The following is a 144179-nucleotide window of genomic DNA, read 5'->3' on the forward strand; positions in this document are numbered from 1 at the left end:
AGTAAATTGAAAAACCTTTTTCAAGAACTCCTTCATGTATCAGTACAAACTTGGACTTTGGCCTGAATGCTTAGACACTGCTTGAAAATGCTTATGCTTTGCTGAGTTTAATGAATACTTAAAAGCATGTAGCTCAGGCCCATTCATCACCTGAATTCTACTATAAAATGTATTTGACAATTGAGAAGCTTGACAGCAGGGAATAGGGACGGGGTGGGAGCGGAGGTGACGGAATATGACGCAGCACATCTTAAGGAATTGTAGTCAGATGTGGTGTTGCTATTGTGTGTAAGAGTTATCTATTACAGCAAACATTTACACTTAAATTTTTAAAACAAGACCAATTTTGAATTATTTGTGAGATGGATATAATCTGTTTGTGGGACAGGTGGAACAGAGAGATCACATGATGCATTTCCTTGGGAGGGACGATGTAGACAAAGTTTGGGAACCACTGCTTTAGGTTATCGTGTAGTGTTCAAGTAGTGACTGAGAATTCATGTCTTAGTTACCAGTAGGTCTCCTCAAAACATTACCAATGCATATAGCTTTAAACTTGCCACATTCCTTGCAAGACACCCAGCATCAGTCGTTATTTTCTCTACATAGCAGCTTAAGTGACCATAGCCCGTTATTTGTTATCAGCCGGAGAGAGTCGGTTTAGCACTTGAAATAATGAAAGGGATTGTAACAGAGCTCTTCAGTGGCTAACCAGATGTAAGGGACTTTCCCCTGATTGGAGAACAAATTGTGGAATTGTAGTGGATCATTTGGAGGTCGTGTTAGGAATATCACTGAGCTAGAACAGATATACATTATGTAGAGTTGGCATAGGAAAGACTTGCGAATAGTTCTTAGTCTCCCAAAATATGTGTTTGTGCAACAATATATGAAGTACAAGTTGCATTAAAAGCCTTCTGTTCTGAAATGCACTCTGTAATGGAGCAATATACAGTTTAATTCCCTTTTAACTTAAGTTGACCATTACTTAATGATATAGCATATATCATTTTCAATAGTGCAACATTTGATGATAAGTCTCCCTTGTTCCTTGTGTATAGCAAACGTCCTGTGTTTGTGTCTTGACAGTCCATAAAAAGAGCAATAGGTTTCTTACTTGTAACCCAACTAGCTAACTGTAAACCAAAGAAGTAATGTAGGGACTGGGAATATATGGGTAACTAATCCACTTCACATTTTAATATCAGTGTGTAACAAGCTACTGAAGCTCTATTTTTCAACAAATATTTTTGCTACATGAAATGACTGTGTCATTAATGACAAACTTGCCTTGTAGTTTTTAGAAATGACATGTCCTCATTTAGTTCTGTGTATTATATGTTGTAATATACTGTAATTCAGTCAATATTAAGATTACATTTAATTGTACATACGATCATGGTATTTTAATGTTGTGTGTGCCAAAATATGACTCATTAGTTATTTTACCTATTGGCTGTTGATAATCAAAATGGTTCTTTATATTAGTTACTTGTGACTTGGCTGACTTTGAAAATAATATATAAATTGAGACACGTGTGAATGAATATAAATCACTGTAACTTTGTATTAATAACTGAATAAAATATCACATATTGAATTTGTTTTAGTTAGAGTTTTCCTGTGAAGTATTACAGAAATTTCCTCACTACATTGTCAAGGTGTTTGCTCAGTGAGACTGTCAGTGCACAGGTGTGTTCCACTGTATAATATTAAATTGTTCCCTATGAGTGATGATGTTATGGGAAGACAGATACAGTAAACCCCCAATAACTCAGCACACATGGGGCTCATCTGGCCTTGCTGAGTTATCCCAAATTCAGACTTATCGAGGCACTTCCCCCCCCCTCACCCCCTACTACAAAAATACAACAATAAAAATTTGTCGACCCATATATGTGTACCTGTACATGTAATTACTAAATATAAAAAAGTAATACTTACCAGCACTGCAGGTGAAGAATGAAGCATCATAGTAGGTGACACAGAGGCTTGGTAGGTGACACAGAGGTATGGTAGGTGACACAGGCATGGTAGGTGACACAGGCACGGTAGGTGACAGAGGTATGGTAGGTGAAAGAGGCATGGTAGGTGACACAGGTATGGTAGGTGATGCAGGTGGCCAGATATGCTGAGATTTTCCCAGATTATTTTATATATCTCGGCATTTCCTGAGTTATACTATAATGCATTCATAGACCATATCCACGCTGAGTTATATGAAATTCCGAGCTATCGAGGGTTGACTGTAATATCATTCACACAAGAAGATACTGAATTTTGATTCCAGATGAATTAAGACGAGTTAACTTAATAAAGGTCAAACTGAAACATTATTACAAGACAAATGAAAACAAAGTGATATTTCTTAACTTTCTAAATCACTAAATTAGGAGACATGAGTGTGCATGTACAGTATAGTATGGTACAGTACAGTATGGTACAGTACAGTACAGCACAGTACAGTATGGTATGGTACAGTACAGTATGGTACAGTACAGTATGGTACAGTACAGTACAGCACAGTACAGTATGGTATGGTACAGTACAGTATGGTACAGTACAGTATGGTACAGTACAGTACAGTACAGTATGGTATGGTACAGTACAGTATGGTACAGTACAGTACAGTACAGCACAGTACAGTATGGTATGGTATGGTACAGTACAGAATGGTACAGTACAGCACAGTACAGTATGGTACGGTACAGTACAGTACAGTATGGTACAGTACAGCACAGTACAGTACGGTACAGCACAGTACAGTATGGTACAGTACAGCTCAGTACAGTATGGTACAGTACAGCACAGCACAGTACAGTATGGTATGGTACAGTACAGTATGGTACAGTACAGCACAGTACAGTACGGTACAGTACAGCACAGTACAGTACGGTACAGCACAGTACAGTATGGTACACTACAGCTCAGTACAGTATGGTATAGTACAGTACAGTAATGCACAAATTCACACATACATTAAGCCTCAGACCTAACCACTGTTTGTATTATATAAACAGTGTACAGTACAAGAGCGGTGTGAGGGAGTTAATAATCTCAACTTGCAGTAAATTTTATGATCATTGATAGATAGTACTTGAAAACCTAGATTTAGAAATAACAAAAATAATTAGACACTGCAACTACCATACAGTAGCAACAGGCACTCAAACAATAATAATTAATTGTCTTTAATCTTTGCTTACTACATAATAAACAAATTCATATTGTTTCTCAAAAAGGGCAAACCATTACAGTAATTTGGATCTCCTGTATGGAGTTGACAGGGGGTTAAATTAACAGGGGTTTGGTTGACGGGGTTGAGTTGACAGGGGGTTAAGTTGACAGGGGGTTGGTTGACAGGGGGTTAAGTTGACAGGGGGTTGGTTGACAGGGGGTTAAGTTGACAGGGGGTTGGTTGACAGGGGGTTGAGCTGACAGGGTTGAAATGACCGACCACTGTGTCAAGCTATGGAGGGTTACAATACAAGTAGTCAACTCTGGATAAAACCAATTTATGTTAAAACTGTAAATATTCACCACAAACTTTGGCGAAAATGAACCAACACATAGTTTCTGATAGACTCTGTAAGCCTCGAAAATGTAGTAGGCCTACAGTATATCAAAAGCATCAGTCATAATGCTCTACAAATTGCTAGTGACGGTTTCAAGTTTACTGTCATCCATCTCTCTCTCTGTGGCAGACAAAAGAAACGCCATTTTTTTCACTGGTTCACTAACTTCATTGTTGTAAAAAGAAACACAATTAAAACATCTAATTGGAAACTACCTGCAGGTGTTTGGCCTGAGACAATGGAGCATTTACACGACGCAATAATGAACTTTCAAGCCGTTCCTACTCCCTACGAACCACTGAAACAAATAATTGGATGACTCATATAGGTATTTATCACTGTTAAACTTTTACTAATAATAGTTATACCAAACCAAAGATAATGTTTGCACTAAAGCGTCTGAGGAGAGTTGGCCGCTGAGGTTCGGACAGACAGGCCTACTGCTTCATAACATCTACAGTACAATAAAAAAATGAGTATTTACATATTGTTTACGCCCTTTCTAATCATGCTATTAAAGTAATATGGTAAAATGTCGAAACAGCAAATCACAAAAATTATTTTAATGTTACAAATATGTTTGCATAAAATATTTAATCACTACATGAGTGTTTCGAAATTTGCTTCACGAGAGAGAGAGAGGTTTCATGTTTCACTTTCTTTATGAACAGTTCAGTCGCAGCTGGGCGTCTGAGGTGAGTGGGTTGGTCACTTTAGTTTACATTAATGTGCTTTATAAACGATGATCTCTTGGTTTGTTCTTATTTATTAGTTTGTTGAAATTGATTAATATGATGTGGATAATTTATATGAGCTATTCGCTAAAACACACCAAAAATATGGCAAACTACCACTTGGATAGTTTGATAATTTACGGACAAGTCGGCAAAGGCGTTCACTGGTAAATGTCTTCATTAATGGCAGATATACCGTGAACACACTACGTATACCTAATTGAAGTAATTTAGTGGAGTTAAACTTATTGTGTAGGGATATGTAACTAATGGATTGGGTTTGTGAATCGCGAACTACAGTATTTAAATACTTTGTTATAGTAATTATACCCCGACACCGCGGTATTTCTACTAAACATTTCAATGTTAAGAATGAAAGGTTGGTAGAGATGAGGCAAAATATTAAACGACTGACTATACATAGGTAAAGCAAATTGACCGACCTTCCCAAAACCCGCCGTTTGATGGTGGAACCTCTGGTGTACGCTGTTGAGTGGTTGTATTCAGAATTAAGCTGCACTCGTGGTACTTAAGGGACCAAGGCTGCACTCGTGGTACTTAAGGGATCAAGGCTGCACTCGTGGTACTTAAGGAACCAAGGCTGCACTCGTAAGAATGGAGGAAACTGCAGCGGGTCTATTGGTCCATACTAGGCAGTCCCGTTTACACTCGACCTCCATCGCTTAATATCCTATATTTGAAGCTATCCAGGGTATTAGTTAATGAAGATGTTTGGTAACTTGTTCCACTCATCCACTACTCTATTTCCAAATCAGTGTTTACCTATCTCACGCCTAAATCTAAATTTGTCTTATTTAAAACCATTGTTACGAGTTCGCTCCTGGTTGGATAGTTTGAGTACTTTTGTTATATCACTTTTGTTTAGCCCTGACTTCCATTTATACGCCTATCATATCGCCCCTCACTCTGTCTCCCGTGGTACTCAAGATTTTTATTACTTATCCAAAGAATGTCTGGGATAAAACAAACTAAATCGATCAACACCTGAGTTAACCATCTGCTTACATGTATGACAATATAATAATGGATGTATAGTTATATATTGCCTGTCCAAATTAAAGACACTCATTTCTACCATGGTGTGTGGGGGGTTCCCTTCACACTGCTGGGTCCTCGCCATGGTCTACATCAGTTTCTGTCCAACTACTATCCATCCATCAATCCATCCAGCCAACCCTATATACTATAACTCGCACTAAAATACACAGGTTGAACTAATTTATAAACTACAATGGCATATTGGCCGAAACTGCAATTTTAACGAAACTTCTGGGGCTTGTTTTTCTTAACTAAGGTTAGGTTAGGTATAATTTAGAAATAACCTTTTTTAACACATTTTCCAAGCCTATGACAGTGTCCATTCTAAAAGTGAAATTGAAGGATTTTTTTAATTTTCTATGAAAAATCGGCGGTGGGTCAGTCATCGATAATTAAATATTTACCGGAATGTTTTTTGTGTGTTGAAAGCTTTTGGTGTGAAATAGTCCGAGGGAAACAGCCCAACAGGACCGTGCCACCAGTGCTGTCTTAAGACTGTTGGAATGGCTCTGTTTGCAGAAATTATTTGTATTTTATTTTTGAAGAATAAAGTTTAAAGGGTCACCCTGGTTATCCTGTTAGGAAACATAATTTTGTTCAAGACTAATCCCAGTTGGGTGGAGGAATAGCTCTTTTCATATGCTGGATCATTAAGTACAGTATTTGGATGGACACTGTTAATCCAGACATAGTTTGGATTAAACAAAAATAATTTGAAAGAAAATTGGATAGATAAAATATTGTATGTACTGTATACTAAAGCATTTTAATAACCATCAGTAGTACAGCCTGCCAGGCACACATTCATTCAGATTCAGAACATTAACATATCAGACACAGGTGACAAGAAGCCACCAGGGTCTTTTGAGGTGTAATTTCTTGTCGAGACGTAATACATACCCAGAAATTTCTACAGTACTAAGTTAGTCTAAACTTGCTGTCTTCACCCAAGGGATTATGAAGATTTAGCAGGTTTGTTCCTCTGATTCAGAAATTTAAGTACATCATGCTACACTATACAGTACTCCTGCACATTCTGTTAAATCTCCATTATATTGTAAACTATAATAATGTCCAGCAATACTCATAATATAGAGAGTTCAGTTCAGATCGACATGAATGCTTGCTTGTCATGTTCATCCAGATTTAGTCCTGATTGACACCTGGGTTCCAAATTAAGCCATACCCAAGTACTGTAATTAGGGTTCTGGAGCAGTGAGGTTTGTCTCGCAAACGATTAGTTAGTTTTATATGCTTAGTAAATAACTCTTGTTCACAGGGAGGAGTATGGTGGCTACGACAATGTTAGTGTGGCCACTGGCTGTTCTGGTGGTGGCAGTGGGTACTTGGGCCATGCCAGTGCAAGATGCAGACTTCAGACCACCCCCAATGCCTTTGTTAGCTGACCTGGTACAGTAGACTCTGTTCTTGTATGTAGTCATCAATAAACAGTTCAGTACAGTATACAAATCATTTTGGACAGGATGATCAATAGTATCCTTACACCTTCAGTCAAGTGTAATAGTTTGTGTTTGTGAGCAAGAGGCAAGTTACGATGCTTCAAATGTATCTTAACAATTTTGAGGATTTAGCTCTTGAACATTGCACCATGATCATAGCTTGAAGCATTGAGAGGGTTAAAGTAGGTTGTATTATCAAGTGCTGTAGCCAAAGAGTGCAAGGTTTACTCCATCTGCCTTAAACCGGTTATTTCCACAAAATGCATTGTGTAAATTATTCAATGGTACTGTAATGCATATTGTTACGGAACTCCAACTTATCTGTCTGAGAATTAGGCCGGTTGTTGTTGGACTGGGGAATGCCTGGTTGACAAAGTGATACTTGAGAGACAGACAGGGAACAGGTTAATGCAGAGAGAAGTAGCCTCAGCCTCCCCCCTCCTCCCCCCCAGACATTGAAGAGTAAATGTCTAGATAAGCATTTCAGTTAAGCCCTTGTTAAAGCTCTTTCACTATTTCTGGGCATAATCGCCTCTCCACGTGGGGTAAGAAATAGTTTGTCAAGTTGAGTTAATTTATTTTACAACTAATGTTATTCTTAAATACCTAAACAAACTTCTATATAAAAAAAAATCAAGAGTTGATACTTTTCTGAATCCTCCTCTCCCACTTAGTTAAAATGGTTCAAACATAAGGGCTATAGGGTTAAGACACTGCACGTAATTAAGTTAAATTAAATGTGAGTCGCTGTGCATATCCCTCGCAAGGTTAGCTGGGAGGTAAATACACTCAGATACAAGTCGATCAATAATACGTACATGAAAAAGAACAAGTCCCTAAATACACAAATAATAGCCAAAGTTATACCAAGTAAAAATAATCATGTACAGCACTTAACCTAACCATGTAGGAGTGATACCCAGGTGAATTAGTGGAAGCAGTTGAAGAGAGTAGAGATGTGTATCCTTGGGTCAGGTTGCACTACCCTGGCTTGGGTTTTGATCACAACTCGCTTCCTTCCACTGTCCTCCCAGGTATTTAAGGACCATTGGAGTGGGAGGAGCTTAGGTCTTCTGGGAACACCTTAACTGTGTTGATCACCGTTCAAGTGTTTAAGCCTTTCCTACTTTATCTAATGTTTTTATAGCAATCCACTGGGTCTTGAATGTCGACTTTCTATGGCCAATTTTTATTATTTATCACTGCTTAACTTTTCACTATAGACAATGAACGTGGACCAACCATTTGCTGCTTTGGAGGAAGTGGCCTGTTGTTAGGGAGGAGGGGGGGGGGGCAGTCATGAAAAAGCCGACAGGTTTTGTAATGTACAGATTTACACGAGAAATGAGAATTTGTCATATGTATACTGTATAAACACTTGCTAAGGAAATACTGTACTGTACATGGTATGCTGGGAAACCCACTGTCGGTAGTTTCAAGAATTAACGCAGTCATTTAATGAATATTCTTTGTAAAAAAAATAAAATTTAAATTAATTATTTATAGTAGATAAGTATTATGATCAGTAAATATACAGATGTGCATTACTGACCACCTCCGAACACAAGGACGGCTAAAAATAGCCACAGGCGGTCAGTCAAGGTCACTTTCCCTTTCTTGTCACTGGCAAATGGGGGTTGGGGGGGGGGATGATGATGATAGCAGCTGTGTTTATTACCCGGGTATATTGTTCTTTTACGTTATGTTAGACTGGTTTATAATACATTTTTATTATTTTAATATACCGGTAATCTTCATTTTAATCCAGCTTCCCAAACGTAAGTTTCAGTATAAAATAATTAGTGGTAGGACCTTGTGAGTGGCTTACGATGTTTCCATCACCACTCTTGACACGCTAAACCTCATTATTTAAGAGGTAAGAATTTTATCTCTGGTGCTAAAGACGACCCCCTAACTTTGGGCTGTTTTTTTTTTGGTTCAAATTCCGTCTTGTAGGCCGAGATATACGGTAGCTTTGGCGGGCGAGTCAAGTGGCTGATGGGCGCACAAAAACTAGTTCCCTGTACTGCATATATTATCAATATGTTAACAATTTTAGGATGACTAATAATTTTAATATAAAAAATGCAAAAAATATTAGAGCACAACCTTCTTGATATTTATTCCACTGGAAACGAATGTAAACATAGAACCGATTACTGTACAGTATTGGCGGACTAGCCGATCAGCTGATGTGCACAATAAAACGTGTTTCTCGTAAGGCTTTCGTTAATCGAAGTTTTGTTTGTTAATCGAACTGAAAATCCTTATGGGAGTTAATTCGTCGACCGAAATTTCGTTAATTGAACCGTTCGTTAACCTAGGGACAACAGTATATATTATTTATCTGATCTATTTTTTACTTTCATTTATACTGTCTTGTCATTCTATTTCTTCTTTTGTCTTAAATTAATTGATATATGTACTCTATGTAAAGACTTGGGCTATGATAGTGGGATTTTAGAAATTGTCCTGTAAGTAAGGTATGCACATAGCATGTGTTCTGACTTGGGTATAAATCCTACTTCAGAACGTCCTCGGGAATGGAACCCGTTCATAACCCGGGGACCTGTTACACATGAACCATGTGGCGGTTGACAAAAGTTGAGAAAGTCAGAAATTTATGAGTTGGGAAATGTCTTAGCATGGATAGAAGACTTTCTACATGACCACAAGCAGTGTGTGGTGATTAATGGCACGAAATCATCATCCGTACCTGTCGCAAGCGGGGTACCACAGTGTAGTGTATTGGGCCCGCTGTTTGTTTGTTTCATAAATGACATGCCTGACGTTGTACACTCCTCCCTACAAATGTTTGCCGATGACGCCAAGTTATTTTGAGAAATTAAGAACCAAGCGGACTGTGAAGAGCTGCAGAAGGATCTTTGTGGGCTCCAAGAATGGTTGAAGAAATGGCTGCTGAAATTCAGTGTCGTGAAGTATAAGAGGATGCACCTGGGGCGTACCAACGGTAAGGAGGCATATCATATGTCCCAACGGGATGAAGAAACTGCACTAGTTGAGACTGTGTGTGAGAAGGACCTAGGTGTGTATGTTGACAATGAGCTGAAGTTCTCGGGCCATTGCGAGAAGGTAAATCAGGCAAATCAATTATTGGGTCTTGTAAGAAGGTCATTTAGATACCTAGACGGTCCGTCCCTCGTAACGATCTTCAAGAGTGGAGTGCTTCCCCATCTGGAGTACTGTCGCCCCGTTTGGTCCCCGAGATATGCTAGGGACTGTCAGTTGGTTGAAAATGTTCAAAGGAGGGCCACCAGACTGGTGCCTGCACTTCGGCACCTCAGCTACCCTGAGAGATTGGAGCACCTGAACTTGCCAAGCTTATACTACAGATGGGCATGGGGTGACCTAATAGAGGTGTATAAGCATCTCAGAGGGCACTACTCAGTTGAGTGTCCTTACTTGGAGCTGGCGGACGCTCGCCCCACAAGGGGTCACAGCTCAAGATTGAAGAAGCTGCAACTCCAGAAAACTGTGAGGGCAAACTTTTTCGGGGTGGGAGTTGTGAACTCTTAGAACAATCTACCAGCAAGTGTTGTGACGGCACCGAGTACTTGCCAAGTGCGTGACAGAGACGTGACCGATCGCCTAAGCGGCTAACGCGCCTATCAGTGGTGAAGAGGATAAAAGAAAAGTAAAGTTATGACAAATGAGCAGGACCGGAGGATGTATGCCAGGTACAGGAACCAAGTCAAGAGTGCAGAAGGGCTGAAAAAGAGTTGCTGGTGGATTGCAAGGGAGGTAAAGTCAAACCCAAAGGCTTTTTACCGTTACACAAAGTAAAATTAAAAACGCATGGGCACATTTAATCCGAGGCTTAAATATGGTGGTTAACGAGACTTTAATGGTGGAAGCATTAAACAAATTCTGTTCCTCGGTGTTTACAAGACAATCTTCCTGTATTTGAGGAATGACGTTTTGACACACCACTATGTACATTGTGCTTTCAGAAGAGGTTATAAGAAACAAATTCATCGCTAAATGTTCATAAGAGTCCTGTCCCAGTCATGGTGCATCCCAGTGCTAAGAGAGTTGTGCAACGAGCTAGCTGAGCCTCTTAGACCCTGCTCCTTTGATGCCTGAGTGATTAAAAGGTTAGTCCTATATACAAGGGTGAGCGCCACTCCACAAATAATTGTAGGCCAGTGAGCCTGAGCAGCAGTGTAAAGTACAAGGAGAGCATTATAAGAGGAGATACCATGATGGAACATATATGAAACAACCTTGTAAAAGACTGCCAACACAGTTTTATGCCTGGACACTACTGCTTGACACAATTACTCCGGGTGCTGGATGTTTGGACTCAAATTATGGATCATTGTGGCATTATCTAACATAATATGGATTTTTCCAAGGCATTTGATGGCATACTCCATGAAAGGCCAAGATTTAAACTGGAAGGGTATGAGTTTCAGGGAAGTGTCCTAGTGTGGATCATACTATCATAACCTCAAGTGGTGACTAATGGCATGAAATACTCGTGTACCCGTGACAATCGGGGCACCACAGAGGAGTATACTGGGCCCGTTGTTCATTTGTTTCATAAATCACTTGCTGGAAGCTATATACCTCCATACAAATGTTTGTGGATGATGCCAAGTTATTTAGGGAAATTATGAACCAAACACTGAAGAGCTACAGCAAGATCTGTCCCTTTCAAGAGTGGTCGAAGAAATGGCTGAAGTTTCAATGTCACGAAAAGGAAGAGGTTGCACCTCGGCCACACCAACAGTATGGAGGCATATCACATGTCCCAACGGGACAAAGAAATTGCAGTAGCAGACCATGTGAAATAGACCTGGACGTGTATGGTGACATTGGAACTAAACTAGTTGGTCTTGGAAGTTCGTTCAGATACCTAGACGGTCCATCCCTCATAACGCTCTTCAAGAGTGAGTTGCTCCCCTTTCTGGAGCAGCCACCCTGTCTAGTCTGGGATGTGCATTTTGGTGATCAGCTGATTGAAAATGTCCAAATGAGGGCCACCTGACTGATGCCTGCACTACAGCACCTCAGTTACCCAGAGATTGGAACACGTGCAACTGTCAAGCTCATATTGTAGACAGGCAAGGGGGCGACTTAATTGAAGATTATGAAAGGACATTACTCGGTCGGGTGTCCATACCTGGAGCTGGCGGAAGTCAACCCCACTAGGGGTCACAGCTCAAGGTTGAAGATGCCAGAAAAGTTTGGAAAATTATCAGGGAAAACTTTGAGTGATAATTGCAAACTCTTGGAACAATTTATCAGTGTTGTGATAGCACAGTGTGAGCTCATTAAAGGCCAGACTTGACCAACACTGATGTAGATAGATACATTCAGGAACCAGTACTTGCCAACAGTGTATAACGTGTGACCAAGTGGCTAACGAGCCAATCGTTGGCAAAGAGGATAAAAATAAAAGGCTGACTCCCATTAAAGTCAAATAACCTAAAATTTTGCTCATGCCTAAAGATTTTAATTTTATTTGGGGCCTCGGGGAGGGTTGCTACTAGGCATTCTTATTATTATTACACTACCTTCATAAAGTACTGCAATTATTATTGTATTATATAACAAAATAAAATTTGTGCTTTATATCCAGGGTAACTGCTGGGGTCACATGGCAACATCCAACAAGGTTCCCATCTGTCAGGATTTTGAATGTCTTGAGATCTGCCTTATTGTGCCTTGCCTGAAGGGATTTAGTCCTGAGGCCTTCCGTCTTAGGTAATCAAGATAACTATAGGTCCAGAATCATCATGGTTGTTTTGTTGCATTTTCCAGGCTGCTATCCACCCTAATAGGGCTTAGCCCTAAAAGTAGTGACTTGTGTTACAGCCATGATTGAAGTTATGGGGAGGGGGGTAAACTTCTATTTAGTGACTTGGCCTTGGGATGTGATATCTTTTCCTATACAAGAGATGTCCATTAACTACTTGTGACTTCTCTTCCTGGGGCAGCTACTGACAGGTTTGTTACTGAGGTAAACACTCGTGGTTTGATTCTTTCCTCGTGAGTATATTTTGAAACCTACCATGTGAACGTCTTACGACTTAAATAAGTTTTTGTTTAAAAAAGTTGTATAAAAATATCACCCACAGATGGAGTCTGCTGGGGATCAACCCTTGGAATCTTTAGCCGACTTGGACACCTTTGTGGACACAGTGCGGAAGCTCGCACATCTACAGATCTCAAAGGCCTTTTCGGTGGAGACCCGAAGAGTCAAAAGAGGTATATTATAGTATAGTACTGACTGTGAGGACTTAGTAATTACATTTATACATGTCTATGAAAATAATGTACTAATTACTGAATATATTTACTGTACTGTACAATACTTTAACTATTTGCCACTGTATATGGCGTGAATCGACTGTTAATGTATATTTCTCGCAGCTCTGGATATAGAGTCCGTCAATGTGACTGGTACACATCCATATGACTTGGGGTTGATGACGTACCTCAAGAGGGTGACAAGTTTTAAAGTGTTGAGAAGCAAGGGCAAGACCTACTGTATTGTAGGTGGCTACAGGTAAGAAAAATAATGGTTTTAGAAATGTCTTCTACCTTAGCTGTTAAGTTTTTGTAGATGCAAATTTTCTGAAATACTTGTACTGTACCTTTCACTTTCTTATGGATTTGTAAGATTTTACCTTATCCATCTACTGTACTGTACTTGGTTTCTCTTGCTTTCAAATAGTAGAGATTTTGCCTACACTACTGTAATTGTAAACTGAAATTCATTCATGGATTTCAAGTGAATCATTACTGTATAGTTTTGGTGTACTGTATGTGGCAGCTGGGCTGGTGAGTTGTCCACAGTTATAGCACACCGCCTCCACACACGTTCACGTCCCACACACATGCTCTTGTGCTCTTCAATTTTCTTATTTTATAGTTTTATATCGTACTTTATTTCATTGTCACATTGTTTATATCGAGTGCAATAAGTGTTAAAGAAGTTTGTTTTTCAGAGAACGAATTTGTGAGGTCGGCCTGTAGATACTGTGCACTGTAGGATTTATTGGGATGCTATGAGAGTTTCAGCTAACAAGAAAAGCTCGATGATGCTCTCGATCCCCTTAGGTGCCGGATAACCGGGATTCTCCTGTAATGCAGGAGGGGGATAGGTTTAACTATTACTGTATGTTAAAATTTCAATCCTGACTTGGAAATTGTCTGTGGACTGTAGTACAAGCTGCTACCTTGCTGTCGGCTCTGCCAGAGAACTTTGTCACTCTTGCATTCTCATGACACTGATCTTTCAATGACGTTCCAGGACACGCTGTACACTCGCTCCAAGAAGTATCTACAATTTTGTATTGGACAATGACACAACTGAAGGATTAATGACAATCCTACCGAGACAATGGCAGTCCGTGTTCATTTTGAAGTTCATCGGACCCCTCTGTAAAGATACTTTTTGGAGCAAGTGTACAAGTCTTGATTGAAATGGACCAAAATGCAGAAGTTGTAGAAATTTTATATTTCAGAAATGAGACGCAGGTAATCGTGGAAATGTCCTGGCCTGAGCACAAAATACTACAAGTTGTAGAGTTTGAGCTTTCTTCTACAAGTTTTGATAAAGTTGACAAGATAACGGTAAGTTATTGATTTGTGGGTGTAGTGGACGGACCTATTTTGATTACATAGTTTTGTTAACTTCTTTGGGTTAAATTTGGACTTGTATTGGAGATTGACTTATAAATTGTTTAGGTTAATCCTAAGAAAAAATTTGGCTTTTAATGAGTTTAAGGTAACTGCACACTTGGAGTACTGCTCTCATATCTGGGGTGGCTCTTCTTCTGTCCATTTGTTAGATAGGGTGGAATCAAAGGCATTTCATCTTAACTCCTCCTTTAGTTGATAATCTTTCTTCCCTTTCTCTTTGCTGCAATGTTGCTTCACTCTCTTTTACAGGTACTTTAGTGGACACTGTTCGGTGGATTTGACATCCTGTGTACCGCCGGCAAGGCCGTGGGTTCGTAACACACGTCTTGCCTGCGGTGCCCACCGTTTCTCTGTGGATGTCGGTCACACGAGAATAACCCGTTATAGTACCTCCTTCTTTCCTCACACAGCCAAACTGTGGAATGCTCTGCCTCCTGTGTTTCTATACTCATACAATCTGTCACTTGAACACATGAGAAAGTTGTCTTCCAGTATCTTCGTGGTGTAGATATTAATATAATCGTTTTCTTTTCTATATTTAATTTCTTTTTACTCTTATCCCCCCCTGCACCCCGTTGTGGGTCGATGACCTGTGCCCGGGTGGGCTATTCCCCGTAAAAAAAGTAGCATGACCGTAATTAGTAGCATGTCTAGAACTCTGGAGTCTGACTGTGAGGGTTTCAGTATAATAACTCCAACAATGTATTAATGTTTGCCACAATATTTTAAGTCCAAACAGTTTTTGCTAGAAATTTGATCATGAGGTGGTAGAGGGCCTGGCTGCTGTCTTGTTGGGCTGAGAGAGAAAGGAATCCTCATGGTGGTAGGAGCTCTGCTTATGTTCTTATCTTACAACTCAAAATATAGATCCACCAAATATTCACTACGTTATAAAGTTTAATTTATATTGTCACTACCATTTTCATGAAAGTGCATTTTCAATTTCTTTAAAGTATTGTAGTAATTTTCTGTTATCAATGTACAATTGGAACCTTGCCTCATCTTTCTCACTGATGACTGTATACAAGTGTTAGTTTACATCCATCCTATGGTTAGCATTAAGAATGTTACTTGGGTACGGTATTATTATTAGTCATTGTTGTTACGCACTTCATTTTCCAAGCTTTATATTGATATATTTTCCATATACTGTATTTACCATTTACCTTTATGGAATGACAAGACTCGGCACCATTGTGAATATTGAATTTAGGTTTTAAGATCAGAAAGACAGTAGCTATGAGGTTGTAATAAGAAGGTAGAATGTGTGAGAGAATATAGACTTGATATATAAATGAAGGAGTAAAGTTTAAAATGTCTTGGGAGTGAGTTAATGGGTGATGACTTTGAATGGCTGGTGTAGTTGTAAATTGAGGTCCACAATCTTATCTGACTGTTGAGTCGAGTTAGTCTGAATAGGTTGACTAATTATATATTGGAATTTCCTACATAACTAAGTAATGGATATTTCCTGTTTACAGTAGTATAAAAGAATATTTTCAGCGCCAGTTAAATGTTTTTATATGAACCATGGCCAGAAGCACTCCTTATTGAGTTATGGTTCCTCACATGATGTAACCAACATTTATTTTGAACAAACTTGTGTCTTATGAGTCGGATAAAAGCTGAATACTGTACCTGGATGACTGAACTAGTGTGTACTGTACTGTAGGTCTGTGGGGAACTAATGAATGTTATTGTTGGTTCTTCAGCATTTGAAAGTAATGTCTATTAGCCAGAATCCCTCAAACCTAGAACTCGCCGATAGCCGAAATTTATATTTTCTCGGGAAAAAATTTCTAAAAGCCGTAATTTTTGTAAATTTCTGGCTTTTTGAACGATTTTCCTAGGGGCACATTTTCTGAGAGTGAGAATTTTCCCAGTACCCTGAAAGTTTTGGAGATGGATATATTTCCAGGTTCGAGAGATGAAATAATGCATCATTTTTGAACATCCAAGAAAATTATTCCCTTCCCTGGAAAATTCCGGGAAGAGTGATTTATATTTTTTTCCTGCCGAGAGAGTCGTCTCGTTCCCCGACTTGCTCTGCACCAATTGTTCTGAGTAATGGAGATATCAGTGTTGAGGTTCTGTATATGGTACTTGTATATGCTTTGCCATATACTGTATTAAGTGCAAGAAGTGGTATGTGAGCTAATTAATGCAGAGCTTTCTACACCTGTCTTTCCAGGTTTATATGCATATGAGTTTTGTGTGGGTGGCCATGGGTTCATCATCTGCACATTTAGTGACAATAGTGTGCATGAACCCAGCGAATGGTCAAGTGGCAGTTCCACAAAACATCCCTGTCCAATTGCTAGGTGGCCTCCACATGTTCCAAGCTAGTGGAGAGTTATTCCTCGTGGTCGGTGAAAACGACCGGGGAGCCTTGAGTGAAGTGGGGGTGGACTCTGCGTAAGTATTATTCTTCTATTCGTGAAGTACAGCACCTCTCTCGCATTATGAAACCTTAGTCGGCCAATGGGTGGAGTCGAATTAAACGGTAGTGAAGGAAACACTAGTCACTTTTGTTGTTCCTTTGCTTGCAGGCTCTACATGTTGATGGGTAAATACTTTGACCGTGTGGATGGTTTACGGCTGAGGACTAAAGGTGTGCAGGCCGTCACGGGATTTGCCGATGGTGGCAACCACTATTTAGTCTTTGGTATGAAAAGTGATGTAAGTCTCAAAATTTAACAATGACAAAAATGTATTTGGTGTATATTAATGGGAAAGATGAATCACAGTACAGCAAATGTCAAATCCTTATTTCACATTCAGTCCTAAGGTACTAGTCTTCACCTACACCAATTTGATGGATACACGTGAGTTTTCTTAAAGTACAGTAGGTGAGTTTTATATTGTGAGTATTATCTCCAAGAATAAAGAGATATTATGTTTCTTCTCAGGAAGGGTCACAAGTGTACAAGTTTGACTCACTGATGTATTCCATGGAGCTGATCCAGCAGCTGCCAGACACTGATGTCCTGCAGGTCCTTCACTATGTGGACAGACACGACCGTAAACATTACTTGATTACTGTCAACAATGGTGCAACACCCAAGATCTATTGGTGGACCAGTAAGTACCACTTGTTTTAATACTGTGATTTATGACTGTTGTATCATATAATTATCTTTATAATGTTTTTAAAATGTTGGGTTATTTTGCATAAGGAAAAATTGTTTTCTTGGCCATGTTTAATTTCCATTTATGGAAATTTTGTGAAGCAAGATACACTAACCCTCACTAGAATGAAATGGGAGGGTTATTAAAATAGGTTCAATAAATTTCAATCATTGAAGGACATGTTAGATTTCTTCATGCTCGGGAAGATGTACTGTACTTGGCTAAATATTTTCAAAATGCTGAAATTTTATTAGTTCAGTAGGGGAGGGGGTGCCTTGAAGTCAGAATTTGTTTTAACTCGGCAAGGCCAGAGCCCCATGTGTGTGTAGTTATCGAGGGTTTACTGTATGTCGTACTGGTATAGTATAGTACACCCCTCGTGTCATGAACTGGGTTCTTAATTTTCTTTTTAATTTTATCTATACAGGAGAACAGCTGCAGGAGTGGCAGATATTGGAATCCAGTCCCATAGATTATGGCAGTTCAATTGCTATTCATTTCCTGGACAACTTGGAAAACATAATCTTCTTGTCTCATGGGGTTTGTACTTCTTTGGGGGGTCATACAGCACCCCCCAAAATAACCCTAGCTGGGTGGGCTCACTGTGCCAATGTTCCACCACCCACAGCTTCTTGTATTTTCCCCCCACTTTTTTTTTTATTCCTGGATCTGCCCCTGGCTTTACAAGTGGTGTTTCTAGTTTGTTTCAGTATATTATTTTGCATCTTCATGAGTTATAGATTTGATTACATATAAGATATTAACAATATTGAAAGCAAGTGTCAGAAGTTTGTGATGCTGTATAGCTTAGTTTGTGGCCACACAGTTGATGATGGATGGTGAGCATAAAGCTGCTCCTCTTGTCACATTCTCTCCCCAGTAAGCTAACCCTTCCTGTCTGGGATTGTTAGCATGGAACATGTTACATAACATACATCTGAAATAAGAGGCATGACAAATGAATAATTCTTAAACTGACCTTGTATTACTGATGACAAGGATGTGCTTTTTCATATAAAAAAAAGGTATACATATTCAAATCACTTTATTTTGAGAACATCAGGTGTTGATATTAAGAATTTTTTGGGGGTCCACTGTAAAAAGAATGATGTAGAGGACATGTAATACTGTGTAAATTGTATAAATTTCAAAACCTTAATACAGTACTCACAAGGGTAGATGTGATGGATAAGCTATCCAGTAGCCAGATTTGTTCAGTGTATTTGTGCAGAAATTACTTGAATGACTTGTCTATTTTTACCACGGCAACAAATGAACAAAAGTTCCTCCTTTTTCACCAGTCGGAGATCACATTCTACACGGACAACATGTCGGCTCATTATTTTCCGTCGTACACCTTAAAGACCTCCTGCATCTCTATTGGTAATCTGTATGGTTTGAGGATGTTAAAGGACTACATCATTACTTACACATGCCAGCAACCCTACACTGGTGAGGTTACTATTGAAGGGAAGATGTTGCTGTTCCATGAAGTGAAATTAGGTAAGTAATTGCTCAAACTATTTTCTTAGTGAAAGCAGGACCAGATAAACTGATGAAAGGGCACAGTATTCTAACTGGTTGTACTATTTATTTACTAGCTGAATCTGAGGAGAGGGCAGACTCCCTTCTGAAGTGTCTTGATGAATTAGGAACTGCTCTGAACAACAGTAAGGGTGATATAGACTACATATCTGGCGTCCTTTCATCTAGTGCCTTAATGACGGTCGACGATGAACAAGCAAGTCTCGTCTATTCTTGATGATTACTGTCTGTTCATACTTTTATATTGTTGTTTGGTAGTTATTAAAACGACCTAATACTGTACACTTGTTGACAGGTATGGAAAGGGCCGGTGATCTTCTCAAAGGGGTTGACGGTGACTGGTACCACAATATTTGAAGATTCGCTGAGGATCGACGCTTCAGCAAATACTACAAACATGGAGTCTTTTACAGAATTTATTTCACTCTTCACAAGTTTACAGGTATGAAATTCTATGAAAGTTTCTTATTGGAAATTATAATTAAAAATTAATTGCACATTTTACCCAAGCCTTTAGTTGCTACAGATGGCAGCATTGTAACAGCACCCGGGGAAGTCCAGATGTGAGAAATAGTCTGGAAATATATTATGGTCCTTGCCTACAGTATATTTGATTTAGATTAAAATTAAAATTTTCACCACTTGTCACTTTAATAACCAGTTGGGTGGTCAGTCTGTTCTGTTAGGGAAGATCTTGACTGTTATAACTTCCATTGTGCAGTGTTAGTATTTGGAGGAAACTTGTGATATCTGGTCAGGTCACTGGGAAAATGCCCTTCTCATACAATCCAGGGATTGAACCTGGGATACTGGTGAGAGGCAATTGTGCTACTTGTGTACCACATCGCACAGTACAGTATAAAGAAAAAATAACCGTGAAAATTTATATTACTTTCACAGGCAATTTCCATGCATTTTTGAGTTACCTAAAGTTTCCTGATGATGGTTCTCAAAGTTTTGCAATCTCATGCAGTTTATATCATGAGGTTCTTCAAGAGGTTTATTCTCACAACCTCTTTCCACATCATTCTTGGTCTAACCCTGACTCCTCTTTCTCTACATTCAAAATGGTGCAGATCTTGTCCTAATTGGTTTCATCATTTCTCTCCAGTTACCTGAACTATCTTGGACTACCTTTTCACAGAACCTGACCAGTATCCCAGAACTTACGTAATTTGTATCTCCACAATTTATTATGATGGGACAATTTTCAGAAATTCTTGACATGCAAGATTACACGAGATGAAATCCAATTAAACGAACTACTATTTAAATGTAAGAAATGACGATACAGTCCACATATTATACCATACCACCCCAAATTCATTCTACCTTTATTTCAGTATTGAAGTAATAGTCCCCTAATATTACAAATAATAGTAATGGAATAAAAACCCTAAAGAGAAACGACTGATAGTTCTATGGCAGCTTGACTATTTGGGTGGAGGTACAGCCATTGACACTATTTTGTTAAATGTGCAATATTCTGATCCTGTAGGTGAAAAAGTTGTACCAGAGTGGTGGTATTAAAGAATGTAACCACCAATTGATGTATGCATGTTTGCGTGATGTATTAGATCTGTACAGTATTACAGCGTGACTTTAGCAAGGCTGCAGGAACTCAATATTGGGCATATACAGTATCCCTGAATTGTTTAATTCTGTTGCCTGGGTGACATGATCATTGTTGAAAGTGCTGAAACTAGCTCTGTTGCAAGATTTACAAGTGGCTGGTGGAAGTGCATGGAGTTGTTGCCTTTGTCAAGATGACCTTCCCTTTCATGAAGAAAAAATATGTATGCAACTTGAATGAGAAAAGTAGTGTATGGTAGTGAAATACAGCTAGTTGGAGGATGACATAGTTTACACAAGTTTGAGTGGGCTTTAATGAGAATGGTGAGGTGGATGTGTAATGTGATAGACAGGAAATCGTGTTCAGAGCAGAGGTACAGGTTGACAATCCCTTATCCGAAATCCTTGGGACCAGATGTATTTCGGTTTTTGGAATTTTTCGGTTTTCAGAATGGTTAGGGTTTTTTTTGTATTTTTATATATATATTATTATACAGGGATCAGCCCACCCGGGCACAGGTCACTGACCCACATTGGGGCCTGGGGGCTAAAATTATAATAATAATAATACTGTAATAATAATTCATAGGTGTAGGTCGTGTTTCTCACTTTTGATCTTTTATCATTCTTGTATTTCTTTATTATTATTATTTTATTATTACAGTATTATTATTATTTTCATTATCCTTAATTTATTTTGGTGTATTTTTTATTAAAATTTTTATTTACTATGAATAGTTATTATTATTACTGTTATCATTATTATTATAATTATTATTACTATTACATTTTCACCCCCCAGGCCCAGATGTGGGTCAGTGACCTGTGCTCGGGTGGGATGTTACCAAAAAAAAAAAAAAAAAATTGCTCCACAAAAAAAACTTTCAGTTTTCAGAGCTTTTCGGTTTTTGGAATTTTGGATAAAGGGTTGTCAACCTGTATTGGGAATAGATGAATAGTTGTGTAGAGGTAAACCGAGATAGTTAGGGCATGTGAAGAGAGAGTAGACCAAGTGGGTCAAGAGTATAATTATGTACAGGGGAGGGGAGTCATGGACAGGCCAAGAATGACAAGGTGTGAGGTTGTAAGAAATGATGCTGCAAGAGACCATGCAGTACAGAGAGGTGTTAAGTAATCACATCTAACCCTAACAAGTGTGGAAAATGACAATAAATTGATGACAAACTGTGTATGTAGTACATGACTCGTGTGTCAACAGCTTTCTGTGAACTCGTTGGTAAAACAGTCGGAGGGAGTTGTGTACTTCACGGGTAACCAGGCACTGAGGGGGCCCATCACTGTGTCAACCTTAAGAGTTAACAGGACAAACTTTGATGTTCTTAAGATCAGAAATGTAAGTATGGTTAATAGTTTTTAAAGATCAAATTATTATGTAATAGTTGGGCAGGTATTGTACAGTATAATAGTCGAGTACAGTAGTTCAGTGATTACAGGGTCAGAATATATTTGTCACCGGATGTAAGAATTTGTGATGTCTGAAAGTTGTGTATAATATAGACATTTTTGTGAAGTGTCCGGTTTAGTCTCAAACAATAGTGAAAGTTTACCTTTGTTTGTACAGTTCAGTATACTAATGTACCTCTGTTCTAATGTAAGATACACCATCTCACAGCCACTAAATACTGCAAAAATCCTGCTAGTTTACTGTACACATTAAAGATTGTGTACACTTATCCCCCCCTGTATTCACAAACTCATATTTCAAATGTACAATTCTTTTGTGAAAAAATTTGTAGAGTAGATTTTCAATTGACGCACAGTATTTCACTGGGTTACCTGTCTTTAATTTATTTGATATGTAAAAAGTCCATTTCATTCATTAGGTGAATGGTGTTGCCATGTTGGATTTGAAAAAAGAGTTCCTCATCACTGGGATTGATCAGGTCATCAACACCAACGTGACAGCCAGTTCTATAACAACAGATGTATTCACCACACGCAGTGTATCTCCTTCATCAACTATTAATGGTATCTTAACGACAGGTGAGTCACCAGCAATAATTAATGAGCATTTCTTTCCTCCTAAAATGTTCAGGAAAATTTTCATCTTTCATGATACACACACACACTGTACCCTGATTTATGAAGGGTTCCTCAAAACCTTCATAAGTCAATACTTCATAAATGGGATCACATTCTCCTATACTCCCATTGTGAAAAACGAGATGTTTCTTTAAAAAGTCTCAAACATCGTAAAATACAGAACATATTTATAATAAACAAAAATGGGGGACCATAATGGTAAGCCAATTAAAGACATATAAAGTGATAGCCCCATAGTGTGTAGTAAATGTACCACTGGTTGTGAGAGTGAGAGGCCCAGCCAAGACACATGGTTTTATTTTTGTAGTGATGCACCACCACCAAGTCTTCTGCATTTACTCATGAAATATTTTTTTCACTGGATTTGATTTTTTGAGATTATCTGAAGAAATGCTATATTCATCCACTTAACATTTATTCTTTCCATTGACTTCACATTAAACACTGGGATACTAAACAGCCTCTTACCACCGCTTCATGTAGTGGTGATCCTCTGAGCCATGGGAACTAAAACTTACAGAATATTTTACTCTTGGCTTAGTTAACCAATCTTAACACAGAACATTAGTTTCTACAGTAGTATATATAAAGTGATCTAGTCCACTACATGAAGCCCCAAGATGTATCATTTTGCCTTCTATTAACAGCAAGATTAAGTGTGGATTATAATCATTTTGACTTGAGAAATTTTAAGGCATCTCTGTATTGTTGGTCTACACAGATAGTGATATTTTCTACCCAGTTATTGGATAATCTTATTTTCCAGAGTTTATGCGTAAAAGTGTTAGTGAACAAGTGGTAACTGGTGACCACACGTACAGTACCGTGACGTGTGATGGCATTACTAATACAATAGGTGGCACCAAATCGCTCCTCATCAATGGAATTAATTCATCAACCATCGTCACCAAGGGTTCCAGTGTAACATTCTTAGATGTGAAAAATTTCAAAAAGTTAACCATACAAGGACCAGTTAACACAGGACTAGTTAATGGGGTAAGTAACTGGCTTTGGCACCATATTCATTGTATGAGTTCTGGTATATTTAGATCGACATTTTAGTGGTATGCAGTACAAACATTTAGGTTTATAATAATTTTGTTGATATTGATTTTGTCAGGTGGATGTTAGAGACCTGAACAGTAGGGTGATTTACACAGACACAACAAAGCAACAGTTACTAGCAGACTCCTACACAATGGCTCGTGTTAAAGTGATTGGCAATGTTGATGTCCCCTCTATTAATGGTATCAACTTGCGTGACTTGGACGCATCTGTTGTCAAAAGAACGGGAGATTTCACCCTGAAAGGTCGGTAGCGCTTGTTTACCACAGCATTTAATGCAACCTGGAACATGTCTCTTCTTATGTACTGTATATCAAGGCATTAAGAAGTTGCTCGTCTGCAGGTGCCGTAACATACGAGAAAAGCCTTACTATAACTGGAAATCTTTGGACTACCTCTATAAATGGTGTGGAGTGGGACGACCTTGTGGATTTCAACTCGAAGGACACTATCAGTGGCAACTACTTCATCGATAATGTGTATGTGTCCGATGCCATCGAGTGTAACAACATCAATGGACTAGATCTGAGTCAAGATGTGGTGCTTGTGGATACCACACAGACGATTCATGGTGAGCATTTGGTAAATGAGTTTACATAATAAGGATCTGTTCCAGGAAGAAATATTAGTTTGTGCAAAACATTTTAACATACCGTCTTGGTTGCACCAGTACTGTATTGACTTGTACAGGTGTTGACAGTTACATGATGGATCTACTGTACTGTATATACAGTACAATTCATCAATTTTACTATGAAGAAAATTGACTCATTTACACGTTTTGATGGCAAAGATCGGTTTCACAAAGTAAATAAAATATGGGAATTCTAAACTGGGCTTGTGAAAATGTATTGCAACAGTTGTGGGATATGACCGGAACCTGCAACCTTCCATCTGTTGCGAGATCTGCCCACAAAGGGTTAAATATGTCAAAAGAAGGTTTCAATAAAAGTAAGATTGGTTAAGAGCGTATAATTCAGAGGTGGATGGTAGGTAGACGAGAAGACCAGGAAAGAGATGGAGGTACTGGTAGTAGTTTTAGAAATGAGGAGGATGAACATTGAGGCAGCAACAGTCTCAGGTTGAAGAAGCCATAAGTTGTCAAGACAAACTGATGTTGGAGTGATAGTTGTAAACTCTCAGAATAATCTGCCAGTGTGTTGTGATGACACTGAGTGGGAGTTCATTCAAGACCAGACTTGACTATGTACAGATACACTCTAAAACCAATACATGCCCAGTACTGTACTTGCCAACAGTGTGTAACAAACATGTTACCAACTGCCCAGATGGCTAACAGGCCAATCGGTGGTAATGAGAATAGTCCTGTGAATTATTGGAGAGCTTTGTATTAAGTGATTATAAGGATATCTCGGTGATTGGATGAAAGCATAAGACTGTATTTCTTTATTTGGGACACCCTGTAGAATGTCTTCTACAAGAATTTAATTTAGATGTTGAAAAATAAAAGTCATCGTTTTGCAGGACCTATCACCTTCACTAAAGACGTGTTAGTGACTGGTGCAGGTGGTGTACTAATGGGTGATGGGGCCACTATCAACAACATTGACCCATCAGAACTACAGACGAGTACAGTGAGCCAAGGTGTCTTGGTTGTGAAGGATGCAGCAACATTCAGTGTCCCTCTTAAGGTAAGTTTATGTTGTGTGTTGGAGACTAGAGTTGTTCACTGATAACCTGTGATATATTATTGGAGTCAGTTGCAATGGCAAGGCAAGGCAAGGCGAGGCAAGGAAGGAGACACTTGAAAAAATAAAAATGCAAAAAACTGTTGGTGACCAAATTGTAGCAGAATGGGACTAGTTGACAGGGTTGATACAGTTGAGGAAATGTGTTCCTACGCTCCATGTGGTAACCCTGTGTCTTCAAATGGCACGTTGCAGTAGTAGTATCGCTGAATGAATTGGTATTGGTCATGTGACGATGGATGTGATTGGTGGATAGGTTTGTTATAGGTCATAGGTTGGCTGTTTAGAGATACAGGTTACCACGGTGTATAGAAACACATTAACACAAATGTACTACTACTTCGTTCAGTCTCACTACTGTACTACTACTCTTTGTTCAGCCTCACTACTGTATACCAAGTTGTATGGTAGCATGGATGAACTCTTCTCTGACTGATGGTCTCAGAATCTTTTCTAAATCCCGGTTGTTGTATTTATCATTATTCATTAAGTGAGCCGATTTGCATTGTTTGATATTTTTGTATATGATCGTTGTAGGGTTCTGGTGATGTCGTGGCCAGCACTATTAATGGCTTGGTGCTGGATGGTATAACAGACCGCTACTGGAGACGTTCTGTGGACCAAGATATTAATGTCCAGGTCCACATCAACAATGCAGTTTTCCTGTAAGTGATAATTCATTTGTAATCATTGTAGCAACACTGTAGATACATTGTGCAGTATTAATTTTTAATACTTAACTACGTAATTTTTTTTCTTCAGTAATACTGTGAAAGGATCAAGTATTAATGGTAACCAGATGACTGACTATCTCAACTTGGGTGGTTCACAACAAATATCTGGGTCATATAATTTCCAGGTTTGTGATGGGGAAGGTTAATGCTCTTCAAATTTTGTGTTAAAGATGTAAGATTCTGAAAATTGTCTATAACCATTTTTTTTAAAGTGATACCATATGTAATTTTATTGAAATTTAAATGTCATAATGTTTGACATGAAAAGTGATAATTAAATTGGTTACTCTCCCCATGAAACAGAACATGGTAACAGTGCTGGGGAACCTGGTGTTGGGTCCTGGCAGCACTGTGAATGGCATTGATGTGGTGGCACTGAATAACACAGTAATGACCTTACTTGGTGACCAAACCATTGAAGGACCCATGGTGAGTGGTGTGGTTGGGGCTTCAGAAAGAATATAATTAACACTACTCGTGACTTCCTATAATAATATATTTGTTCATCATAGATATAGAGGACATCTTGTGTGTGTCTCTGATAGTGAGCATAGTTTGATTTTTTGTTTTACTATACATCATATAACAAGCTGATATCATTGCCTCAGACAAGTTGGGTTTTCAGTATTTAATTTTTAATGTTCATTCAGAGCCCCGTAATTTTTTTCTTTAGTTTAATTGGCCGCCTTATTTGGCGAGCACGGTTTTAAATGACAGTAAGTTGACACTAAATATTCAGGAGAAAAATACCCCAAAAAACCTATTGTATTGTATATGATTATTAGAAAGTGTGATATATAAAAGTGGCTTTTGGGGCATTATATCAGGTTGAGGAAATGAATGATTGCAGCTCCTCATGGTTGTGTTCTTAAAGATGCTCTGGGGGTTTCCTGCATGTGAAATGTAAAGGTTACACTGGTCAGTTTCTAGGTGAGGTAAAGGTTCACCATTTTATTGTAGAAGCAAGATAAAGAAATTACCTGGAGTCTTGTCTTGGTGAATAACCGTGACACCACCTAGACTGTGATGATAATGTGAACAAAAATACAATGCACAGTATTTTGTTTATGCAGTTTTAATTGCTCGTAGGTAGTACTGGAGTAATTTTGGTATTTGTTGTAATGTTTCTTGATGCTGTAGCTTCTGATGGTTCAATAGTGTAGCAAGACGAGCTTTTCATTTTATAATTTCCCTTTAGGACTGTGCGAGCCAAATGACCATCGCTGAGCTCAACCTTTATGGCAGATTGAATGGCATAGATATGATGAGAGATCTAATGAGGCTTGACCAAAGCTTGGTGCATACAGGTGAACACCATGTACTGTATATGTGGTATTGGTATTATTGTGGACATGTTATGGTACATTAAGTCTTCCTGGAGTATGTCTTCTTCTTGAAGTATTTATGATGTTAAAATTGTTTCTCTTTACAGGACACTTGACATTTACATCTAAAACTACAGCAACAAATGTGATTATAAATGGTGACTTGACTGTGGATTCTCTTAATGGGTTTGATGTGGGACTAGCGGCAGCAGATATGGTAATGGTCGATGAAGATGCCACCATCAGAGGACCATTTGGCCTTCGGTTCATCGGTGATCTCAGCGGTACTGTACCAATCATATTTTTGGTTTGGACTCAAAATGGCAAACATATTTCTTGTATTGAATTGCTATACAGTACAGTAAACCCTTAAACTATGAGGGTTTACGCCCGGGCTAGGTTGGTGATGGCTGTACCCCACACGAGGAGGTAAAAAAAAAAAAATGCACTTTTCTAAAAGTAATTTTTTAACTTTATAAATGATAAAGCAATAAAAAAAGACTTGATAAAAACTATACATTGTCCCTCTATATTCTTGTGGCACCTCGGTGATGAGGCAAATATGGGGAAAGTTGTTTTTTTACATAGAGCGCTCGCTGTCACTACTCACTTAGGGGTCATTTTCCCGCTTGTCTTTGTGTCGATGAGTTGGCCAATAATGCATTCATTTACTGATCATAATATATATTTCCTATAAATAATTCATTTCGACTTTATTTTATTTGCATTACTCTTCATAAGAAGTTCTCGGCGACACACACACACACACACACACACACACACACACACACACACACACACACACACACACACGTGGTCTGGATGGGAGGTGGCACACTCCCTCTTGCATCATTGTAGGCTTATGAAAAATTTCAATGACAAACCATTTATTATGATGATAAATAAGACAACGTATCAATAAAAATAATTAATTACCTTTTTATTACAGTATTTTCATTTTACAATAGATGAAGACTTGATAGGGCTGGAGTACGAATGTGGATTTGTCTTGACACGCTGTTGGTACCTGTCCATCCATATACTGTACTTCCCAAACACGTCTTCAGTTGGTTCTATTTCTTCATCATAAAGAACAGGTTTATGGATGTTGGGCATCAACATGGTAGAGACAATCAAAGTTCATTCACATTTGTTGTACTGTACCATCACTTTTACATCATGATTTTGCAGTCCAAATTATATCACCACTACTCTAGTCTCTCGCCACAAACACCTCATTCACGTGATGGTGATACAGTACTCATGCACCCGGTACACGTGCAACATGTTGAGAAGTAATCCTGCCTTTTTTTCCCTCCTGCTCTCGGCACTTCTAAGCTGATGACTCGTTCTTCAGTGTCCTTATTGCTGAAGCGCTTTCACACCTGTCATTCACAATTTACTTGGCAATTTTACTAATGCTGTACTTCAGCCTCTCCCTCACTCTTCCATAATTTACTTATTTTTCTGGGTGTCCAAGCAAGACTGCTGCAGCCAGGGGTATTTCTGCTCAAAGCTTCACTGGAATTGCCAGATACTTGGTACCTCCTCCATGACAACTGAAGAAGTTCCTAGTGGAGGGAAGAACCACTGTGGGGAAGGAAAAGTTGACAGAAGTCAACAATTTACTTTAGCAGTAATGAGGTGCCATACTAAAAGTTATGGTGCTGAAAGATCCTCATTATATCGCGGATCGTCATTGTGGGACAAAATGCGCTAGTCCTATACTTGTGATGCCGTCGTTTACGGGTCGAGTCATGAATGAAATGTTTAACTCGAATTGAATTTGTGATCTCTAGTAAATTTCTGTAATACCTTGTCATAATTTCTTTTCAGTAACCACTCTTGAAGTGAGAGGCACTGTGGATGGAGTAGACTTTGAAGACTTGATGCAGCGAGCCCTCCTGAAGTCTTCACCAAGGAACCAACTCGTCAGAGGCCACATCACAGTAATGGGTGCTGTACACTTCAGACAGGCGCCTTCCCTAGTTGACGTTAACTCCAAGAAGTGGGAGATCCACCTGGATGATGTAATGTCTCATGCCTTTAAGTTTTGTCTACCAAGAAATGTCTTAAAATATTTTGCTTGAGATTCTCTTGATATTAGCTTGTATAGGTTTTAAGGCCTTTGTAGACAGTGTAGATATCGGCGTAGACCGTAACATAAGTAAATTTGCTGATAACACTAAAATATGGCGATAATTAAATATGACGAGGACTCTGCGAAACTACAGGAATATCTAAAAAAAAAATTTGAATGGTCTGAAAAATGGCAGATGAAATTTAATGTGGACAAATGTAAAGTACTTAGTCTAGGAGATGTAAACAGTGAAACCAGATCCCAGTTGAACGACGATGTTACAGAGAAATCCGACTGTCGGAAAGATTTAGGAGTGGTGATAAGTAGGAATCTTAAACCAAGACAACAATGTGTATTTGCTCAAAACAAGGCTAACAAAGTAATTGGGTTCATACAAAGAAGTGTTCGTTACAAGACCAGCGAGGTCATCCTAAAACAATATCTTGCGCTTGTGAGACCTCACTTGGAATACGCAGTTTAATTCTGGTCACTGTACAAGAATGGATATAGAATCCCTAGAAAGAATTCGGAGGAGACAGACAAGACTAATCCCGGGCATTAGGAACCTTGAGTACAGAGACAGGTTAAAGCATCTTAATTTGCACTCCCTCGAGAGACATAGTGAGGGCGATATGATAGAGGTGTATAAATGGAAGACAGGGCTAAACAAAGGTACTCAAACTATCCAACCAGGAGTGAACTCGTAACAATGGTTTTAAATTGGACAAATTTAGATTTAGGCGCGAGATAGGTAAACATTGATTTGGAAATAGAGTAGTGGAACAAGTTACCAAATACAGTATCATTATTAACTTGAATATGCTGGATAGCTTCAAACTTAGGTTGGATGGATATATGAGCAATAGGGGTTGGGTGTAAATGGGACTGCCTAGCATGGGCCAATAGGCCCACTGCAGTTTCTTGTTTAAGGAAGGGTGCAAGCAAAATTTATTAATATTTTTAAAATGTTTGATTCTTCCAAATTACCATAAAAACTTAAGAGATTATCATAAATTTGCATGCACTTTTTCACAGGTAATTCAATTCTTTGTTGAACCTTTCATTGGTTTATTTTTTTAAAGGTAGTTGACAGGAAGCAGAGTAATTATCACGGGTTGACTTAAGGGAGCAATTTTCCAGGAGTGCGTGCATACACCTGGTATATAAGGCTGGTATATAAGGCTGAAAGAGTACTTCAGCACTGTAAGTGTATTCTGTGACACTACATGTACATAAAGTTTGTACTGTCCAGATACTTGACACTTTGGCAGGCTAGGTGGTTGGTACCGGAGGCATACGTTAATTGGGTCGGGCATTTGTTGTTGATTACCACCATTCAAATTTTTATTTACATATTTATGAATTTGAATGATTGTTCTAGGATTTTATATAGATAGTAAACACCGCATCTAACACCTTTTCCCCCCATTTGTGTGCAGATTTTACTTTTACCTTTGTCCTCTTCGCCACTAATCGGCTCATTAGCTGCTTAGATGGGCGGTCACGTCTGTTATGCACTGTCGACATATACTGGGCATGCACTGGCTCCTGAATATATCTGAACCTGCTCCAGTGTTGGGCAAGTCTGGTCTTGAAAGCGCTCACACTCGGTGCCATCATAACACACACTGGCAGATTGTTCCAAGAGTTCACAACTCTCACTCCAAAAAAAGTTTGTCCTCAGTTTTCTGGACCTGTGGCTTCTTCAACCTTGAGCTGTGACCCCTTGTGGGGCGGACATCCACCAGCTCCTGGTATGTATATTTGACTGAGCAGTGCACCCTGAGATGTTTATACACTTCGATTAGGTCGCCCCTTGCCTGTCTGTGGTATAAGCTTGGTAGTTGCAGGCACTTCAATCTCTCTGGGGAACTGAGGTTCTGTAGAGCTGGCACCAGTCTGGTGGCCCTCCTTTGGACATTTTCAATTATTTGACAATCTCTAGTATACCTGTGGGACCAGGCGGGGAAGCACCTTGCTCTTGAAGATCGTGACAAGGGGTGGACCATATAGAATTTAGATATCTAAATGATCTTATAAGACCTACTAGTTTCGTTGCTCGATTCACCTTCTCACGATGGCCTGAGAACTAAAATTCCTTGGAGACCTACACACCCAGGTCCTTTTCACATTTGGTCTCGATTAAAGCCGTTTTTTTGTCCTGTTGGGACATGATACTCCTTACTATTGGTGCGACCCAGGTGCATCCTCTTACACCTCGCGTCATTGAATTTTCACAGCCATTTCTTCAACCATTTTTGAAGCTCTTAAGAGATCTTTCTGCAGCTCTTCAGTCTCTTTGGTTCTTAATTTCCCCAAACAACTTGGCATTGTCTGCAAACATTTGTATGGAGGAGTGTTTCCCTTCTAGCATGTCATTAATGAAACTGACAAACGACAACGGGCCCATTACACTGCCCTGTGGTACTTTGCTAGTCACAGGTGCACATGACAATTTCATACCATTTATCACCACGCACTGTTTGCAGTCATGTACCAAGTCTCTTGATCCACACTGACATTCCCCAAATCCCGTACCCTTCCAGTTTAATTCTCGGCCTTTCGTAAGGTATGCCATTGAACGCCTTGGCTTAATCTAGGTATACACTGTCGATATTTCTGCCTTGTTACAGAATTAGACTCCAAACCTCTAGTACTTGTACAGTACCATAATTGTGTTAAGCAGGGTCTTCCTGGCATAAAACTGTGTTGGCATTCTTTTACAAGGTTGTTTCGTAGCAGATGTTCCATCATGGCATCTCTTGCGATGTTCTATAGTAATTTGCACACTTATGCTAGTCAGGCTCACTGGTCTATAATTATTCTTGGAGTGACTTTTGTCCTTCTTGAATATACGACTGGTAATCCATCTTCCAGTTGTCGTGGACCTTTTGCTCCTACGGTCAAGCTCATTACACAGTTTCTTAACACTAGGGTGTACCATATCTGGACCACGACTCTTGTGAATCTTTAGCTCCGACAGTTTATTTCTTATAGCTTCGTCCGAGAACACAATGTGGGTCTGCCGTGTCGGTCTTTCCTCGCACGCAGGAAAATTGTTCGCATCCTCTCATGAACAATGAAAAAAAAAATTCAAGGCCGTCTTATCATGGTCAGAATCTGCTTGACTACCATCCTCAAGCCTCGAGTCCGATATGCCTACTCGTGTTTTTAATTTCGATTCTGTGTAGTGGTAAAAAAAAGCCTGGGTTTGACCTGACTTCACTAGCAATCTGCCTCGAATGCTTTTTCAGCCCTTCTACACTCTGACTTAGCCTGGATCTGACTTACTTCCTTCTCTCCTGTTCATCATTTGTCCTCGCCCACGTCTCGAAATCCTGCGTTTTCTTAACTTTGCCGACCGCCACATGGTTCATGTGTATCGGTCTCCTTATATTAATGGAGGCACTGGGTTTGGTCTTGGGTTTATATTTATTGAACGAATGGTTTAATTTACTGGCCATGATTGCGTAGCATCTGTGTTCTCATTCCATAGTAAGTCAGGCCAGTGTACTTTCCTCATCTCTTCCCTCATCTTGTCGTAATTGCCTTTGTAATATTTGAACCTGGACCTGGTTTTGTCATGAACCAAGTAGCAGTTAAATTTGAAGGACAACATTACGTGGTGACTGCTGCCAGGTATTCCAGCTTGGCCACCATATCCTCCTCGTTAGTTATGAAGTCTAGCGGTTTGGGTGTTTGCTCCCCTCTGTAGTGAGTCGGATCTTTAATATGTGAGAATAGAAAATTGTCTTGGAGTTTCTACAAAAAGAGTGGCGGGGTCATTTGGCGTGGGTTCATTTTTCCAGTCGATTTTGTCATAATTAAAGTCCCCCATGACAAGGTGGCTAGGCTTCTGCACCATTACTTTGTCAATTAAGGTAAAGTTCCTGGTTTAATACACTACAGCTTGAGGATCTGTAGATACATCCAACAATGAGCAAGTCTCTCCTCCCTCAGTTTAATCTTATACCACTTTGGTCCTCTAACTCAATTTGAGGTTACCTGTACATACTGAGAATAATCTTGTAGACAGTCGGAACAAAGAATGATTAGCAATGACATAGCACTCCAGTGATTCAAACTGGCTGCCTGTAGTGCTTAGCATATACTTCTGGCCCCTAGTCCCCCTTAGAGGAAATGCAAGGATGTGGGCTTCAATTTGAGACTTTCCCACCATTTTAGTGAATTTCTAGTGTGTTTTTTTGGGCGGATGACTCGTCGTACAGACATCCGTGTTGGTTAACGTCGTACAGACATCCGTGTTGGTTAACGTCGTACAGACATCCGTGTTGGTTAACATCGTACAGACATGTGTTAATTCTAATACGATTAATGTTGAAGGTTAACCATTGATAGTATTCTTTTGTTCATTCTGCACTGAAAATGTCATGTTGTCACTATTCTAGCCAGCCCTCTAAAAAATAATTGGCACTGACGTTAAAAAAAATGCATTCCAAGCCTGAGCCAAGGTGCTGTACAGTGTTGTTCTTCATCTTAATCACTTTATAACTATCACCATGAGCCCAACTCTCTCATGCCGTTTTTTTTTTTAAGATAAACTTTAAGATGCAAATGTCCATTTTCAATTACTAATTGGTAAATGTATTTAATGGAAGCCCCTCCCCCCTCTTCTTCCTCCAAGATTAATTTTACCTTATTTACCTAATGACCAATCACTAGGTGGCCATGCCGATGGAAGGAGGCCAGTGGCCTGTGTAGGATCCCACATTGTTCTTGATAATTTTGTTAAGGGCTATTTTTGAAGCCCTGCACTGATCATGATTCTACAGCTTGGATTACTAGACTGTTCCACAGGTCTACCAGCCTCTGTGTGAAGAAACATTTCCTGATGTTCATTCTGTCACCTCGTGTTGGTGATGCAGCGTGTATCTCTCCCCAATATATCAAAGGTTCGAATCCTGCTTAGCCAGACACACATGGAAAGTGTGTTGTCCAGTGTGACTCGCTACCAAACATCAAGGGTTTCCCAGAGTGTAGTTTCCACCTGTACTATCAGTGGATAGACCAACAGCCTGAATGGTTAGGAAGCTGTTTAGTGGTGATAATAATAATAAAAAGATTTCCACAGCTAATATTTCCATTAAAGCAGAAAGGGAGAGAGCAGTTTAGGGAAGGAATTTTATGGGATTTATGAAAAATTATCACCTGTATATTATTGTGTAATCTTATTTATTGGCTTCCTCAGGTTGTTTTAAAGGACTTTTCTGGGAAAATATCTGGAACAAAAACATTCCTTAAACCATTGAATATCCTTGGAAATTTTGACCCTGCTACTATCAATGGTATAAAAGTGGCAGACCTGACTACCAGATACCTCACCAAATCAAGTGAACAGATCATCCACAGTCACTATACCTTCACCTCCAGTATAACATTCAGTAAGTTTTTTTTATTATTGTAAAATTAGGATGTCCAGACTATCGTTTTTTCGATCTATAAATAGGATGATGTTGGTGAGCCGTGTGAGACAAATTTCCACGGTAATGTGGTGGTTAAGAAGACACTAAAGTAGGTTTGGAGAAAATACCACCATGGCCTAATGAATGAGAAGTATGAATGGGACAGTGGCAGTCTAGGAGTAGCAGAACCAGTACAGGAACCAGGCCCAAGAATTGAGAGAGAATTGGTGAAAAAAACCAATTAACAAGGTGAAGAATGGAAAGGCAACTGAAAGCTCTGGAATAGTTGCAGAAATACTGTAAGCATCAGACAGTGTACGTGTTGATCAAATTGATGGATGCAGTTATGGTGAATAATTGGAACATATATCTGGTGGAATAGTGTAACTAAAAATTCTTGAAAGGGTAAACTGCTGGACTGAGGGGGGGGGGGGTGATCAAACATTTTCTTTTAAGACTTGATTGGTGTCACCGACTAAGTCACGTCTATTAAAGTGTCAACTCGTGCCATGACCAACTTGTCCTCTACCAACTCCTACATATTTCTGGCTGGTACTATAACACATAAACGGACTTCCAAATTGTGGATAACAACAACCAGTAACATGACAGTTTTGTTCCTTAATGATCCCACAACAGCGAGTTACTGACCTGAAGTTGACTGAGCGTCACTCTGTGATCTAATGAAAATAACCGTGTCATTGGCTGACAGATGCGGGTCAAGCCACCTTGATGTCGATATCATAGAGGAACTGTGTACAATACTGTACAAGTAGTTAGGTCATGTAGCTTATAAATGTAAACATTATTTACACCTACTGCCTTGGAAATTGATAGTAATAAGTGTGGTTGCTGCAGTGGTTCATGTATACCAGTCTTGCCACTCAAACAAGTTGTAGTGTAAAGACCCAGTTGTTGCTGTCGGGGCAGTATGACCAACTGTTGCATTACTTTGTTGATGAAGGTATTTTATAAGATGAGATTTTTATACTCTCCTATAATGCCATGATGTATTGTTTATCTGTGTTAAGAACTGCCATAAAATGGTTTTACTGTACTGCATTACTTGATGGGTGTGAGAAGAGGAGGGCATATGAAGCACAAGTGAAAGAAATGGACACTTGATGTTAGAGAGCATGGCACTGGTTTATAGGGACTGTCATAACTGTTAGGAGTGAAACTATTGAAAGTGGTGCTACTTTTGGTTATGCCCATCTTGTATCATAACTGGAGAAAGCTGTGAACAACAAAAAATATTATCTTATTCAAAGGCACATTGTGATTTCTTCAGTGAATACCTCATATTTTGGTTATTTGGGATAAACTATGACAATCCTTTTAAAGATACATAAATACCAGGAAATCTTAGAAGCAAAAGTTTTTTAAATTTGTCAATGTGTATGGTCTCCATGATGAAACAGTTGAGAATATAACTGGCATCATGTGGGTATCAAGGTGTCTATACAATAATGTTATGTGCTCACAGTATTTAATATCTTGATAAAGGGTGTATATATATATACTGTATGTAGACATGGTTGATCACATGCTCAAAATTATTGGCCAGTTTGAGATGTGATAAATCATTTTTTAGAAATTACAAAAAAATAGTGTATCATGTGTATTGTACTAGTAGTATCTTATGTTACAGTATAGCTATAAAAAAGGGTGTCCATTTAGTTTGTGATGAACTACTTGAAAAAAAAATTGCCTTTCCAGCCCACTTGTCGTCGCCAGTCATTGATGGTGTCAATATGAGTCAAGTACTGATGACTGACCAGACAGGTTATCTGGGTGGTACAGCCATCTTCCTTCAAAACTTGACCTTCTTGGGAGATGTTATGTCTAAAGAGGACACTCTAGGTGAATGTGATCTGAAGAAGGTGGGTATAGTGCTGAGCATTACAGTGAGGTCCAATGAACTCTCCTTTTTCTTTGTTTCTCTGTCAAGTGTCGAGTTCTGGAAGTCCAGGTATACAGGTGTTAAATTTTTGTGGTCTTTTAGTACAACTGCTCTTATGGAAAATGACAAAATATATTGCAGTTAGACAGTATCCTTATAATGCCTCTCATGACCAAGTCACATAGATTAAATGTATTACTCTGGTATTTATTCCCCATTACAGGGAGTCCCCAGCTAATGAACGAGGTTAAGCATGAAATTTACAGTATTTTATTTACCCAATTGGTTTGTTACTTTCACTATTTTGTCATTCTAGTTCTTCTTTTGTCTTAAATTTAGTAATTTTAGATGTATATAAGGACTTGGGCTATGATCTACTGTAATGGATTTTAAACATTGTTCCGCACGTACAGTATGCACATAGCATGTGTTCCGACTTGCATACAAATCAGACTTACTAACGTCCTCGGGAACTGAACGCTTCATAACCTGGGGACCCCTTGTATACTGTATTAACATTACTATGCTATTTAGTTAAATTTGATCTATCCAACAGCTTGATAAACTGGCAATTCAGAAGGACAAATATGGGAATATTGAAATTTATTCACCAGTGCAGATGAAATACTTGACCATAATAGGCACTGTGAACTCAGCAGCTGCTGTACTGGCAGGAACAGCACAGAAGGTGGATTTGGAGTACTTTCTCAACACACTCGTTCTCAAGTCACAGACGCAAGATATTAATGGTTCGTAGCTGTTATTTAATTTTACGCTTGTGAGAAGTTTTTGAATTTTACTGTACGTCCAAGAGCACTTTTGGTTTGTGTATAGCAAGACAAATGATTCATTGTATGTTAAGACCTTCCTGGGGGTTGTTAGTATATTTGTATCATTACTTAAGGTGATTTATTAAACTTGGTCTGAGTAACCTTATTTATGGTGTGTGGTCTGAGTAACCTTATTTATGGTGTGTATGTGGTCTGAGTAACCTTATTTATGGTGTGTATGTGGTCTGAGTAACCTTATTTATGGTGTGTATGGTCTGAGTAACCTTATTTATCATGTGTGTGGTCTGAGTAATGTTATTTATGAGTATGGTCTGAGTAACCTTATTTATGGTGTGTATGGTCTGAGTAACCTTATTTATGATGTGTATGTAATGGTATGTATTGCTATCTGCTGAACTGGTACTACAGTTATCTTTTTTCCGGCAGAGTTTGAAGAAAGGTAAGGTGGTATGGAAGGTTGAAAGGTTGGGATATTAAAGCTTGGTTCTAAGGCGTATGATTGAGGTATATAGTAGCAGCGAGATGTGTTGAAGAGGATAAACATCTAGGAAGCAACAGTGTATGTGAATGATAGAGGCCCATGATGTTAGTGGATGACACTAGCTATTATTGAATGGATGACACTGTAGCCACTTGAATGGATGAGACTGTAGCCACTATTGAATGGATGACTCTGTAGCCACTTACCCCTGTCTATCCAGCAGTAATTGGGAACCTGGAGGTTAATCGCTTTGCTGATCGTGTTCCGGGGTAATGGTTAGCCAGTGCAGTTGGCGAGTTGTCCGGTCTTCTCGGCCTATCCCTCGACACTGGGTCATGCAGGCCATTAACTTGGGGGTGTGGTTGTTGTGTTGATGACAGCTTCTACACGTTAAACAAATTCAAGCCTAGGTAGACATTGGGCCGGGCCGGCTTCCATTATTATTAGGTATAAGAATGTGTAATATGACAAGTGTACTGACAATGAGTTCATATCTTTAGGAGCTGTTGAATTCCTTGGGGATGTCAACATAACTTCTCTATATGTGAACACAATCAATGGTGTAAACATGGTGGACCTCTACAAATATGGTGTTATGGACAATGAAGACACTGTGAGTAACCCATTGTGTGCCATTGGACTAAATCCTTTTTGCAAATTTGAACAATTTGAGAATGAAATTCCTTTTACAACCTTCAGTACTTAAAAGATCCTTATGAATTTGGCAGGTTATTACATGCAACTTGGAATTCAGCAAACCACTAACTGTAAACAACATGGTGGTAACCTCCTCTGTGTCAGGCCGATCTGATGGTGGGGTCTTGGTGAATGATGTAAATATCACACATCTCGAGACACAGGCAGTTCGTACTGGTGGCCAAACGTACGTCATTACAGGGAAAAAAACTTTCTCCAAAGGATTTTCCACGTACAACCTCATTGTCAACAGTAAGTATAGTACCATCCTGTATTGAATACAGTGTTGCCTTGTAGCTATTAGTGCTTAATGACTTTCTTGTTGGTCTTCTCAGTACTGTTGTTGTGCTAGGGAATATTTACCCATTAAAATGAGGAAGTGCTTTTGAGAAATGAATCTAACTATAATTATCACACAGTAATTGCTCGATATGCATTGGAGTATTCAAACCGACTTTAGATACATTAGAATCAATACATCACTTGTAATTTTATTTGTCGTGTTGAGACTCGAGAAATATTTGTTGCAGAAACCCTGGGTGGTGTGGCAGTACAAGACCTGGTGACATTCTCAGGTGTTGGATCTTTAGCGCAGGATGTCATCTTTCATGCTCCCATCATTGTTCGTGGAAACCTGCAGGTGAGACAACACCTTGTGGATGTTTCTAACTATATCTAGTCCAATTATTGGGTAAATGTATTTATAATGTTTATGGATAAAACAAATTATTTTGAAGTTCATTCTCAGTACATTGATCATTCACCGTAATTTTTAAGTTTTCATAGATTCCTGCAAGAATTAAAAATTTATTAGGGACACAAAGAATAAAGAGTAATATTTTTTCTTCAGGTATTGGGTTTGGTGGATGGTGTGAATCTCTCCCAGGTGTTCGCCTCGAGGGTGACGCTCCATGGGATGCAGACTGTGTACGGTAACTGTGAATTTGACTCCATCGTTGTGGAAGGTAAGTTAGGCTTTGCTTCATGTTAGTCAATAATTAGGATAATTTAAGAATTTAAAATTACTGTGTGTCTGCACTTCAATGCTGAAGAACAACTATCAAATAGATGCTATATTTGGTTTTTATATTACTGCAGTGCATCCTTTGCAATTTACATATTAGTTATTTTTTATGATAATAGTGTAAGTGTTTGTCTTTGCTACATGCCGAGCTGCACCGTCTGCTAATTCGGTGAATTTTTTCTAATAGTATTGAAAAAAAAAATAACTATAAAAATTTACCCAATTTCCATAAGGGCGAATGTTTTGTCTATCCCGAATTTATTGGTCATAATTTACAAAATCCATAAGAGTGAATTTCCGTAACCAGAGTTTCCGTAACCCAGGGGATGCCCGTATTCTATTATGACGGCATGTTATTGAAATTATTGTAGCTTTGATAATCCTATTATGTTTTGAACAAAAATAAGTTAGCTGGACAAAATAAGTTAGCAGGATGTATTTTTTCCAACATAAATACAGTATAAGTCACTGATTAATTGCAAAGAGTTTAATATATTTCTAAAAAGAATTAAAGCTCATAAGCTATCTATTGGCTGTTACTGTGAACTTCATCTATACTATTTCCTTCATGCTTTTAAAATTGTATGAAGTATACAGCAGCCTACTTAATTTTTTAAAAGGTTTTGATAATGCGAGACTGTACTAATCAAGATATACATAAAAATGTAGGTCAATGATGCACACAAGATGCAAAACAAGCAAATTATGGCACAAACCAGCAAGATACAAAAAAGTAATTAGTTTACTTGGTTCTGAAGAGTAATCAATAACGAAATACAGTACTGTACTCTGTTCTTTCAGAGTACTTGGTTTGCCAAACCCTAGAGTAGAGATGTGTATCCTTGGGACAGGTTGCACTACCCTGGCTTGGGTTTTGATCACAACTCACTTCCTTCCACTGTCCTCCCAGGTATTTAAGGACCACGGGAGCTTAGGTCTTGTGGGAACACCTTAACTGTGTTGATCACCGTTCAAGTGTTTAAGCCTTACCTATTTTATCTAATGTTTTTATAACAATCCACTGGGTCTTGAATGTCGACTTTCTATGGCCAATTTTACTATTTTTCACTGCTTAACTTTCACTATAGACAATGAATGTGGCCTTTCTGGTAGACAAACAGGTGGACTGACCATTTGCTGCTTTGGAGGAAGTGGCCTGCTGTTGGGGGCAGTCATGAAAAGCTGACAGGTTTTGTAATGTACAGATTTACACGAGAAACGTGTGAATTTGTCATAGTAAAGTTGAGACTGTTGGCAGCATCACCTCTTCCTGATAGTGCTCTGTGGTGAATCTGCCATTTATCTCCAACTCACCCACACAGTTGAGGTTGATCCAGCCCCACTGTTGATGGTCACGTGGCTGCTCCTGGCTTTTTGATTAACGTGCTTCTGGTTGTAACGGGTGTTATTGGGTCTCCAGTAGTGAAGATGGATGTGGTTGGTGGAGTTGATAGTTTTTTCATCTTGGAAAATAACTCCTGTTCCCAACTTGGTGGTGGTGTTCTAACTTCTCCTTGACAGCCTGTGGTGGATCCCAGTTCCATGGAGTCGTCGCCTAACTGTCCTTGCCAAGGCCTCCAAGTGCAGCTGTTCCGTCATGGCCACCTCTTTGGTGAAAGGATAGTCGTGAATGTCTACCACAATCCTCTCATTGTCGTCTGTGCCGATCAGTGTAGGCTGTCTTCATCTGGGAAGACCTGTTAAATTACCAGACTTCATACCAGTGTAACCGATATCAAACTGTCAATCTCAAGACTCCCATATGCCTGCCTTGCCATCTTGCTGCTACGTGCTGACAAATTACTCTCCCTGGGAAATATCGTGGTGTTGGTCTCCCATGGTTGTAGTTGGTGGAACGACAATGGTTGCTGTATGACCTCATAACCTTGACGTTGTTGAGCTTTGCCTTGTCTGCCAGCATAAGAGACATTAGTGCCTTGAGGCCGTTCATCTTGTCGTCGTTGAGGCAAGGACGCGGTGTACTTGGGCTGGAGGGGGACGAGCTAACACTAAAGTTCTAGATGATGTAGGCCCCTTTCCCAGGCATCAAGCAACCTTGATGATGACCCAGTTGTTGTCCTCATAGTCCCCCCATTACTTGGCCATTCTATGACTTCAAATTCCTGATGTTCTTGGAACCATTCCCTTACCAAGCAGCTCGTATGAATTGGGGAACAATCGTAAACAAACCTAATAGGGACAATGGTCATCTCGCAAATGGAAGCTACAATTTTATTCAGTACGTATATCTAAATATTTTTGAGGGCAGGTTACCGTCTCACTTTGTCAGGTCCCCCAAGTCCCAGACCACATCCATCCGTGAAATGAAACTAAACAAAACACTGCAGCACCAACTCCTGTACAGCTCCTGAATGTTTTGTCCATCATACCAGCCATTTAGAGGCTTACATGACCCTTAGCAGCTGTTGTTGAGAACGATTTATTATCCGTCCACATAAGTGTTCCAAAACTGTTGATCATAAACATCCTGGCTGTGGTGATTGTCAAATTCAAGTCTTGCATCACTATTTGTCTGACTCTCTTGGCCAGAATTGGACCTCTTATAACTGCCTTATTCAGGTGATGCCTCGTTGTTTTGGGAAGACATCATAATTGTATTCCCAAGTGAGATCAACAGCTGATGTGTATGGCCTCCAACACAGCTTCCATGATTTATTGTTTGTCCTTTGGAGTTACAATTCGTGAAAGACCACTTCTCGGATCCAGTTCTTGGGTTTGGAAGAATTGGCAGAGACGTGACCGATCGCCCAAGTGGCTAACGAGCCGATCGGTGGTGACGAGGAAAAAAGTAAGTGATATTTATGGGTGAATGAAATGGAACATGTTTGTAAATTGATGAGTAAAGACATCGGTGTAATGGGAAGTTGAAAGCGCTCTGAAAACTATGCAGATAAGTTGTACTGTATGTGAATTGTCCAAAATTTCAACGCAAAACTTTCCCAGTTTTCAGTGGACTGAAGACCGTACACCACCCAAGGGCTGATCACTGCTGAGGGATAGATCTGAAAAGGGTTTATGAACTGACCAGACGGATGAGCCAAGGCCAACTGTCTGCCGATCAGTCCACGCCCCATATACTGTATACCTGTAGCTGCTCCCTCTCCAGGGTGGGTTTCCCTCCAATTACCCCCATACAGTGTAGGGTAGCAGTGTTGTTCGTGGAGTGTCGAGTAAAGCGTTGAATCACTGACGAGTGTATTATCTGGAGCTTTGGACTGAATGGATCCACCACCTGGCTGAGGAGGCAAGCAGTATGCCACAAGTAGTTTGGGGCAACACTACTCATTATAGTACATATTGCCTAAACATTTAGATCCTTAACACATGCTGCCAGTCTTGGTATTTGGATGCCTAGTGTGTGAATTGATAAGGGGGGTGCTGCTTAGATCGGCATCCAGTTGAAATCTGTCAAGTCCCGAGGTCTCCTGGAAACGGTTCTACATTACTGTCATTCACCTGCCCCTTGAAGTGGTTAGATACTAAAGCACCAATATTATTATACTCAAGTTAATGTACCGTTGCTGTTCTTTACAGGAGACTTGGAAGTTGAGAAGATCAATGATGTCTTGATATCGGACCTTGTTATGAGGAATGGCAATTCACAGATTATCAATGGACAGAAGACTATTGATGGAGGTCTTATTATCATAGGAAACATAAATACTACTCTACTGAATGGTATAAATATTCCACATCTGGACAGTATTATTGTGAGAAAAGACAGAAATACTACAATAACTCACCCAGTGGTAAGTATTTGGGATAATAGTTAAGTTTAATATTTTGGCATTGTGGGAATAGATTAATATACTGTACAGTCCTGTATATATCTTCCATCTCTATCCCCCGTTCCTCCTCCTCATACCCAAAAGGATTAGTGGCTGATTGGAAGCCATCACCACACTCCAATATGTCAGGTTTTTGCTCTGTATAATATAATGTTTTCTAGCCTTTGCACGAGTAATTTCCAGTGAACTCTTTTGAGAGAATTGTAAACTCTTGGAACAATCTGCCAGAGTTCTGACAGCAGTGTGAACTTTCAAAATCAGATCTACATCCTGGAGCCAGTACTGTACTTGCCAACAGTGTGTAACGGATGTAACCCACCTCCCAAGTGGCTAACGAGCCAATTGGTGGCGAAGATGATGATAGTAATATTTCTGGTACTTTCATTCAAATTTCCAAAAAGGATTAATGGGGTTGACTCGTGAACTACTGGCGTGAGCAGTGTTGGCATCGTTAAACTTAAATCATTGACTTGAGGTTAATAATACTATCTGTGCACACATGACCGTATTAAGTGATCCTCTGCTCATATCCGTTCATCTTAAAAGCAAAGTTTTCCCCAGATATAATACCATTTATTAAGCCATTAACTTGTTTACCTCGCATGGTAAATTTCCTAACTATAAATCCTATTCCACTTGCAAAGTTAAAGTTCACCTGTTTGGTTTTGATCCCTGTATATTTTATCAATAACTGCATCCATATTTCTGGGTTGGTTGAAAGACTTGAGGCCATTAGTCTAATTATTTCACCAATTAACAGGTTACTTATTAGTGGCTTGGTCAGTTAGTCCATTCTTTGTTACTTTAAGAACTGCAGTTGTCCACTGTTAGTACAGGAGGAAACCACAGTACCTGAAGGAAGCGTGTGATGTTTGGTAGGATCACACTGGATAACCCCCTTCTCACTCGTGTATGGGCCAAGCAGGACTCGGACTCTTGGCATAGTGGTGGAAGATGCGCACGTTACTGCTGTATCGCCAACCCTTGTTTGGTTAATTTTGCATTACCACTTACAACTGATGTAAGGTTATAAATGACACTACAGGTATTTATAAAATGCAGAATGAGTGCAGTACAATACAGTATAGTATAAATTTTGTTTAAACCAGTTAAATAAGAGACGTTTAACTGAAGTCCTCATCATCAGAGCTTAGATGTCTCTTCATAATGACTACCGGGTAGATTTTAATTGTATTTACTGCGCTACAGTACAGTATTAGGAATGAATAACAATGTGCAGGGAAGAAGAGAACCATGTCACCAACACTTGGACACCTGTACAGGTGTTCATGTCAGCCACTGGCAGACAAGCATGGCATGCAACATGACTGGAGTGGGGAGGGCAGTGCTCAGTATGATCCACGGGCCTCTTGTGTCATGTCCACGTTCTTTGAATCTTGTATTTGAGAAATGGTCTGAGGTTTAATACATTTGTGTTTCTGTAAATATTACCTGCCTATGGTTAGAAACTTATTGTAAGAAAAGTTTATTATTTCAATCGAATTTTCTTTGATCATGTATTAAATAGAAGAAATTAAAATTTTTCTTCAAAACATTTGCAAAGTGTAGATTAAACATTTATCTGTAAAGGGCAGGAGTGTGTGGAGAGATTGATGCTTCAAAATATTTATTAAAATTTTTCAGGTATTCAAAAATTCAGTGAGAACATTATCAGGGGTGGAGGTTGATGGCACCGTGGGCAGCATCGACGTACTAAACCTCCGGCAGAATGTGATGATGCTCGGCAAGGACACGGAGAGCCGCTACAGAGAGATAATGATACTAAAGCAACAACTTATTAATATAACTAGTGCAAATTATGCTGGAATGAAGGGTAATCTTATGGCTATTAGTTTCTGTTGTTGTTACATAATGAATTTTTGTAGATTGTAAAGTTATAACCTTTTTCATTGTTTTTTTTAGGTATGTTTTCAGTACTGGCTTATTTGGAGAAGAAAAGCTTCCGTAATCTTGACTACTATGGTGGTGTGACCTTCATTAGGAACTATAACCTTGAACCTGACAACAATTTCCTGAGCGTGAAAAACTGTGACAGAGATTGTTTATGTGGTGCCAAAACCAGATTGTATAGGGTAAGTCCATGAGAATATTTATAGATGAATATTATTGTTCATTGAGGTTAATTTAGAAATGTCCTTTATTCAGGTTTCCAGGGTTAGTGAACTTAATAAATCTTCCAGTTGTCTTTCAGGCTAGTATTAAATGAAGTGTAATTGGCCGAAGCATTTTTCACTTGCCCGTAGATTGTCATTTTAATTATAAATTTTATAATGAGTCGACCAGTTGATGGATATATACTGTATATAATATAAATACATCTGTTTTTCTCCTTGTATCTTCTAAATATACAGTACATTACTAAGTATAACTGCTGTAGACATATTCCAGCCACAGTTTAGCATGGTGCACTTTTCTTATGGTATGGCCTAAAATCATTGGCTGATGGCTATCCATCCCATTCCTAAATGTGTGTAACTACATCAAAGCACATTCTACTGAAATTCCCATAAAGAAAATCTTAAATAAGCTTGGGACTCTAAAATTAACTACTGTACAATAGTACCATACTTTTAATATACAAATAGACAAACCCACAGTAATTAGTTAATACTGTAATACAAGTGATTATCTCGGTGTAAGGGCGCGACTTTCCTTACTTCATACTATTCTTCAGATTTAATCATATTCTTATTTCAAATATTTATTCTCTTCAAAAAGTATCCTGTTTTATATAGTTATTATTCTTCAATACTTATATACTCGATGTTATTCTTTCTTGTATTCTTATTTATTTATTTTCTTGCTCATGTCTATCTTTATATTAATCTTTTCTGGTGTGCATAGTTTAATAATTTCATTGTCTTTCTCTCTAGAAGTATATACAATATCTTGTTCTGGTTATATTCTAAACCATGGATTAGTCTGGGAAACTGTTATTCTTATTACAACACTTATTATACTTACCACGGTAGCCTGCCACCACCCAGACTTTTATTAGAATATAACCTATCTCTTGGAACTGTTGGGTAGCGAGTTTCTAGGCACGTGAGTTACAGGTATTATTTTCTGAGAACCAATGTGTAGAAAGGATAGTGGTGATACTTGTAGTTTACTAACATAAGGAGTGAATAAGATGTTAATTATGTTCACTCGTACCAGACTGAACCACTTACAGTAGGTCTTACTTAACCATTCATAAAATAGATCTTCAATTACAGAACTTATTACATCATTAAACAACTTCAATTACGTATTACATCATTAAACAGTCATTATATTACTTCATTTTCACTACAGATGGCTATATGACACTCTTGACAATATCCCAAATTAAAATATTATAACATGTTATTTCGGTATGAATAACATGGCACTTTTCCTTTAGTTGATGTACTCAACTCGCTTACATATTTACTGATACCTGTACTATCAATTGTTATGGGATCACTACTAAATGTGGGATAACTAAATATCTGCTAGTTATCTCCAATCATATACAACAATAATAATTTGGCCCTTATAACTGTAAGGAGTGCCCCAGGGTATAACACTGGTTCTCCACAACAAATGAAGATCGATGTTAGGGTTGGTTGTAGTCTGACACGTGCCGAGGGAGTTTGGGGCCTAGTTCCCAGGGTGAGGATTTCACAGTTTAATCCTGCCGAATTAACGACATCGTCCAATACAGCCAGCTGTTCGGCAGTTACCAATCCCCGGTAGCTGCTGGGTATTCAGCTAACACACACACACTGGGCCTGAGATAATGATGGAGAAGCGTCAAAGAAATGGATAATAACTCGATCACAAACAATCTTTTGTCTAGCAACGACAGACAACATTTACGTTGTATTAATTTTACTGGGTAAATGACAATTTCACTGTTACAACATGAACACTGATATTCACAAAATTCACCGAGTTAAACTGACTTAATATGGCGGGCGGAGAATCGTACACATACCCGAGATAATGATGGAGAAGCGTCAAAGAAGTGGCGCTCTCCTCCGTGCACGAGCTTATATACGGCTGACTGGCAACTCAGGCCTGTGCGGAACACATGCCAGAAAGGCCAGTTACGCAATGACAGAAACTACATTCAAATCAGTTGCCGTACATTTAACGATTACACCCAATTGCCACTGGTCCTGGGAATTTCCTACGTCTGTTCATAAAATCTAATCGGAGATTGAGCTTGCCAGGAAATGCCTCCGATGGGAGACCCAAAGGAAGGCATAGCTACATGTTTTGTGGGCTACCGAGCGCAATATGAATCGTCTGATTTTATGTTAACCGACGTGTATGACCGTGGTCATTACACCGGTACCTGTTTATTTAAATTCATTGGCCAGTTGCAGAATTACCGGATCAGTCGGTGACTTGTCCCTTCAAAAACATCTAGAAATTTTGTATAATTTCTTTGAAGTACAGATTTTTTCTTGTCAATACACTGGATATAATTTAAGAAATTTTAAATGACTGACTGGTTGATATTTTAATGTAAGAGGTAAAATACCTGTGCCTGACAGTCCAGTAGGTCCCTTAATTGTGGTACACTGCTGACAAGTGGCCCATTGACAGACCTCAGGTTAAATATGTACAGTGAGGTGGGGTCACCACCTGACATAATTCCCATCTTGGTGCTGTATTTTCCTCTATCATAGAGAAATGGGAATAATGTGGTTGAGGGATGGGGCACTGGGAGGGAAGCCCTGGGAGGGTTGTATAAGGAATGAGGACCCTCAGAAACTAGAGCTGGCACTAGTTCCAGCCACCATGTTGTCAGTGTTTCCTAGGTCTTAGCCCCTATAGGCTAGGTTGGGTAATGCACAATTTGCTTTGTCCAAATTGTCTTAAAATGGGATTTTAAAATCTTACATTTTCTTGGCACTTGCAGGTCAGCACCACTGGCACCATAGCTTCAGTGGCAAGTCTGGTATCTCCTGGGTCACTTTTTATATTAAGCCACCCATCTGCAAACCTTCAAGTAACCTTAAATTTAACGTGAGTTATTCTGTGGTTCGTGATGCTGTACTTCCTATTTTTTATTAGTTGTTTACCCAAATGTGAAGCTTTTTAGACTAAAGATTTTATCATCTTCAGGTGTGCTGGTGGTGTGTCAACAAGTTTTACATTTGAAGCATTAAGAAATGGGTATTTGTATCCACTACTGAGGACACGTATGTCACTGGGATTGATAACAGATGCAGGCCTGTTTGTGGACAGAGGTGCCACCTACATTGTGACAGTAGCAATGTTTGCAAATGGTAAGTTAAGTGCTGTTGTGTTGATAATGGTCATGATGATAATTATTCAGTACAATTGTCATGCAGGTTTATAATTATACAGTTCAGCATAAATAAAGACAATGCAAGTTTACTGTGCACATTGATCATGACAGTACAGTATACAGTTTCCTATGTGCTTAGACAGTGCATGTTATACAACAATGGTAAAAATTTAATCGTCTGGAATATTCTTAATATCTAAATATTTTGACTGGTCAATCGACTAATAACATTTGTCATTGGAAGGTGTTGTAGATTCAAGCAAACTAGATCTCACATTATTTATCAAACTCCTCAAACTGTTGTCGATGTATGGTATAGGTACTTTGCCAGCCTTCAAATTTATCCCATTAAATATCAGGCTGGTTTCCTTCTCCACTACAGTATAAAATTTTCCTGGTTGCTTAATCTGACATTCCAGAACCCTGATAATTTGGTTGATTTCTCTGTGCTCTAAGTTTACAATTTCAGTTCTGCATATTTACCGTAGAGGAAAACGCACCATCGCTGATTGGTAGAAATTTGACAGGACAATTAATAAAGGTCTCCATTAGTACAGTTGGAAAAAAAAACAGAAAATTTAATACATACATCCCGTGTACAGAGGTTACTTCATATGTGAATTTGGTGTTGTATGTAAGGGACGAAGAATGTAGAAGTGAGGCCTGGCAGAGATAGGATTAATTGCAGGTACAGTAGTTATCCTGTAGACAGACAAGATGGCAGCTGGACACCATTAGGGGGGGACCCAGAATTCTGACATGTCAATACTATTTGAGACCGTGCCTTGGGGGCAATATAAGCACAATGTCTCCCACCCCTAGTTAACACACTGGTTAAGGCGAGTGTCTAAAGTGAATGAGAATGTAGCACTCCTTGTACTTGGTTATCATCTCCTGGTCCCCCAATATAAATCCAACCTATACACCCTTATGTACCAAGTTCAAACTGCCATTTGACCCAGTGTCTGCATGCCTCACTACCATGGGTATCCAGCTAGGATTATTCATGGTATTAACCTGCCTCCAGTGTTGTCAGGTAATGTTGGGATACCCTCAATGGTTATAAAACGGGTAGTTCGTGCCAAGTCTTGCATTTTATTAGCATATCTTAATGAAAGTGTGTGCAATTTTGTGGTACTTGTTCAATACATAAATATTGTACGTAAAACGAAATTCAATTCGGTCTTACATTTAATTGAAAAGGGTTTCTAATTTTAACCTCCCATGATCACTTCCAAATAGCGAGAGAAATATTCAAATCTAAAATGGCTAAGTTTGTATAGTATTTACACTGTATAAATTTGCTCTATATGTATACATATTCAGTAACCTTTGTGGATTTCATAGTAAGAAAAGTGACAATATACTTTACTAGAGGAATTTCATTAACATTGTGCATGTTTAGATAGTGTAATAAACCAGGTTCTTAGAGATGACTGTGCTAGGGCCTTCAGAAAGTGTTCAGTTTTATGGAGCCATTGCTGGGTGTGCCATCAGTGTAGAACAAAATGGTAAAAAAAGCACTGCTCTCATTGTTGCTACCAATTTTGAGTTGTACCATCACTTCAAAAAGCATCTCCGTGGTCCAGATTAATACTGTATCAGTCATACAGAGGTAGTTCAAGGTTTTTGCTTATAAAATGTCAATGAATTGACTTGGGAGACTATAACCTACATTGCTGAAATTCTTGTAATTTATTGATTAATTTGAATATAAAGATACTGTACTATTGTTTGCACTAGGCATAAAAATTTTAGTAATTTACCGGTAGTACATTTAAGTGCAGTACAGGTTTGCCCTTAGGACTATTATTTCTTTTGCTTTTTTACATGTATTTAGGATGTGTGCATGTAACTGAGCAAAAATAAAAGAAGTTACATATCGACCCAAAAATACGAGTTGAAAAACAACCATAATGCCTCACAGCTTGGCACAGTAGCCTGGTGGTTAGTGACGAGCCTAACCCGATTACAATGCTGCCAGCCATGTTAAGACGCAGATGTGAAAAGAAAGTTCTCTGTAAATTTTCATTTGTATTGTGTATTTGTAGATTTAAAAATATATGTTGCAGATCTGGCATTGTAAGATTTCAGAAAGTTGCGTGTCTGCCGTTCGGACATTAATCGTCTCGGGTCCTTGTCAGTACAATCTTATGTATGCCGTGAAATATGGTATACTTTATATTTTTTGCAGCTGCCAAATGTAATGAAAAAGCAGCATCATTAATGGTTGTGCTGTGTAGCCCTGCTGTACTCCCAACACTGTATGTAGCCTCTGATTCAGCCGTTAGATGCATGGCAGAAACGGCTTTTGCATTTAGTAGTACAGTAATTTGAATCGGATATGTACTGTATATCTGTATTGTTCAAAGATTTGTGTGTGTGTGGGGAATACACCAATAGTCCTAAGTTGTGAGTACATATGTTTAAAACCACAGGTGACTGATATTTACCCATGTTGTTTCTTTCAATGGCCAGCGACAGACTCTGTGGTAAAGCCAATTATAAGTACACTAAAGTTTGATGCTAGTACCTCCAGCCTGACGAGTGTGTGGGAGGAGAGGACCCAGAGGAGTGCTGCAAAGTTGGACCTAACTATTGTGAGTACAGTGGATATATATTTCTCTTGAACTACAGTAAACCCTTGCTATTCGCTGGTTTGTGATTCGTGATTTTGACTGGTAAGCAAATGGTGGCTAGCTTATGAGCCTCTCTCGCAGCCTAAGGAATCGTCTCCATGTGCCCACAGCGTCTCCTTTCCCACCTCTTCCTTTGTTTGCGCTCGACCATTACTTGTAAAGCGGCATCTCTTGTGTTGTACTCAAAACTTTAGTGATTCTGTGTGAAATGGCCCCTAAAAGACTGCCTAGTGTCAGTGCTAGTGGAGTGAAACATTTAGCCAGCTACCAATCATGATGTTTTTAAAAAAGAAACAGCCGCTCGCCCAGCTGATTCGTCTCCCTCACGTACTTGGTCAGCTGTTGCCACTGCTTCAGTAACCAGATTACATCCTACTGTACAGTACACTTGCATAAAGTTCCAAACTTCCACAAAGGAGAGTAGTATTGGTGACTTAGTTTCTCATACACAGTACAGGTATACAGTAGTGCACTAAGGTAGTTGAAGTTGCTGTTCTTCGTTTTGTGCCATTTTATTGGAAACACCCCCTCTCCCCCGTGAAAAGCAAGGGCTTATTGTATTGAAATTTTTTCCACATTTTTATAAGATTGTAATTTCTTCTTATCTGCTACTTTTGTGTAGGGTGAATGGAGGTACATACAGTGGAGTTGCAATAATTTGCAAAATACAAATTCTCATTCTTCTGGTCAAATAGTAGCTGTAAATATTTAATGGCCAATTGTTCTTTTCTATTTCTGGTTCTTGAGAATTAATACTTTAGCTTTAAATCATATTTGATTTTGCAGATAAACAATATATGGTTCCTGTTGGTGGCTAATCAGCTGGGAATAGACAGTGTGGACATGTATACAACTGTCTCAAAACTGTACACTTGGAACAGTACCCAACAGAGAGTAAGTTAATATCTTTAACATTTTGCTACAAACAAAATTGATGAAACTTATAGAAGTGTTTTGTGTAAATGTATTTATAAAACGTGTATCTGTCTTCCAGTTTATTCCAAAAGGAGAGTATGTTGCTGATCATGTAACTTCAGGGATGTTTTTGAAGACATATCAACCGGTTGAGGAGAATTTATTCACATTAACACAACTGAAGGCAGCGAAATATCCACTCTTTGAAGAAAATCTTGAGTATACGAAGAAAGTATTGGTAAGTGGAAACTGTTAAATTTTGGAAGGTGAAGCCATAAACTAAACTATCTTTTGATGTCCTTGTACACAGCATCTCTCCTTCAGTACTTGTGAGCAGAAGACTCGAGACTTTGAGCATACAGAGATGTGGAGTTGCTATTGAAAATGAGAAAATTGAAGTTGCAACATGCTCTTGGCTTTTCATTGATTGGCTATGAAATATTTATGCTCGGAGAATACATGTAGAGATATAAAAGTTTTGTGGTAGTGTAGATGGTCTCTTTACAGGCCTGATCATTTATTGAATTGTTTGGAGCTTTGGAAAATGCAGTTGAATGAATCTTTTTAAATTTCTCTCCACCTCCCAGTACAGTATAAACTTGTATACTGAGGAAGTCCTTGGTTGAATTTACTTACTTTATGCCATTGTGAATCGGTCTCCTTGGTGTCTGGATTGTCACTGCATAAATATGTACCATATTTGAACTATGGGAAATCAACAATTATTCCTGGATGTGAAAATATTTCCCTGTAGCAAATTTTCTATACATGTACATTGTACAGTACTGAATATTTATTTATTTTTTCTAAAATAGTATGGCAATACAATTTTGTGTTTTTGCAGGTGTAGCTGATATGCAGGTACAGTAAATTGTAATGTGATTCTACTACTGTATACTGTACAGGGTATCCTCATTATTTGTACAGTGGCTTTATGCATACTGTACTGTCACATGCAGGATAGCAGCTTTTACCACCAAAGATGTGTTCATATGCCATACTCGGTTCAGAGTATCATCCTCGTATCTGAGGGTTGGTGACCACAATCCTGGACACTTAACGTTCCCGAGCAGTTTTTACCGTCCTCCGAGTGTTTAATGGACACAGTCCGTTAAACCTGGGTGTTTATTGCACTGTTTACATACTATCTTATATAATGACCATATCAAATACTGTAGTGTTTTATATACAATATTGAGCAACATTAAAAGTCGCTTCTTTCTTATCCTTGTCTTCGATGATTCGTGGAAGACCGTAAAATACTGTACAGCCACTCCTCGATCGACTTACAACCACCCGGACATACGACCGCCTCAGTCGTACCAAAATTTTGTCTAATTACGTATTTTCGAGTCCCGACATAGTGATTGTGCTGTGTACTGACAAATTTTTCCTTTGTAATTCACTTTAAAATGGCTGGCAAGCTTAAAAGTGAGAGTTTTGTGGTGATGAGAAGAAAGACGCCCATTTTAGATTTTCTATGTATAATTTAAGCATTTTCGAATTCCGACCTGGATTTGGGTCCCTAACCCTGTTGTAAGTTGAGGAGCAGCTGTAATAGATTTTAATACTGTACAGTACTAATTTGATATACAGAGGGTCCCGGGTTATGAACGAGTTCCATTCCTGACGACTTCAGTCGGAAATGTATGCAAGTCTAAACACATCCTATGTGCACTATATCATAGCCCAAGTCCTTTTATACATCTTGAATCACTTAATTTAAGAGAAGAAAAAATTTAATAACAAAGTACAGTAAAGGAAGGTAAAAATGTAAGTTTAATACTTACATTGAACCCTTAAATGGCTGATCTTCCACCCATATCACTCAATCATTCCACTTTGTTTTATCACAGTTGAGTGCATTGGTGTAGATCCTTTTACATTTTCAATAATTTTTATTTATTTTTTTAAATTCTGTTCGTTGACAAACCGAAGCCCAACTCTTTACCAATGACCGAGTGTTTTTCCTTTTTCAGAACCTTTTATTACATAGTTTTACTTCCATTGTAATTGTTGTCCTGGTCTTGGATGCACTACTATCACTTGCATGAGATTTGTATTTGGGAGCTATGATGAAGGCAGAGAAATAGATAAGGAAAAAACCCAACAGTTTGTACTTGATCACACAGGTTACCGAGGTGAGGGTACTGACGCTCCCTCAAGGCTGGGTGATGCATTACTCGCCGCTATGCCACACAAAGTAGTTCTCTTACGTTAATACAGTACTGCGGACCGTTATTAGCAAGCAGACAACATACCCACTGCTGCTGCTATCTGTTGAGGGCAGGGAACACTAGGTTTTCATCAGCTGATCAACTCCCATAATTATTGATTATACTTCTTAAGAACTTATTTTATGATACTCTATACTGATCACTTTTAATTATCACTGTATAGGACAAATTTAATGATTAGAATGCATTTTATTTATTGCTGTACAATGTTTACCGTACATTAATTTATGTGGGAATTTTTTTTATTTATACAATTGTTACAAGTTTTGACTTTTATGAACAGAACCCATATGAATAGTGAGGACCCACTGTACAGTATAACTCAAGAAATACTATGTGAAAAAGTGTAGTTGGTTAGACTAAATCGATCCAGTGTTTGTTGCCATTAGATAACACCTCTGTTGCTTTTCAGGTGTTCCGGAACAATGAGATGGACAGTTTTGTTGAGTTTGAGTCCTTGGATACTGTAGGAGTTGTTGATCAAGCTACCTTTACTGTGGGTGACAGCCTGTACCTGCTTCTGCTGTCAGAGGTGAAAGAAAAGCTGGATGTCTATGAATATTTTCCTCTGGAAGTAAGTACAGTATTTGTTTGGCCTCACTGTTAAATAATATATCATATGAAATATTGTGGTGTGACATGTGTAGAAATGCAAAGTAGATAAGTAATTTGGAAAACTTTTGCCGTTAAGTGCTAAATGTGGGTAGAAGCTGGTGACATGTATACAGCGGCCCATTCTTTCAGAGCCTTGTTGTTCTTCACTATATAAATGGAATTCAAATTGTGTATAAACACTATAAATAGCTATAGTTTGGTAAAGTTTGACCAATTCAATATGTTGCAGATTAACTGGTGACCCCGATGTTTATTTAATAAAATCGAGATACAGCACATTAGTGTTTATACATTATTTGGGCTTGCTTTGTGTGTGTTAGTCAATGCCCAGATCCCCCCCCCCTCCAAGGTTTTTACCGATTTCACAAGATAGAAATAAGACGCTTGTAGGAGTATAACATATGAGGTAGCTAGGCAGACCCTGACAAGGCTTTACAGTGACGCCTCGGTTAACGAACTGCTTTCCAGAAGGATCTTCAATTCGGTTAACGAACAAAAATTCTGTTAACGAATTTCTTACGAACCGACCTCAGCATGTTTTTGCTTGCACTGACCGGGCAACCAGCTTTAGTATCAGTCCGCCAATACATTAATCGGTTCTAGGGCTTAAATTCCTTCCTATTTTAGTAAATATCAAGAAGTTTATACTATTCAATAATTTTAAAAGTTTAATATTAAATTTTTTAAGTCATTTTAACAATTATTGAACATAATTGAAGGTAAAGTGACTAGTTTAATGCGCGGCATCCAGCCTCTTATCACAGCAAACAGGCGTTAGTCTCTCTCTGTTTTCACTGGAGGTAACATCTTGCTTGAGACTCTCTTCAACTAAACGCTTTTTTCTGTGTTTCCAAGGAAATTATTGGTCATTATTGAAATATATTTTACATATTGACTATATAATGCAGTGCAGTGTTGATTTAAAGAAAATAATCTTGAAATACACCAAGAGAACTAAAATTTTATGGGTGAAATGGTGCCATGGGGGTGACTTCTCTTCCACCCCAATGCCTTCTCTTCTTCCTTCTCCTCCACCCCCATTCTAATTCCCATCATCATCATCATCATCCAGGAGCCTTCTACATACACACCTCAAAGTATGTGAACTTTTCTACCATTTTTGTTGAATTTAGGAAATTTTCTGTGAGCTGGAACCAATTACCCAAAAACCCATTGAAACAATGGTTTCGGTTAACGAACGACCTTCTGGAACGGATTGAGTTCGTTAACCGAGGAGTCACTGTACATAAATTGCTAAGCTGTGTTTACAAAGGACCTAATCACCCAGCGTACTAGCAGTTTGGGTAGTTATTCTCTCCTTTGACTTTCATTGTTAGCACAGGAGGAAAACAAGAGTGCAGTACTGTACAGGTAGAAAACCTACGGTGTTTGGTTGGTCTTGTAATAATTTTTTATTGTGGTAGAGTTTAGTATAAAACTACTGTAGTTGGGTATTGGATAAAAAGTGGCTTCTTTTCATGTGAGGATACACTGAAGGATTTTGTATTAGATGATTATTGAGGCTGTACTGTACTAGAAAAAAATTACAACTCGGTGGAATTACTTATTCAATCTTTTTTCTCTATAGGGCTTCAAACTGTGTCAGAAAGTGCCGATTGAGAAACCCTATGCAGTAGAGGTCATGAAGTTACCAAGTGCAACCTTCGTTATCATTTCCAGCAGGTCACCACCAGGATTTTGGAAGCTAAAAGTTAAAACCAAGGGTGTGGATTCAAGTTTATTACTACAGTGATCTCTAATGTATTTACCAACTGTTAAGTTTATTACTCTCAAATGAGTCTGTTATGTTTTAGAGCTTTTATGAATATATAATTAAATTTTATACATGAACCAGCACAGTGTTTAAATGGTAGTTAGTTTCCAAGTACAGAGAAAGGTATTAACCATAGTCCATTCTTAATTCTTTTGCTATGTATTTGAGGATGAATGAAATACAATGCACATCAACAAGTACGGTATATATGTAAATTGAATTAAAAAGTCTGCAATAAAGTGCATTTATTGACACATGGTAAAATTGGGTCACATTGTACAGAGAAGACTCAAGTAAAATTAGTTAAATACTGCCACCACCATTTTGGAGCCATTTTCTCGCTTATGAAAGTTGGTCTTAATTACCTGATTGCAGCACTTCATACTGTGTGGTCTCTTGCAGCCTGTCAACAGGTTCTTATATCTGCCATCATTTGTTACCTCTCCCCCTTGTCATTCTTGAACTTAATCCTGGCACCCCTCAGTTGGTCTCTTCAAATGCACAAACCATCTTCTTCCTTCCACTAAATTTCACCAATACTCTCATTACCAAGCTGCTCTAAACGGTGTCCTATCTTTCAGTATCACATTACATGTACTGTACACACGGTAAAAAAAAGTACTGCACGGATTATGTGCGAAACAATGACAACATGGATGAGGGATAGTGGAATATGCATACCAACCCTCCTGGCACATGAGGTGATGTATGGATCATTACAGAAGTCGACAGAACACCCCCCCTACTTTTTTTTTTTTACACTGTACATTTGCAGTATACTGTACAATACTCGGCTCACTCGAGCCCATGTGTGTTGTCCTCTTTAACTGGCCATAAATCATTGCACTTCTCAGGCCAGTTGTGTACTTTTCTTTGACATGAAGAGAACTTCCTTTTGCCATTAGTAGAGGCATTAAATCCCTAAACTTCCTCCAGCCACTTCTGAGCCTTGCAACTGAGTTAACTTGAGCACTACCTCAACACTTATGTCACCCCAGGAAACTGAACTTATTGACACAGTCTAGGGCAGGGGTGTCAAACTCATTTGTCAAGGCGGGCCAGCTTTAATAAAAGTACACAGTATGCGGGCCAAGTACGTAACATAATTATGAGCACTTGGCAATCACCTTTTAGGCGAGTAGTATGACAATATAAAGGGGGGGGGTGTCTGAGCAACCTTCTAGTGAGACCTGCCAGCTTGGTTGCTAGATTCACCTTCTTGCAATGACCCGAGAAGTTCAGTTCTTTGTCGACATACACATCCAGGTCCTTTTCACATTAGGTCTCTTATCAGAGTGGTCTCTTCATCCTGTTGGGACATGTGATATGCCTCCTTACTGCTGGTGAGCCTAAACTGGTGGCTCTTGTAAGTGGGTCGTTAGGATGTCTGGCCAGTCCATCCTTTGTGGTGGTCTTCGTGGGTGGGATGCTTCCCCAATCTGGAGTGCTGTATCCCTGTTTGGTCCCTGAGATGTGCTGGAGGCTGTTGGTTGAAGGTGTCCAAAGAAGGCCCACCAGACTGGTGCCTGTACTACGACACCTCGGTTATCCAGAGAGATTAGAGTGCCTGCAACTGCCTAGCTTATACTACAGACAGGAAAGGGGTGACCTAATTGAAGATAATAAACATCTCAAAGAGCACTAGTCAGTCAAGTGTACATACCTGGAGCTGGCGGACGTCTGCCCCACAAGGGGTCACAGCTCAAGGTTGAAGAAGCGGCAAGTTCAGAAAACTGTGAGGGCAAACTTTTTTGTTGTGGGTCGTGAACTCTTGGAACAATTTGGCAGTGTGTGTTGTGACGGCACCAAGTGTGGGCTCTTTGAAGATCAGACATGACCAACAGTGGAGCAGGTTCAGATATATTCAGGAGCCAATGCATGCCCAACCCAGTGCAGTACTTGCCAACAACATGTAACTTTTACTTTTATCCTCTTCACCACTGATCGGCTCATTAGCCGCTTAGGCGGTCTGTCACGTCCCTGTTGGCAAGTACTGGGCATGCACTGGCTCCAAAATGTATCTGAACCTGCTCCACTGTTGGTCAAGTCTGCTCTTGAAGGAGCTCACTCAGCACCATCACTACACATACTACTGACAGACTGTTCCATAAGTTCACAACTCTCTCTCCGAAAAAGTTACCCCTCACCGTTTTCTGAACTGCCAGCTCCAGGTAAGGGCACTCAAGAGTAGTGCCCCTTGAGATGCTTGTACACCTCAATTAGATCTCCCCTACACCCAAGGTCAGCCCTCCGATGGAGACTTTCTAATGACTGCTCCACCCTACAAACAGAGTTGGTAGCAATCTCAAAGGCCCTACAACACGCTGCAACACAACAAGTCCATCATAATTCACACGGACTCGAAATCGGCCATGCCAACACAGCCAACCAAGAGACAACGTCCACATCATAACCTCGATTCTCGCACATCTACAGGAATTCCAAAGACAAAACCGCCCAGTCGTCTTACACTGGATTCCCAGTCATGTAGGGATTGGAGGAAACGACGTGGCAGACGAAGCAGCCAAGGCAGCCACACGTTCTAGTAGCGTACACATTCAAGTTCCAGCAAGCGTGCAACAGATCAAGAATCACCTCAGAAAGACTAACAAGCTCCACATCAAAAAGAGCTTCCTTCACGCATTCAACGCTGGTTCCCAATCAGCCAAATGGTACCTGGCGGCTACAAAAGGGGAACCACCTTTCGCGGACAAGAAAACTCCAAGACAAACCCAAGTCAGCCTTCATCGACTACGACTAGGGTACAAGTGCTCCTGGCAGACGATTGGAAATGAAGTCATGGAATGCACCTACTGTCAGGAGCCAGCAGCCAACCCACTTGAACACTATCTCCTCGACTGCGAAGTCACACAAAGTCTCCGAAACAGAACTCAAATCTCCCAAGAAACACACACAACACCAGCGGCCACTCTAACCCGAAAGGCCCAAACAGACCACATTCACCACCTTCTCCGGGTCATCACACGATACCCACCACCCAGATAGCTTAGAAAGTATCCTCTCCCAGCAAGTGCGGACCCCAGTTCGGGGGGCGTCCACTGATCGGGGGTCCGCTCACACTTGCAACCTGCAGTATCCTTCCAATCTGCAGGTGGGACCACCTCCAATCCCAATCCTGTCTGGCTGCTCCAGGAGCTCCAGCCGGAACCACCAAATGGGCCGCCTACAGGCAAAGGCCCGTGTCGGACTACGGTCCGACAATCTCAACAACAATAGCAGCCAGGGAGAACATTCTACACTCGGCTACTGGACCAGCAATATCTCTCACAGCTCCTCACCACCCAGCTTCCTCAGAAACCTCCTCACCCTACAGGACCTCTGAGCAAGTTTCTCCTCACCTAGTCACTCCTAAGCACTGCGCTGTACAACAATATATATACAGAAAGCGCATTGTGAGTTTCTATTCTACCTCATTCCTGAGTGTGAGATATCTACATGTACGTCAGTTTGTGTGGCCATACAAAGAGAATTGACAACTGGCCATACAGTACTCTACAGTATCTTCCCTACTGGTGGTCATTGAGAGAGGTGAGTAGTCAATAGCAGTGTTAATAACGAGTAGTTTTATTACCAAGTTAACTGAATTAAATGGTTACTAGACAAATAAATTGAACTTCTTAAAGCTAGTAGTGTAATGATAGGTGAAATGGTGGATAAGAATAAATAAAATAAGTTCAAATTGTTTTTATATTTTACTTTTACTTTTATCCTCTTCGCCACTGATTGGCTCGCTAGCCGCCCGGGCGATCGGTCACACACTGTTGGCAAGTACTGGGCATGCACCAGCTCCTGAATGTACCTGAACCTGCTCCAGTGTTGGTCAAGTCTTGTCTTGAAAGAGCTCACACTCGGTGCCGTCACAACACTCTCTGGTAGATTGTTCCAAGAGTTTACAACCCTAACTCCGAAAAAGTTTGCCCTCACGGTTTTCTGGACTTGCGGCTTCTTCAATCTTGAGCTGTGACCCTTGTGGGGCGAGCGTCCGCCAGCTCCAGGTAAGGACACTCAACTGAGTAGTGCCCCCTGAGATGCTTATAAACCTCAACTAGGTCTCCCCTTGCCCGTCTGTAGTATAAGCTAGGCAAGTTCAGGCGCTCCAATCTCTCAGGGTAGCTGAGGTGCCGAAGTGCAGGCACCAGTTTGGTGGCCCTCCTTTGAACATTTTCAACCAACTGACAGTCCCCAGTATATCTCGGGGACCAGATGGGGTGACAGTACTCCAGATGGGGAAGCACTTCACTCTTTACGAGGGACGGATGTGGCAGCCTGTCATTATATTTCCTTTATATTTTCTTTTATTTATCTGTTTATTATTTTAAAAATTCTCGTTTTTCGCTTTATAATTCTTAATTTATTACTTTATAGTTTGTATATGTCTTTCTTAATACGAATAATTAAAACTTTTATATTAGATGCGGCAGTCACAGTCAGGGAGTTTGAGTGTAATTAAATGTATATATCTGAACAAATTAAAGGTGTAATATTCAGTATCAGGCTGATTCTTTCCATTAAAATTAAAGTTTTTATATTCATAATTATATATAAACTGGATATCATAATACTTTAAATCATAAAATATGGTTTCATTAGTAAAAACATTTATATATCCACCATCTGTTCAAGGGATTAAAGTTCTAAAATAATAATATATATATAATGTATCCATCATTTAGGTAATATTTAATGAAACTATATATAGATAAAATCAGTCCTAAATTATTTAAATACTATATAGTATGTGTAATATAGGTTTTATTAAGAAATATAACTTGTATGAGCTGTCTGTATCCCCCGAGGGAAGAGTCACTGATCTCTACTGACTATATCTTGACTCTATTATATCTTATATTTATTACACACATACAGCTATATTGTGTAAGTATAACTAGTAATATAACCTTTTATCCCCCACGGTTGGTTCAGGGCTAATGACCAACACTCAGACACAGTATGGACATGGGACTGAATATTTTGTGGTTATTATCAGTATTTATATGACAAATCTATCTTGTATGTATAATTATATTGTATGTCATCTGACCTAACAAAACCTAACCTAACCTAACCTAACCTAACCTAACCTAACCTAACCTAGTCTAACCTAACCTAGTCTAACCTAACCTAACCTAACCTAACCTAGTCTAACCTAACCTAGTCTAACCTAACCTAACCTAACCTAACCTAACCTAGTCTAACCTAACCTAATTTAAGAAGGAGAAAGCATTTGCCCAAGAAACAGTTGTCACCATTGTTAGGGTTGTTTGTTAGCAAGAGTGTTAACAGGTCAACTATAAACGTGGTATTGTTGTGTGGGATGACTGTAGTGTGAGACTAACAAAGGCTAGACAAACCACTATGAAAGTTGCATTTTCTTCCATGTTGTTTTAATATTGGAGAGGCAATAAATATGTTTCCTCACATAGAATTTTTGCTGAAAGTTGCTCTGTCTCATGAGTTAGCTATCTAGACTAATACAGTACAGTACCTTTTTCTTCCCCTTAAATGAAAAAATCTCTCTATTAGCTGGAATCTTCAATCCCAGAACTCTCAATTACTTGGGGGAAAAATTGAGCATTAAGAGAAATTCCAGGAAAAACTCTCTCCATTCCGAGTATTCAAATGAATTTCCGAAAGGTTGCATCATACACTAACATGTGTCGAGCGTGTAAATGGGTACACTCAGGGTGTTCATGAGCTACGATTGGCCACTACTACTGACAAGTGACTACGTGGTATGCCTATGGTGTACCTCCAACTCGGCCCATCTTAATTAACCAACTCGGTCCACACATTACTAACTCGGCCAACCTTGCACTCTTCAAACAAGTAGCTGACTAGAGGTTCAGGAATGAGTTTGAGATATGTTTTTTGTCTCTTTTGGTTCTCTGAAATACGAAGAGTGAACACCGAGGGTTGAGTCGGTATGAAGGACGAATTTTGAGTTTATGTTAGTAGAACTTGATCAATGATCCATGATTTACATTCATAACTTGTGCTTCTCCAGGTGATTTCGAATAAGGTTTGAAATTATTGCTTCCAGTAATTTGCCTACAATTGATGTTAAACTGATTGGACGGTAGTTAGAGGATAGTGATCTATCTCTCTTCTTGAAAATCGTTATTACATTTGCTATCCTCCAGGATTCTGGTACTACACCTGTTTTTAAGGACATGTTAAACAACTTTGCTAAGGGCACACTAAGCTCTTCCTTACATTCCTTTAATGCTCTGGCAAATATCTCATCGGGACCAGGTGACTTATTAGGCTTTAGTTTGTCTATTTGCTTACTAACATCATTACGAGTCACTGCTATCTCACTTAATCTATTTTCTTTACTATCTCTGTATAGAGTCGGAGCCTCAGGTATCATGTTTAAATTTTCGGTGGTGAAAACTGTTGAAAAATATACGCTCAGATTATTGCTCATTTCTCCGTCGTTATCAGTTAGCACGCCGGTATCTGACTGTATTGGTCCAATCTTTTCTCGTGTTTTAGTTTGATACATTTGATAGAATCCCTTGGGGTTTGACTTTGCCTTCCTTACTACCTTCAGTTCATTATTCCTCTTTGCTTTTCTTATCTCGGTCTTAACCCTACCGGCCAATACCTTATAATAATCTCGGAGGTAAACTTCACCACGATTTATTCTCCTACCTATAGCCTTCCTTTGGCCAATAATATTCTTTAAATAATTATTTATCCATTTAGGGTCATTGTTGTTTGATCAGAGTTTTCTGTATGGTATGTTCTGCCTTTGTGCATTAAGTAACTCATTATTTAAATTGTTGTGGAACTCATAACCTCAGATCGCGTGATCAGGTCATCCTGAAATTTCTCGCTGAAACATTCAACAGTACTGTACCCAGAAAAATTCCGGGGATGTGTAATTTTTCCGAGGACGAGAAAACTGGTTTCAATACCCGGAAATTTCTCATGTCCGGCACCGCTCTCCACCAATTATTCTGCTGGCTAACTGGAGATTACTGTAAAAACACTCCATGCCAGTCTGTGCAATGATCCTATATTTGTGCTTGAACTGTTGGCAAATGACTGAATGTTCCCAGGATCCATTTCATATGAACTGAAATACAGTATTAACATTTTAATCTATCTCACCTACTTAACCAAATGTAAGTTTTTGTATGTATGTAAGGATTCTGGAAGTGTTCTTAAGTGTCACCAGACTAATGTTACACTCCTTCCTTAACTTACAGTGTGCTTTACTTTAACTACTCTTATCTTAACCAGGCCTTTGGGACCCATTTTCACTTTCATATGTTTTAATTTTTTCAGGGATAACTCATCATGTTGTTTCCTGCATCAGGAGGGGCCAGGTTTGGTCTCAGGTCAACAAAGTGCATAAGATTTGCCAAACATGGTTGCACAAATAGGCCATTCTTCCACATTGTTGTTATGGAGGTAAGAAATAGAAATTACTGGTCTTAAATTTATATTAATAACACTTTTTCTGTGGGTCGTCACTGTCAGTGGTGTTGTTCAGAACTACACCTCCATGATGATGAACACCACCTAACACGTGTAGAATAAAGCCAAACTATTCCTCATCACTTCGCTTTTTCCTGCTTGTGTACCACTACCACCACCCCTGCCAGCTACACCACCACCCCTGCCAGCTACACCACCACCCCTGCCAGCTACACCACCACCCCTGCCAGCTACACCACACCTCTGCCAGCTACACCACCACCCCTGCCAGCTACACCACACCTCTGCCACTTGCTAAGTTTTTCAGGACATATTTGACAGGAGGTGCTGTGTGTTTACCCTGACTCTTATGATGGGAACTCTTCTGGCTGACCCACACAGGCATGGGAAAAGGCTGTACAATGTTAATGATGATGATTCTGGTACGTTTCAGATTCTCAGGTTTCTTGTTTCAGAAACTATGCCTTCTAGGACAGTATTTACATACTCCTCCTTGATAGAAGGTAGTGTTGGTCCTTAACTATTAAGCCTTAGTCTTGGGACAGGATGCATTAGCTAGTAGGTGACTTACCCTATGGTACTGGGCATTTAGAACTGAGGTCTAGTTAATATAGAGAAATCTGACTGTGGGAAATATTTAGGGGTAATGATAAATAAGATCTTAAACAAAGTAAATGATGTGTATTTACTGGAAGGAAGGCTTACAAAGTACTTGGGTTCATACAAAGGAATATTAAGTTACAAGACTAGCAAGGTCATCCTAAAACTATACTGTATCTTGCACTTGTGAGACCTCACTTGGATTATGCAGTTCAGTTCTGGTCACTGTACTACGGAATGGATATCAAATCCCTAGAAAGCATACAGAAGAGGATGACAAGACTAATCCCGGGCATTAGGAACCTTCAGAACAGAGACAGGTTAAAGCATCTTAATCTGCACTCCCTTGAGAGACGTAGAGTGAGGGGCGATATGATAGAGGTGTATAAATGGAAGTCGGGGTTAAACAAAGGTGATATAACAAAAGTACTCAAACTATCCAACCAGGAACGAACTCATAGCAATGTTTTAAATTAGACAAATTTAGATTTAGGTGCGAGATAGGTAAACATTGGTTTGGAAATAGAGTACAGTAGTGGACGAGTGAAACAAGTTACCAAACATCATCATTAACTCAAAAATGCTGGATAGCTTCAAGCATAAGTTGGATGAATATATGAGCAATAGGGGTTGGGTGTAAATGGGACTGTCCAGTATGGGCTAATAGGCCCGCTGCAGTTTCCTCCATACTTATGTTGTTATGTCTGTTAAATGGAGTCTCTTACACAGAGGTCTGTTAAATAAAGGTCTCATTGTACAGTACTCACCTTGCATGGTACCGGTAACTTCGACTTGTACAGTCTGGTACAGTACAGAACTGACCAGAATTTTCTTTTTTACGGGGATTAGCCCACCCGAGTACAGGTCACTGACCCACATCAGGGCCGGGGGGAAATATAATAATAATAATAACAATAATAATAATATTTATTAATAATTAATAAAAATAGATACAAATTATAACCCAAAAATAATAATAATAACCGTAAATAAATACACAAACAAAAAAATAAATCAAGAGTGAGAAACGATATACATTATGTATGTTGTGTTGTCCAAGTAAGAGAAACAATTGAGACCCGGCAATTGTGTGTAAATGAGGCAGAAAGTCAGATCATCAACCTGGACTTGGTCACATATAGCAGCAGGGTCTACCACTAGACAACACATGCTTCCAATATCTTCCCAGGCGGCAGTACCTCCCTGTTTGGTAGCTGCCTACTACAGTAGTAAGAGTAAGAGATGGTAGAAAACACCGCTGAGAGAGGTAGCTGGCATGAGGATACCTAGAATATTGTGTTGTCTGTACAGTACTGTAGTGTGTATAAAAGCTACATTTAAATATACAGATATTTGTATACAAACTGTGTGACTTGAAACACAGATATGGGTGTAATGCAGAAGCTTCATCATAAGCTTCCCTTTATTATATTAATTGATTCTTTTCAGAAAACTTGGATCATTTAGTATGAGAAATAATTTTTTTTACAGAAAGTCGGACTTGTATAGTAATGCAGATTGTCTTTACAGAAAAGAAAGCCCAGACAGGGTCATGTGATTGAACAGTTAGGGACTTATGACCCTCTTGCTAATGCTTTCGGGGAGAAATTGTGCTCGATCAACTTGGAGCGAACGTCTCATTGGATTGGTCAAGGTGCTCTCATCTCTAACAGTTGTGCTGTTCTCCTGGGTAAGAAGTGTAAAATAATGTAATTTGTAATTACTGTACTGTAATAGTTTTATATATATATATTTTTTTAATCATCATCAATGTTATTTGGCTATTTTCCACATTTGTGTAGTTAGTTGTGGTTACCTGCAAACCCAAGGTACTGGGCCAGAAAGAATGAACAAATTAAATTATCCCTTGAACACCTTTACTCTTTTTCTCCTTTGTTTTTCTTCTATACTGTACAGTACTTGGTTGTAAGGGTGCTGCAGGGGCTAAATAAATATAGGGGTCATGTTGCCTGTAGTCCACCTTACTGTGAGTGCACCTCCTCCTCCTCCTCTATTAATAAAGGCTTTGTCGACAATTGGCTGTATCCAGACTCTCCCTAACAATCACATGTTTGTTTAGAATTGTACAAAACTTGACCCAACAAGAGTAGCAGAGCAGTACCGGTACACAAAATTATGTTAACACCCCAAACCTTATGCAAAGAACAATATTCTAAGAAATAAAACCTGACATTTTACCCGAAAGAAATTTTTTTGAATATTGAAGTAATTGTTGTTTTCCAAGGTTCGTGTCGTTATTTGTTATTCTTCTGTACGGTACTCGGAGTTTTTATCGAGGCGAGTATCATGGCTCACACATCATGCCAGTATCGACCACGTTTGGCTGACAAATGTGTGACTGTCTGGGCTCCTTACAACTGGCCTGGTCAGGATTACAGGATGGCCAATTAAAAGCCAAGACTAGAGGAAGGAGATGGGGGGTGTTAGAAATTTCCATATTGAACAGATTATAGCTTTCCAACCTTCTTCTTTTGATCCTTTACTCTCTTTCTCCTCATTTAACTTTGCTTTTACATCCCTCTACTCTTCCCTTATATCATCACTTCCCACGTGTAAAATAACTCACACCGGCCTTGTCTCTTTTATTTCCAGGTCTCTCGGGATTGTTACCTCTCCACCCGACGTCCTATATGCTTGCCTGGCGTAATAGAAAAGCAGCCGAAGAGAAATCACAGAAAGAGGAAACATCTTAAGTTCTAATTATGTTTGAATTACAGTACAGCACATGTATATACAGTATATATATATATATAATGATAAATAAAAATAATTTGTTTTGTTTTACACCGTGCTAATCTTCTGTATCCAAGGCCATATTTGCTTCCCTTGCATAACAAAATGAGTGGAGATATTTGTTCTTTTACCATTGAAAGGCACAATCTTTTAAATGACTTGGATTTCTTTATAGTGAAATTTGAACATTATTGTCGAGAAGGATTTGCTGCAGATGTACTGAGGAAATATAAACGAGTCTTTTGTATAATAAGAAAATGATCGATGAATAGAGTTCAAATCAAAATTAAGACAACGAGGACGAGTTGGCAAAAATATGACATAAACCCGATTAGAACCGGAAGTCTGAATGTTGGTACGACGAGAGGAAGACCGGGTGAGATTGTGGAGACATTTAGCCATAGAAAGATTGATGTCTGCTGTGTACAAGAAACCAGATGGGTAAAGCTGGTTCATCAAGACTGATCACTGGTAAGAGTGACAGATACAAAATCTGTTAGAAGGGCAATGAATCTGGAACAGGTGGAGAAGGTGCTAGAGGTGAAAAGGATAAGTGCAAGAATTCTAAAGTTGGTAGTAAGGAAGAATGTGATGATTGTTATTTCTACGTTCACTCCGCAGGTTGGGCTAAGTGTGGAAGAGACGGAAAAGTTCTGGGATGAGTTAATGAGTGTACAGGTGGACCTTGAGTTATGAACACCTGTACTTGATTCCATTGTATTATTTAAATTGAGCACCAAGTAGACCGAGCAAGGGAAATTTCCATTCTTTCCCACCTGTGTGCTATACTGTAGTCATGTGCTTATTTATTAACTTGTAATTTTGGTAGATTACCGGCACATAATATTTTTTATTTACTTATTTTATACATATACAGTCAATAGCAAAAGTTTGTCCCAACCCACCAGTATGATATAAGGCAAGTGATCTGGTAATGCTGTATGGGGAAGAGTTGACAGATAGACTTTAATTGGCTAGTTATTTAAAATTTATGATCGTAGATTGCCTAAGAATACCATATATTTCTTGTATATAACTTGACCCCTAGGCTTCAGGTCACGTCCTGTGACGTGCGTCTGTAGAGCTTCGGGTCGTGTCACGTGATATTCTGATTTTCCGTGAGCTTGTTTGAATTAAAAGAGTGGGTCTGGCTAGATTATTTTGCCAGTAGGTGTTTATCTTTCACTCACATATGAGAGCCTCTCAGTCTCTTCTCGGCTTTTGTGAGGTAGGAATCTCACCCTTGGTCTTGACTCATGTCACCATACGCTTCTACCCCCCCCCCCCAAGTACACGCATAGTACTGTGATCAGTTACTGAAGCAGTAATAATGATTGTTAATAGGAGGTCTTTGGGTTATGTATATCTGACTTACAAACATCCGTCCCTTAAAGTTGAACTTTATATTTACTTTTTTTTCGGGGATTAGCCCGCCCGGGCATATTAGGCAACACATTATGCTTCCAATATCTTCCCAGGTGGTAGTACCTTCCCAAGTGGGAAGAAATCGCCTATCTGAGAATAGTTTTAAGGCGGCGGCTCACTGGGCACTTTCCTCTCAATATGTTGCCTGTTTTGCTGGCCTGACGGCCCAGCAAGCAGCAGGATTTCGGCGTTGAATATTCAAGTAAAAATTTAAACAAATCAGGAAACAATAACAATTTAAAATATAACACATAAACGGTGACATGTTTCTATTTATTGGTCACTTTAAAACTTTTTTAGTGTTATTAAATCATTATTCAGGGTCTTCTTTGACCAGCCGGCCGCCGCCACTTTTAAACAATCTTCACGATGCACCCACTTGTCTCTTTAGGTTTTGCAGATGCCTCACTTGCTTCAGCAATTGAAGAACTATTGTACAATCCTGCAAGGCTTCAACTGTAGTAACGGCAACCTCGTCTAGACGCTTTGTTCTTGTTTTCGTTGCGTTGAGCAGAGGCACCAACAAAACATCCCAGTGTGGTGCAAGCGTCTCTTTGTTTTGCTGGCCGGACAGTGTTTGCCAAACATGTTTGGAGGAAAAATGCCCAGAGTGCTGCTGCCTTTAGACTAAGCTATACAGTACAGTATTGTGTAAAACTGTAGGTATATACGGTCTTACTCCATTTTAATTTATGACAAAATATAGGCTGAAATATCTGGCTAAACAAACATTTATCCAAGTAAATATTAGTTAATTATTTATTAGAAATACAGCATTGTGGAATGAGGGGTAAAATTCCATAGACTGTGAAGTTTGGGCTGGCTGCCACTACTAAAACTGAAAGATTGTAGCAGTCAAATTTGAGGTCTGGATCTGGCCCTGTAAATGAATATTGTATGATCTTTATTTCTGTAGTAGATACAGCATATATATTTATGGAGATATGACCTCTTATAATATCGATGACAATGTTTTTTCCTATGTGAGCAGGGCTATGAAGATGATGGAAAATGTGGGGTTAAAACACACTCAAAAATCACCCAAAATACCATAAGCAGCCATCTCTCCCACATAAATAAAGGTCATATTCATTTATAACAGGAAAAATAAATAGGAAAAAACATATTTTAGTTATCAATTTTCCCGTTATGGCATAAAATGAATCTTTAACGGGTAATACTGTGATGCTGACTCCCAGTAACCAACTTTACAAAACTTGTATTAGAGAAAACTTGTTTCTTACCTCAAGAATATGCAAAACCACTTAAACCAGGTGTACAAATTCCAACTTTCATTTACCAAAATTTTGTCCGTGTTTTTGTTGAGTTTACAGTAAATACGTTCCCATCATAGACAGACTTAGTAAGATAGTTGGATACCCCAACCTGTACGTCTGCAGTATCTATACATACAGTCAACCCCCGATAACTCGGAATTTCATCTAACTCTGCATGGTTATGGTCTTGGAATGTATTTAGTATAACTCAGAAAATGACGATATAAAAAATAATCTGGGAAAATCTCGACACATCTGGCCACCTGCATCACCTACCATGCCTCTGTGTCACCTACTATGATGCTTCATTCTTCACCTGCAGTGCTGGTAAGTGTTACTTTTTTATATTTAGTAATTACCTGTATATGTACAGTACAATGAAAGACAAAAGTCGTGTTGTGAAATTTGGTGACAACATGTATCGAAGGGCTAAACTATTGGTGCGCTCTGCCTTGTGGTAGGGGGCTCTCATAATGTTTCACGAGTTGTATTTAATCTTCGGACAAAACCGCGACACGACTTTTGTCTTTGATTGTACACATATATGGGTCGATAATTTTTTATTGCTATATTTTTATAGGAGGGGGAAGTGCCTCTATAAGTCGGAATTTGGGATAACTCGGCAAGGCCAGAGCCCCATGTGTGCCGAGTTATCGAGGGTTTATACATAGTAAGCCGACTGTAAACTTGTATGATGATATTAATGAATAAATATGTACCTCGCTGCTCATTTTAGTACCTTCAAGTGCTATAGATACAGTATTTACATTTACATTACGTATAGACAAATACTTTACCGAATTGTGCATTTAAATCCTGTGTTACATACTAAACGATTTGACTGCAAGCTCAAATTTCACGCCCTTGACATTAGTTTGGTTTCCCCTCGATGGTTAGTTCACATCAATTGCTGAGGGCTGTAGAGCAATGATTACCTATAATTGTCAACAATACTGTACACTGTACCATCTTGGGTGAATAACTGAATGTTATTGGCTGGAATATAAAAAATGCAGAACCTTAGGATCAGTGTTATGGACTTATTTACAGATTATGAATTGGAGAAATTGAACATAACTTTGTAAGATAACTAAGCATCATAGTACCTTAGTAATATAGCCCTATGATATTTTTTATGAGAGACTGGTATGCCACAATGCCCATCACTCACCTTACATGTACAGAGTGAGGAACGTTACCAATAAGTTGTAACATTTATCATGCACAGTTTTAAACAAGAAATCTCAGAAGTTACACTGAATTAAGAATACAATACATTACAAATATAGTGTTTGGAATTCAACTTATTAACTGCTAGTTTTCTTCTTTCCAGACCAAATTGATTACCTGCTGAGCTTATATTCTCAGTTCTATCAGAGCTCCAATGACACCAGCTGGAAGACAACGGCGATACTACGACGCAAAGAAGAAGGAAGATGAAGAGTTTGGGAAGAAGAATGCCGAGACAAGTCGAGGCCAACGTGGAGCATATAAGGAGCAGTGCTGTACTGGCAAAAGTAAAACATCTCACAGCAAACAGGGTGAGAGGCTACAGAGAATGGCACCCTGGTCCCTCAACATCTCAAGTTAGTGAAGCATATAAAGGTTGCCAAGAACTATACGTAGTTCATTTTTTATTGATATCCAAAATAAGCACCGCCCCTCATTCTAGTTTTGGCTTGTGATTGGTGCCTACGATGAGCGATGCAGCTCCTGAGAGGTTAATGTTTAGCCTAGCAAGTCTCTCTGCTGCTTAACTATTTGTGGACTAAGCCAACAGTAATAGAAGTACTGCACTGTATATATGTAGTCTACAGTAAATGCAGAGTAGGTAAAATGTCATAATGGGTTTAAGCAAAAGGTATCACTTGGCAGCTCGATGGACTTAGTGAATTCTTACTTTGTTTGTTTGTTATAAGTCTTTAGAATTTTTACACCAGTTTTGTTTCAAGAAGGTTGTAACAGATGTCTATTAATCACAAACAAATATACTGTACAGTAATACAGTAATATCTCTGTTAGCTGGAATCCTTCATACCCAGAACTCTCCAATAATCAGAATTGAATTTTTTCGGAAAATCGTTCCCAAAGCCAGAAAATTCCGGCTTTGGGAACGATTTTCCGATGGGCACAGTTTCCGTAAAGTTCAGAGAATATGTAATGCACAATCTCCAGAAATTCTGGGGGGATTGTTTTCCTGGAAGAGCTCTGCACCAATTGTTCCAGCTAATGGAGATATCACTGTAATCATATTCATAAAACACCTGTAGCAGCCTGACAAGAAAAACTAATAGATGACTATGTCACTTACTACTCTTCATTCAGGAATTTCACTAAGTGAGCAAATCTTTTCATTTGACTTCCAGGTGTGGGGGGTCCAGATATAAACTTGTTGGTTTGTACAGTACTCCACAGATTGCATTTATTAAGGCTCCTAGGGATTCTTTGGTGTGATCAGCAATAGGCTGGTAATAATGGACGTTCATCTCCCAGTTTCGGTGGGTTTTTTCCCTTATGAATTACTGTAACTTGAAAGAGAGTTGTTGTTTTTTCATGTTCTTTTGGGAAGAAACTCTGACTGACAAGAGCTTGTTGGATTACAGATGGTTGGTTCTAGCCTTCAGATTAATAATTTTCATTACTACTGGAATCTGACAATGACAGATCAATGACAAAAGACTCAAACATGAGCTCAAAAGCAATATCTTTTTTTCTATAGTCTTCTTCAAGACTCCTTGTGTGTTCTATACACTTTTGCCAGTTTTCAGGAGTCACATTATCAATGGCTCTTGTGTAAGTTCTTCAACTTCTGGTTTTTATTTGAGCTGAACTTCTTTTATGCCTCCTCCTTGATTTGGTCCCATACAAGTTCAGTATGGCTGAACTGACAATAATAGGGTGGCAGTTGAAGAATCTTTCTGCAGCAGCTAGTTCATCAATATTGTAATGCTGTAATCTTTTCTTGTGAAATTTTACCAACTTTAAAGTTGTGGCTTTGTGTGAGCAGCCTCATGAGGCCACTTGACTATATCTGCCATCTGTGTCTTGCTGGAATCTTCTGGTTACTGTATTGTCCAGAAATTATGAACCACAAAGATTTCACTTAAGATATGAACAATTCTTTGTGTCCAGCAGCTTCAGGACCAAAACATAAGGTGAAAAGTAACTTCACAATGAAGGCACATGGCTTTATTACTGTATTGTTAACAGGTTTAAATCTGACGAGAAAACTTTAGGTTTGGACATTATGTCGTGGATGTGATGGCATGTCGTACACAAACAAGTCATCGGTACACTGTACGTGGAGTGTTGTACCCTCTGCAGCAGTAAGGGCCTGTTCCTCTAGTAAAGCTATGCTCTCTTCATTCTGTAAGGAGAAGAGAGGTAAAGGAGATTACCTTATGGAATTATAATATACCCACTACAGTAGATGTGTACTGTACTGTATATCAAAATGGAGGACAGATACAAAACACTAAACCATACATATAAACACAAACACTGTAATATAACTGTACTGTTACAAGGATCTACAGTAACAATTTATAGTTATTCACAATGATCCCTGACCAACTATGTCGATTATGTTCTAGAATTCTCCCACAGTATATACAGGTGTGTGTGTGTGTGTAGAGCACACACACACCAAACAAATAATAATGGGAAAATCCTCTCACAAATAATCAGAAACAAGACAATAAAATGTATTAAAAATGTGAGAGTCTACCCTCAAGTCAACTCCGTGCTTTGGTAATAAAGTTTAATAACAAAGCACGGAGTTGACTTGAGGGTAGACTCACATTTTTTATAAATTTGTTTCTGATTGTATATATGTATTGCATTGTATATATGTGTGTGTGTAGACACACACACACACACACACACACACATATTTACAATACAGGTAAAGGAAATTACTGTCTCTAGAACGAATGGCTCCCTGTCCCAGCCGCGAAAGTGCCGGTAACTTTAAAACTATCCACAGACATTCTTGGGTACATCTACTGTAGAGTGTCATCCACGAATAATAGAGGACGTGAAATAAAAATCCGCGAATTTTGGGGGGGGGGGCCTCCCTGCATAGAAAACTGTCTACCCCAGAGTACAGGTACAGTCACTCAAAACACTATCTTTATTGGGGGTCGATAAATTTCAGAATGAACACTGCAACTCCTGTTGTCTCGGTAGGATTGTCGAAGTCCTTTGGCCACTATGTCATACTGTACTGTATTGTCTGACACCAAATCGTAAAGACCCGTTTTGGAGCGAGTGTACACCTTGATATATGAAAGGCTTCATCCTCAAAACCTTATCATAAAATGAATACAGTGTGTCCCCACATAATGGAGTCCCATAAAATGAAAGTTAATTTTATGACCCTCTGACCTATACAATAAATGATGTTCAACTTTTACGAATCCACGATGACACGCTATACTGTATTCAAATTTCTGACATACTATTTTAAGCTTTGCAAGGCAGCAACATCCAACAATAGAGGATGTGCAGCGACAATTTTGCTCGATGGTGCGTGTATCCTTCCACACCCTGTATGTGGGAGTTCACTTGAATTTTGCCTCAAATGCAAACACATCTCTCTCGTGTTAGGAAGTGAATTAAAAATAGCAAATGACAAACAAATCTGCCTCAGTGAATGTGAGTGGAAAGTGTTCTGCCTGCTCTGGCCCTTGTGGCAACCTGGCAGTAAAAAGCTTGCAAGATGTGGAGTTTGGAACAGACACTGAATATTATCAAGAGGCCTGAGAGTGATCAAGATCTGACCAAAATTGTAAAAGTTTCTGTACTTCGTGCACAAAACCTCACGATCAATGGCGAGTGGCTTCAAAAAGGGTACCAAGAGCCAGAGAACACAAGATGGAAAAGTTATGTTCAATTGGTAGTGGAGTAAAGAAAAGCTGTTAAGTGATGACATTAGAAGAGAAAATTTTAATTCTCAATAAAATACAAAGTAGCCCGAGTGAAGCAGCAGTTTGGCATGAATGAGTCGACTGTTCACACGATCAGGAAAAGTGAAGAAAAGATCTGTTCAAGTGTTGAGGCTTCTGCCCCTGTAAATGCTTAGGTATCCTAAGTACTGTACCAGATGAAATCCATTCTTGAAAACAAAATGGAGAAATTATTGAATGTGTGGATTAGCAAGCAGGTGAATAAAAAAGGCTGCAATGATCAGAGGTATTGCCATATGCGGGGGATTTTCAGGCAAACAAAGGTTAGTTTGCTAAGTTTACTAAAAGATTTAACCTTCATAATGTGAAGCTGGGTCAGCTGAGCATGAAGCAGCTGCACAGTTCAAACCATAACTTCTATAATGCATTAAGGATAAAGGATTTGCTCTGGAACAAATATTTAATGCAGACAAAACTTTTATAAAAGAAAGTGAGGAAGACTTCCATAACAAAGCAGCAGAAGATAATACATGTAACCTTCTATTAATGATGGGGATATATTCCTAAACCTGACATTAAGCAAAATTATCACTAAACGAAGGATAAAAGGCAATAATAGCCGTGGAGATGTTGCCATAAATAATGACAGTTATACAATACTCATAGAAATAAAGAAAATATAATATAAAATAAGAACAAATTAAGAGTATGGTGTGTGGCAAGTGATCACTGAATGTATGAGCTCATGGAGACAGTAAACTGTAATTGTGTTTTTCCTATATTGATTCACCAAATAGTACGTCATTTCCAAGTTATTAATACAGTAGTGTACATAATTACCTTGGTTGCCTCTTTACAAGTTGGTAAATATCTCTGTGAAAAGTGATTCAACAAGAGAGTTTTGGCAGAAATTGTTTTAGCAAAGTGTACAGCTTGAGATGGTGTTGAGTGTCCAAACTCCAAGGCCTTATCCTTAAGGGTGTCATCATGTGTTGCTTCATGGACGACAACATCACAACTTCTGCAATGAAAATATAACTTTCACCAAACTACTGCAGGTCATTAGAAATAATGTACAATACAATACGTACTGTATGTCCATTCACACAAACTCATTTACACTTCAGTTGTGGTCAGCCATCGTACTGCACTGTACAACTGAGGCACGTGTTTGGTAGCTGGTGCAATAAAGTCTTGGGAACCTCGTTGTTTATCTTCTCAGCCAAGGTTAATGACTCATATACTCAGTTGTTCATTACAGTAAATAATTCATAATGGGACGACTGTACTGGAACATGACTTAATACATGTACAGGTTGTTCCCATGGGCTACAGAGAACCAACACCCACATTCATTCTGCTGGCTAATAATATGAACCAGAGACTACCTACTGCATGGCACTTCCTACATGGACTCATTGTAGACTGGTGCCTCATTTGGATCTGCCTAGACATCATTTTGAGTTAATCAGACTGAGTTTGGTGTTTACAAGCAAGGTCAGCATTACAAATGTTTTCTAACCAGCTTTGGTTCACATCTTTCATCTCTGACATGAATTTTGACTGATTATTCATTGATTTAGAAACTTATGTGGATATCTTGACTGCACTGTTTGGTGGCCCTGGGGAGCATTCTTTCAGGGGTTGCAGTGAAATCCTGTATGGTATGGTACTTGTGGCAGTGAACCCATTGTCTGGCATCACTGTATGGTACTTGTAACATCCCCTCGGAGGCAGCAGTGAACGATGAATAACCTCAAGCCTGTACTGCTATTCTAGATGTTGTAACAGGAATGAATAGAAGATTCCAGGAAGTAATAAAACTTCCAGACTAGCAAGCTGACAAATGATGATCATGATAAATTAAAGACTAGAAAATTGGAAGTTAAGACAGCATATTGAGAACAGAATATATGACCAAATCAGCTCATTGCTTGAAAAAATGGTTTGAGTGTTGCTTGTGGTGTCAAAACAGCAGCAACCTTGTGAGCTTCTGACTACCTTGGGGCGAAAGCCACGTCCTTATTTCCCTGAAATATCATTTAACTGTGTAGCTCACACACACTGCAGCTGTTGTCTCCTAATTACAGTAGATGGGATCACAACCTAACCTACCCTCACACACACTGCAGCTGTCATATCTTTGTTAGTTGGGATCACAACCTCCTCTTTCTTCTTTTTCACCTTCTTCAGGTGCAAATTCTGCCTGGATTTCCATGATGGTGTCCTCCTTCTCCTCTGTGAGTGCTTCAACTGTAGGAGCCATGCTCACCAGGTGTCATCATGATATATGCTGTCAGGTGGCAACATCTCATTGTCTACTGCTGAGACTGTGGGAAATTCTTAATCAACCGCTGCCACGTTCTTGTCGTCTTTCTATCCATCTTTGTGCCAAAAGTTCCGAATTCCACTCTCTTTCATTTCATTCAAGACTTGGACACTCACCATCATCATCATGGCATCCAAGAGTGATTTTCTTCGACAGAGCAGCGGCTGATCCAGCTTCACCACTGTTGATCTTCTTCAAGACCTTTTGTAGCATGGATGACCCTCACCTCCAAACACGGCAGATGTTCTCCATGTACTGCCGTTTCCTCCTGTACAGTACTAATTCTGGACAATATAGTTAATGACAAAGAACAGACCAACTGCTGAAATGGCCAGTAAAATGAAAAGTGGTGAGAAAAAAGCAACTCCATACCTACCTACAATGGGAGGACCTCCATCCATCATAACATTTTACTCACTCGACAAGATGTGCTAGAGGAGAGGCGTCGCTGGTGTCTCCCAGGATCACCACCGTCCTACCTGGGATGGCAGGACCAACAACCATTTCAGGAGTGACTCTCTCTCCATTCTCTGTTGTCACTGACTTGCCTCCCTTCAGTTGGCCATATACTGGTCCTGTACAGGCAAGGAAAATGGATGATACAAAATTATATTAAAATAGTTATATGCTTAATCCTACTTCCAGAAAATAGTAATATTATAAGAAAATAAAAAATGTACAAATAGACAAAATACTATAGAGAAGTTGAGAAGCATAAAATATTACAGGTACTGTATACTGTTTGTAACAAATAGTTCTGTAGACATGTGTCCAAAGATCTGCAGGTCATAAACAATAAAGAACATTCATATTGTATATCTGTATAAATCACCAAATTATAAAACAAATTACAATTCAATCACTGAACAATACAACAGCTGTGTATAAATTATTAACTTTGAAGGTGAAATATTCTCAAAAACTTTATTTACAACACAGGAGGAATTACCCTACAGTACAGTCCTGTAATCTTAAATTTCATCCAAAACACCCAAGTTCCTTTTGCCTCACATCTGAAGGAGATTCATTGTTATAAAAATGTTGAACTATAATACAGCTATAACAAACAGGCTACAAGCATATCTATGTATCAAGAATGATCCAATTGAGTGTATGTAATTTAAAGTTTTGTCTTACGTATTTACGCATGTTTTAATACAGTATAAATATTTTTATGTTTTGTTAAGCTTCATTATTTTACTGAATCATAATATATGAAGAAAAATCTATGCCAAAAATCAAATTAGTTTCCCTTTCTGCTTTTCAAGTCATACACTTTAGAGGAGACAACAACATAGTACATAAATATAGTATAGTCTGGATTTACGCGGTTTTTGTTTACGCGTTTGGTCATTTACGCGGTGCCTTGCCAGAATGAAATGTTTTAATTACGCGGTAAATTTCATCATTTACGCGGCGAGCGGCTGGAGAGGTCCAGACGTGCCGCGCCATATTTTACTCACGACGTCCATTCTTGACCATATGTGGGAAGGGGTGCGCATTAGATCGCTCTTATGTTATCGCTGACGTCATATGACGTATCGGACTGTGATTGGGCCACGCATCCTTACCACCCACGCATTCCCTCCGCCGCTAGCTGTGATTGGTCTAATGTAACATGACGTGTCCTGCCACCAGAAGTCGCTGACCTAGCCGGGCCAGTCTCAGTGTTCTCAGTCCATTTATACAGTTCTCTCTTGTGCCCGCTATTCCCCTCACAATGGCTTACGCTGGACCCCCACCACCCTAGAAAAACCTTGAATTACCTGGACCAAGTCATGATTATGTGAAGGAAATCATCGAGTTGGGGGAGAAAATTAAGCTCAACCTTGACAAAGACCCAGTCAAGCATCGGTATGAAGTGTCTAATAACCATCTGTCGAAAGTTATGGAGCCGTATGTCCAGATCTATTACGACAACATCAATGCTAGTCGTCAACGTAGTATTAAGGACTTCTTCGCCCGCAACCCACCACAACCACAGCCAGCCCAAGTCAGTGACGGTGAGGATATAGACTTTGAGGGGTTTGTCAGGGAGGCCCTGCACACCTCTGCGAGTAGTGAAAGTGATTCACCAGAGGGCAACTAATCTGCCCTCTGCCTTGGAACCAGCCGCCATCCACGTGTGCCGACCCATCTCTTCTACTAACGTAAGTGTTAAACACCTTTAGATTTGTAGTTTTTTATTTAGATATTATGTGTGTGTAGCAATACCATCATAAAATTATGATGTTATTTTTACTACAAGGTACGTATTGTGTCGGAAAAAGTGGAGTTTGGGAGTCGGCCCAGTCTCTATTTCAATTAATTCCATATGTTCTGTCATTTCGTTTACGAGTTTCTTGTTTTACGCGGACCTCCACGGGTTCAATTGACCGCGTAAATGCAGACTATACTGTACATAACTATAATACAGTATTGTAGTCAGTGTGCTATATCTCTTCTTCCTGGGAGAAGTAGAGCCACGAGTGTTAAATGGTCACTTATAAGAGCTCTCTAAGTCAGACAAGGCTGGGGGGGGTCTCATGTGAGGCATCAGTTACCGAGTGTTGTCGTGACCATTGCTCCACTACGCACTGTTTTTGTTCGTATTTAGTGCTTCCTCATCGAAATAATATGACCTCTAAAGCAAGGTGTCTCCATGAACGTATTCTGTGAGGAGTAAGGGCTGAATCAGAGTAATTTTTACATCGGTAAGAATTAAGCGTGAATACCTGCATACAGTACGTACTGTAAGCACACCCCCCCCATCATCTTCCACCTCAAGATTTCTCTGCTACAACAAAAGTGCAGTACAGTATATATGTATTGTATACTACAGTTAAATTGAATTTTGTTTTTATAAGTATATTTTCAGTAAAATGATTGTTGAAAGGATCCAGGGGGAAGGTTATGCAAGAGTCAGAATTATAGATAAGTTGGCCAGCCTCGAGCCCCATATGGTCCGACTTATGGTGTTCTTACTGTACGGTACTGTACTGTGAACTGGGGTAAAGGATTAATTAAATACCTATACAGTATATACTCACATATAACACCAGCAGCAGGACTGGCTTGCCTCACTACACTGTGGGCTCAATCCCCAGGTCAGAAGCTGCTGTGACTGTAGCCCAGCAGGGTGACATAATCACTAAGTCCACTTTGGTTTGACACAACCAACTCATGAATTAAACTCAGACAAATAGATTTACCCAATCTTAAGTGTACTGTACTGTACATTCCATCATATTATTTCAGCCTTTTCTTACAAGACCTGGCACATAGAAAGACACAAGTGTGATGAAATAAGTTATTAAAATTTTTAAAAAGTTAGTCAACATTATCTGGTGTTTTTTTTAGAAAACAGCTTTTGTTCTCTTGTTCATATGAGAGAAGCCGGCACACCTTTAGGTAATTTGGTCAACACTTGAGGCAGTAACGTCTTGTTAATCACCAACATAATATCCCTCTCAAAGACAATACTGTACTTCAACTAGAGACTTAACACAGCAGACAGGGAGTAATAGATGCAGTACAGTACCAGGTTTAGTGTGTAAGATCAACAATGGACTCATAGGTTACATTTACTTATAGTATATAAAGCACTTACAGCTGATCAGTCAACACTTAAGGTTACTATTAGAACTCCAGTGAGGTCTAAAAATCCCTGTGTACCTGTAGTAACAAATAATAGTGTCTAGTTTTTCCTTGTTATACCTACATTGTTAAAAGCAGATCAAGGAACAGCACAGTATAGTGTTAATTATTGAAGATGCACAGGGATTTTTCTATCATCCTCTACATCAAAACTTGTTATAATAAGAACTATTGAGGACACATACTGAACTGAAAGTTTTGTGTTCAGTTTGAATAATGGTTACCTATATTTTCTTAGCTTTACATGTCTAACATATTCCATTCATGGACAGTTTAATTGAACTTTTCTCTACTCAGAATCTACTAACACAAAGACAGTCTTTATGAGAGAAAGCTGCAATGTATTCTAGTAAACTACAGTGAACCCTCGAAGATTCGGACCCGGAAAATCCAGATTTCGGAAGATTCGGACAAAATTTAGGGGTTCCAGGGGCTAAGAAGCAGTCCCAAAACAGAGCAAAGATCATCTTAGGCCCGTGTGACTAAGAATGCAGGACACAGGTGCCCGAGGCGGGAAACATAAACAGTTATCAATTGTTGTTTGCGGGAATATTATTTCATTCACTCTAGTAATGATACAATGTTTCTTATGTTATCATAGGTAACTGCATGGTTTATATAATTTGTTTATCACTGTGCCCATCACCATTTTCAAATTAGACTACAAGATATATATTTCTCCCATACGTATTTCGATCATACACCTGGCAATGGTTGCGAGTAAGGGGGTGAGTGACCGCTAGTTAGCGCGCCGCCTGCTGTTGTAACTGTCCTCACTTCCTGCCATATTTCACTGGTTTTACCGTTATTCTTAATGTTTACTGATATTAGTGCTTAAAAGTGATTAATTATGACATTGTAGCTAGGTTAGACTCATCACTGTAACCACCAGGCTACTGGGCCAAACTGTGAGGTGTTATGGTTGTTTTTCAACTCGTATTTTCGGGTAGATATATGTAACTTTCTTCATTTATTTTTACTCAGTTACATGCTCACACCATCCTACATACATACAGGTTATTGTGAAAAAAATATTAACAATTGTCCTAAAGGTAAACACATAAAGGGAATATACATTTCTTTGCACACGAGTTAGCTGGTTCAGTGAGGGAGGGGAGGAGGGTCTAGGGGTGGGGAGCATTGCTTGGGAATTGGCATCGGCTAGTCTCCATTGCTATGGTGAGCCAGGGAGTATATGCAAATGGCGACTGTGTTGAACTTTCATTTGGCTTTTATTTACTGGTTTAGCAATACAGTAATTTTTGTTGTACCTTATTTATTGGTATTATTTTTTTTTTTATTCCTCACATTTACTGGTCCTGTACATATTATTTTATGAAAACTATGACTACAGGAAGAAAATACACATATAAACTTTTTTCCTAAATACTCCCTGCCAAAATAGGGGGTGAGTCTTATATGCGGTAAAATATGATGCTGTATTTTTGTTGTTTATAATTATTTATCGTTCGTCTACATTTAGTACATTCGCCAGAAGATACGGACAATTGGCTTTTTCAGACAGGTGGTGCGCCCTCTTCTAGTCAGGATCTTTGAGGGTTCATTGTATGTGAATTGGCCTCTGAGTTCACAAGACCAAACAGCAATATCCCTCACAATCACACACACACAAAAGAATTATAATAATAATAAAAATTTACCATATTTAATATACCCAAAATGATCACAATTATTAACTACTGTACATCAATAAAATCCTCCTAAGAATGAGTGACAACAACTCTACAACTCACCTGGTTTTATGCCAAGAGACAATAGCTTGTTTGTGTCAAGGGTGCCTGGTCTATCCTTCTCCTTGATGACATAGCCAAAGGTGGGCACGCGGTGATGTATCCAACCGGCCGACACACACCATCTTTCGTCGTCTATACTGTAACCCAAAGGCTCAGTTCATCAGCTATGGGCTTTTATTTTATATTTGCTTTTAAGGACATTCCCTGATTTACAAAAGGGTTCTTTTCTTGATAAACTTTTCATAAGCCTAGTTTTTATATATTAAAGCAATTTTCCCATAGACTCCCACTACTGTATAAAAGTTATATCTAATTTCCAACATTTTACATGAGAATAAATGAGGAGAAATTGTACTGCCTGAGTGATTGTGTGTGTCTGGTGAGTCTACTTGTCTTGAGGGAGCTTAAGGAGTAAGTTATATGGTGATTGTAGGAGTATGATGACAGATTTACTGATACCTGTACTTAATAAATTGTGTGTGTTAGAGAATAAAGAAATAAATAAGTATACAGTATTGGTTTACTGGTAAAAAAAAAACACTATTTTAGCATATTTTCATTATTATAATTATATTTTTCTCATAAATTAAGGGTTTTCACTTGCTAATCAAAGCTTGTGACAAAAAACCCCCTCATAATTGCAAATATAGTACAGTAAATTAAATCCTCATAAATCAGGGTCTTCCTGTACTGCCTTCACCGTCACAATCCTCCATCAGTTAGTATATGAATTTCTGGGGCAGTGTTTCTCAGGCAGGAGATAAACCATTTCTGCCATTATAAAAACACGATAGCTAACATTTACAGCCATTTTATAAACAATTTCACTGTTACCAATAAACATAAAAAAACAAATACTATACTGTATTTACTTTACATAACTTATACAAAAAATTAAAAAATGTATGACCCCCACTGGTATCTGTTGTTGGAGGTGAGATGCAACAAGTGAAGGGTTGGCTAATAGGACTCACAGTGGCTCGTGCCTCTGGCTCAGTCGGGTAGTGCGTCTTACCATAAAGTAAATAAAGATATAGCCAGTGTTACTTGTGCCAACCACCACCCACTGATATATCAATGGGTGAAGTAATAGAGAAAATTGATATTTTTGTTGCATTCTGGATTGAACAAACAGAGGCAATAGATGTAACACACAAACCATATCCCACGTACAGCTGCCAGTGAAAGTTGCCGATGGTGTCACTTGTTGCTCGTATGTGGGTTCCTGGCAGCTGACTGGGGTGACACGTTGTTTCTGAGCAAATGTCAACTCGGAAGTCCTCACCGCCCTGTGTATGTTGAACCTCCTCTGGCACCAGCTCATGTACCTGGTGGTGGATAATATGTATAAAGTGTGTATATTATGTATACCTGGTGGTGAATAATATGTATAAAGTGTGTTTATTATGTATACTTGGTTGTGGCATAAAAAAGTGTGTATAATTTGTTCTGCACTACATTAATAAAATGACCATAAATAACATAATGTATCAATAATGGGACAGTAAACCCTTGATAACTCGGCACACATGGGGCTCTGGCCTTGCCGAGTTATCCCAAATTCAGACTCATCAAGACAATTCCCCCTCCTCCTACAATTTTTTTTTTTACCCATATCTGTGTACCTGTAATTACTAAATGTAAAGTAACAGCACTGGAGGCGAAGAATGAAGCATCATGGTAGGTGACACAGGCATGGTATGTGACACAGAGGCATGGTAGGTGACACAGGCATGGTAGGTGACACAGAGGCATGGTAGGTGACACAGAGGCATGGTAGGTGACACAGGCATGGTATGTGACACAGAGGCATGGTAGGTGATGCAGGTGGCCAGATATGCTGTGATTTCTCCGGATAATTTTACATATCTCGGCATTTCATGAGTTATACTAATACATTTCGAGACCATATCCATGCTGAGTTATCGAGGGTTAACTGTAACTGCTGCCCCTCTGGTTCTCTCATCGCACTAGTGTATTAAACTGATGCAGTGTTGTGTAAATTTACATTTGTATTTGTGTATTTTTTTCTTAAATATACAACACAAGAGCTTGATATACAATGGTACACACATCAAGTGTCTAGACCAGGGGTACTCAACTGGCAGACCACGGTTAGCTTTGGTGCAGCCCCCAGCATCTCACCAAAGACCACATGAGTGCCATGGCAAACCAGTTATCAGAGTTTTTGCAAGATGAAAAGAAAATGGAACTTGTAGTATTTTTAGCAGGTATTACATCTCATCTCAATGCTCTCAATGTCAAGCTGCAAGGAGGAAACAACATAGTGTGTGATCTGATATCAACTGTTCAAGCTTTCCAGAAGAAACCGGAACTTTTCAAGCACGATCTCCGAGGAGAACTTGTCCACTTCCCCAAACCTTTGAAGCATATCAAAGGAAGGAAATATCATAACCATTTACATGTTCAGTTCATCAAGAAACTTATTGATGATTTCAAGGCTTGTTTTGATATCTCTCTTCAGAAGACTGCTGTTTACTCTGAACCCCTTCTTGGTCACAAATGTCTCCGAGTTTTCAAAAGAAGCAATACAGACATTCAAATGGGTATGTGCAGCACCAATCCAAATGGAACTAATTGATCTTCAAGAAAATGTGGCCTTGAAAGAAGAGGTTGATAACTGTGAGTCCATCACATTCTGGAGAAGGTGTCTCAAGCTGGTTCCTCATCTTCACAAAGTCTCATTGCATATCCTCACAATGTTTGGCTCTACTTACCAGTGTGAGTCTGCTTTCTCTGCCATAAATTTAGGGAAGAACAAATACTGCTCAAGCATCACCAGTGAACACCTTCATCATTGTCTTTGACTAGTTATCACATCATTGTACCAAAGTTCAGGCAATTGGCAAGAAGCACGAAGTGTCACTTTTCACACTAATGATGATTAATCACACAATTATACACCCAGTCACAATTACATGTACTGTACACTCAGGGTCAAAACTAATCATACCCCTTTTCCTATTCAATAAAGATGGATGAATAATTACTTTTGAACCAATATTTTGTGTGTGTGCTATAGAGATTTAGTTTATTTCTTTTCATTCATTATGTGTACTGTACTCTTCATTTGTTTGTTATTGCCTCATATTAAATGAAATCTCCTGCAGACCTTGGCCATCTAGAAAATTTATGTGACTGGACCTTTACATAGAGTAATTGAGTACCTCTGGTCTAGACTATACCTGTACAATACAGTAAATTGGCCAGGTTCAGTACAGGAGGTCTCCATATATCTGTGTTAGCACTTCACCTTCTAACACTCCATAAAATAAATAAAATATAGATTTGGGGTTTTTGTTTGTGTATCAAAGCATAGAATAAAAAATTATATCTTCCAAAATATGTAAAAAGGGCTCAACATAAATCATGGTGCAACTGAAAGGTGAAAGAACAATTTATGACTCAATTGATGAGTATTTATGATGTGGGTGTAGTGGGCTGGGAGTGTCCCTTTAACTGCTGCTCTGTTTCTGCCGAGGCCTTTACTGTTAGTTCATCATTATGGGTGTAAGAAGCAACATGACGAGACTGACGCCACCCTGTATGCTTCTGACTAAGAGAAAGACTAAAATATATTGGTACATCCAGAGGAGAGGATGACACCAACCACCACAAGAACCCTACATCAACTTTATCACATACAACACTAAAGAAAACATGGCAAGGTATTATATATGATCAGAAAATATTACATTCAAATACATACCACCGCCCCGGTCGTACCAAAATTTTGTCAAATTACGTATTTTCAAGTCCCAACGTTAGTGATTGCGCTGTGTACTGACAAAATTTTCGTTTGTAATTCCCTTTAAAATGGCTGGCAAGCTTAAAAGTTAGAGTATTGTGGTGCTGAGAAGAAAAAGAAACACCCATTTTAGATTTTCTATGTATTATTTTCGCATTTTCGACTTATGACCTGGATTTGGGTCCCTAACCCCGTCGTAAGTCGAGGAGTGGCTGTAGGTATATTGTATTTTTCTTAAGTGAATTTCATTTCATTTTACCTTTTTATTGCATTATTGACTTAACCTAACACCATGTTAAATGACAAAAAATTATTAGTGAATTTATACTAAAAAAAGTGCAGTATCTGGTGAGCCGGTCACTTGAAGTGTTTTGATGAAATTTTTTTTTTTCCAACATTAGGGTAATCCTTTGTGAATCTTTCTGATTATATCTGAAACACTTTAGACCAAATACTGTAGTATGTATACAAGTAATTGAAGAATTCATAAAGGTCTTCTCATTTACAGTCTTGGTGAATAGACTATGAAATATAATTAAACAAGCATAAGATTCTTCTTAGTGATTTATCCTTTGTCTCTGGTCAGTTCACTGGCTGGTCAGGTAGTTGGTCTGTCACACACTACTGGCAGTACTGTACTGGGCATGTTGAGGTGATGGTGAGAATACAGGTTGGTAATAAAAGACAATAAGTGAAATACTGTACAGTACATGCAGCACAGTCCAGTACATGCAGCACTGTACAGAACATGCAGCACAGTACAGTACATGCAGCACTGTACAGTACATGCAGCACAGTACAGTACATGCAGCACTGTACAGTACATGCAGCACTGTACAGTACATGCAGCACAGTACAGTACATGCAGCACAGTACAGTACATGCAGCACAGTACAGTACATGCAGCACTGTACAGTACATGCAGCACAGTACAGTACATGCAGCACTGTACAGTACATGCAGCACAGTACAGTACATGCAGCACTGTACAGTACATGCAGCACTGTACAGTCTAGGAATAGTTTGATACCTTCAACAGAAACCGGATAAGATAAAAATGAGGGTTATTCAGAATAGATTAAGGGCAAAGTTAAGCTGATCCCTCTGGACAACATAACATACACCATTCTATACCCAGCACTACATCTTCCCCATTTTCTGTTGCAATAAAACTAAGTTCTCATGAAGATTGAATACCCTTAACACTAACCCAACCTAACCTAGCCCCCAAGGTAATATTAGGGTGTTTAATCATCAGGTGAAATAAGCTGAGGTGGGGCTAATATCCACATGATCTTAATAAAAATATAAAATAATTATCATCTCCATTTACCCGAAACTGGTAGAGCAGAGGAGATTGGGACAAGGTAAGAGCGGTGGTGATAAATCTGCTGATTCCAAAAGGACCAAAAATTTCTATGATAGGAGGTCCTTTCTTTTTGACTTGTTCCTCTACTAGACCCATCTGTGAGGAGATGGTACAGAGCAGACCTGGCAGACCAAATATGTGATCCCCATGGAGGTGAGTTATAAATATTTTGTTAATTTTTTGTCTTGATACAGCCACTTTCTGTGCCTGAATCTGGGTTCCTTCACCACAGTCGAACAGCCACACACAACCATCTGTAAGTATCAAATTAGTTCAGATGATACGAAGATACAGTACAGTAGTCATGGAATTTAATCACCTGCCAAAATTAAAGATATTTCATTCAACACAATTTCCAGGTAAATGGTCATAAAACATTGATGATATCTCTACAATACTAAATAAAAAGTATCTGTCAACAAAATAAAATGGGGGACTAAGAGGCTTCTGTAAAATGGATAATTATGTGACCAAGGAAGCATGTAATAAGCTATAGTACAGCCACTCCTCGACTTACGACGGGGTTAGGGACCCAAATCCAGGTCGTAAGTCGAAAATGCTTAAATAATACATACAAAATCTAAAATGGGTGTTTCTTTTTCTTCTCAGCACCACAAAACTCACTTTTAAGCTTGCCAGCCATTTTAAAGTGAATTACAAACAAAAATTTTGTCAGTCCACAGCACAATCACTGACGTTGGGACTCAAAAATGCGTAATTTGAAAAATTTTTGGTATGACTGAGGCGGTCGTATGTCCAGGTGGTCGTAGGTCGAGAATGTCGTAAGTCGAGGAGTAGCTGTATTTGTATCAGTTTGATTATATTATTAGCTAACCCTTAAGCCCCGGGTTAGGGTGCTGCTGGCAGTATTCCCCCCCGCGGGGTTAAATCGTGAGAAAAAATCAACTTTTCCAAAAATAATAAAAATGAATAATACAAAACAGTATATAATTATTCTCTAACACTGACAATTTATTAAGTCTATAAATAAACTTTCAATGTGTCGTCCTACTTCAACAATCACCATATAACTCAGTACTTAAACTCACGTCAAGACAATTAGACTCATCACACACAGTCACTCAGCCAGTTCCCTCATTGAACAATTTATCACCATTTATTCTCAAGCAATTATATGAAAATATATTTTATGTTCTTAAAGTTTATTTTTTAATTATGTACCATAAAGTTGTAGAGTTGTAAGAGGAAGTGTGTTACTGTGTCTAGAATAGAAGTTTGGTGGTGTGGAGATGCTGACACCCACACAAGAGAAGATGAGTGTAGTGGTCAGCTGAGAAGGCCACTGGTCAACTGGCTGATGTCATGCCACTAGTCAGCTGGCTGATGTCATGCCACTAGTCAGCTGGCTGATGTCATGCCACTAGTCAGCTGGCTGATGTCATGCCACTAGTCAGCTGGCTGATGTCATGCCACTTTGAAGTCAGCTCGTGGTAAAGTCACAGTTCTGTGCAATTTTCAGTTCCTCATTAAATTCCTTTGCTTTATCAAAAAACATCGGTCCAAAGTAACATAAGTATTCTTGTTAATTACTGTACAGTACATGCTTTAGTTAGACACAAGTTCATGATAGTGTTCACTGTATGCAATTATCCATTTCACAGAATCTGCTTGGTCCTAAACTTTTTGGTTGACAGATAGTTTACTGTACAGTATTGTACTGTACACCAAAGTTACAGTACTGTAGCTCTGACAGTTTTCTGTACTTGTGGCTTCTTTAACTTGTGGCTGTGACCTTTAGAGTGGCAGCCATTAGCTACTGAGCTCCAGATAGTCTGTAAATTTGAGTGAGTACAATACTGTCCTTTGAGGTGTGTCTGAAATAATGTTCACACTGTTAAATTGCCCCTTGTCCTTCTATACAGGGGTAGTATGAACTAGGCAATTGGAGATGTTCTAATATCCCTTTGTCAGTGTGTGTGAGTGCCAGCACCAGTTTGGTGGTTCTCCTTTGGATGTTATCAAGTGGCAGGTTTTGATACAGTATCTCAAGAGGACAAACAAATTCAATACTGTACTGTACTCAGAGTGAGGGTGCCCAACATTTTTGAAAAGGGTTGTAATAGACAGACTATACGTATAGGTCATCTATAAGACTTCTACAAATATACTGTGTTAGCATGACTCACCTTATCAACCATACAATATACTGTATAGGGGCACACTGATTATATTAACAAGGCTTGATGAACATTTCTAATGTTTATATTTAGGCATCTCTGTTGTGACAGTATACAGATTGAAATTGCTACACATTTATTTTGTATTAACAGTTGTACTTGTACAGGGTATTGGTATTTCTACAAAAACTATTAAATAATTTTAACTGTCACTAACCATCATGCTGTAGCGCTGTAGCCGACACACCTCGTCTTGTCGTAGGATAGCTTGAACCTGTGCCCAGGAAGTGGAGTTTCATGATGACAACTGCCTGTAGATCAATAAGATTTATAATACAGTACAGGTACTAACAGAGCATTATACTGTACTGTACACTGATGTACCCTTTTATGGTACAGTACAGTACTGTACTTAAATGTAACCTGAATCAATGTCATTCTTAGCATCTGAAACTAAAACATCAAAACCAATGATGATGATGATGATAATGATATTCAGGGCTGGATTAAAAATTATGGGGGCTCCTGGCCAAGCAACTTGGGGTCTTGCCATTAAAACACAATTTTCAATACCGTGTATATATACTGTACAGGTATGGAACCATTTATCTGGCATGCTTGGGACCTGGGGGTTACTGTTAAAGCTTTTTTTATCCGGAATTTAGAATGCCAGGCCTAAATTATACAGCAAACCTTCTGTAACTGGCTGTCAGGGCTCTGTTCAGGTCACTAGATTCCCCCTAAAAGTAGCTTTAATTGTACACTGTAACATTAACACTTAAAATAGTATGCACACAAACACCAAGAATAAAACTATAATTATATACTACAGTACAGTAATAATGCAAGTACAAAAAGAGCAAAAATTATAAAAGGTGGTACACACACAGCATCACGGACACCCCTGATACTCGCTTACCTTATTGATCCTGCAGTGACCTTAACAACAGTGTCCTGCTGGTGACACATATTGACTATGTTGACTTCAAACAGGCACTGGCACTTGGGTGGTTACTCTACTGAACTTGAAAACACTTTAGGCAGGCCTCACCCAACTCCCCTCTCTTACCATGCACACAGTTCCCTGCAGCTGTGTATCTTATTACTCTTACTGCTGTGTTGCTGTGTTGTAGCCTCACCTCCTACTGCCGTGTTGACCTGCTACAGCTTCACCTCCTACTGCCGTGTTGACCTGCTACAGCTTCCCCTCCTACTGCCGTGTTGACCTGCTACAGCTTCACTCTTACTGCCGTGTTGACCTGCTACAGCTTCCCCTCCTACTGCCGTGTGTTGACCTGCTACAGCTTCACACCTCCTACTGCTCCTGACCTACAGCTTCCCCTCCTACTGCTGTGTTGACCTGCTACAGCTTCCTCCTACTGCTGTGTTGGACCTGCTACAGCTTCCCCTCCTACTGCTGTGTTGACCTGCTACAGCTTCCCTCTTACTGCTGTGTTGACCTGCTACAGCTTCCCCTCCTACTGCTGTGTTGACCTGCTACAGCTTCCCTCTTACTGCTGTGTTGACCTGCTACAGCTTCCCCTCCTACTGCTGTGTTGACCTGCTACAGCTTCACCTCTTACTGCTGTACTGCTGTGTGGGGTTGACCTGCTACAGCTTCCCCTCCTACTGCTGTGTTGACCTGCTACAGCTTCACCTCTTACTGCTGTGTTGACCTGCTACAGCTTCCCCTCCTACTGCTGTGTTGACCTGCTACAGCTTCACTTCTTACTGCTGTGTTGACCTGCTACAGCTTCACCTCCTACTGCTGTGTTGACCTGCTACAGCTTCACCTCCTACTGCTGTGTTGACAACCATGTGCTGCCACCTGCCCCCAGTTCTTTACACTAACAATGGCCGTCTGCCGCTAACTACCAAACTACTGCAGGATGAATCATGAAAGGCCTCGGCCCACACCTCTTGACCTCTAATATTAACAACAGGGAACCAGGCTACTACGGTCAAACCATCAGTCATATGTGTAGGCTTCAGATGGTGAATTAAGTTAGTTTACCAATTGATAGATTATAAAATTAGATGAAAATTATGTTTTTGTCCAAATTATCAATAGAAAAAAAATATTATTGATTTATGTCCTCTAAGACTTTACTATAAATTAAAACAAGTAAATCATTAGTGTTGTTTAGGTCAGTTGTGGCTGTCAACAAGACCACGTGTGTCCAGGGAGGTGCTGTACTACACTTACCTCTACTCTTAACTACACAGGTAAGAAACAGGAAGAACTTACACTAAACTTTATAATTCATTACGATATTCCACATGTGTTCATTTTATCAGATAATTTGGGATAATAAGTTAATTGTATTCCTCTGTTTACTGGCCTGAGGTTACTGTACAGGGTGTTTTGGGGAAATATTTTTATAATTTGGTTAATTTATAGTTGAGTTAGAATCTCTGGGACTTTATCTTTGTCATCAGTAGTGTAGATAATTCTAAGATACTTTCCTTCAATGGCTCTTATCTGATAAACGACCAATAATATGCCAGGAGCCAGAATCCCCGTTTTGAGGCCAAGTTAGGTCTTGTTTGTGATGTACAGTAAGTTATATAGTTTGGAATTGAGTCCCAGGTAAAGGTGAAGCAGACGGCAGTAATGTCTGAGAACAGTAGAAGTTGTTTGAGTATATATTCATAAAGAATATGTAGTGGATATTTTGCCGTGACTGGCTAAGTTCCTAAGTTCCTACTATTATTATCGTGAGTGCGCTGTGATTGGCTAATTACTTTCTGTTTAATATAACGGGGGGTCCGCTCCCCGGCTAGGAAGTTCGGTACGTTTAGGTAGGATTTTGGGTAAAATTGCAGATTACAGCAACCAAAGAATCTGATAAAATAAAATGTTACCTAACCTAACCTAACCTATGTAATACAATTAAAATTATCATATGAAAAATAGTTCCATCCATTGAGTGTAGTGAATTACCGGTTTCTTCGGTTGGTTGAGTTAGGTTCTGTTAGGTTCTAGTGTCGCCTCTTTTATAATAAGTTTTCATGCATAACAGAAATATGGTTAGGTATGTTTACAGCTACACAGCGATCGACTCGCGGCGAAATAAATGCCAAATCCCGCCAGAGTCACGGTCAAATATAGTTCTCTCACATTGTTCGCCAGTAATGGATAATTAGCCAATCAGAGTGCAATCATGGTAAAATAGCATTAGTAGGAACTTAGTATGGCACTGGTTGTTAGAGTATGACCCATGTTGTCCACTGGATGTTTTGTTTACAGTCTCCTATCTGTGGATAACTAAGTCCATGAAAATTAAATGAACTTCAGTAGCATCTGCTGCTGTACTATACTTTATCATAAGGGAGATAACTCGTTGTTAATATATTTATGAAAGTACAGTATTGATGATGGTGTTGACAGCAGACTACAGCACTTGAACCATCTTCTACTGGCTGCAGGTGCCTCTGTTGGCTATCCTTCAGCTGAACAATAGACCTGTGTTGATGAGTCTGTCCTTCCTCCTATACACTCTACTGGACTCGTCAAACGTAAAAAAAAAAATTGCTGGTGTCTCCATTCTTTCTACTTACTATATAGAAACAGAAAATGAAAAAGCCAAATACTAATAGTGAATCAGCTTTGAACTGCATGCGTGTCACTATTATTCTCTTCCCTGTAAGAAATACAGTATCAGTGTTGTAAGGTACTTAACCATTGTATGTATGGGTGAGAGCATACTTCATGGCACACTGCTGTCTTAAGAGATGTTTTAACATGATTCAGAGTAATGGTGGTCAGCAGAGGTAGTTTGAATATGTTTCCCCTGAAGTAATTACTGTACTGTACTTGCATGGTCTGTGGGGGCACACTAGGGAGAGACCACTTAGTACTGTACCATGGGGTAGGAATGCTTCAGGCACTTCACTACTCTAATAATTAACGGTTTATTGAAAGAGCATGGCAGCCGGAAGGCTGAAAATATACAATTACATAATTGGGGAATGGGTCTCTTGATTTACAAATAATATGCAGGTAACATAAGTGATACAAATATGATATATAATAATTAGGTGTTGATAATTTTTACAATGGTTGGGACTGGGCTGTTCTTGTAGCAATCAATTCATGCTCGTATGGGCTGGATGCGGTTGGGCAGGTGTGCGTCCACGCGGCCAGGACAGTAGCTTGGGGCAATGCAGGTTGTGCTCCATCCTTCAGGTTCGGTCAGGTGAAGCCGTGAGATCAGGTTAGGTCAGATCCAGCCACACTCAGTATTACACTGCTGTGTGTTTGTGCTTTTCCTTGGGGTGCACTATTAGAACACTGTTGATAGTCAATCGTTCACTGATCACTTGAATGTTTTGCTGAATAAATCCCGGTGTAGTAAGGCTGGTAGGGCGTTGGGATATAGCAAGGGGGGTGGGGGGGGGCAGGGCAGGGCCAAATAGACTCGGCCTGGCTGCTCAAACTGGGAGCGCCTTCAGGGCACGTCTTGTCTCGCTGGTGGTTGACAAGGGTGTGTGACAAGGGTGATGCTCGTTGTGTGATTTTATGTTCAGATTAAAGTTAATACCTGTAGTTTGGCTTTAATGTTTCTTCAATAGTTGTTCAACTCTTCATTTGTTTATTTTAACTAGTTTATGTACTATTAATCACTTCTTTCTTCAGATGGCACCAATTGTCAGTGAACGAAAAGGGAAAAGGAGAAGAGGGAAGAAGCCATGGCAAAGAAATGCGTTGAAATCAGAAGTGAAGGACGAAGTCCGTGTAACAGTGAACAAGGAGAAAACAACACCTCAGAAGTACCCGGGGAGGAAAATTGTGGACCCAAAACTATTACAGAAGTACAGTAAAGGACAAGGTGTTCGGGTAAGATGGAGTACTGTAATATGTTATATATAGCGCAGAACTTTATAAATTACAGTTATAGACATGTATGATATCCATACACAGTTTCTTGAAATGAAATGTATCATGTTTCTAGCTTATCATTATGAGAAAAAGTTACCTTTCCTTGAACTGTCATTTGGAAACTGGTGAGTGACTTGTATGTGATAGCCCACTACTAAGCAGCCCCAGGGTAGACAGCCACTACCTAATGGTGTGTGGCAGCAGGTGAATATTATCCTGAAAGACAGTGCATTGCATCATGCAATAAATGTAGTGCAGTCTGCTCTGTAAGCATTCACTTTAATCCATTTAATTGCTGGAGACAATTATGCCACAGTCCTCAGTTACTGACTGAACTGTGAAGATCTTATAACTGAGGTTTTGTGGATAGATAAAGATAAATAAGTTTTGTACTTAAACCTACTGTACTGTACTTCATCTTGGTAAATATAATACAATAGTTCCAATTACTGCTGCACAGTTAAGTTATCAAAGGTGAGTGACAGAGAGAGAATAAGGAAGCAGAACTCTTTGTGAGGGAGTTTACTGAGAATTATGGGGGAACAAGTGTGTAGCTAAGAGGGCAGTAAGGCAAAAAGAGTTCTCTTCCAGAAAAACCTATAGTACCTGTAGGTTTTTCTGGAAGAGAACTCTTTTTGCCTTACTGCCCTCTTAGTAAGGCTACAAATTTTTAATTACAATTGTTTCCACACACAATAATTATTAAGCAATAAAAAACATAATTCAGGTGAGTGAAATATATGCAGTACAGTACAGTAATAATTTTATACTTACAAGACATCATTGTATTTGAAACTTACTGAAAAACTGCCCCACAGGTTGTGAGGCCAGGCAAAACATATAATTTTAATTTTGTAGTGATGCATCAACCTTAGGTCGACAGCATTGTACAGTACAGTCAGTAAAATAAGAACAACAGCCCCAAGGTCGGTGGCATAGAGAGATAATAACCAAGTGACGCCAGTAACCACAGGTATATATTTACAGTTTTCCTCCATGTTTCATGTTGTTACCTACAGCAGGTGGTCGATACTTTTCCTCCTGACTGTACGTATATACGTATTGAAATGTTTTACTTTCAATGAATTTGATTTTTGCTGTGGTTTTATCTGAAGAAGAAATCCAAAACTTATCCATTTAACATTTTATTTTTTCCACTGACGTCACATCAAACTCTGGGGTACTAAACTCACCAGTGCCCCCAGGTGAACTATCTTGAGTTAGCATCTTACCACTGCTTCATATAATGATTAATTTAGCTATGGTAACTAAAACACAACTTGCATTCTATTTTTCGCTCACTTAACCACTTAATACAGTACTGTAGGCTGCTCTTAGCTTGAATCTCTTCATAAATTAACCAAGTTTGGTAGAGGAAGCCCTGAGATACTGTACCTGTGTCTCAGCTTCTTCCAATGTTGTGTAAACTGAAACCTGGGATACAGATGTGAGCACTTTGTCATTAGATAATCCTATATAATGTAAACAACCATTTTAAGAGTGTCTTCAACATGATATATCAACAGTCGCCCCACACTTACATTGACTCTTTAATAAAACTGTCCCAAAGTGAACAAGAAAATATGAGTTTTTTTTATCACACTGATATAATATTTAGAGTTACTATTATTATTATTTTTGTTTACAGGTCAACAGCGTTGGTAAGAACTCCTACATGAAGCATAAATTAAAAATAAAAGAAGAAAAGATAAGACAAGCTGAAGAAGAAGCAGCTAGAGCAGAGGTCCTACTGACAGGTGAGCTCATCCACACCTTCTACACACTGCAGCATTATTATGCCTCCACTATTTATGCACAGGCATATACGAATACAGTACCTTGTTTTAATGGACTGATTATTGTATCATAACATCAGAAATTCCAATATAATTAACTTTTTTACTACTGTACTGTACTGTAGTTCACTCCCCATTCCACCAGTACATAACACGTTAAACATAAACCTCTGATTTAACATGGGAGTGATGCAGACAATTGCTCTGCAAAATCAAAATGGTGTTAAATTGGTCTATATGTACACCAAATAATTCCAAAGAGCACAACTTTTTTCCACACCAACACCAGAAAACATAATTTCAAAACACTTTTTAACCAATTATAACTCGGCTAGTCTTAACAACTGCTTCCTGGCCTGCAGTTGTTCAAACTCAAGGTGACTCGTGGAGAAATTTAACTCGGTGTTGTGAATCGTACTTGATCTGCCGCGTAGATGTAGCTGGTCAGTTTAGTCTTTCATCAGCTGATTGGTTGTTTTCATTTATTATTGAACCTTTAAAACAGGGCTGGATTAAAGGGGGGAGGGAGCAACTGGGTCTAGAACCCTGGGGCCCCCACAAAGCAGATCAAGTTGTGGGCACCAAAACACACACTGTAGTCACGAGGGTCGGTGTGCGGGATATAAATAAATACACACAGTACTTTCATTGTGTGTTTGCTGCCATTTACAGAAACTAGTGGTCAGTTGGAAGCAGAGGAAGATTCATACACTGCACACATCAGACAGAGAGACATCAGAGATGCAGTGGACATCACCTCAGCTGCTAAAAGCTTTAATCTTACTCTCAATCAGTTTGGTCCATACAAGTGAGTGATGCAGTACTATACTGTTCAATGTAACCTTAGACTGAGTGTTGTAGTGCTGTTGTAGCACCAAGACTGACTGACTCCTTGAGGATGAAAGTGCCAGTGGTATAATTGTACTGAACTAGTTGTTTAGATAAGTGTCACCTTATAATGTCAAGGTATTTGCTTGGAATGCAACACATAGATGTATGGTTAAATCACAAGTCTTCTTGGCCTGACTCAGATATGAAATGGGGTGTCCACTACAGGTGCTCCTCTACTCACGAATGAGTTACGTTTTTGAGGTTTGTTTGTAAGTCCAACTTTACTCTTTTAGATACCAAACATATTGTAAAAAATGAAAAGATTATGGATATTTAGTAGAGCTATACCCTTTAATACAGCCTTAAAACCTGGCTCACTCTTCTCCTCTTAGGTAATGTTTGTTCTATCTGGAATTTTCTTCAAAATAATCCAGTCTCATCCACATTAAACATCTGTTCTGGCAGGTAACCCCCTCAGTGATGATGTTTGTATCTCTGAAAGTTGGTAAGTTGAACTTTCTTAAGTAGAGGAGCACCTATATTGTATTAATCCTTGGTTTTTAGCTGTGTAGTAAGATGTTTTTACTGAAGTGATGAGAGAGAGAGAGACTCCTTTGGTAAAATAAGTTGCTTGACTTCTGCTCTGGATGTTTATGGTGATATATGTATTTTTACCCCAGAAATTTCTCCCATTAGAATGCAGTTCACTCGAAATGGACGACATCTTGTACTGGGAGGAAGAAAGGGTCACTTAGCAGCCATGGACTGGATTACTAAGAAACTACACTGTGAAATAAATGTTATGGAATCTATCCATGATGTTTGTTGGCTGCACACAGAGGGCATGATGGCTGCTGCACAAAAAAAATGGGTTTATATATATGACAATCAAGGAATTGAAATTCATTGCTTAAAACAGATGGACAGAGTGCTGCAACTTGAGTTCCTCCCTTATCACTTTCTCCTGTGTTCTGCGGTAAGTGGCTGTTGTTCAGTGTTCATGTTGACAAGGAATTTTACTGTATTTAGGTAAGACATAAACTCAAGTGTAACCTGAGGAGAACTATCAAAGGTTCTTGCTGGTGTTGTCTGTTTACCACCAATTAGAGGTTGACAATGAATCGACTCCATCATTACAGGTCAAAGCTAATCAGGTTCAAACCAGGCCACTTGGAGACAAGATGGATCTTAGAGAATGAGTATACTCAGTCCTCACTGATTCAATACAATATTCACAATTTGATATTATGGCTGATTCAATATTTTTTGTCATTTAAAGTTGTCTTTAAATAGTTCCATGCTGTTCTCACACCAGCCACATACATTTTCCTTCCACACGGAGGGAAGTTCCTCTTGGCTTCAATTAAGGCAACTACTCCCTTCACTTCCTCCAGCCAGTTCTGACTTGCAATTGATAAAGCTGCAGCACCGCCACCAGCACTGATCATGTCACCCAGGTAGCAAAACTCATCAACACAGTCCAGGAATATATCCCAATGTTGAGTTTCTTCAGCCTTGTTGAGTTCACCTGCACATACAGCCTACTTAAAGTTAGCAACATATTGCAGTCTGCCATCTACTTCACAGCACATTAATGAATTGCTGCCGACACCTTTCTTACAGACGGCACATGGCCTCTTTTCCACTTTCCACTGTGCCTCTCACCCACGCCACTAATCAGTCCTTTGTTTTCATCGCATTGCCTCTCAGGCTCTTTGACACTATTCCATCTTTCCATTTTTTAACCCCTGGCAGATATCCCACATTGGTTGTGGTACAGAGGGCCGTGCTGTTCTTGTCATATCCATTACAACTGTTGCAACATATTTCTTGTGGGCATGATTTGAATTTCCCATGATTTGTATTTACTGAGCATCTTTGTGAAGGCTTCTGGTAACTGGCAGAAGTGGTGGAGGCCACTCGCCCATTAATAATGGTTGGACCTTGGTGCAGCCACAACCCAGAAAGAAATTGATGCCTTAATTATTTGGTTCTGGAGACAAGGATGACCCTCCCATGCATAGTGATGGCGATATAAGTGAACATGATGCCTTTCCACAATATTTTAACTGGTGAATCTTAGGGTAATTTGGGTGACGAGGATGAGGAATATGCTGGAGGGATGGGGTAGCTTTCACTAAGCTCCCACGTGCAGTTGAAGTGATTTTTTATTAATTCGTCTCAACCTCTGGACTTTGATGGTATTACTCAGGAGTGTTCAATGAGGTTTTCTCTCACACTCTACATCATTCTCAAAGGGTTCAATTTCTCCACTGTCTGTTCAATACTATCTGTTATAAGCCATCAGCATACAACAACTCCCAGGGCAGACCAGTCCTTAAGTCCATGATATTGCCTCTAACACCACGATAAAGAGAAGGAGGCTCAAGACAGACCCCTGATGATCCCCAACTTTCATCTCCAATTCCTCACTTTTCTCACCATTTACTCTCACAGAAACTTTTGAACCTTCATGTAATGACTTAACCATTTGTACAAGACAATCCTTGACCCCAAGCTTTCTCATTCTATATCTTTCATAACCTGATCTAACAGTTTAAGACCCTTGTAGTTTCAACATTCAAGTATTGTATATCATCTTTAACCTTGTAAGTGTTCAAGATCACACTCTTCCTCTAGTTGTCTGGAACAGTACATTCCATCATGGTTGCAGTACATAGTCAATTTGATCATCATTGACACCTGATGATTTCTGCATACAATATATTCCAGATCTTCCAGCTGCCTTTCCATTCTTTACCTTGTCATTCGCTTTCCTCATCCATTCTCTCTTCATCCTTGGGCATGGTCCTTGTGCTAGTTCTGCTGCTCCTGGTCTGCCCCTGTCTCATTTGTACATTACTCCTCATTCAGTAGTCAGTCATAGTATTTTCTCCAGGCATCCTTGACATCCTCATTATCAACAGCCACGTTACCATGATCGTTCCTCACACACCACTCACCAACAGCATCCTTGTTTCTACCCATTTTTTGCCTGACTGTTCTTAATAGCTCTCCTTTTGTGTCTGCACTGTTCAAAATATCAATGAATGTATCCTGTTGATGCTTCTTAACCTTCTGCTCGTTGAGAAGTGTGTGTGTGCCTTGTATTATTCCTCGTGGATCATTGTCAACTGTAGTTTCTTCGCCACGCTCACGTTGTTTATTAACCTCTAATTTCTCTTCTAAAATGACACTTTTTTGTTATTTCTTTTAAAAGTTACACATGGTGAAACACTTTTGTATCTTTTTGTATTCATTATGCATAATTTGAGGATTTCTAATAATCTGGGAAAAGTATAATTTATCTTGGCTATAATAAATAGGTAGTACAGTACTGTCCATTCAATAACAACTCCATAGAAGATTTTCCCATGTTCAGGATATGTTGAACGTGTAAAACTGAACAACTGATTTAGCTCAGAAGTTATTTATTTTTCTTCATTTTTATTTAATCTCCTCACCTGTCTCCCCATCTAAATAATGTTTCTCCTTCACAGAGTGAGAATGGGCATTTGAGTTGGCTTGACATCACTTTAGGCAAGGAAGTGATTCAGGTTTACACACATAAGGGTCGCCTGAATGTCATGTGTCAGAACCCTTACAATGCAGTGCTGTGTTGTGGTCACCCGAATGGCACAGTATCAATGTGGACACCTAACAGTAAAGAACCTGTGACCTCCATCTTGTGTCATCCTCACCCCATAAGAGCTTTAGATGTTGATCCCACTGGCAGGTAACTATTATTATGTTGTTATTATAAACTAATTCACAGTTACAGTACAGTATTAAAGAACCACATGTTAGAAAATACTTTTATGAATGGAATTTTGTAGATGTGTCTGGCTGTCATTGGGTCAAGGCAGCCTAGATGTCACTTAAATATATTAGAATTAACAACCAAAAACAATTAAACTAATCCATTCATTAAATCACCATCATCATCGTTTAAAGATACTTGTAATACTGTACATTTACCTAGATTAAGAACTGCTGTTTAAGGGTGCAGGGAAGGAGTGGATACTGCTCTAGTTTTCTAACCTAAGGATAGCTACCTCATAATGGATGCACTTCAAAATCAAGGATGGCCAGCCTTAGGGCCACCTAGACGTGAATTTGTTAAAAGTATAGAAGCTGTTGTCAACACTACAACCACACCCTGAGTTAACGAGCTGCATGACCCAGTGTCAAGAAGTAGTTCGAGAAGACCGGACAACTCGCCAACTGCACTGGCTAATCATTACCCCGGAATACGATCCGCAAATTGATTAACATCCAGGTTCCCAATTACTGCTGGGTAGACAGAGGCAAAATGTATAAAGAAACTTGTCCATAATGTCACCCTGCCCAAGGATCGAACCCGGGTCCACTCGTTTGCGAGGTGAGCATGCTGACCAATACACCACAGGTCGCCAGCTACCTAATGCCCAGAGCACTCCAGTTTACCCAACTGTAAATGGGTACCTGACTTTACAGTTGGGGAACTGAATCTTGTTGAGTACAGTGTATCCTTATGTACGTCTACTGTAGCCACACTGTCCCTAATAGAGTGTCATGCCCATGGATCCACTTTTTTCTCATCATTTGAATAACTCATTAACCTGTAATAAATAATTCATTATTTATCATAAGTTGTCAGATAAAAGAGTTGTGGCAACAACCATATTGTATGACTTGTGTGTGAAGGCCACAACACGCTTAACGTTATGACCATATTCAGCTGTTTAAGTATATTGAAGCTTTAAAACTGTGTATTGTTCACTTCTCAAACAGATCTATAATTTATAAAGTTACTAAAACATATTTTTGTCCTGAACTATACTTGAGTGACATTACTAGAGGCTTTATAAAGAGTGTAGGGATCAGTGTGAGGTGATGAGGTTTGTCTTGTCTTACCTCTGGTGCTGGATTTAGCCCTGTGTGAGGGCCCCTCAGCCCCACACTACTTACTTTTAGTAACACCCACAAGCTGCTGTGTTATGAAAGTTATTATTCGTGGTAAAGAAAATTCAAGGAATTATATACTGTACAAATGAGACAAGTCAGACAGACAGTACATGAGAAATATCGGAAATTTATTCTTATCTTAAACCTTTGAGTAAGATGTGGCACGACTACTGCCACCAGTCAGCTGACACTACACTTGTTGTCAACAACCTCCGCACCTCCAAAATTTTGTTAATTTATAAAGTCTACACATTCTCTTACAGCTCTACACCTTTATTGTAAATAACTAGAAATTAAATTTTAAGATATAATTTTCTTCCATTTAATTGTCCACATATTATATGAGAGTAAATGAGGAGACATTGGGCAATCAGGCAATTTTATAAATTGGGAACTGCCAGTACAGTTATGTGTATGGTGTATTAACTTTGTTATGGTGTTTATTGGCAGGTACATGGTCACAGCAGGAGCTGATAAAGTAATGAAGATTTGGGATGTGCGACGGCTAGGAGAGTGCCTACAGTCATTCAAGATTAACTCCGGAGCATCAACTGTTAAATTCTCACAGAAAGGTTTATTAGCTGCGGCCATGGGTAATGTTGTGGAGGTCAGTAGCAAGTATTCCTTATTACATCCTGGCAAAATTTTTGTATGTATCTGTGCAGATTTTTTAGTCTGTAATGGAGTTTAATAAAATTACTGTAGTGCACGAAAAAAAATGGGGGAAGCCATGGGTAATGAAGGCAATACTGTATTACAAGAATATAATATAGATGTGTCTCCTTTGCTGGAATTTATTTAAATGAAAACCTTCCAACCAGTAAAAAGTCTGATGTAATAGATTAGGAAGCGTTCAGAATTTACAGAGGCTAAACTCCCCAAATCACTCTTGAATCTTGGCACAAACTTTAATCCAGAAACTTGGGAAATTCTTGGAATTTTGATTTTTGAACAGACTAATTGGGGGAAGACCATAGTCGCTAAAGGGGAGGGAGGGGGTTTGACATACCAAATATTTTGAAAGGGGATTTTATTACTTATTATTGTTTAAATTCAAAAGGCATTCCTAATAATGAAACAATTTACATTAATCCTTTATAAAGGCTTAAGGTATACAGTATTCTTAAAAGCCCTGATTACTGACAAAAGAATAATTTAAAAATATTTTGTCCATAACAGTATTCATACTCGCATCTGTTCAGATCACTAGATTCAGATTCAGCATTATCAAAAGCATATACTGTACTGTACAGTAAATAGCAATAATGACGGTATAAAGAGAGCAAAAGTGGTACAAGTTAGTGTACACACTGTGTCACAGTCTTGGGGATGCTGGCCTCCTGGACGCTTTCCTTAGCAATGTAGCCCAGCTTGGACGCTGCCTTGCTGCCATCCCTAGCTATGGTGCTCTGCCACAAACCCTCTGACCTTCACTCACTCACCACACAGCTTTGCGGTAAAAACCTGTAGATACTTAGAACTTTTGTCTTTTGATGTTGATTTGTTATTTTTTGTGCATTCCTGTGTGTAGGATTGTGTGTGCATATAACTGAGTAAAGTAAGAAAACTACACACATATCTACCATAAATTACAAGTTGAAAAATAACCATAACGTAACATATAGCTCACGGGTGGAGATTCCTCCCCTCGGCCTGGCATGGAGGTCTAGGGGTACAGTAGACAAGCACAGGGTAAAGGAGCTTGTGGTGATGAGTAGAGGACTGCATAATGTGCTATAATAATTGTTTGTTGCTTCAGTTTTTTTATGATTTTCAACTTGTCTGTTTTATTCTTTATAAACAGTATTACAGTTCTCACAGTTAGTATTCATGCAGTGAAGAACAATCAGACAACTCCTCAGAACACCTGCCCATTATCCTCAGGGTTTGTTCAATAGGTTTAAGGTGGTTGTTATAACTGAGTCCCATTACATATTGTGTCTGTTATACCGAGGTTTCACTGCTACTTATAAAGAATGGCATCTATTATTGTCACAGGTGTATCGGGATGTGACCACTGGGGTAACCCGTGAGGCATACATGTGTCACAAGTCGGGCAGTGTGATAACTGACTTGCAGTTTTGTCCCTACGAAGACATACTCGGGATCTCCACTTATCGTGGATACTCAAGTTTAATTATTCCAGGTAAGGTTATGGTCAACAAGTTGGACCACTTATTTTGTTAGAGGTGTGAAATAATTGTTGTCATAAGATATGGCTAGCATGAATGTGTGTGTGTTGATGGTGTTTATTGTTGGCTTTACAGAATAAAATTTCAACACACAGGTTAACACTTCTTCGCTCATCACAAATCTCTTTTTGCACTTCAGCAATTAACTCTTTCTCTGCAGGTGTCTCATATATTTGGCAGTATTTTTTTTTCTTTTTTCTGTGTACTGTGTGTGGGACATACAGTATATGGGTCAACAGTACCGTGTGCTGTAATGAACAGCTGGTGTTTTAATCTCTTCTGTTGGCATCACTCAATATTGCCAGAGCAGCGGCCCAAAGCAAGAATTATTATGTTGATGAGTTGGATACAATTAATACTGATAACTTAGAGGAGAGGACAGTGATGGTGATAATCGGGTTAATGTGTAAAAAAACACGAGAGGAAAAACACAATGATTCAAGTGGGAGAGTGGAAGAAACGTAGTCACGGAAATCAACGCACTTCACACCAGATCACTACACATTTGACTCAACAAACTCATGTTTAGCTGATACATGTACAGTAACAGAAGCTTCAGGGGAACTGTACTATTTCTTAGAGTATTGTGTTCGTGATCATTTTGGATATGATTGTGAATGAGACTCATCGTTGTCATGGATACTTGAAGGACACACACGAGTTCTCACCTGAAGAATCTCCACCCCAGTCCTCTCCACCTGAAGAATCTCCACCCCAGTCCTCTCCACCTGAAGAATCTCCACCCTATTTCTATTTGGGATGTAGATTCTTCAGGTGATTCGATAATGTTGCACAGTAAGAAACACATAAATGAGTGCTGGGCAACAGATGAAACTCATAATCTCAAATTCAGTGAAAAACCTGTGTCTCGTGATTGTTTTTTGCAACTGTTCCACCTCCGCCAATTTACAAACAATGATCAGCTTACTGGTGGCGACAAGCTTAAGAAAGTGACTCCTCTGCCGGATGATCTGCAAAAGGAACTTTAGAGAGAAATATACTCCTTTCAAAGACTTCTACTGAAAGGCGAATATTATGGAGAGGTAGATTGGTCTTCAAGCTGATCATTCCTTCAAAGCAACAATGGTTTGGACTAAAAATTTGTGCTCTGTGATGTAGAGTGATTACATCCCTGATTTCATTACTGTATCTATACTCACAAAGAGACTGAATGAAATAGGCCCTGATGAAGGACTTGGCATCTCTGGTTCACTGGTAAGACTACCTCTTGGTAAAGGCCATATACTCCGTACAGTATTGTATATAGGTCATTGGTGTGATAGTGGTGGTACAGTACATGTTGGACAGTGTGGGCAAGCAGGAAATACTGTATATGCTCTACCAGACACTAAACGTAGAGCGACAGTCTCACCGCACTATATCAACATTTTAAACATAAAGTACAGTAGTGTGATAACTGAGCTGTGCACTATATGCTCTTGACTGTTCTACAAGACATTATAGGAGACTGTCAAAGGCAAAGCCAACCAGGTGAAGTGAAAAATCCTACTACAGCCATGGAGTACAGTGAGAAGAGAAGATTCATAAAAATGTGGCTTGCTAATTATCTGCTCTGAGTGTGTGAGGAAAAATACAAGATGGTACTGTATATCGGGCTTTTATTCTATAGGCTTAACATGTCAGTGCCGAATGGGTATATAATGACCCGGGTGAAGACTGGCAAGAAAAAGCCATTGCATGATATTATTAAGGCAGTTGTACACCAGCTGATTGCCAGATTCCACAGTGGCAGTGCTATAAGTAATGTTTTGTGAACGTTAGCAATAAGTTAATGTTTAAGTTTATTTGATTTTTAAATCCTCTTCACATAAGTGGATTTGTTGTCAATGTGGAGTTACTGTATCCAGACTTTATTGTACAGGTGCTCTTACTAATTATTTACTTACCTGAGGCTTGTTCAACAACTCTACTCCTGTAGATACTGTACTGCAGGATCAAGCTTCCTTTTATTTAATATACATTTATATATACATTTATGCACTATTTTGTTTATTTATATGTTTTTATTTGTGGTCATATGTAGGTGATGGATTATTCTACAGGTTATGTACAATATTATGCAAATTATCCTTATTTCTAAACACAAGTTAATCATCTCATTGTTTTGTTAGTCCATTATAGTATTATACTGTATTGTACTTGTCTCTATATTTTGGTCTTTGGTTTATTTTTGTTGCCTTATTAACAGTTTATTATGTTTTGTAGGGGCTGGTGAACCAAACTATGATGCTCTGGAAGCCAACCCCTACATGAGTGTGTCGGGCCGCAGGGAAGCAGAGGTCAAAGCTCTTCTTGCCAAAGTACCGTCAAAGCTTATCACTCTGGACCCTCTAAGTATTGGTCAGGTGAGTATTCTGTTGCTCTTAGGTGATGGATTATAATGAAAATGTATGCAGAAGTATGGAAAAAATACGAGTTCATCATTTAACTCAGTTTAGCTGTGGTGAAGTAATGAAGTTAAGTATCTAAGGCCAGTCAGCTGAGTTAGAGTTGCAAATTTTTAACTGTTTGCCCATTGTTAACATTACAAATTACCGCACTGTACTCAATACTTTCTTAGTGTGGCTCCAATGTACATTTATTCTACATAACGGCTCGGCTAATACTGAGGACACACATTGGGTATTGGAGAAGTGTGATGAAAGGAACACATCTTTCTCTCTCTGTATTTCCTTTGGATTTCAGGAAGATGCTTAAGTGAAAAACAAAATATTTTAACTGCTCTTCTGTTATTTCATTATATGCAGATGAAGAACAGATCACTACCCTGGCCTTCTCTTGCCAGGAATAAATGGTGTTTGAAATCCTGTTCTTAAGATACAAAATTAATTGACTAAAGATTACATTTCCATTTCTCAAAGGTAAAGAATGCTTGAAGCTTTTCATGTTCATTGAGGATGCCATTTTCTTATTTATTATTTTTTTATATAACAATTACTGTTGTTTTCATAGGTTGATACTCCAAGGCTGCAGGAAAAATTAGATGCCAAGAATGCCTTACTACACATTCGCAAGCCAACAATTGATTTTACACCACGTTACCGAATGAAGGGCAAGAGCGGCTCTGCACAGACCTTCAAACGTAAGCAAAAAGTGAAGGAGGGCAGACAGCGAGAGTTCCTCCAGGCTGCAATTATTCAGCGAGACAGCTTCAAGTTAGGGAAGGAAAAGAATTTAGAGTCTAAACCAGCTGAAATTCTTGATCGTTTTAAGCCAAAGAAAATAAAAAAAAAGTGATAATCATTTTGATTCTTTTCTAGCTTGTCGTTCTTAGTCAGGCGGCTCTTGTCACTGAACATGTCTTGGCCATCATGCTGTGCCAATATTTTACAGCTGAGGGCTGAGCTTATGACCACCCTTTGCCAATTGGTCATCCTTAGAAGAGGAAGATTAGAATCAGTGGTTCTCTCTGGAGACAGGAGGTGCAATAAGAGCTAATTACCAGGTCAATACTTAATCCCACCACTATGAGTTACCATCTTAGACATCGAGAACAGTACACCATCTTCCCTCAGTCCTTAGTGACTTACAGAATGATCACAACTGCTTCACTCTCCAGTATTCTGCATGACCATTAAAAAGAGCTAAGGGTCTTCCCAGTTGTAACACCAAGGATAGTTATTAAGTGAGGATATAGAAGTTTTATGTGTTATCAGTGTTGTCATAAACATAAGAGGACATGTTTGTGTATGATATTGTTGTGGGGGAGTTGAGTCTGAACATTAATACCATTGTCTGTGAACCCGATGTAGTCATATTCAGTACCTCGATATCCTTGTATTACTAGTGGCTAGGAATAATCTTGTATGGGCCCATTCTCTTCTAAATCTGAAATACAGTACTCCTCGTAATTATGTCATATACTGTACCTATTATTATGATAAGGTGCCTCCTGGCCTTGAATACATGTGGGACATAACATTCACCTGTTGTTAGAAACAGTATTTACTGAGTATTGTGTTAACCTTATTCTTTTATATTGTGCACTCCCTGATATTGTGCTCATAAATAGTCTTTGTATTGGAGACAAAATTTAATAATTAAGCAATTCAGTGCAGATGGATGAGCTGCAATATACTTTTAGGATTTGAATCAAAGTTCTTCTTGGGGAGGATGGAGGTGATGAGTTACAACAAGCTTGTGGGATACTGTGGACTCCAACCATCTGGTCTTGTTGAATTGAATTGAAACAGTTTATCTAGCGTTCAAAACACAGGTGCAGAGTGGATAATAATGACGTGGCAGAGCCAGTTGAGAACCTGAACTCTCTTTGAGGCACCTGATAGTTACTATACATTTATCTCAAGGAAGTATTATGTAACATTTAGTATCATCTGGAATAGTACAATAGCATGGTAGTAATAAGAACATCTCATAGTGTTACCACGGTTATCACATGATTAATTTTTCTGAGTGTTTTTAGCCAGGGAAGGCCAGGTGTATGGGACTTGCTTATCCTTGATGTGTACACACACAATAAAACTATCTGCCCACCTGGGTCCAATGTACAGCAGTTTTAGTTTGGTTGTCAAGGAATCACAACTAGTGATCAGAATTGTTCGTCCATTGTATCAGTGAGAAAAGAGGCAGACAGTTTTGTGTGTGTACAGATTGTATCGTGGGTATTCTTGATCAAACTCAGTATTTTCTCCATCTTGAGGTTTTGTTCTTTATTATTGGTATCTTATTTTAACTACTATAGTGCATTTTTTCCCACTTGAGAAGAGATGCCCCGCCTCCTCTTCAAGAGTTACAGCTGATTGGCTATTGAAAATCTGTCCAATTTCGTCCTGAAGTAATGATGTATTTCTAAATGAGTTTATTTATAATTGTTGGGATGACCGTTTCTGACGAGAAAGATATTTAGCTAAATTATATAAAGGTACATGCATTCATTATTTCAAATAGAGCACTTAGGAAGTTTATCAGAAATCTAATACATGAATATTATTAACTGTTAAACTCTGGTAGCAAATTGATGCTTTCGGAGGATGCATTTAATATATGCTTATTTTTACCCACAATAAGGCATACTAAGACACAGCTTCACATTTCCTGCCTCTGCTGATGGCTGTGGAATATTTCAATGTGATTCTGATCTTTTAAAATGTTAGTTTTTTAATAATGTAATACAGTATTACTGGTAAGTAATTTGTCTTAGTATGCCTTATTGTGGGTAAAAATAAGTACAGTATATATTAAATGCATTGAACTTCATTGATTTCTCAGAAAAAAACACTCCTGTGAAAGAGACCTAAAAGACAAATTTTCTGTTAAAATCCTCTCTTCAGTTTGGGAGTAGCTCTGAAGGTCCTCACAAAACTGTTGGAAATAAATTATAAAGAAAGGAATCTTCTATATATTATTTCTTGACCAGGACCAATTGTTTTTTGGCCAGTTTTTAGCAAAGGGAGGAACAAGCTTTTCTACTAGCCTATTGTTTCAATGGTTAAATGTACAGTATGGCAAAATTCACCCTTAGTTTTATAGACTTCATGTTTGAATTTCCTGGGGTTGTAGAGGGTAGTTATTGCTTCATATTTCTCTCTTCTGAAGCATGATGGTTGTTACAGGGAGGGATTAGTAATAATATGATCAACCCTCAACTGTCAAACAAGGGTGCAGCATAATGGCCAAGACCTCAAAAGGTTTGCACAGCTATGAGAACCATCTGACTATGGGGGCTGTTAGAAAGTTATATTTTAGGACCAGTTCTCCAATATGAAAATATATATGGTTATATTAAAGGTAATTATTTCATTGTTGTCCATAATAAATAATTCTACATTTCCATACCTTGTTGTAATTAACCCTTAAACCCCGAGTGTTGCTCCTTAATGTTCTTCATCTTCGTGGCATGTTTTGAATGTCCAGGCGGGAGGAAATACTTTCTATGGGATATTTGTGTAATTGGATCTAAGGATCAAGTTAATAAGTTTATCTAGGAAGTGTGTCTTAACCCTCCCAGTGATGGTTGTAGGTGATGGTGGTAGGTGATGGTGGTAGTGGTGGTTGTAGGTGATGGTGGTAGGGGTGGTTGTAGGTGATGGTGGTAGTGGTGGTTGTAGGTGATGGTGGTAGGTGATGGTGGTAGTGGTGGTTGTAGGTGATGGTGGTAGGTGATGATTGTAGGTGGTGGTGGTAGTGGTGGTTGTAGGTGATGGTAGTGGTGGTGGTAGGGGTGGTTGTAGGTGATGGTAGTGGTGGTGGTAGGGGTGGTTGTAGGTGATGGTAGTGGTGGTGGTAGGGGTGGTTGTAGGTGATGGTAGTGGTGGTGGTAGGGGTGGTTGTAGGTGATGGTGGTTGCAGGTGATGATGTTAGTGGTGGTGGGTTTTTTTTATTGGTAATAGCCCACCCGATCACAGGTCATTGACCCACAACGAGGTCTGGGGGGCGAAATAATAAGAGTTAAAGAAATTAAAAATAGAAAAGAAAAAGATCATATTAATCTACACCACGAAGATGCTGGAAAACCAGCTTTTTGAAGTGAGACAGATTGTATGAGTATGGAAACACAGACGAAGGCAGAGCATTCCACAGTTTGGCTGTGTGAGGAAAGAAGGAGGTACTATAACGGGTTATTCTAGAGTGACCGACATCCACAGAGAAACGGTGGGCACCGCGGGCAAGACGAGTGTTACGAACCCACGGCCTTGCCGGCGGTACACAGGATGCCAAATCCACCGAACATTGCCCGTTAAAGTTGTGGGGTACGAGTTATTTGGTTCACACTCGGGATGGGATGGAGAAAGGAAACTCACAATGTGCTCTCTGTATACATGTTGTATTGGATGTACAATGCAGCTTGGTGCTGGGAAGGCAGCATGGTTACAAGCGTTGAGTAGAGAGAGCTGGTTGGTGAGGGTGCCAGAGGAGGGCACGCAGCTTGAGGGACGCCAAGGTCGCCGGCGGGAGCGGGAGCCGCCAGGCTGGCGCGGAGGAGGAGGTGTTGCTTGCTGGTGGCAGTGAGTAGAAAGAGAGCGGTCACCACGAGGTGAGATCTTATATAGCGGAGGTAGGCGCGACTTAATAGTTGACCTACGTCATGTAAGGCGGCGCTGGTTGACCTAGACCACGAGGCATACACTGGGGAATTCGCGGGGTCGGCTACTCGGCGACAAAAGCATTTGTAGGGGAGGAATCCACTACAAAGTACCTGTAAAAGAGAGAGTGAAGCAACATTGCAGCGAAGGGAAAGGGAAAAAAGATTATCAACTAAAGGAGGAGAGATAATAAGATGAAATGCCTTTGATTCCACCCTATCTAACAGTTGGACAGAAGAAGAGCCTGTAGTGGAAATTTCCCCTACAACTACAACTGCCGTTTGTCGCTGACTAGCCGACCCCTTTTCGAATTCCCCAGCCAACGCCTCGTGGTCTGACAAAGCAGGTCAGTCATCAAGCCACGCTTACCTCCGCTATATAAGCTCTCAACCTCGCTGTGAGCTCCCACACTCTCTGACCCTCTCTCGCCATGAACGGTTACGAGTTTGACAAGGTGGCGCGGATACGTCCGGATAAGCCGACCTGCCACAAGAAATTAAACCTCCTAGTTCTCAAGAAGTTCTTTGAAACTAATGGGATCGTGGGGGTCACCAAGGTGGAACGACTGAAGCTCCATGGAGACATCAAGATCACCTTCGCAGAGAAGGGTATGCCCGTACAACTCGCGGAGATCCCCGACATCAATGGCATCCCAATAAAAATGATTGCCTACAAATGGGGCAACCTGAAGCTGGAAGTAATCTCCCACGCCGAAATTGCCCACGTGGACCAAGCAGAGCTGAGCGAACTCCTCAAGGGACAACTCCAAGTTGTCAAGAAGCTCTCCGACACCACTGCCCTCGTCGGACACCATGCAACCCTACCCAAGGAGGCTCAACTGGCATGGGTAACTGTGCCAGTCAAGCCCTACTGCAGACCGAAATGCTGCTACAAATGCCAGCACTATGGTTACACTGTCAACAAGTGTGAGGCGCAGGAGGACACCTGCTCCCTCTGCGGCAGCCCCGGACACCGCTACACCGTCTGCCCTAACACAGTGAAAAAATGCGCTGCCTGTGGCGGCCCACATTCTTCCGCCGATCGGACCTGCCCCAAATGGAAGGAGGAATGCAGGATAGCCAAGGCTCGACTTGACAAGAAACTGAGCTACAAAGAGGCCCTCCTTGCTGTACACGCCCAAGACAAGAAAAAACTAGAAGAAAAGAAAAATCAAGAAAAGTCACACGTCACAAAGAATCAAGAGCACCACGAGGTCCCAGGAGCAGAAACCCACGTTGTGCCAGACTTGTGGAAACAGGCAAATGTAGTACCCATATTCAAAAAGGGAGACAGAGCATCAGCGTCAAATTACCGGCAGATCAGTTTGACGACAGTAGTGGGGAAATTTCTTGAATCAATTATAGCAGATAACATCCGATCGCATTTAGTGAAAAGCAAATTAATCTACCACTCAACTTCGGTTTACAAAGGGAAAATCTTGTCTAACAAATCTGCTGACGTTTTTTAGGAAAGTCTTCGAGGTAGTAGATAATGACGAAAATTACGATGTTATTTACTTAGACTTTAGCAAAGCATTTGACAGTACCACATCAGAGGCTTCTGAGAAAAATTAAGGCTCATGGTATCGAGGGGAAAGTTTTAAATTGGATAAAATCATGGCTCGCCGATAGAATGCAGAGGGTCAGCGTAGATAGTGTTAAATCTGAGTGGGGCCGTGTAACCAGTGGGGTTCCCCAGGGGTCAGTACTAGGCCCACTCTTGTTCATAATCTACATAAACGATCTAGATACTGGGATCAGCAGTGACATAAGCAAGTTTGCGGATGACACCAAAATAAGGCGGCAGATTGACTCAGGGCAGGATGCAAAGGCATTACAGGAGGATCTAAATATACTGCAGGGGTGGTCTGAAAAATGGCAAATGAAATTCAACACCAGCAAGTGCAGCGTACTTAATATTGGAAGAATACATACTGTCAATTTATACAGCCTTAACAACATCAACCTAGAGAAGTCGACTTGTGAAAGAGACCTAGGGGTACTTGTAAGCCCGGACCTACGGCCTAGAAAACAGTGCGTTAATGTTCGAAATAAGGCAAACAGAGTATTGGGTTTTATATCTAGAAGTGTAAGTAATAAGAGTGCAGAGGTCTTATTGCAACTATATCTTGCGCTAGTCAGGCCGCACCTCGATTATGCGGTTCAGTTCTGGTGCCCCTATTATAGAATGGATATAAATTCACTAGAGTCGGTGCAGCGAAGAATGACGAAAATGATTCCGGGACTTAGAAACCTTCCATATCAGGATAGGTCAAAGAAACTAAACTTGCATTCCCTAGAAAGACGAAGAGTGCAGGGAGATATGATAGAAGTATTTAAGTGGGTGAAAGGAATCAATAAAGGGGATATAGATAAAGTTCTTATAATATCCGAGCAGGATAGGACTCGTAGCAAAGGATTGAAGTTGGATAAGTTTAGGTTTAGGAGGGAGATAGGAAGGAACTGGTTCACAAATAGGGTGGTGGACGAGTGGAACAAGCTTAGCAACTTTGTAGTAAGTGCTGGAACGCTGGAAAGTTTTAAAAGGAGGCTAGATAGATTCATGGATGATAGAGAGTGGTAGTAACTCTCGACAGGAGCTGCCATGCACAGGCCAACCGGCCTATTGCAGACTCCTTATTTTCTTATGTTCCACACCTACGAAAACCTAAGACACGATGAAGACGAAGAACAGGACCCAAACACGAATGAATGGATACTTCAAGAGAGCAAGAGGAGGAGGAGAGTAAGAAGAAAATCAACTTCAAGCTAACAAGAATACCAAGACAGAGGACCAAGACATTTCCTCCAAACAAGAAAACACCACACCCAATCAAGTCGATCAAGTACTGAGAGACCATTGCCCAACCCAACTCGCACCTGACGCATGACCTGAAACTCACCTGACTCTGTCCTGCCACCTCCTCGCCGCGTCCAGGTGAGTTGCTGCTGCCTCCAACTTAAACCCAAAATAACGCAAGCTGTGTTTAGCCACGGCACCTTTCTCTCCTTCTAAAATTCACTTCAATCCTCCCTTTATCCCCTTCCCCCCTGTCACTAGCATTTAAGTCAAGTCAAATGTGAGCTCCCTTCTTCTACCTGAGCCCAGCAGCACGCAACACCTCCTCCAAGCAAGCTCCTCACCAACCAGCTCTCACTAATCCACGCAGCAGCTTCCCAGCACCAAGCTGCACTGTACATCATATACTATACAGAGAGAGCTTTGTGAGTTTCCTTTCTCCAACCCATCCTGAGTGTGAGACAACATTTCGAAACCCCACAAGCCACCCCAGATATGAGAGCAGTACTCCAAGTTAGGACGAATGAATCCCTTATATACTTGAAGCAACTGCTCAGGAGTGAAGTAGCTACGGCATCTGTACAGCATTCACAGCTCTCGGGAGGCAGCTTTAGTAATGTGGATGTGTGGCTTCCCTGACATATTAGAGGAAATGATGAGAATTTGGCAGAATAATTACATCCTGTTATGTGATTGGTGGAAGATCATGTAATTTGGAAAGTGTAATTGGTAAATTTTGAGTTTTATTACTATTGATGATGGTAGTGGCGGTTGCAGGTGATGGGCAATAACATTCTGGAAAGAAGACAAAAATTTGTTTACATATACAGTACAATATATTATGAAGGCAGTACAGATAAGGTAGTATAGAAGGCTCTGTAGTAATCGAGAAAAATTCTGAGCATTTGTTAATTTTTTTATGGTATGAAACGCCCCATTTGCATAAAAGATAGTGTAATTTATGTGTTATTGCGATTGGAGTCACTGATACTGAATAAAAAATATAAATTAATCTCTTATCAGTGACTCGTTCAGCGTGCTTATCGCATTACTCTTAAGTATTTTATACTACTTACAATGCAATCTTGACTACATTGTCAGAAAAAATATATATTGTATTGTAGTGGATTCCTCCCCTACAAACGCTGTTAGTCGCTGAGTAGCCGACCCCGCGAATTCCCCAGTGTGTGCCTCCTGGTCTAGGTCAACCAGCGCCGCCTTACATGACAGAGGTCAACTACTTAGCCACGCCTACCTCCGTTATATAAGACCTGACCTCGTGGTGACCGGTCTCTTTCTACCTACACCAACCAGCCAGCAACACCTCCTCCTCCTCTCCTGCATGGCGACCCACAAGCTGGTCCTCCTCTGAGTACCCTCACCAACCAGCTATCTCTACTCAACGCTTGTAACCACGCTGCCTTCCCAGCACCAAGCTGCATTGTACATCCTTACAACATTATACAGCCTTAACAACATCAACCTATAGAAGTCGACTTGTGAAAGAGACTTAGGGGTACTTGTAAGCCCGGACCTACGGCCTAGAAAACAGTGAGTTAATGTTCGAAATAAGGCAAACAGAGTATTGGGTTTTATATCTACAAGTGTAAGTAATAAGAGTGTAGAGGTCTTATTGCAACTATATCTTGCGCTAGTCAGGCCGCACCTCCATTATGCGGTTCAGTTCTGGTGCCCTTATTATAGAATGGATATCAATTCACTGGAGTCGGTGCAGCGAAGAATGACAAAAATGATTCCGGGACTTAGAAACCTTCCATATCAAGATAGGTTAAAGAAACTTAACTTGCATTCCCTAGAAAGACGAAGAGTGCGAGGAGACATGATAGAAGTATTCAAGTGGGTGAAAGGAATCAATAAAGGGGATATAGATAAAGTTCTTATAATATCCGAGCAGGATAGGACTCAGAGCAACGGATTCAAGTTGGATAAGTTTAGGTTTAGGAGAGAGATAGGAAGGAACTGGTTCACAAATAGGGTGGTAGACGAGTGGAACAAGCTTAGCAACATTGTAGTAAGTGCTGGAACGCTGGAAAGTTTTAAAAGGAGGCTGGATAGATTCATGGATGATAGAGAGTGGTAGTAACTCTCGACAGGAGCTGCCATGCACAGGCCAACCGGCCTATTGCAGACTCCTTATTTTCTATGTGCATCCAGTACAATATGTTTACAGAGAGCACATTATGCGGTTCAGTTCTGGTGCCCTTATTATAGAATGGATATCAATTCTCGGTGCAGCGAAGAATGACAAAAATGATTCCGGGACTTAGAAACCTTCCATATCAGGATAGGTTAAAGAAACTTAACTTGCATTCCCTAGAAAGACGAAGAGTGCGGGGAGACATGATAGAAGTATTCAAGTGGGTGAAAGGAATCAATAAAGGGGATATAGATAAAGTTCTTATAATATCCGAGCAGGATAGGACTCAGAGCAACGGATTCAAGTTGGATAAGTTTAGGTTTAGGAGAGAGATAGGAAGGAACTGGTTCACAAATAGGGTGGTAGACGAGTGGAACAAGCTTAGCAACATTGTAGTAAGTGCTGGAACGCTGGAAAGTTTTAAAAGGAGGCTGGATAGATTCATGGATGATAGAGAGTGGTAGTAACTCTCGACAGGAGCTGCCATGCACAGGCCAACCGGCCTATTGCAGACTCCTTATTTTCTATGTGCATCCAGTACAATATGTTTACAGAGAGCACATTGAGTTTCCTTTCTCCATCCCATCCTGAGTGTGAACCAAATAACCCGTACCCCACAGTATATTTCATTAAGTATATTGTATATTTAATAATATCTATTGTATATTGTAAACAATATTTATGCCAAAAATTCCATTTATTACGTTTCACATAATAATGCATATACAGTATGTACTGTATTCTGGAATCCAATGGGGCTGGGCCACGTAAAAAAAAATACTAACTAGGATCTACTGAGCCGATAATGTTACCTATGTACAGTACAACACCATGAGTACAGTACAACACCATGAGTACAGTACAACACCATGAGTACAGTACAACACCATGAGTACAGTACAACACCATGAGTACAGTACAACACCATGAGGACAGTACAGCACCATGAGTACAGTACAGCACCATGAGTACAGTACAGTGCCATCCGTGCCTCCCATAATGCACAATGTTGTACAAGAATGAATTAATAAGAGGTTGGCAACACCCCTAAAGCAAATTCCAGGATATAGAAGGATTCCCCAATATTGATCGAAAAAGTTGAACGTTTTTTAAAATTCTAAACTACATACTGATTATGTGTATATTAAAACAAGTGATACCCATGAAATATTCTTTTACATTGGAGTTTTTATGAGTAACTAAAGACTGAATTTTCTTCATATTTTCATATATTTCACACCGAGCACATATATAGATACATTAATTGTGGCATTATTTATATTATATTTTAGTTATTTATTAAATAGATAATTAATAGTGTTGTATTAACGAGGATAAATATAATATCTATCCTGATTTTACGGTGTTTGTGGAGGGTGAGCCAGAGAGCAGCTACCGCCCCGAGCTGAAGGTCACCACAGCTTGTCTTAGTCAGCTATTTATTGATAATGTTCCGTATCGCAGGTACCGGCAACAACTAACTCCTACCGAGACAAACACACCCATTTACATAGTGTGGTATGGAGTGCTGTATATGCTTTTACTAATCTTATTTCTGTATTATATTTAACATTCATTATGGCCCCTCTACATAGGGACGTCATTAGTATATTACATGCTTTATTAACATGGTAAAAGGTGTCTTATAGGCTGAGCTGATGTGTAGTATTATAGGTAAATTTTTACTTTCGGACATGACTTCCTAAGGGTTGATCAATATGTTTTCCTGTGTGTTTTAAGCGAATCTGACCTTCATTTTTGTCGGAAATTTATATTCTTGAACCCCCCCCCCTCCCTTCTCCCATGGGGGACAGCCTGGGAAATGGGGCCTAGCTTAAACTAACCTAACCTAAATGTTTCAGTACTTTAAAATTTTGGGGCGTGCCATGTCCAAAAGTACAATACCTTAGAAGTGGAAGGACCAGGGAGAGGTACAGGGTCATCGACCTCCTCAGCGATTACAGAATCACTGGTTCTTGTCCTTTCTATATTTACAAGGCAATTTACAGTGCGGGCATTCAACAGATGCAGGGAGAACACCGTGATTATGTAGCAATTGGATAGCTTGATCATCGTTCTTGTAAAACTCGGCAATAATATTAAAATAATCGTAGGAGAACGATTGACAACCAACCAACACCACGACCATTGTCAAATTGTTCTTTGAAATTCAAATCCGTACCCAGGCAGCTTCCTTTGAAAAAATTCAAATGTGATTGGTCGAAAAAAAAATCGCGGGATATCGATACATCATTGGTCACGACTGGATGACGTCAGTCAGTATTGTGCCGATAACATCTCCTCACAGACGAAGGCTGAAAAGTACGTAAAATCGATTAAATTAAATTGTGTCGCTATTATCCATTTCCGGCTGGTATAAATGGGGTTCAAAATGTTCCGAATAAGGAGGTCTAAATGCTTCAATAGTTAATAACTTTGGGGCGCGTTATGTCCTAAAGTAAAATGATACTGTATTATAATATTTAGGGTGAAACTCCACAAGAACGGTGCCACCATTATTATAAAATTTCAAGAAACGTAGAACACTACAGTTCTACACGACAGTGCATAAAATTGCTTGGAAATAAATTTGCTTAATAATCTACTGTTTTCTCATTATGCTTCTGCCATTTTGCCATCGACAGTGGAAAAATCGCTGAACCATTAGCTGATTTTAGCAGTAATGAACTACATGTACAGTATGTTGAGTTGGAAGTGAAGCGCAGTGGTACATAAGTCTCCTGGTCGCGACTCTAGTGTTTAGTTTTATTGTCAAAACTCAGTTAATTTATCTTTATATCATCTAAAGTGGCACAAGGGGGGAGCAGTTGAACGTCCATTTTTGATTGATATTGTCACCGCTGATGTACGTACAGTAATGTACAATAGTGACATGAACAATTCTGAACAATTTGATCTTTAGATGATTAGATCTGTTAATCAAACCCTCGCAGTCACCTGTGTTTAATGTGTATATCACAAGAGTGGATCCAAGGGGGGGTCTTGGGGGTCCGGACCCCCATTTTCATCAGAAAATTCCACTATTTAATGCAGTATTATACTCAGGCATTTTTGCATAATAAAAAGTATTTACTGTTGACTTCAGAATATCTCCTAATATCAAGTGCACATGGCTTGATATGGCTTCAAAATGCCCATGATATTAGTCAGATTTAAAAAAAATCCGGGGGGGGCTTACAGTGCCTCCCCAAAACCCCTCTTTTGATATTCCTGGATCCTCCCCTGATGTCAGTCACACCGAGGTGAGGTGAACAGGTTCCTCCTGACAACATTACCGCTGGTGATCCGTTCACTTTTACACCTCCGTGTGTAGTAGAAGCGGTTGCTCGTCCCACCCGGGGTACACGTACATTTTGAACAACTTTTGAAAATGATTTACAACTCAAGTGCACCCTAATCAAATACATAAGGTTCTCTCTTTTAAGAAAAACTGCTCCTTACCTCAAGAATGGTTGTTGTCATGTACAGGTTTTGTGTTTTTCCATGGTTTACTTCACAACAAAGTCTGGTAATACCCGACGGCAGTTGTATGGCTTTACCGCTAACTGGAGGAAATTTTTCCACAAAAGATAGAAACTTTCTTAACTTGGGAGACTGACACAAATCCATGGAAATATGTGTTTAGAAACTTCACTTATCGTATAAAAATTTTTTGTTTTCCGTCTTCAGAAGAAGTGATTCATCTGACTGGACATGAGAATATAACTTAATGTAGTTATATTTACACAGTTTAATCACAGGGTTATTTGTTGTAAGTTCAGTCTTATTTACTAAAGTGCAAATTGAGCATAACTTACCTTGGCACCCATGGAATTTGTAACTACAGTATAGAAAAGTGTTTATGCAAATCATAATCTTTTATCAATATCAAATGAAGATATTTTAAGCAAGTTTGCTTAGTCAAGATGCTGTCAGCTCAGAGTAAGCAGATTGCTTCATAATCTGCAGGAGAGACTGAAGAAGTGAATCATAGGTGGGTAAACTTGTTACATAACATGTTAACCCTAAAAGTGGTATTTTGGAAGATAAAAATACAATCTCTGGCTGTTTGAGACTGTCATGAGATTTCAAATTCCTTTGTTGATGCTGGATGTTAGAATATTAATAATGAGCAGACAACATTCTAATCTTTGAAGAACATGTTGTATAAGTTCTTATTCATTGATACATAAAATAACTTAAGGAAGTTAGTTGTATTATTTGGCATATTAGACCATTACAGTATACATCGTGTATAATTCTTGTGCTAAATGGTAATACGGAAAAAAAAGGTTTTAATGAAGTACTTGGTACTTGATGGTAACCCTGGGTAAAGAGATAGTGAATTAATGAAGCTGGTGATTCAGCATATTCTAAAAGAGTGACCATATCACTCATAGTCAGTCTCCTGATCACAGTGCCACACATAGTTACAGTTGGCTGCTAGTCAAGGTGTGTCCATGTTTTTATAATTGCTGTGTACTTATTGGGTTAATGGACATATATTTTCACTTATTTGCTGTTTTGTGTGTGTCTATACTGTATTGTTTTTGTAGAACATCCACACATCACACTTGACACATTTATGAATTGCTCATTTGACTTATCATCCATGGGCCATATGCACACTGTAGCTGCCACCTTCCTCAAGGTCATCCTATATCAGTTGCCTCTTAACTCATATACATTCTTAGAGACACTGCACAGTACAGTACAGTACTGTCCATTAGTGGTTCATTAATTGAAGATCAACATAATATCTGTTTTAAGAAGTGGTCACTTACAGCAGCATTAGTACTGTACTACCAGTATACAGTACTGTAGAGTCTTTTGGAATAATAATTATTAAACTTCCATAACACAGAGTGGTAAGTTATCAACAATATTCTTATGGTCTGTGAATGACTCGGTAAGTAACTCAAGGGGTAGAATTCAACCTTTACCTACTGTACTGTACTCTACTTTTTCGAGCTATAAGTCAGATGTTCACTTGTACTTTACTTTAATGTGTCTTAGAAATAAAGTAAATGTAATATAAAACTATAAAATAAGAAAAATAGCAACATGCCATCTCACATACCACCTCATCCCCAGTTTTCCCCTTCCTATATCTTGCATAGAATACCTAACAGCATTTTTTTTTGCAGTCAGTGAATTATGGGTAGAAGTAAGGTCCCCACATACTGTAATTGTGAATTCACATATAGTGAGTGTGCATAAAGCAAGGGTCAGATGGGTTGTACATTTGTCTTATGCCAGAATAAGGTTTCCTCTTTTTCAGTACAGTGGAGTCTGCATTTACGCGTCAATTGAACCCGTGGAGGCCCGCGTAAAACGAGAAACGAGTAAATGAAATAACATAACATATGGGATTAATTAAAATAGAGACTGGGCCGACTCCCAAACTCCACTTTTTCTGACACAATACCTACGTTGCGGTAAAAATAACATCTTAATTTTATGATGGTATGCACACACAATTAATATTTAAGAGAAATACAGTCGCTGGTTAATGTCCATTCAAATAATGAACTCAACTCTCCCCCCCCCCTCTCTTCCCACGCTCGCTGGCTCCTCCCTCTTTGAGAAATTTTTAGGTGAAAACGGTAGGCTTACATTTTTAGTAATAAATAATACCTCAGACTAAAGTTAGGATAATATAATTGACATTTGTTTGTATGTCTAATGCAAATTTTATGATGTTTATATTTAAAATAATCATAATTCCAGCAATGTAAATTATATTCTGGCCTGGTAATTTGTATGAATTTTATGAGCTAAAACAAATATCTTCAGTAAATACAGTAAACAAATTATACTTCACCCGCTTGAACGACCAAATTTACCGCGTAATTAAAGCATTTCATTCTGGCAAGGCACCGCGTAAATGACCAAACGCGTAAACAAAAGCCACGTAAATGCAGACTCCACTGTATTACATTGCACATCCACCTCACCATTCTCATCTCAGCTCTTTATGCAGACATGTATTCCTTTTCCTGGAAGTGTGTGTGAAGATTGTGCTGGACTGCTGGGAGTCTTTTAATACTGAATGGAATTACAATAAAGTAGATCCTCACTATTCTTGTGTGTTAAACTCTTAAAACACAAAAGTAGAAAACTTATATCAGTGGGAAAAGGAAGCTATGGCTCCTGGTAGAACTGAACATACTGTACGGTAGGATGATGTACTGTATCGTATATGTTGGTAACAATAAACACTAGACAAAGTAATGTATTAACTTCTCTTTGATGATGATGATTTTAGGCAATCTGTATGACAGCGACGATTACTCAGATTTTTTGTGTCAAGAAAACGGTGCATCAAAGTTTTAACCCCTTGTGTACGGGGGTCTCTGCCAAACGAATTACTAGCGTCCCCACAGTGAAGGTTAAAAACATATATAGCTGTTTATTATGATATACTGAACGGTATGATATTAATTAACAAAATATTTTCTACATTATAAGCTAAGATTCCATACAGGCTGGAATACTGTAGCTCTTAATCTGTTATCTTGAATGGTGTATGTTATTGTACACTGCTTTCATTAATGTTCATTACCCATAACTTGTAAAATTCTTAAAAATTATCAATTACATTACGGGATATTTTTCATATTCTACAGATATTAAACAAAATAAACCTGTGGGGGGGGGGGGGCTAGGTTAGGTTTAGGCTGGATCACATTAATGGGATCACGAGTGTTTGTAAAATTTCAAGTTTGATTACTACAGTGCATGTGCAAGGAGTGTTGGGAGTGTTGTAGTGAAGTAATTCCATCATCAGCATCACCATCAAAACAACAACATTTTACGGCCGTTTTCCACGCTTGTGTAGCTCAGTTATCAGTGCTGTAGTGTAGTTGGTAGTAGTTGTGCATGAAACGCCTTGTTATACTGTTGGGAGGAAAACATTAAGGATATAGATATAAAGTATTAAGAATGAGAAAAGACTTGAGACTTGAATACAGTTTTCAATAAGGAGAATGATGCAATGTTTTACAGAGTTACATGATGTGATGACTTACAGCAGCTCTAGCCTCTAAGAGAAAGGTTGTAGCTTTTAACTGCAATTTTAGTGTAAGTTTTTACTGATAAATAATAGAATTATAGGTAATTGTACAATATAATGCTTTTTGGGCTGTTAAGCTTTCATCTTGAATACAGAGGCAGAAAATTCTGTACATCTTTGTATTATCTTTACAGCTCAAAGTTTATTGGCAATAAGCGGAGGTGCATCTTTGGCAGCTTACGCAAGACCTCTAGTCATGGTGAGTCAGCACTTATTTTTGTTTAGTATTGTCGTTTAAAAAGACTGAGCAGCATAACCTTCAAGAATAACAATACTGAATGACAGGCATCTGAGGCACTGTACTCATGGGCGTCCGCAGAAAAAAATGCAGGGGGGGGGCAATGTTATCCTGAATTCGACGTGTGAAGTGTGAAGACATCATTGACAATTTCGGAAGAGATCCCCGACGGCTCCAATTCCTGTTCCAAGAGTAGTAACCTGCTCTAACTGAATGGACTGTTGAGAAATGTTTGTTATTTTATTCATTTTGTATTTTCCGTGTAATTTTTTCAAATTTTTGATTTTCCAGGAGGGGGCAAATGCCCCCCCTTGCCCCTCCCTGCGGACGCCCATGACTGTACTCTACTTCACCACAAACTAAATAATCACTGGAGTATATACAGTACACATGTAAATACAATATTATTACAAAAAGAAAATGATCTTTAAGACATAAGTTCCTTTTCATATTAACTTATACAGTATTTTGAATAAGGTTAATTGTTGTGTTTCTGGTTCTTGTGTCAAAAATTACAAATTTCTACCAAAGAGTTGATCTGTTTAGCACAGAGGAGTCACGATAATTTATGGGTTACATACCAGAAGACATCGTGAATTTTATCTAAATTAATTTAAATGGAAATAATTCATTTGGTTCTGGAGGCCAAAAATACACATAAACTGTTCCAAAACTATTGTAATGAACACTAAACCAGTGAGAGGCTGAGGCATGGTCGCCAATTCTGATTTTGCAGCCAGTACCAAATCCATCTTCATCATTACCAGACCAAGAGTTTCATTACTGTACTTATATTTTTTGTTTCAAGTTCATAAAATGAAGTCAATAAAGGAAAAATAAATGATGGTTTAACCTACGTGACCTGTGCCCGGGTGGGCTGATCCCCGTAAAAAAAAAAAGCAACGTGATATGACTTGCATGTAATATATCTGTTGACACAGAATCGCTGGGAGTACTGTATTGTATAGTTGTACAGGGCAGCCAAGGTATCACCTCTGGCCTTCTCTCCTCTTTCCTCACTGATGTATGATCATAGTTCAGCAGAGAATTTATCAAACATTTTGTCCGTGATGCTGTACTGTATCCAGTATCGTCGTTACCGAACCATGTATTTTATTACCAAACTGGTTTTTCATTACTAAATATCCTTGAATTTAATACAGTACCGTCATGGAAAATTCCAAATGGAAACCCTGCAACACAGTTCTCTAGGCCGGATGGGAACTTGTTCACCAAGTGTGCTGATCCTGAGGTTCAAATGCTGTTAAATTATAAAAAAAGAAAAAAAGGAGTAATTAAGGTATTGTACTGTACTGTACCGTACCGTACCGTACCGTACTGTACTGTACTGTACTGTACTGTACTGTACTGTACCGTACTGTACTGTACCGTACTGTACCTGTGAATTAGAAAATTGTGAATTATCACGACTCCACTGTACTCTATAACTAAACTTCACCAGAAGTTAACTTATAATTTAAATATTGTGTATAATAATGTACTGTACTGTTCAGTTTGTATATGGTTTATGATATGAATTATAAGTGAGTTGGCCTGAGAGAGCCATACTGTACAGTATAATTCTAGTAACACCCAATGACAAATTCTGCATTTGCTAATGGGCTTTGATATGTTTAATAGCTGGACACATTATCCATGTAGACAGTGTTGGTGATACAAGCAACTCCTTATTCAGTTAAATTGTAGTTTAATAATGTGCCATTGTTTTTATCTGACATGATGTGATGGTTACCCCAGGACCAGAGAGGCTTCTCTTACTGGCTTGATATCCAAAGATTCATTCATTATGTTTTACTCTTTGTCATGAAAGGATGTTTCAACTTTGATTTTCTTTACATTCTGCCACGATGTGTACCGACAGGTCTCAGATAAGACTTCATAGAACACACTGACTGTTTAGGATATATTAGAGTTTAGATAACCCAGTTATTTTATTACTTATATATGTTGGCCCCTGCCCCTCTGTGGTCCAAGTGCAAGAATAAATTGTTTTGTTGTATATAATCAGAGTGGATGATTAGTTATGTGGGGCTGGCAAACACTTCTTTGGCTGTGACTTGTCGTAAGTTTGTCGTGCACCACGTGTGCAATTATCGTGAAGAATTAAAGTTCTAAAAAAAAAACAAAAAAATATTTTCATGTAACATAAATAAAGATATGCATGTACAGAAGGCTAATGAGAAACAAAATACAAAATAAATAATTTATTTAGTTTGGTTTAGCTGTGATGAAAAGCTCTTGTACCACATGGAGTGTGTGGTTCCTGGTCACTTGGGGACAGACTTTCTTCCTCTATGATAACTGTGTGCTGAGGCACTAGGAGACCAGGACCTACTATGGGACAGTCTTTAAATGCAGTCATTTGAGGAATCAATTTTTGTGAAAATTCATGCCAAAATCTAAGCAACCTGCTGACCTGTTACAGCCTCTATAACATATTGGTCTTTGTACAGCTAAAGGGTTATGACTGTGCACAAGTAGCACAACCTTTTACAGTACTACTACAAGTACAGTACACAGGTTCTTCTATCAGTTAAAGTCAGGCTTAATATTCGGTAAATAATATTTCATTGTAGCTGTTTGTAGGATCTTCAGTACAGTGTTCACCCCCTCACATCCAATCATCCTGTTTATATGCTGAAGGTGATGGTTGGTTGGCTGTGTAGCTCTTACTGAAGGTACCCAGGTCATGCTGTCAGGAACAAGTTGACCTTTTTAACTCTCAGTCCACCATGGAACAATTTATGGTTACCTATAAAATTCAGATTATCAAGTTTTATGAAATTTTTTATTGTCTTTACAGTATATAAGATACTTACACTACTGTGTATGTATTGTGATGGATGAAGCTAATGAATACAAACATATTGGTCAATATGTACTGCAGGACTGTGGTGTCTGACTGTTGCTTGTATCATTAGTCAGCTATTGACTATTTTTAGCCTGTTGCTTCTTGCCACACACACACACACACACACACACACACACACACACACACACACACACACAATGACTGACATTAATTTATGTTTTACATTCTTATTTTGGTGTTATATGTATTCATTTTAATTTAGTTTTCTGCCACTATTATTGTGGTACAGTATTGCTACTATCAATAATTGGTAGATAAATTTGTTGATAAAGTAATTTATCTGTAGTTGTGTGGTGCAGGCAGTGGACAATGTTTATACTTTGCTGCCCACACAGACAAGGTCATAATTATAAGACACTTGTGTTTCGTTTCTTGATAGTTATATATCAATAGAAAGTGACTAAGTTGAAGTATGAAACTGAACAGTACAGTACAGTACAGTCATGGTAGTTTAAGATACAGTACATAACTTTGTTGAAAGTTTAAACTCCAGCCTAAATTATCTGTATGCAGTTCTTGGCACAACTGTGTAGTCAAGGATTAGCATCCTAATTTGAATGGATGAGAGGGAGGCTGCTGACAGCAACAAACATTATTCACATGGATGATGCATCCTGTTAATAACTAAGTAGGCTCCTTGCCACAGGTTGCTTGGTGCTGGTAAATCTCAGGTAATTTTTTTGCTCTTATGGACGTGAAGTGGGATTTCATATTTTATTCTTGTTTTTCTATTTTACCCTCTACTAGGCATCAGGGGGCTCATCATTTTATGACTTCAGTGCTCCTGACATTGATGGTAATGACGTGGCAATGGAGAAATATAGGTAAGTTGCATCAAACATATATAAAGTACTGTACTGTAGTGTAGTATCTTTTGGGAGTGAAAATTTGTGTAAATACTGTTGGTAAAAAATATTAGCATTTGTCTTGACTGGTTACACAGCGGTTACATTTACCAGTTTGTTTAGTTTCATACATTGTGTATCTGTAAATTTAGGAAGTTATGTTTCATCCATTTTGTTCTGGATTACCTCCTCAAATTGCTTGTGATATATATATATCCCAGGTGTTGTGTGTAGGACAGAGTGAAGTGATGCAGCTCACAGAGGTAGTGCATCAGTATAGTATTGTACAATATTCTCAGTAGAGGAGGATTTTTGGTTGAATACGTCAAAATTTTGGATTTACATGTTGTCAGAGTTTGAAGTGACTTTATTTGTAGTGTGACACTAAGAATGATTATTTAGGTCTTTCTTCCTGAGGGTTACCGGTATTTCTCTGAGGGGAACTTTCTTCTCACACATTAATGATGTAATTTCAAGATGATGATGTGAAAGGAGTGGTAAATTGGTATACAGTGCAGTATAGGTTGGGTTAGGAGCTCAGTATGAAGGTAAAGGATAATATAATTTAAATTTTTTCACTGTATAGTATAGATACCTGTCACAAATCAGTATCCTGGAGTCTGGGGTTTTATCCCAGAGATTTGGTGTTGAAGTCATCATGTTTCAACACTCATAATATTTGTTAAATCCTTCATCTAATCCCAAGTCATCCTTAAGTTCTATGGTTATAGACAGATGGCTGTGGGGAAAGGTGAAGATATTTGCTGGCATTCTCTTGCCATGATTACATACAGGCTGTAGGGTCATCTTGAACTGGCATTGAAAATGACCATTAAATTCAATTGCTGTATGCATCACTGAACAACCCTATTAAGATAACAATATTTTCTTCCTGCCTTTGGTACACAAGAAGGCCGGTACTGCACTCAACCACATTTACTGCCCTGACTTGTTACGGACCCTTTTACAGCTGGGTATGTACTGGGATCTAAACAGCGACCCTAAGGACAAAAAGCTTACGATTTGAGGTCAAACTTTTTAGTGTGTTGAACTGGATGGTCACACTATGCCCTTAAGAGACTTATTTGTTGAATATTAAACTAGAAATAGATTTTTTATTTTGAACTTTGGTATTTTCTTAAATACATTTGTTAATACAGTAGTCAAATCAGATACAGCAGAGGGAAATTAACTAACATGGAAGCACTTGATGTTGCAGCAGATGATGGGGTGTGGGAGAAGTTATCTTTAAAACTTTATGTGGAGTGAAAATATACTTTAGAGGCCAATATTTATGGAAATGCTCTGTGAAAGTGTATTTCAGAATATGGTTTAGCTTGTGGATAAGAAATTAATAATGTGTGTGTGACAGTGAAGACCATGGATGGATATTCACTTTTATAACAAAAGAAAGACCTTATATTTATAAACAAAGTTCATTTCATTAATATCTTTTTCTTTCTAGGGGCCACGTCTGCATTGTGGTGAATGTGGCGAGTAAGTGAGGTAAAACTGCCGTGAACTACACCGAACTGGTGCAGCTTCACGAGAAATATGAAGCCAAAGGACTGTGTATCCTTGGCTTCCCTTGCAACCAGTTTGGAAGCCAGGTGAGACTCCTTGTCACTATGTTATGTAAATGTGAACATGAATTGTTATAAATATCTTTTCACCTATACTGTACCAACATCACTCCTGTACAACATAATATCATTTTACACATGTTTTCAGAAGTAGGTATCCAAGCCAAGCTAGACAACAGTTTGTTTTGGGAGAAAAATTAAAGTTCATAAAACATCTGATGTTTTATGAGTGAAAGGAAGAAATCAAGGTTTTATCTTACTCTCTCTCCTCATTGGGTCTCCAGTGGAACACCAGGAAAGGAGTTACTTGGTCTTATACTGTACTAAGGAAGATCAACCAGCCTCCTAAGCAAGCCTGTGTCCTTGTGTCTTAAAGATAAGAGTCTTACAGGTAGTGTGAAAGGGTAGTAGGCAACTTAGTACAGTACTGTATTCACTGCCCAGGGCATGGGTCTGGAAAGACTCAATTTCAGGCAAGGAGTTTTTGAAAATGAATCCATTTTCATTGTAAACTTATGTAGCCATTCCTCTGACGGTTAGACAAGAGACATATTTCTCTGTTCCTTGGTTTCCTCCCCTAGCTGTACTGCTGGTGAGGATGGCTGCTTCCAGTCAGGGATAATTGTTCATTCCTGGGATAATTATGAGGATAGTAGAGTTTGGTCTTTGTTTATGAAGGTTTCTACATGTATGTTAGGACCTCATAGTTTCTTTTACTCTCTTAATCATATGAGAAAGGAAGCTTCAAGATGAACATTTTAATTTTGATCAATTTTCTACAGTGGTATGTATTAAGAAGCCGTGTTTTTCCAGGTTCCCTTCCTTATAAGTAATTTCATGGGGTATGCTTCCCCTAACATCTGAACTCCTTGTTGTAATTTAGTGATGCATATTGCTGGACACCTCAGATGCTGACTCAAGGAACAAGGCAATTCAATCAGAATGAACATTGGATAGTAATTCATTGTCTTAAAACTGATATTCTTCAACTGAATTGGAATTACTGTAATAAGGCTTATATATTTTCTCCTCTTGTTTCTTTATTACAGTCATAACCATCAAAGTAAGGCATTGCTACTCTGATAACTACTATTTTGCCCAGTAGAATTTGGTTTTCTCTCCTTTAGGTACTCCCACAGTCTTTCCTTGTCTTTGTGTCAGAAGTTGCTTAGTTTCATCTCTTTACCCACAGTTCTGTTAGCTTTTTGTGGGGGTAACATTTTACATGTGAAATTTCCTGTCTATGAAGCCCCGGCAATGTTTTATTGCTGTTGGGTTTATGGACAACCTCATTTTTGTGGTTTCAGCATTATTGAGCTCTTGGTCCCTTTCTGCAACACCTAGGCTGCTTTAGGGAAATAATATGGTGTGTATTTCCTTAGGGGGTGCCTAGCTGCACAGTACTTGGAACAGTCTATTCACCTCCTCTATTTTATCTTAGCAGGCTGTAATATTTATGAGTGTACTTAGACAGACTTATGTATGAGTTGCTTATGTCATCCTGCAGGACCTTTTGTGTATTTTTAAAGGCTTGGGTTGCTTGTGAGGAAGTCTACTCTTTCTTTTAAGTTATATTAGATTAAACCAAGATTTCATGATCATACTCACAATTTTAATTACCAGTACTGTTTTTAAAGCGAAAAGAAAGTCAGAACTTTACATTGTATTTTTTATTGATGCATTTTAGAATTTGTATAACCTTTTTCATGTGTAGGAACCTGGTACAGAGGAAGAAATTAAGAAGTTTGCTGAAAGCTATGGAGTAAAGTTTGACATGTTCTCCAAAGTTAAAGTGAATGGGAATGATGCCCATCCTCTGTGGAATTTCCTCAAGTCTAAGCAAGGAGGAATTCTTGGCAACTTTATCAAATGGAACTTCACCAAATTTTTAATTGACAAGGAAGGAATACCAGTGTCTCGCTATTCTCCACAAACTAACCCAATTGTAAGTACATTTATTTTATTTTAATTAGTTTTCCTAATTTTATTTTTGCAGAGTAATTCTATGGTACTTTCAGACAGTATTTGCTCTTGGGTAAATGATCTTGAGATGTTTGCATTAGGACAACATACTACAGTAATACAACATTGTGCATCAAGACATAATACATTCATACAACATGTTACACTCAGCACATGTTGTGTAAATGTTCTGCCAGTAACATCTAATAACTTCTCTGATAGAAAACACAAGATGAAAAGTTCACCCTTAGACACCTTTTATCATCTTCCAACAACTTGAGTCATGTTAATACTGTTTATTGAATTATTTCTTTAGGTTAATAATTGTGGATTAAAGAATGTATTAATTGTATCCTAATATGGTATACTGTTTCTTCAACAGCCAACAATTGAAAAAGATTTAGAGAAACTTCTGTAAGCCTTCAATGTGGGTCATGGTGTGTGGGGAAACTGATGCAGAGGTGCTCAAGCATTCTTCCAATGCCTTCAAATGATAGATAAACAAAGAAGATTAGAAGAGTTGCTATGAAGGTTTGCAGGTAAACTTATATCTTAAGACTTGTAGACTGGATGTTTTGGCTCTAAATTATCTTTGTCTTGTCTTGTTGTGTTGTGCATCTGTTGTTTGCTCCAATATATACATTAAGCTTATGAGCATCTTCCAAATGTTTTAACTAATGAAATAGAAATAGAGACTGAAACTTATGTCCTGTTGCAGATGTCAATAGTGAGGGACTTGTGCCATAAAATATCTAGTCGTTTGTCACCGGGTATTAATATAATTATGTATTTGTTGTTTGCTTTTTCATTGAAGCCCTGTATTGCATCTTCAGTTGTCATAATAAATGCTCAATAAATAAATCAAACATTGTGTTCTCATTTTACCTTAATAGTAAGTTATTCTAATGAAAATAAATACTATCACAATGCCATGTGTTACCCTGTCTGGTAAGATCATTATTGAAGGCCTCTTTCTGCGCTAGGCAAATTGCCCTAGAATCACACCCAGCCAACAGATGATGGCAGTTCTCCATCCGAGTGCATGTGCCTTACATAAATACTGTAGAAGCCAACTGTTCATCAGGGACTGTATGAACCCCAAGTTTCATAGTAGCAGTTTTGGCAAAATTTCTTAAAAAAATTGTCATGGTAAGATTTAGTAAGACTTACAATAAGGGTAATGCCTAAAATCTCAATGCTGTGTGATGATACCCTTAATATTTAATACTCCTATCCCACAACTAAGTCATCATTTGCTTACCAAAATGCATTCTGGGGAAAATCCAAGGTTGAATCAGCCATCTTGTCTTTATCCCAGTTCAGTTACAAAGGCAAGAACTATAGGGGCCTGAAGCTGCTAGGTCAGGTTATGAAAGATGTAGAAATAGTGATTGGGAAATTCTTGAGAGAGAGAGAGAGAGAGAGAGAGGTGACATGCACAGAATGCAGTTTGGTTTTATGCCAGGTAGGGGGACGACAATATTTATGGCCAGGCTATTACCGAACAAATGTTTAGGAAAGGAGAAAAAATTGTAGCTACTGTGTATGTGTAGACTTAGAGAAGGCATATAACAGGGTACCACGGTAACCCTGAACAAAGTTTCGTATCTAACGGTGTCACAAACTACACATCCATCTCACCATTCTTGTTTTAACTCGCTCAAGCCTACATTGGATATCCTCTTCAAGTGCCCATGTTTCACTGCCATACATCATATTTTTCATGCCAGTTGCCTACGTTTTTCCTCCCGCACGAAGAGAAGGTATTCTTGCCATCAATAAAGGCAACAACTCAAACTTCTGACTCTTGCAATTGATAAAGCTGCAGCACCACCACCAGCACCGATCATGTCACCCAGATAGCAGAACGCATCAACACAGTCCAGGAATATATCCCAATGTTGAATTTCTTCAGCCTTGTTGAGGTCACCTGCACATACAGCATACTTAAAGTTAGCAACATATTGCAGTCTGCTATTTGCAACTTCAGATCCAGATGATGAATCAGCCACTCACATTCCTGCAGAGTTAAAGAGGTAAAACTTCTAGAAAGTAGATTGGCCTTCTGGGAGGCTGAGATTACTGAGCTATCAAACAGGATGAATGACATTAAAGGTGGACCAGAATAGTTTGCTTGTGTTGTTCAACTGTCTGTTTGAGTTTTGTACTTTTAGTTTACTTTTACTTTATCATCTTCATGGCTCGTAAGCCCCTTGGGCGGTCCATCACGTCTGTTACACACTGTTAGCAAGTACTGGGTATGTACTGGCTCCTGAATATATCTGAACCTGTAACAGTGTTGGTCAAGTCTGTCTAAAAATGGGTATAAGGGAATAGAAACATCACTTGTGAAACAGGAGTGGAATCTAACACCTTAACCTAATAATAACTTACCCTAATCTAATGTAACCTAACTTAACCAAATTTGACTTATGAGTTTACTAACTGTATGGGCTGAGGTTCGAACCCTTGACCTATTGGTGAAAATTAAGCGCATTTCACTGTACCACCAAACCTAACTTATCCTAATCTAACTTAATCAAACCTAATCTAAATAAACCAACCTATCAAACCTAATCTTCCTTCCCTAACCTAACTTTTTGTTATTAAAATTAAGGTGAATTTATAGTATCACACTGGTACTCATCATGTTTACCACAATTCTAAGACACTTTTCTTCTATGACATTTCCACCACAAATAACTGAGATATTAATTTTTAAGGATTATCACTTAAGCTCAATGTTTAGTGGTGGGTGGGGGTGGGGGGGTATCTAAAAAACCCGTGATTTATGGTGGAAATTAATATCAAATTCCTTCAAAACTCATCAAAAAACACAGGAAAAATCTAATTTTAATAACTAAATAAAGACCGGTGTGATACTATACTATAAAGTAACCAAAATATCTGTAAGTTAATTTCTTTCATATAACACTTTCCTAAATTAACTATATTATTATTATTATCTTTTCAATCAATAGTTCAAACAATTCTAAGACACTTTTCCTCTATGATGTTTCCCTCACAAACAACTAAGAACTAAGGAAAATAATTAATTTAGTATTATTAATTCCCTGGCCCCTTCCTCTCTGTATATTCCTTGGTTATGAGTGAGTCAGCTGTCGTGAGTCAGCTGTTGTGAGTCAGCTGTCCACCACCACTGTAAACAACACTATAACCCACACCATCCTACACCACTTATTAACAATGGTAAAGCACTGTACTGTATGTCATCATTGTTAAGTTAGCAGTAGAAATGAAGGTGATAATGGAGATGTTCTTTAGCTTGTAATTAATTAAAAAGAGGTTAATATTGACTACTATACCACCATTACAGACACACTTAGGTACAGAATTCCTCCCATAAGTTCTATTATAACAAAATTCAGGTTGTGTAAGAGTTTCTGTTATTTCAGAAGGTAACTTTGTGGAGGATTATGTATATCTACCCCTGTGTGATGTTATCTGTGATTTATTATAGTGAACAGTACAAGTTTACCTTATGGAATGATCATTTTTTTAGTTTACAGGTAATTCAGCTTACAGATATGGTCCAGGAATGGAACCTTTACATAAACTGGAGTGTCTGTATTTGTTTTGATGTTTGTGTTATAGTCATCAATATTAGCAGGTTAAGGTTAGGTTAGGTTAGGTTAGGTTAGGTTAGGTTAGGTTAGGTTACGTTACGTTACGTTACGTTACGTATACCTACAACATAATTTAACAGCATTCACCACGTCAATAAGAACAATCCTGGTCATCATTACATGTCCCCTTCAAGGCTAAGGGGACTCTCGAAGGTGGAATGGAGACATCACTCCGTCGCCCACACAGCCTTTGGGGAGTCTGCTGCCGCTTCACAATGTCAAACTTCACCTCCAGGGACATGGTTTTCCTGGCTGCCTGTGTATTTGAGGTCCCATAAATTGTTTAAGTCTATCTGTTGTTGTTTTCTCTTCTGCACTCAAATACAGTACAGTAATTATCTACGGGGTGTACAGACGCTTTCAATATTGTCACCACTTGTACACTACAGTACAGTACTACTACATTCCAGATCCCTATGAGATTCGTTAAATGCTTATTGTGCTCAAAATTGTTAGACAAGAGAATGATACTTCCTCTCCTCATATATCCTGGATGCAACAAGTTCTGCTTCCACCAATAACTCCAACCAACATTTTCATTTGCTTGGGCTCTGCTAAATAATTTTCTTCATTTTTAATTTCCTCAATTGAGAAACTAGCCTCATAGTTACTGAACTGTACTCTGTGTTCAGGTAAAACCAACCATCACAGCCTAATGGATATTCTATGTTTCTATATAGTATTTGTATCTAAATGATGCTACAGTTCTGTATTGTATGTACCTCATATTGTTTAAATTCCTGCATTCCAGTAAACCCTTGGAGCTGGAGAATTTCTCTTCCCAATCCAACATGTTGTGGCAACAGTAGAGAAGACTGAAGCACAAATCGGCCTTGGGAAAGTTTATATCGTAAAACATTTATGTATTAATACTTTACCCCTTTGATGTTCCTTTTAAATGTCTGTAGCAGCAGCTGTATGGTGGCCAAATAATTGTACTCATTGATGTAGCAGGTAACACTGTTGCCTGGGTTATGTTATTCCATTATTTTACCTTTACGTCCTTCTTTGTGCCCTACGGCCATAACACCTAAAAATGTTTATCAGTGCAGCTCTTACAGTTGTGGATTTATTAGGACAAATATTTAACCAAAAGTTTTAATTGCTTTTCTCTCCCTAATGTCTGATCAATGTGTCTGTTTACCACTGTACACTACGTCTAAACCAAAGGTGATTTTCAATTCCAAAGTTTACAGGTGTGTTTTCTCTTTAGATCTTCCTGACTCTGTGCTACAGTAAATGTAGCTATACAGTACTGTCTTACAACTGGCTCCCTCCAAATTTACTATAGTATTTCTGACTGGAATAGTTGGGTGAAGTTATTTACCTTCAACTCATGATCATTCTCTCCTACGTTTCATAATTCCCTACAGGATCTTTACAATCATTTCCTCTGTTGTTACAGCTAGTGATATTCCTCAAGCCTGACTGGCTCTCAAAGTAAACACCAGGCTAGGAGTTTGAATCATTGCTGTGATGCTGGTTCACTGAGGGAGGAGCTGCCTAGTAGTAACTTACAGTACTGTACATTGGTTTGGTCCAACAGTGTAGACTGCTGAGACTAGAATATGTCAATCCCCAGGCCATAAGATAAGATTTTGTGCTTCAATCCTCCATGTTTTTAATTATCTTTTCACTCAGTTCGACAAACTTCAAGAGATGATTTAATGCATTATTTCGTCTCTCCGGAATTTTCCGGGTAACGGAAAAATGTTCTTTATTGGAAGTTCTAGAAATTGTGCATTTACATCATCTCTCAGACCCAGAAAAAAACTCCCCCTTCCCTGGAATTTTCCGGGTATTGGGAAAATCTTCTCAGAATTTTCCACAAAATGTGCCCTAGGAAAATCGTTCCCAAAGGAAAATTCTGGCTTTGGGAATGATTTTACGAGAAAATTTCAATTCCGGCTATCAGAGAGTTCTGGATTTGAGGGATTTCAGCTAACAGAGATATTACTATATATTTATTTATTTGTTTATTTTGCTGTTTTAATTTCTTTCTAGGCAAGTCATCCCAAAGATGTGGTGATAACTGATGAACATCCCAAAACACTCCTGCTCCAAAAACATGCTGACTACATTGTTGGCTACAGCAAGAAGAAGGAGGATTATGTAAGTATTTTTATTATTGAAATATGTTTATTAAAATGTGTTTTTTTCATTTGGAAGTCACTTTAGGAATAGGCTAAAGTGTGGCTTATGAGTCATAGGCATAGCAACACATTTTGCATAGGAGGGGTTCAACCAGATTTGAATACTGTATGACAAAGTTTCAAGTGCAGAAAATCAAGAAAGCCATTAGTTATGTGGGAAACTTGACAACATTACGGCATTTCATTATGGGTTTGTACAGTATACTGCTGCAATACTCAGTGTCAAGGAATACTGTACCATGATGCCATTTGAATGGATGTTGGATTCTTTTGTTGGGAATTTTTTATTTATGCTTCAAGTTTGTTCAGAGCTGCAACAGTGTGAAGGGATTGCTACAATTATATATATTTTTTTCTTTAAGATATTATTTCTTCTGCCTTTTCAGTTTTATGCAGATCTATTCAGTATTCTTCTCCAACTCTTAAGTCAGTGGATAGGTAAAGATGTGCCCAACTGATCTTGTTGTCATTTTAACAAGTTATATGTAGGGTATGGGTTTTCTATCATGGTACGGTACTGTTTTCTAACCTAGTTATCATTAGTTAGGTTAACATTTATAATTTGTGTGTGGGTCTTCCTCAGAGGTTGGTTGTTGTGAGGTTGGTTCTGCTTCCTTCTCAGTTGTCAAGCTCATCAACAGCTAGAGAATGGTTTGTGCAAACACATTGTGATCCTACAACTCTTTAGGCCCCAGTCCTAATTGGCAGACTCAGTTTCTCAGATCCCTTAATAGGGGCTGTTGTGAAAGATAGGTCCCCGTTGTTTGAGTTAAGATCCATCATGGGTTTCAAATCTTTAATTTCTAATGAGTATATTTCCAGTCTTGTTTATGAAATTCAATTTCAGGATCAATCCCTCATTTTCATTTTGAGTACAGGTACAGTAGTTTCATATATGAATTGTAAGAGCCTTTGTATCAATAAAACTTATTAATCTGCTCCTTGGGAGATTACAGTTGCAGGAATCTTATACAGTACTAATGAAATGTGGATATGTAGATGCAGTGTAAATAATCTTTTCAGAAGACTCTCCTTGATAGATTAAATGATCTTTTTCTTACATAGTACATGCCATTGATAGTTTTTACATCTCATTACCATTTTTCCATAACCAGGAGTTCACAATGACCGAACACTTTCGCATGTCCGGCATGTACTGGGGAATTACAGCAGTGGATCTCCTCTCCCAGCTGGAGAGGATGGATCGTTCTCAGATAATTGAATTTGTTCTTCAGTGTCAGGATCAAACTCGTGGTGGATTTTCCCCAAGTCTCGGCCATGATGCTCATCTTCTGTATACACTCAGTGCTGTCCAGGTATTTGTATTATTTATATATTTTTATCTTTAAAATACTGTATACTCACACCATTACTTCAGAGGAAAATTCTTCGTCAAGTGACATACACAGACATGACATACTTTTAACACACTCAAAAAATAATAATGTATTCCATTAATTTTTTCTTTTAAATTGAGCTTTGGGGCTACACCATTCAAAATGAAATTTGACTAAACTAAACTTTAAAAAGACGACAAACTAGAGTACTGTACAGTGATTTAGGATGTTGTGTTGCATCAAAAGTGTTGAATCAATCCACTGTACTAAAGTGAAGATGATGTACAGTATTGCTGAGAGAGTTGTTGATAGAAGAAAAAATAAGTGCTGTGAGTAAGTGAAGGAAACAGTTGTTGAGAAGATTACCAGAGTGTAATTACTGTACTTTGCATTAAGTAAGGTGGGAACTGATATTGAGGAAAGGTGAAGGTCACAGATAGAAGAAAAAGGAAGTACAGTACTGTAGTAGTTTATTAGAGTTTTATAGGTATGAAAAAGATAGATTATCTAGAAATAAACTAAGGGTATCAATTTATTTAGAGATAAATCAGACTTCAGTATATCAGAATTCACTTTTTACGGACTCTTTGAGGTGCTCTGGGCTGTCCCTCTATTCACCAGACATATTAAAAAAAAAAAGATTGGAAAGTCCAGCATCAGTCCAGACGGTTTGTGTATTGTACATGTCTGTGCCTGGGTGTTCTGTGGCACATGTCTCACTGTCTCAGACTCAGTCTGTATGTGAGGAATAAATAAAAATAATAGCAATAAATAAGGTACTGCCATACCAGTAAATAAAAGCCAAATGAAAGTTCGACACAGTTGCCATTTGCATATACTGTACATCTGTACTCCCTGTTTACCATAGCAATGCAGACGCTGCTTCTGCCAATTCCCTAGCAATGCTCCCCCCACCACCAACCAGCCAGTTGTCCTCCCGCTCCCACACTAAGCCAGCTAACTCGTGTGCAAAGAAATGTATATTTCTTTTATGTGTTTGCTCTAAGGACAATTATTTCATTTACTTTTTTCACAGTATGTATGTAGGATGGTGTGTGTGTGTATATCAGTAAAAATAAATGAAGAAAGTTATGTATATCTACCCGAAGGTACGAGTTGAAAAACAACACCTTGGCCCAGTAGCCTGGTTACAGAGACGAGTCTAACCTGGCCACAGAGTTAAGACGCAAATGTGAAAAGAAAGTTACAGTGACCCCTCGGTTAACGAACTCAATCCGTTGCAGAAGGTCGTTCGTTAACCGAAAAGTTCGTTAACCGAAACCATTGTTTCAATGGGTTTTTGGGTAATTGGTTCCAGCTCACCGAAAATTTCCTAAATTCAACAAAAATGGTAGAAAAATTCACTTACTTTGAGGTGTGTATGTAGAAGGCTCCTGGATGATGATGATGATGTGCATTTGAAGTGGGAGGTGGAGGAGGAGAAGGAAGAAGAGAAGGCATTGGGGTGGAAGAGAAGTCACCCCATGGCACCATTTCACCCATAAAATTTTAGTTCTCTTGGTGTATTTCAAGATTATTTTCTTTAAATCAACACTGCACTGCATTATATATTGTCAATATGTAAAATAAATTTCAAAATGACCAATATTTTGCTTGGAAACACAGAAAAAAAGCGCTTAGTTGAAGAGAGTCTCAAGCAAGATGTTACCTCCAGTGAAAACAGAGAGAGACTAACGCCTGTTTGCTGTGTTAAGAGGCTGGATGCCGCGCATTAAACTAGTCACTTTACCTTCAATTATGTTCAATAATTGTTAAAATGACTAAAAATTGAATATTAAACTTTAAAATTATTGAATAGTATAAACTTCTTGATATTTACTAAAATAGTAAGGAATTTAAGCCCTAGAACCGATTAATGTATTGGCGGACTGATACTAAAGCTGGTTGCCCGGTCAGTGCAAGCGAAAACATGTTGAGGTCGATTCGTAAGAAATTCGTTAAACCGAATTTTTGTTCGTTAACCGAATTGAAGATCCTTATGGAAGGCAGTTCGTTAACCGAGGCGTTCGTTAAACGAGGGGTCACTGTATCTGTAAATCTTCATTTGTTTCAGGTATTTGTAGAATTTAAAATAAATGTTGCAGGTATGGCACTACTAGATTGTAATGCTTGTAAGAGCTCAGAAATTGTTACTGCTTGGGTACCTCTGAAGAGTTGGGTGTCTGCCTCATGGATGTTACTCCAGTCGGGTTATCGTCATCAGTACAGTACAGAATAGTTATAGATCGACTTTTTATATTTATAATAATTATTTTTTAATTAAAAATAATAATAATGTGTTTAAGTAAGCAATAACATATTTATAATTCTGGAGTTGGGTTAGGTAGAATTTAGCCTACCGGAGACAGCAACTGGGGGATTCATTAGCTTGTGGGAGACTGTGGGAGACATCTAGGACACAGGCTGATTTTTAAGACATTTTTCAGACAAAAACGTGAATCTTATATGTCGCAAAATACGTTATATCTGATTTTCAACTCAGAGAATTCTCATATTTTCTATTGTTGATGTGATAGAGTTTTAATAACTTTGTTATGCACTTAAAGACCTTAGTTGTTGATGCGCAGTAATAACATAATAAAAACAACTGATTTTCTTTAAACTGCCAAGATGAGCAGTGTTATCTCCAACCCCAGCCTCTAATAAGTTATTTTTTTGTGGAATTTTGCATTTTTCGGACCGGGATCTGCCATGATTAGTTAATTTATTGAAAGGGTGTCTACTAGTCTGGAAAACCTGGAAAAGGCAGGGAATTTTATTTTGTCTGGTCAATAGTCACCCTGATTGAGGCTCTACTGTATCTCCAGAATAACTCCAAAATCACAACTCCAAAACACATAGTTGGCGAGTAATTATTACAGTACAGCATTGAAGAAGTCATTAAAATCTTCTAAGCATCAATACGACCACTAATTATCTTGCAATCGAACCCTGGACCATAGATTTGGAATCAGAATGCTCAGGAGGACCTTTACTGATATTTTCAGCAAAACCCAATTTTGGGCCGAAATCGATGAGAATGTAAGCCTTAGTAATTTTTTGACCGAAATATATTTTTTTCTCAGAATTAAAATTTATGGGTTTTTCTAATTAATTGCAGGTACATTATATCCTCTGGGCTATCATAATCTTGTACCAGTCTTCTTGTTCATAAAGTAAATAACATTATTGCCTGTACTGTACTGTTTTATTGTGGAGGGATAAGAGTCTAACAACTAATTACTGTACACTTTAATTGCCAGCATGTTAAGCAAGTCCTTAAATACAATGATTTAATTTTCTTTCAGTTATTGGTAATATTAGACAGCATAGAGGAAGCAGATGTTGATGGTGTAGTGAAGTTCATTGTTGGGCTGCAGAATGAGGATGGGTCATTCTCCGGTGACCAGTGGGGAGAAGTGGACACCAGATTTTCCTTCTGTGCCGTTGCTTGCTTGGCTCTACTTGTGAGTAATATTATCTGTTTGTTACTTCCTGTGAATTATAGCAACTATTTGTTCATATAATAGTCTCTGTTGATTCAAGATTGTGTTTAATGAATGACCCTAAATGTCCTGGCCTGAAGCCCCCTTATGATCTGTATGTTGCCTGTACTTGGCTTACAATGTTTAATTTCTGTTAGACACAATATATACAACACTTACCACTGTATGGGATAAACGCTGATATTTGAGCTTTTGTTGTGATTTGCTCTGCTTCCTTTTCTTAAATAATTGTTTGTGGAAGGCTATTGTAAAGGTGGGGCATGACCACATGGGATCTTCAGACTATTTTAAGATCACTGTTGGAAAAACTTGGTTATTGTGGCTATTTATGCTGCAAGTTGCCATAACAGGATTGTCCTTGTTATTACTATGACAAAAGAGGTAGGTAAGTGAAGTACAGTACTTATTGAGTGGGAAAAATGTTATAAAAATAGCCTGTAGGAACATAACCCTAACTGTGGTATTAACATTAAATCTGTTGTAATTTTTGCATACAGATGATACAGTAGTAACCTTTGATAAGGTAAAGCACAATAAAGTTATAGAGATAATGGGAAAAATAGGCATTAATTAAGGAGATGTTAGAATTTTAAAGAATCTTTATTGGCTGCAGTTAGTAAATAATGAACTTAATAATTGGTTCACAGTTAGCCAGGGAGTAAGACAAGACTGTGTTCTATCTCCAACATTGTATAATATATATTCACAATTCTTATTAAGAGAAGCTGTAAGTGATAATGAAGGAATAAAAGTTAATGTTAAAGTATCATTAAATATACACTATACAGATGATACTCTTAGTACAGATAGTGAAGAGGCATTACAAAAACTTTTTAACAGCTTAGTGGAGGAACGCGCATGCGTGCGTAGTGTCAACAAAGGCTGTAAGAGACTGCTCCTTAAAATTTGTATTTCTGACGAATTCAGCGAGTCTACCAATCCCAGCCTGTGCAAACAACTATAGTAAGACCCAGTTGTCAGCATCTGGCATATATTTTTTTTGTTACTTTTGGACTTTGTCATTTTGGGGGATAAAACATCTGGTCCTACTCCCGATCCCTCTGAGCAAAGTTTTTCAAGTTTGCTCATGCGCAATGTGATAGTGTGACGTAGCAGTGACGTCATCACCACTCCACCTGACTGCAGTGTTGCCAACGTGCCCTATGCCCGCCGTTAAACGCTCCCGTTCGTTGGAAACGGCGGCAGTAGGTGACAGTGATGCTGACAACTTTCTTCTTGAAGACACGCCAAAGAAGAAGCAGAAACCTCAGAAGTCAGGGTCTCCAGCAGGGGCCACAGCTCCCCCTTGCACCCCTTCTGGGGCTGTAGAGGGTGGACTCCTCCTGTCATCGGGGTCCCCAAGTGAGCCTACATGTGGCTCAATGACCGACCCTCCGCCGACGATGGACGTAGGGGATTCCCTTTGTCTCCCTGCACCGTCGCGCCTTCGTCGTCTCGCCTTCCCTCGGGACTTGCCTCTGAGCACACGGACGACCTGGTTCTTC

General features: G+C 38.9%; 6 protein-coding genes across 20 annotated transcripts in view; 5 read left to right on the forward strand and 1 right to left on the reverse strand.

The window, feature by feature from the left end:
• The first annotated feature begins 6670 nt into the window (after nucleotides 1-6670).
• LOC121860162 lies at nucleotides 6671-57523 on the forward strand. The gene is made up of 40 exons (XM_042357219.1): nucleotides 6671-6778; nucleotides 12933-13062; nucleotides 13228-13363; nucleotides 14325-14433; nucleotides 16694-16917; nucleotides 17052-17181; nucleotides 17412-17583; nucleotides 18059-18171; nucleotides 18933-19134; nucleotides 19233-19372; nucleotides 19472-19618; nucleotides 21968-22102; nucleotides 22593-22752; nucleotides 23579-23808; nucleotides 23933-24122; nucleotides 24221-24448; nucleotides 25363-25529; nucleotides 26124-26251; nucleotides 26349-26445; nucleotides 26624-26749; nucleotides 27519-27627; nucleotides 27753-27929; nucleotides 29482-29675; nucleotides 34935-35127; nucleotides 36868-37031; nucleotides 37608-37800; nucleotides 38824-38936; nucleotides 39052-39271; nucleotides 39550-39659; nucleotides 39870-39984; nucleotides 43599-43813; nucleotides 45497-45686; nucleotides 45776-45945; nucleotides 48768-48874; nucleotides 48974-49137; nucleotides 51639-51760; nucleotides 52586-52693; nucleotides 52794-52952; nucleotides 55364-55525; nucleotides 57155-57523. The coding sequence occupies exons 1-40, from the start codon at nucleotides 6671-6673 to the stop codon at nucleotides 57317-57319; spliced, it is 6222 nt and encodes a 2073-aa protein (XP_042213153.1). The 3' UTR covers nucleotides 57320-57523.
• A 4622-nt stretch (nucleotides 57524-62145) lies between these two features.
• LOC121860139 (probable 28S ribosomal protein S16, mitochondrial) lies at nucleotides 62146-68212 on the forward strand. The gene is made up of 4 exons (XM_042357188.1): nucleotides 62146-62236; nucleotides 64655-64780; nucleotides 66938-67097; nucleotides 68021-68212. The coding sequence occupies exons 2-4, from the start codon at nucleotides 64667-64669 to the stop codon at nucleotides 68119-68121; spliced, it is 375 nt and encodes a 124-aa protein (XP_042213122.1). The 5' UTR covers nucleotides 62146-62236; nucleotides 64655-64666; the 3' UTR covers nucleotides 68122-68212.
• A 5825-nt stretch (nucleotides 68213-74037) lies between these two features.
• LOC121860138 (zinc phosphodiesterase ELAC protein 1-like) lies at nucleotides 74038-92619 on the reverse strand. 10 transcript variants are annotated; one of them, XM_042357178.1, is made up of 11 exons: nucleotides 92374-92619; nucleotides 92159-92326; nucleotides 92095-92125; nucleotides 91939-92063; nucleotides 90983-91076; nucleotides 88592-88881; nucleotides 84663-84817; nucleotides 83490-83626; nucleotides 78518-78674; nucleotides 76611-76791; nucleotides 74038-74230 (listed from the first exon to the last, which is right to left on the reverse strand). In XM_042357178.1, exons 5-11 carry the CDS (start codon nucleotides 91062-91064, stop codon nucleotides 74096-74098), a joined length of 1137 nt encoding a protein of 378 aa, XP_042213112.1. In that variant the 5' UTR covers nucleotides 91065-91076; nucleotides 91939-92063; nucleotides 92095-92125; nucleotides 92159-92326; nucleotides 92374-92619; the 3' UTR covers nucleotides 74038-74095. The 10 variants fall into 10 exon arrangements, with proteins under 10 accessions (XP_042213112.1, XP_042213110.1, XP_042213115.1 ...); XM_042357176.1 differs by having other exon boundaries at nucleotides 91905-92063; XM_042357181.1 differs by lacking the exons at nucleotides 92095-92125; nucleotides 92159-92326 and having other exon boundaries at nucleotides 91905-91957.
• A 10-nt stretch (nucleotides 92620-92629) lies between these two features.
• LOC121860137 (WD repeat-containing protein 46-like) lies at nucleotides 92630-110244 on the forward strand. 2 transcript variants are annotated; one of them, XM_042357174.1, is made up of 11 exons: nucleotides 92643-92769; nucleotides 92913-92991; nucleotides 95405-95605; nucleotides 97296-97404; nucleotides 98116-98251; nucleotides 98971-99250; nucleotides 101775-102010; nucleotides 103672-103828; nucleotides 105220-105367; nucleotides 107640-107779; nucleotides 108387-110244. In XM_042357174.1, the coding sequence occupies exons 3-11, from the start codon at nucleotides 95405-95407 to the stop codon at nucleotides 108669-108671; spliced, it is 1692 nt and encodes a 563-aa protein (XP_042213108.1). In that variant the 5' UTR covers nucleotides 92643-92769; nucleotides 92913-92991; the 3' UTR covers nucleotides 108672-110244. The 2 variants fall into 2 exon arrangements, with proteins under 2 accessions (XP_042213109.1, XP_042213108.1); XM_042357175.1 differs by lacking the exon at nucleotides 92913-92991 and having other exon boundaries at nucleotides 92630-92769.
• An 8536-nt stretch (nucleotides 110245-118780) lies between these two features.
• LOC121860142 (phospholipid hydroperoxide glutathione peroxidase-like) lies at nucleotides 118781-132897 on the forward strand. 4 transcript variants are annotated; one of them, XM_042357191.1, is made up of 6 exons: nucleotides 118781-118899; nucleotides 124645-124709; nucleotides 128389-128465; nucleotides 129952-130096; nucleotides 131784-132014; nucleotides 132414-132897. In XM_042357191.1, exons 1-6 carry the CDS (start codon nucleotides 118884-118886, stop codon nucleotides 132447-132449), a joined length of 570 nt encoding a protein of 189 aa, XP_042213125.1. In that variant the 5' UTR covers nucleotides 118781-118883; the 3' UTR covers nucleotides 132450-132897. The 4 variants fall into 4 exon arrangements, with proteins under 4 accessions (XP_042213125.1, XP_042213127.1, XP_042213128.1 ...); XM_042357193.1 differs by having other exon boundaries at nucleotides 118801-118953; XM_042357194.1 differs by lacking the exon at nucleotides 118781-118899 and adding an exon at nucleotides 121790-121887.
• A 2249-nt stretch (nucleotides 132898-135146) lies between these two features.
• LOC121860141 (geranylgeranyl transferase type-2 subunit beta-like) overlaps nucleotides 135147-144179 on the forward strand; it is a 16976-nt gene continuing 7943 nt past the window's right edge. The window contains exons 1-4 of one of the 2 annotated variants that reach the window (XM_042357190.1): nucleotides 135147-135241; nucleotides 137683-137790; nucleotides 138947-139147; nucleotides 142477-142635. In XM_042357190.1, the coding sequence (XP_042213124.1) occupies nucleotides 135239-135241; nucleotides 137683-137790; nucleotides 138947-139147; nucleotides 142477-142635 (471 nt within the window). In that variant the 5' untranslated portion in view covers nucleotides 135147-135238. Of the gene's footprint in view, nucleotides 135242-135782; nucleotides 136849-137682; nucleotides 137791-138946; nucleotides 139148-142476; nucleotides 142636-144179 lie in introns of those variants that run through there. The other variant, XM_042357189.1, reaches the window with a different exon arrangement.

This window comes from Homarus americanus, unplaced genomic scaffold (genome assembly GCF_018991925.1).
Source record: "Homarus americanus isolate GMGI-L3 unplaced genomic scaffold, GMGI_Hamer_2.0 scaffold5831, whole genome shotgun sequence".
NCBI lineage: Eukaryota > Metazoa > Arthropoda > Malacostraca > Decapoda > Nephropidae > Homarus > Homarus americanus.

Coding starts and splice junctions, on each gene's coding strand:
- LOC121860162 (XM_042357219.1), top strand. CDS start 6,671: ATGTTAGTGTGGCCACTGGCTGTTCTGGTGGTGGCAGTGGGTACTTGG. Junction 13,063..13,227: donor GACCCGAAGAGTCAAAAGAG/GTATATTATAGT, acceptor TATTTCTCGCAG/CTCTGGATATAGAGTCCGTC. Junction 45,687..45,775: donor AAATTATGCTGGAATGAAGG/GTAATCTTATGG, acceptor TGTTTTTTTTAG/GTATGTTTTCAGTACTGGCT.
- LOC121860139 (XM_042357188.1), top strand. CDS start 64,667: ATGTTGTTTCCTGCATCAGGAGGGGCCAGGTTTGGTCTCAGGTCAACA. Junction 64,781..66,937: donor TCCACATTGTTGTTATGGAG/GTAAGAAATAGA, acceptor TTGTCTTTACAG/AAAAGAAAGCCCAGACAGGG. Junction 67,098..68,020: donor CAGTTGTGCTGTTCTCCTGG/GTAAGAAGTGTA, acceptor TTTTATTTCCAG/GTCTCTCGGGATTGTTACCT.
- LOC121860138 (XM_042357181.1), bottom strand. CDS start 91,064: ATGAAACTCCACTTCCTGGGCACAGGTTCAAGCTATCCTACGACAAGA. Junction 88,882..90,982: donor TACAGCGCTACAGCATGATG/GTTAGTGACAGT, acceptor TGATACTTACAG/ATGGTTGTGTGTGGCTGTTC. Junction 76,792..78,517: donor CCTCTAGCACATCTTGTCGA/GTGAGTAAAATG, acceptor TTTTCATTGCAG/AAGTTGTGATGTTGTCGTCC.
- LOC121860137 (XM_042357175.1), top strand. CDS start 95,405: ATGGCACCAATTGTCAGTGAACGAAAAGGGAAAAGGAGAAGAGGGAAG. Junction 103,829..105,219: donor CCATGGGTAATGTTGTGGAG/GTCAGTAGCAAG, acceptor TTATTGTCACAG/GTGTATCGGGATGTGACCAC. Junction 105,368..107,639: donor CTCAAGTTTAATTATTCCAG/GTAAGGTTATGG, acceptor TATGTTTTGTAG/GGGCTGGTGAACCAAACTAT.